We start from the raw sequence: 142,486 nt of genomic DNA on the forward strand, positions 1-142,486 counted from the left end.
ACGACATTCTAAAAGCTAAAAAAATAAAAAATCTTATACTGAGAAACTAGACAAGATATCGGTTTCAAATTATTAATTAACAGCAATCTATATTAGAAAACATTAGTGCAATGGAATAATAATGCACATCTCAAAAATATAGTGCTTGAAATGATATACAAACTAAAATGTGTGGGAAGTATCCTACAGTACGAAAAGTGCCAATTGACAACATTCGCATGGCACATTTCTGGCGAAGTATAATTCTAAAAGTATCCGTCTGCATTTAATAAAGCATAAAATGCAAAAAATAACATGTTATTCATAAAAACAATTAGAGCTTTGTATGAACAAGAGATCAGTAGCTCAGTGACGAGAGCTTTTAACTACAAATCGATAAGACAGCAAGTTCAACTACAGTTTCAGAATTCATTTTTTATTTTTTTCTTTGGAGTATTTAAACTAGTGAAATTAATGGAAACATGTTATGCATAAATTGTCAATTGGTCACTTGCACTGACATCCACAGTGACATTCACCAATAAAAAACATTGCTAGTGGGTTAAAAATTCACAAGTGGTAGTTCTTAGTGGCTGTTGATATCGCCGTTGATGAACTAGTACTGCAGATTAAATCTGCAGTAACAAAGTCAAATGAAAACATCTGATTCCCTATTTTTCAAAGTTTTTACATAAAAATAGTTCACTAATATAATGCGCCTTGCTTGTATTTTAAGAAACATTTTAAAAAATTCAAACATTAAAATTTTTAATCATTATATTTTTTTTAATAGGTGTTAGTTTCTTTGCATTTTGCTTTTAGACAAAATCCCATCCGTACTCTTCAATACAGCATTTTTACCATGTAAAGACAGCTTTAATATTATTCAAATTTATTTAAAACTAATTAAAACATTTATATATTTTTAAAAAATTTTATTTTATTAAATTTCGTAATTTTATCAAACAAATATATTCGTATGAATATAGTGACTAAATAAATCGATAATTCCTTAATCAATTAATTACCGTATATATTCATTTAATGAACAATTATTTTAAAAAAGACAAAATAAATAAATTATTAAATACTATGAACAATGATAAATAAAATTTAAAAAATAAAATAATGAAATTATAAATAAATAAAGTATTTAAAAGAAGAACTTACAGTTGTTTACTATTTAAATGTATTTTTAATTAAGCTGCAATAATAAAGTCAAGCAAATATAGTAAAATAAATTTAAAAACTACTTATTATAAATTTCAGGAAAAACAAAAGCTCGATTGCTATTCGACTACAACATTGTAAATAACCTTGTGAGTGTATTTTAGTAGTATCCCAACAAAAACTTATATTAAAAATTTAACTCATTTTAACACGGCGATGTTATTGCAGGTCAGTATATAACATGCTCGCTTACAAATAAGTGCTTAAATAAGTCATTACATATAAGTAGTTAAAAATTGTATTCTTTAACGCACATATGTACATACGTGTATATGTAGTATATGATTATGTATGTATATCTAAGTCATTATTACAGTAATGCCGACAATATGTAGTAGTCATTGAAAAGTAAGTTTTTGTGTAGGTACTTACAAGTCATTACCAAGTTATTGTTGGGATATTATATAAATCTTTTCTATTCATTATAATCGTATTCGATTGTAGTGCTATATTGTTGAAAGAAAATACACAATAAAATTTAATTACACACGTGTTTGCTGTTTTTTTTTAACATATTTGTTTTACAATAATATAATGCCTATTTATATAATCCTAAAATAATATAAAATAAAACTAAACTAAACTATTTACAATACAAATAAATACAATGCAATAATAATAAAATAAATAATAAATAAAAAATCATTGGCCTATATACTTTTTTTAAAACAGACTATAACAAAAAAAAAGTTGAAAAATGCTAAAAAAAGACCATTGAGAGAAAATCCTTTTTTTTCAATAAAAAACTAATATAAACAACAACTGATATGACGAGTATTATACTCATATCTATATTATTTTGTCAAAAGGAAATTCGTCCTTTTTTTTGGCTTTCTTTAAAAGTCGTCCTAAAACAATAAAAAATTGCCTCTGCTATTTGTTGAAAAAGGGGATAAAAATAAAAACAAAACAAATTGTTAATTTTTGTGTTAAAGAGAAAATACAGATAACAAAATACGAGACAGCTTAGTGTCAAAAATGAAATTGTTTGATAAGGTTTCAGGCCATATAAGAAAATAATACAAATACCGACAATAAGTAAGTATAAAAAGCCTAGCAGCAAATTTCTTTCTAAATATTTTCGTTTCTTGATAAAAGCAAAAAACAAAATATATATATAAAAAATATTAAAATAAATATTTGACCAGTTAATTTGCTGGTCACAGCAAGAGACATTTATATTTTACTTAAATAAGTATTTGATTTTATTAAATGTCAATATTATATTACAAGGAAATAAAAGGATTCTTTCCGCATATTCTTAACACAAAAAATATTTTGTGTTTAAAAAAAAAAGTATGTTATTTAAAGAGTTTTATGCCTATACAAAATTCAACATTAAATTATCATTCAAAATTGTAAATTTATACTTCCTTTCTAGGAATTTCATGCCTGGTCTAACGTTCATGGTCTTATGTTCATCAATTCTGGAAAAAAGCTTCAAAGAAAGATACATACTATCCATAAAGTCTTCATAAATAATGAGTACTTTTTCAAATGAATCAAATATTCAAGGAAAAATTGTTAATCATGATTATTTCAATGTTAATCGATACTAAGTATCAAAATTGAAAGAATATTTCAATGAAAATACTCATTATTTAAGAAATTTGTCTATGTATACCCAGCAAAACTTACATTGTAAAGTAATGGGTAAAAAATCAGAAAATAGCCGGTTTTAACTACTTATTCATTAGTATTTTAACTCATTATTTTTTAACATATTTACAAACACTACTTACATAAGTACTTACAAATAAGGAGTTAAAAAGTTATTTCGTTTTAAAAATAAAAAAATTGTTCACACAGAATACGAACCTGGGCTTCTTGTTGGTTAGTTCTCTCACTTACTCACAACACCACTTCTTAGTTCTTTTATTGTGCGTCCAATAATGGTTTTAACCAAAAGCTATTTTCTTTCTGTGTGTGTGTGTGTGAAAAACAGTTGCTAGTACTTACTTATCATTATAAGAGTACTTTAAAGTAATGTAGACGGTAAGTAGTAGATATTGCAAAGTAAATGGTTATGTAAGTACAAGCCATTACTCAGTTTTTGCTGGGTATTTATGATTAATGAAAATATTAAAAAATGTTTTCTAACATCCATTCTACTTAAAACCTTAGAATGATAACTTTGTTGAAAGCAGAATAACGGATAAATACCCGAATTTTAAGCAATATGCTTATTAGAGTGCCCCGAGAAACAGCCTTTTTAAGAGTTTCATGTAGGAATACCACTCAATCGATGCGTATTAATGTACTGAACACGAAAAAAATAAAAAAAATATATTTTTTTTGGAATAGTCCTTAAGTTCCCTACCAGCGATTGAAAATCCTGACCTCAGTATAATTTTTGAAAAATAAAATATTTATGATTTTTTCGAAACGGGTCTCAAAAATTCCGTAATTTTGAGCTAATTACGAAAAAAGTAATTTTAAATAAGATTTAAGCTATTTTCTTTCTGTGTGTATGTGTGTGAAAAACAGTTGCTAGTACTTACTTATCATTATAAGAGTACTTTAAAGTAATGTAGACGGTAAGTAGTAGATATTGCAAAGTAAATGGTTATGTAAGTACAAGCCATTACTCAGTTTTTGCTGGGTATTTATGATTAATGAAAATATTAAAAAATGTTTTCTAACATCCATTCTACTTAAAACCTTAGAATGATAACTTTGTTGAAAGCAGAATAACGGATAAATACCCGAATTTTAAGCAATATGCTTATTAGAGTGCCCCGAGAAACAGCCTTTTTAAGAGTTTCATGTAGGAATACCACTCAATCGATGCGTATTAATGTACTGAACACGAAAAAAATATATTTTTTTTGGAATAGTCCTTAAGTTCCCTACCAGCGATTGAAAATCCTGACCTCAGTATAATTTTTGAAAAATAAAATATTTATGATTTTTTCGAAACGGGTCTCAAAAATTCCGTAATTTTGAGCTAATTACGAAAAAAGTAATTTTAAACAAGATTTTCAAACGCAATTGGGGGAACTGAGGACCTTTTTAAGAAATTGGTTTTTATTTTTCTCGTATTTAGTACATTGAAACGCATCGTTTTGGAGGTACTCCTCCTATTAGGTAGTCCACGGGACACCCTAATGTACATATGCATATTTATATAAAAATTAATGATTCTTGGAAAATGTTAATGCATTCAAGGTATCAAGTTTAACTTATCTTAACCCATTAATGCCCACAGTTACATATACGTAACGCAAATTAATTCGAATTTGGACTCGAAATGCACAGAAATGGAAAATGCAAAGTTACCTTTTTCTGATGGATAGGTTAACTTAACATGTTCTTAACGATTAGAAATTGAATTTGAGTAATTTTTGCCTATAGGAATGTATTTTTGGGTTATTTTGTAAAGTGTCTATTTCATAAACCTGCAAAAAGTCATATTTTTCGAGGAATGAATTCTAAGAATGTTAATAACTTCTATGTAGTTAGTTTTTAAAAAAAGTTTCTGACGTAAAATTTTAAAGAAGTAATTAAAGTTTATTCCCCAATTGTTTATAAACATATACCATGTCCTTGCGGAGACTTATAAAGAGAATAATAAAAGTGTTACGTATATGTAACAGTGGGCAGTTCTCAGTACTTTTTGTCCCCCTCTACATACGATATAAATAATGAACAACTTGCTTACTTTTTTATGAAATCTGCCCGAAAAATATTTTTTATCAGAGGAATGGGTTTTTAACGTAATAAAAAACAATATATTTTCTTGAAATATTGATATTTGATGACAAGCAATATATTTTTAATGTAAATGTTTATATTAAATCTTCCTTTCGTAGATATTTTAAATTTTTTAAGGATTTCTGTAAAGGATATGCCATTTGACCGCATTAAAACTTGTTCAAGGCACAGTTGGTGAATCTTAAAAATATATTTTTACTAGAAAATCGGAATATAATTGCAATTAACCTTCAAAAATTAAGCATGGGATGAAAATGATGACCATTTTCTTGAATTATAAGGGAAATTGCAAGGATTCTAGCGCCAAGGACCTTTGGTAAATGTACGCAAAATGTGTAGTGTTAGTCAATATATCTGATTCTCCAAGAAAATATACAAATTTCTTTAAATTCATGAATTGACATTACATGAATTACAAAATTCCACGGATTAAAATTTTATACTTTTAAATTATTTTTTATTTTATATGAAACAATTTTGTATGATGCACCAAATTAGCTAATCCAAGCTTAAAACTTAATAATTAATCAGTTTTTTACGATTTTTTTGTAAAATGATGTAACTTTTACTTAAAATACTTAAGGGACAAAAATTCGTGGGTAATGCCCACTGTTACGTATACGTAACGTCTTCTAAAATCCAAACAAGGCAAGATAGAAAAATTTTTTTAATTGAAATCGGTTTATATATACAAGTAAACTGTCATATCCAAATTTCACATTTCTACCTTACGTAGATCGCCGTGGGTATTAATGGGTTAAGACCAGACATGTTTTAATGTAAAAATTTAATTGTGTTTAATACATCTTTTTCTTCAAAGAATTAAATCAACTTTTAAATCACTCTAAAATTAGACATAAACATATTAGAAAAAAATAAATAAATATAAAAATAGATAGATAAATAAATAGATAGATAAAATAAATAAATAAATAAAATATTAAATAAATAATAAATAAAACTAATAAAACACAATCTATACGAAACTATGGCTGTTATTTTGTCGTTGTTACTTTTCGCTATACGAAAAAAAGATAAATATTAAAATATGAATAAATAAATAAATTTCATATCATCCATCAATCAAAAATTTCTACAAGTTGAAATATAAGTATTTGCCAAATATTTCATTCATTTTCGTTCTCACTACATATATTATTCTAATATTTTGTTAAAGCTTCCTTTTTTATTACAAACATCATCATTTTTTTCTCGCTAGATTGTATTCTATTTGTTTGTCAATTTTCTCGCTTGTACCAATTTGTTAATATCATGATAAGTGGAGACCATTGCTGGATTTTCGAAATCTTTAAATTCAGTACATTTATCAAATGTTTTTTCACAATCAACGCCATCCTGTCCATCCTTGGCAGCACGCATATACTTAAAGAAACGCAATATATCGGGATTGTCTGATGTGGGTTTACGCAATTCATTTAATTCACTGTATAGAAAAAAGGAAAAAAAGAAGTAATAAATTAAAGACAAATATTTAAATAAAGCAAATAAAAGAAATAAAGGTTATGTAGTTTGTATACATATTCATTCCAAATATTTAACGAGATATAATCGACTTTAGTTTTATAGCTTCTTTAGTCAATATCTTAAAACTAGGGAAATAAAACAAGCAAGAATATACAGTCAGGTATGGCAGACTATATTAAAATCTACACCAGTTATGAGTATATCTAAAATGTGGTTTACTATATTTTCGATATATCTAGTCTATAGTCTAGTCAATAGTCTAGTCCATGGTATAGTCTATCGTCTAGTCAATAGTCTAGTCCATGGTATAGTCTATCGTCTAGTCCATAGTTTAGTCCATAGTCTAGTCCATAGCCTAGTCTATAGTCTAGTCTATAGTCTAGTCTATAGTCTAGTCTATAGTCTAGTCTATAGTCTAGTCTATAGTCTAGTCTATAGTCTAGTCTATAGTCTAGTCTATAGTCTAGTCTATAGTCTAGTCTATAGTCTAGTCTATAGTCTAGTCTATAGTCTAGTCTATAGTCTAGTCTAGTCTAGTCTATAGTCTAGTCTATAGTCTAGTCTATAGTCTAGTCTATAGTCTAGTCTATAGTCTAGTCTATAGTCTAGTCTATAGTCTAGTCTATAGTCTAGTCTATAGTCTAGTCTATAGTCTAGTCTATAGTCTAGTCTATAGTCTAGTCTATAGTCTAGTCTATAGTCTAGTCTATAGTCTAGTCTATAGTCTAGTCTATAGTCTAGTCTATAGTCTAGTCTATAGTCTAGTCTATAGTCTAGTCTATAGTCTAGTCTATAGTCTAGTCTATAGTCTAGTCTATAGTCTAGTCTATAGTCTAGTCTATAGTCTAGTCTATAGTCTAGTCTATAGTCTAGTCTATAGTCTAGTCTATAGTCTAGTCTATAGTCTAGTCTATAGTCTAGTCTATAGTCTAGTCTATAGTCTAGTCTATAGTCTAGTCTATAGTCTAGTCTATAGTCTAGTCTATAGTCTAGTCTATAGTCTAGTCTATAGTCTAGTCTATAGTCTAGTCTATAGTCTAGTCTATAGTCTAGTCTATAGTCTAGTCTATAGTCTAGTCTATAGTCTAGTCTATAGTCTAGTCTATAGTCTAGTCTATAGTCTAGTCTATAGTCTAGTCTATAGTCTAGTCTATAGTCTAGTCTATAGTCTAGTCTATAGTCTAGTCTATAGTCTAGTCTATAGTCTAGTCTATAGTCTAGTCTATAGTCTAGTCTATAGTCTAGTCTATAGTCTAGTCTATAGTCTAGTCTATAGTCTAGTCTATAGTCTAGTCTATAGTCTAGTCTATAGTCTAGTCTATAGTCTAGTCTATAGTCTAGTCTATAGTCTAGTCTATAGTCTAGTCTATAGTCTAGTCTATAATCTAGTCTATAGTCTAGTCTATAGTCTAGTCTATAGTCTAGTCTATAGTCTAGTCTATAGTCTAGTCTATAGTCTAGTCTATAGTCTAGTCTATAGTCTAGTCTATAGTCTAGTCTATAGTCTAGTCTATAGTCTAGTCTACAGTCTAGTCTATAGTCTAGTCTATAGTCTAGTCTATAGTCTAGTCTATAGTCTAGTCTATAGTCTAGTCTATATTCTAGTCTACCGTCTAGTCTATAGTCTAGTCTATAGTCTAGTCTATAGTCTAGTCTATAGTCCTAGTCTATAGTCTAGTCTATAGTCTAGTCTATAGTCCTAGTCTATAGTCTAGTCTATAGTCTAGTCTTAGTCTAGTCTATAGTCTAGTCTATAGTCTAGTCTATAGTCTAGTCTATAGTCTAGTCTATAGTCTAGTCTATAGTCTAGTCTATAGTCTAGTCTATAGTCTAGTCTATGTCTAGTCTATAGTCTAGTCTATAGTCTAGTCTATAGTCTAGTCTATAGTCTAGTCTATAGTCTAGTCTATAGTCTAGTCTCTAGGTCTAGTCTATAGTCTAGTCTATAGTCTAGTCCTATAGTCTCATCTATAGTCTAGTCTATAGTCTAGTCTATAGTCTAGTCTATAGTCTAGTCTATAGTCTAGTCTATAGTCTAGTCTATAGTCTAGTTCTATAGTCTAGTCTATAGTCTAGTCTATAGTCTAGTCTATAGTCTAGTCTATAGTCTAGTCTATAGTCTAGTCTATAGTCTAGTCTATAGTCTAGTCTATAGTCTAGTCTATAGTCTAGTCTATAGTCTAGTCTATAGTCTAGTCTATAGTCTAGTCTATAGTCTAGTCTATAGTCTAGTCTATAGTCTAGTCTATAGTCTAGTCTATAGTCTAGTCTATAGTCTAGTCTATAGTCTAGTCTATAATCTAGTCTATAGTCTAGTCTATAGTCTAGTCTATAATCTAGTCTATAGTCTAGTCTATAGTCTAGTCTATAATCTAGTCTATAGTCTAGTCTATAGTCTAGTCTACAGTCTAGTCTATAGTCTAGTCTATAGTCTAGTCTATAGTCTAGTCTATAGTCTAGTCTATAGTCTAGTCTACAGTCTAGTCTATAGTCTAGTCTATAGTCTAGTCTATAGTCTAGTCTACAGTCTAGTCTATAGTCTAGTCTATAGTCTAGTCTATAGTCTAGTCTATAGTCTAGTCTATAGTCTAGTCTATAGTCTAGTCTATAGTCTAGTCTATAGTCTAGTCTATAGTCTAGTCTATAGTCTAGTCTATAGTCTAGTCTATAGTCTAGTCTATAGTCTAGTCTATAGTCTAGTCTATAGTCTAGTCTATAGTCTAGTCTATAGTCTAGTCTATAGTCTAGTCTATAGTCTAGTCTATAGTCTAGTCTATAGTCTAGTCTATAGTCTACTCTGTAGTATAGTCTATAGTCTAGTCTATAGTCTAGTCTATAGTCTAGTCTATATTCTAGTCTATAGTCTAGTCTATAGTATAGTCTATAGTCTAGTCTATAGTCTAGTCTATAGTCTAGTCTATAGTCTAGTCTATAGTCTAGTCTATAGTCTAGTCTATAGTCTAGTCTATAGTCTAGTCTATAGTCTAGTCTATAGTCTAGTCTATAGTCTAGTCTATAGTCTAGTCTATAGTCTAGTCTATAGTCTAGTCTATAGTCTAGTCTATAGTCTAGTCTATAGTCTAGTCTATAGTCTAGTCTATAGTCTAGTCTATAGTCTAGTCTATAGTCTAGTCTATAGTCTAGTCTATAGTCTAGTCTATAGTCTAGTCTATAGTCTAGTCTATAGTCTAGTCTATAGTCTAGTCTATAGTCTAGTCTATAGTCTAGTCTATAGTCTAGTCTATAGTCTAGTCTGTAGTCTATAGTCTAGTCTATAGTCTAGTCTATAGTCTAGTCTATAGTCTAGTCTATAGTCTAGTCTATAGTCTAGTCTATAGTCTAGTCTGTAGTCTATAGTCTAGTCTATAGTCTAGTCTATAGTCTAGTCTATAGTCTAGTCTATAGTCTAGTCTATAGTCTAGTCTATAGTCTAGTCTATAGTCTAGTCTATAGTCTAGTCTATAGTCTAGTCTATAGTCTAGTCTATAGTCTAGTCTATAGTCTAGTCTATAGTCTAGTCTATAGTCTAGTCTATAGTCTAGTCTATAGTCTAGTCTATAGTCTAGTCTATAGTCTAGTCTATAGTCTAGTCTATAGTCTAGTCTATAGTCTAGTCTATAGTCTAGTCTATAGTCTAGTCTATAGTCTAGTCTATAGTCTAGTCTATAGTCTAGTCTATAGTCTAGTCTATAGTCTAGTCTATAGTCTAGTCTATAGTCTAGTCTATAGTCTAGTCTATAGTCTAGTCTATAGTCTAGTCTATAGTCTAGTCTATAGTCTAGTCTATAGTCTAGTCTATAGTCTAGTCTATAGTCTAGTCTATAGTCTAGTCTATAGTCTGTCTATAGTCTAGTCTATAGTCTAGTCTATTGTCTAGTCTATAGTCTAGTCTATAGTCTAGTCTATTGTCTAGTCTATAGTCTAGTCTATAGTCTAGTCTATAGTCTAGTCTATAGTCTAGTCTATAGTCTAGTCTATAGTCTAGTCTATAGTCTAGTCTATTGTCTAGTCTATAGTCTAGTCTATAGTCTAGTCTATTGTCTAGTCTATAGTCTAGTCTATAGTCTAGTCTATTGTCTAGTCTATAGTCTAGTCTATAGTCTAGTCTATAGTCTAGTCTATAGTCTAGTCAATTGAACATTTCGATAATGTCATCCATTGACTAGCATTTGATTGTCTCTTTGTAGGGAATAGTGTGACGATTGAATCGTCATAGGACAAGCCCATGTTTAATGACCTGGGTAGTCTGATGGATGGGGATCCCCCTGATTGGTGAGCAACAAAATTCTATGGCCAACAAATTCGGTCGTGACAAGGAATCAGTGTTCTCTGTGTAGATATTAATATTATAGAACGAGCTCTAGAGCATTTGAGAAAGTCATTAATTTATTGCAACAAACAAAAACTTATAATCATTTTTGCATCATCAAAAAAATTAAATTCAAATAGAAAAAACCCCATATCATATCACTTTATTTTTATTTTTCTGAAAAATTTTTATTTTAAAATTAACTTAATTTTTTTTGCAATATTGTAATAAATACTTTTTGCCACCTGCAAACTAAATGTAGCAATTACATATAAATACATAGATAGTAATAGTGTAATTACGTTATCGGATCTATTAATGATCTGCAATGACGTTAACAATTTAAAATTTCACAGAACTTAAAAAAGCATTCTCGAAATGAAAAATGTATCAAAATTGTTCTTTATTAAAAGAATTTATCAAAGAAATTAAAAGTGTATGCATCAATATTATTTTTGTAGGTTACAAACTTTACGATAAACTCATAATTCTCCTACTCACTATAATGATGATGAAAACATTTTACAAAGATTGATTCCTCATTTGTTTTTTTAAGTAAATATTTTATATTTATTTTTCGTTGTTTGTTTTCAGAATTGTGCTGTAAGTATAAATGTTGACAAGTACATTACAGGCACTTTATTATTTTATTTATTATACTAACAAAAAATATGGAAATGTATATTGATTTTGTCATTCCGATTGTAATACATACATCGAAATATTAGTCGAAAATGCTGAAAAAATTTTGCACAAATTATTTGTACATACCCGGAAATTATATTATAAACTATGAAGGATATTGGGGTATATTTGAAGGAACCAAAATCTCTACTAAATTTCCTAAGGATCGGTCTATATTTGATCCTATTTTCTATATAATTAAGAGGTATTACAAATAAATCAGTTAAATTTAAATGATGGTAAAAATTTTTTTAAGAAATTAATCACTATTTCATACTCTGCGGTCCACTCGGTCCACAATTGACCTAGGACCCCATGAAAGGCTCTATCCCGAAAATCGTAAATAAATAATTTTAAAAGTTATTAAATCGTGGTAGAAAATAACAAAAATATCATTTCACAAAATCCATATCGTCACCTGAAATACAAGAAGGTTGATTGAAACAAGAAGGTTGATTGATTGAAAATTGGCCACTGCATCAAAATACATGTTGTTCCAAATTTTTAGAACTCTATTGTCAAAAACACCGACTTTCATTTTTCAAAATCCCCTATAAATTTATTACATTTGCTTTGAAGTTGGGTACATAAGATTCGTCATGGCCGAATATAACTTATTTACTTGTTTTTTTTTTATTTTATTTTGAAAATTTCTTATCAGACCTTCAATTCTTTTCATGTGTTTATTTTACGTAAATTGTGTATTTTATACAGAATTATTTATGTAAATTTTGCCTTCAACTAGGTTTAACAGGATAAAAATTTAAGGATTTGTCAGCATCATTGTGCACATTTGTTGGCTAGACAAGTACAGATTTACTTTGTATAAGTATGGACGTGAGGCGGAAAATGATACGATATTAATTTTTGTATGTATATTTTACTTTGAAATGTCTGCTATTTATAAAATTTATTTTTGGATTAAAAAGTTCAATAGACTTAGTTAGACAATACAACAACTTAATTGCTGCCACTAAATGTTTATAAAAGAGTTAAGCCGTCATATAGGTAATGTGTCCTTGTAATTGTAGATAAAGCAAAACATATTATCAAAATTGTGTAACCCTTACCGATAATTAAAATGGAGACACCACATAGAGGATAGGATCAAAAAGGTACATCGCTGTTGGGCGATATGTAGGAGAACTATAGGCATGAAGTGGGCTCTTAGTCCTTCTATGACACATTGGTTTCATAAAAGGGTAATTAGACTAAATCTAGCTTATGCTTCAATAATCTAGTTGACTTCTTTGGACAAAAAGTGTAATATCAAACTACAGCAGGGAGTTCATCGTACATGCTGCTTGGGTACAAGTGGTGCCATAAGCACAACGTCAAGCAAGGAACTTGAAACGTTGCTAGATATTCCACCCATTGAAACATATTTAAGATGTGAGGCGGCACTTACAACCGAGCGGCTCATAACTAGATGAACTGTTAGAAGACACGTCATCAATGTATACTGGACACATTCAGACAAGACTGATCGCATACCAGACACAGAATATGTCGGAAACTTTAAAACACTGAACTCAGAATCACTTTCTGAGTCGATGTCCGTCCGTCCGTCCGTCTGGCTGTCCATATAAACCTTGTGCAGGTACAGGTCGCAATTTTCAAGATATTTTGAGGAAATTTGGATCATACGTGTTTTTCGGAAGTTTTCGGAATGACGAAGCCTATTGAAAATGGTTCAAATCGGTCCATTATTTCACCTAGCCCCCATACAACCCTACCCTCCGAAAGGGGGTTTTAAGTTCATAATTATGTTAAATATTGTAGTAACTCTACAAAAATCGGCAAAACTTAATTATATATACGTCTTAATAATGCAACAGATTTTCGTAATTATCGGACTTTATTTGACCCTAGCCCCCATACAAAGTCCCCTTCAGAAAATTATTTGAATGTCCAAAATTACTTATATACACAAATATCTCGATGAAATTCAGCACAAATAAATATTATCTAAATATAAAAATATTTACAAAATTTTATCGGACTTGGTCCATATTTGCCTCTAGCCCCCATTTAAAGCCTCAGAATATTAGTTTTTCATCCATAAATTGTCTAAATGTATCGGAACAAGGTAATATTGAAGATATATGCTTTATTATGAAAAATAAATCACATTTAATATTCATATGGTCGCTCACGCCCATATCTGCAAAACAGGTTAGTTAAACATCATATATATCATTATAAAGGCCTCAGCTTTCACTTTTAAATCCGTTGAGAAATTTAAAATAGGTTGAGATTCAACTAAGTTACTGATTTATAAGTGTATTTATAATGTACGAATCCCGTTTTTACCCGTATCTTAAGATTTTGAAGGTGTTTGGCAAATTTTATTTATATTTTATTAAATTATTCGAATAAAAACTTTTATTTGTTATTATACGAAATCAATCAAATGGTTTCTGGCTGCTTGATCTTCAATTTTTTTTTTTCAAATTAATTGTTAACATGCACACAACTGTTATTTACCACTGTAAATTCATATATTTCATTTCATACAGAACTATTTATTTATATCACATGATTTATAGAGAATGCGTTACACGTGACAAAACATAAAAACATCATTTCATAGAACTCAAAGCATAAAAAAATAGATGGAATTTAGAAATAGTAAAAACATTTATTGGATAAAAAAAACTGTGTCAGTAGTTACAGGGACCATGGTTACAATGCACTATGGTTCAGACGAGACCTTTTTATGATCAAAACTATAAAATTACTAAAATATATTTTCTGTGGTATTCTAGACTTATATTTTTAAAGGTAATTCTCAAAATTTTATTACAAAAAATGTGAAAAAATCAATGTTGAGCTGCACTCAATAAAAGTCTGGCATCTGAATATCTCCATATCGTTAGATTTTCCACATATCATATCCTAAAATTCGAATAAACCCTGTTTTTGTTTATAACCATAGTGCAATGGTGTGACCTAAATAGAAACAGTTTGTGACTGACAACTTTTCGCATTTCAATGACAATTAAAGTTGATATCAGATGTGAGAGATTGTATGTTTTCCTATTACTACAGAAAAGGAAATTCAAGGAATTTATACAAAAATTTTCTGAAAATCTAAAACTTCACATAACATTCATATTTTTTTTATCCCAATCCTAATGTAACATTATCACACTCAATAATTCAATCAGTATTTAAAATAAATTTTATTAAATTTAAACATTTAAAGTCATGTTTTTGTGATTTGTATTATGTATAGAGTAGGTCTATGTAACTGTGAGTTATAATCAGGGAAACCAAAATATGCAAATGCATGTTTTTTGTGGTGCGTTGTATGGACTCATGGATAAGATATTTATACGTTTCAGACCAATTTAAGAACTTTGGCATCGATTTGTTAGATCATATTTTTGCATATTTTACCCATAAGAGCATAACTTTTCATGATTTGACTTTTGTAGCATATTTAAGGCATATTTTCGAGTTTTTAGAGCATACTTTACTCTTTTAGTGCATATTTTAAAGTTTTTCGCTTATTTTCATTTTTGTACATTTTTAATTTTCTTTTCAAAACTTTATTTAAAAAAATCAAATTTAAGTTTTTTTATTTTTTTAATTTTTTAGCCTATTTTACAATTTTGAAAAAAAAAATATTTTCTTTGTAGAACTTGAAAACTGCAAAAAATACATTAGTCTCATGAAAACCAATGTTATATTTTTTATTCAATAAAGCATTAAATTTTAAATCGGACATAAAACCGATTACTTTGGATTTTATGACACCAATCCATTTTTATCGTTTAAAAAACTAGTATTGATAACACTGTAAGGGCCAATCTTTAGGTGAAGGATTAGTGATTAAATTAAAATTAATCCTCGAAAGATGTTTTTGAGTACTCAATTAGTTAATTTTGTTTGCAAGTTTAAGCGCCCAATGGAGGTGGTTTAATCTTAAGCACGAAATGCAAAAGTGTAAACAGCTGATGCAAAAAAATTAATAAAATTTTTATATATATAAACATTAAAATGTTCTATTTATTGATTAGTATAAATTATGGACACTTCAAAATACATTTTTTTGTTTTTAATTTAAGTTTTCATTAATTTTCATATTCATTTTTAGATTAACTAATCTAATTATTAATTGCCATTTGATTGCCAACTCAAAAACCCGGTCTAAGTATGTCAAAAAGACACAGAAAAACGCCGAGACACCTAAACTTAATTTTGGGTCGTAGAATCTAGTGGCTTACTCCGTTTAGAAAATTTAGGTCAAAATCGGGAGATATTGTGTTTTAAAGTATGAACTGTTATGAGGTGATTTTTTAATTTTTAAATTTTTGAAAAAAGTTTTCACGCATAGACATACGAACTAATTATAAAAAGCTAAATATATGTATATGCATAATTAATTCATAATTTGCTATGCGTGAAAGTTTTTTTAATTTAAATAATCAAAAAACACATCAGAAACAGTGTAAACTTTAAAATCCAATATCTCCCTATTTTAACCTAACTTTTCAAAACGGAGTATGCCACTAGATTCTACAACCGAAAATTAAGTTCACGTGTTTCGGTGTTTTTCTGTGTGAAGCTATGAATACAATTGGAAGAAATGTGTCAAACTTTGTCGTTTGAAATATGTTTTTTGGGGACCAAATGGCTTCATGTTATTTATTGGTTATCTGAACGTAAAACAGAGTTCTATTAAACTAGTTCTTCAAACTATCAGATGAATCAATTATAAAAAATCTAGTAGGATGAAATATGACATTAAATATTTGTTATTTCATTACAATTTCAGTCTTTTTAAGCTTTTCAATGTTAAAATATAATTTAAATAATTATTTTTGGAGCATATATTTTTAAATTTTAAGAGCATATTTTGAGTTTTTTACGGCATATTTAAAGCGCTTAAAATACTTTTTTAGAGCATGTTTTCGGTTTCCCTGGTTATAATCGAAAAAAAATTTTTACAAAACAATATTTTAGCAGAATTTTTCAGTAAAGACATTGATAACCTTGACATGATATCTAAACAATGAATATTTCATAGAAATAAAAAAACAAAAACAAAAATATTTTGTAAATTTTGTAAATAAACAACAAAAGAATTTAAAAAAATAATCCATCCCAATAAACATCGATTCAAACCTGTGAATATTTTTGAAAATTTTCTTAACTAAATAATGTATTTTCCAAATTGTTTTCAAATTTTAAAGTTTAGCTTTTAAATAAACATGATAATTTCAAAAAACGTTTAAAAAAATATAATGTATGATATTTATAAAATTTTCAAAGTTTTGTTTTAATTGAACTTAGAAAAGTTTCTTTCAAAAAATAAATTATTTTAGAAAAATAAAAACAGAACATTTTTTCTACAGCAAGGGAGCGAAAAAACGTTAAATATAGGAGAAATAATCGGAGATATAAAAGAAAAATATGCTAAAATAAATGTATGAATGTTTTATTTTCAGGTGATGTAAAAAATATATATGAATTTTGCAATAGTTAGCATTATAATTACACACAGAAAACAGATCGATTGGAAATCGTTTACCATGATTAATAGTTAGTTAAATTTATTAAAATTGTATAGCTGTTATTGAAAAACTGTATAATTAACTGATTTTCTGTATTCAGTATTAAAAAAACATAATAATATTCGAATTGTGGTTTTAACAATTTCCAACTCAATAATTTGAACTGAATTGTATCGGTTATTAAATTCATTTGTGAATTCAATAAATGCAACTGACTTTTATTTAGAATTGAAACATAAGAACATCAAATATTAGTCGCTGTAACCGTAAAACAGTAGAAAGTAAAAAATATTGAGCCCTGCAACCAATTATCAATTGAAAAAATTATTAAAAATTTAATTACGGTTAAAAGAACCAAATTCGATGTTCACAAACGATTAATTGGTAATTGTAGTTGACGTTTACAAAAAATAAATATAATAAAATGAATTTATAATTTAAAAAACTTAATTACATTTGAGGATAAATTAATGCGGAAACTCGCATAAAACAAGGTAATGTTTAGAATATTTTATATCTTATATCTTTTAATCTATTTTGTGTTATTTTTCTATAATTTTTAATAATTTTACAGCCGCAGAAAGGCTGTATGTTGGACAGAATGAAGAGCAAAATCCCTGGTACATAAACGCTATGTTTATTAACATCAAAATCTTAAAACTAAAGGGGAGAAGTTGTTAATTTGTATTTATAAGTTTTATAAGTTTAAACATATTCATATTTTTGTAAATACTTTAAACAAAATAAAATTTATTTTAAAATACACATAATCCACAAATTGGTTTTCAATAAATAATATTTCAGTTGCAAATACCAATAATTTCAACCCAGATTACCGAATAAAAAATACAAATAGTTGTGCACACCGTATATTCAGTAATAGCAACCAAATTTTACAATAATAACAATCGAATTTTAGGATAGTTGTGAGAACCGACTGAATTCGATTGGAAACAAATTCGGTTATCACAACGAATCTGTTTTCTCTGTGTAGGGTTTGAAATATGTATGAAAATAATAATAAAGAATACTTGAAATACGTTTGAAAATTTTTTAAGTTTCAAGCTTACCTCTAGCCTTTTTTTAAATTTCAAATACATTTGAAAAATACGTTTGATTTCTAACTGCCTTTTTGTTTGAGAAGGCCATAATTTTCCATTTGAAAACAAAAAATTTCAAATTTGTTCTCAAAGGCTATGTATGAAATTTGAATAGGTTTTCAAATACATATTTACATCATTTCAAAGGTTTTTGCTTATTGGGATAAATCATATTCCTAAATGTATGAGTATGTTTACGAATTCTAACACATACACAACCTACACAACATAACATCATCCATATAATTGCCTACTTTTAGGCCTAGCGTATAAAATTTAAATGTAAAAAAATTTAATTCACATTTACACTTACCGACTCAATTGGGCCGACACTAAATTACTGTATGGTGCATATTTTGCTGGATTTGCATACATTAAACAAATCAATTTTTCACGACACATTTCTTTGTCTGAGTTGATTTTCAGCTGGGCAAACACCGAATCCAGGCGTGACAATAAAGGACTATAGAAAGGATCGTAATTGGAGAGTAGTAATGAGGAATCGGGTACATTTTGAAATTGTTGGAATGTATTAACATTTGCCGCTGGTGGTGGACGTTTAGCCATGGGTGCTACTAGACCCGAGGAACCACTCGATAAAGAACCAGAATTTTTAAATGAGGCTGAGCCTATACTTTGTAGAGCACTCATGTAAGAATCTTGCATTAGTTGATGTTGCCGTTCATTCATGCCCAAACGGGTGTACGTCAATTGATTATTGGCGGACGATGGATCAAAAACATATTCGTTGTGCATTTGTGAAGCATCTGTGGAAAAAGTAGAAATTAGTTTTAACGATAAATTTTATATACTTTTAAGTTTGTATTCAATTCGTTTTAAAACAAACCCGGTTGATTGTAGGCATAGGGTGAATTATTTTTTACACCCTCATCGGTAACTAGGAACTTGTCATCATCAAAGTTTATACTATTATCACGGAAATCTAATTCTTGTGGCGCTTCCATGGGACGTATGAATAGTGGAGCAGATCCTGTTGAAATACCTGGAATAAGAAAATGTTACTTAAAATCTAAGTTAAATTGGTTTTTATTATAATCAGGTGCAAGAATAACTAATTTCTGGTTGTTGTATGAATGATTCTTCCGGTTCAGTGTACCTTCATTCAATGGTATTACTTTGTTCTTGGAGAATCTTAGTGTTTTGATTTGAACTCTAAACTTCCCACTAAATTGGCACGAAAATTAAGAACCAATAATTTAACAACTGAAGCTTGACCTAATAAACATGTTATTATAAACAAGTTAGAGTGCTATATTCGGTTTTGACGAATCTTAAATACCCTCCACCAGCAATCTACATTTTATTAAAACCCATTTAACTGTCTACTTTTTAGATAACTCGGCATAATTTTAGTTTCCGTAGTGAGGGTGCTATCATTTAGTAATTTCTTTATGCATATATGGAACATATTTTGATGAGGTCGAAAAAAGTTTATTTTAAGTGATTTTCGGACAAAGACTTTTTAAACGATGTTGTTGGCCTTATATGGGAACTACGATCTATAACGGATCAATTGGAAAACATTTTAGCAGAATAATTTATCTATACCCCGTGGTATTAAGTGATTTTCAGAAGTGAACCTTATATGGGACCTATGACTATTTATGAACAGATTTATATATACACAAAACATATTCAAGTTGAATTTTATCCCGATAACTGTTATTGTCAATGAAATTGTGCATTTAAGTTATTTTCTTAAATGATTCTTATTGGGAATTGTGACCAATTTTGGACCGATCCGGGAAAATTTTCGCATAATGATTTACATATATACAAAACATATTCACGTCGAATTTTACCCCGATAGCTTTATTAGCTAATAAATTATGTACGTTTAAGTGATTTTCGGAAGTTGACCTTATATGAGAGCTATGACCAATTACGGGCCTATCCGGAATCAAATTATTAGAGTGATTGATACATACACAATATTTGTGCTGAATTTTATCTCGATAGTTTTATTTATCAATGAAATAAGCTCGTTTAAGTGATTTCCGAATGTGGACCTTATATGGGAGCTATGACCAATTATGAACGCATTCGGATAGAATTTCGTAGAGTGATTTATACATATATACAAAAAACATATTCATGTCGAATTTTATCTCGATAGCTTATTTATCAGTGAAAAATGCACGTTTGAGTGACTTTCGGAAGTGAGCCTTATATGGGAACTATGTGGACCGATACAAATCTACGATGGTAGTATGATTTCTGTTCATATTATATTTATATCTGCAAAATTTTGAGTTGATACCGATATTTTTGATGAAATTATTAACAATAAATCCATTTCCGGAAATATGTACCTTGGTATGGGGGCTATGAGAAATTTTGGATCGATTGTTTTGATTTTCCACATAATTGATCCCTGAAATTCATCGAATTATCTTTTGTAGTTTCTGAGAAAACGACTTAAGAATTACGAAAAAAAACTTAATTTTTTTCGAGGTAGTCTGAAATTTTTACTCATAACTTTTAACATTGTGAACGGATTTTGCTGATTTTCAATACCAAACTGCTTAGGACAACAATGAATATTTCGGGTGAATTTGGTTTATTTATTTTGCTTAGTTTTAACGTGAGCGTGTTTTAGGCAAGCAGACGGACATAGCTAAATCGACTCAGAATTTGATAAGGACCCGGAATATATATACTTTGTTAGGTCTCGGATGAATATTTCTTGGTGTTACCCACGGAATGACAAACCTCTATATATCCTCTATCACCACTGATGTTGGTGGAGGTTATAAAAAGGATTGACTGTGACTTTTAGAGTATTTAGAGAAATGTTCAAAATTTGTTCAAAAATGTTCAAATTTGTCATGACCAATGAATTCGTCGTAAGCAGTAACATTCATATCCCTTTGGTTGTGATATGGAATATTATAAGAGAGCGCTTTCTTTAGCGGACCTCAAAAATCGGCTTTAAAATATCATGACTTCTTTCTTCATCTATAGATAGGAACTCGACTAGTCCTTGTTAATATACAGTCGTATGTAGTACTAGAAGAAGAGATGATCTTGACTACCTTAATAATAAATTACAAATGTATCTAATTAGATTTAATTATAGTCTGGTCGGAAAGCAGAGGTTACGACATTGAACACGATTAATAGAACACGATTATAATCACTTTTGAGCGTTAAAGAATCATGACTTTATTGTATTGCTAGACGTCAAGATACAAATAAATTTAAAAAAAACTTCTATTCCTTGTGTATAATGCAGTGACGTCCTAAAATTAGTTAAATTTACGCGTTGAACTTTAGAAAAATTATAAATTGACTCATTATATAAACTCATTAGTGACCCCTATTAGTAGCCTTTATGAGCGCTTGAATACCACAAACATTATTAATTAGCTCTTAACACACACCAATTATAATCTCTTAACTACTTACCTTTGCCCAATAATTTCGTAAACGAACCAATAATAGCCGGTATAAACATGGCGATAAGTAAGGATTTCAAAACTTGTAAACCCATAAAAACAGGCCATAAAACTTTTTTAAGACCTATAAATATAATAAAAACATAAATAAATCATCGTTTGAAAAATAACCCAAAATTGTTCTGTCGTGCAAACCTGTTAAAAATAATAAACGTCCTGTCGCCATCGTTCGTGGTAAATCAATTTTAACCTTAGCATCAGTGGCAAACGATGCTTGTCGCACATTACGTGTCTTGGTGGTCAGTTCGTTAGCCAGTGGTTGGCTTTGATTGTTTTGTAGTTCAACCAAGAGACCAGGCATGGGTTCGTATTGACCTTTTTCAAAAAAGTTCGTTACATAGTCGACTAATAAATCTTCGAGATTTTTGAAATCTGATGTCAAATCATCCTTTTTGGAAATTTCATTTCGTTGAACATCCACATTGTTCATGAGTTGTTTATGGTCATGTTGATATTGTTGTTGTTGTTTAATCTCATGTGTTTTTCTGAACGTTTTATGTAGTTGTGGTTCTGGTTGTTGATTTTGATGCTGCTGTTGTTGTTGTTGCTGATTTTGATGTTTCGTTAATGATAAATTACTGGAGTCTATTTGGTAGACTGCTCCTTCAACATGAGCTTTAACATTGCCTTTATTATTTTTATGGTTTCCAGTCATATGTTGTGTGTCATGCACTAAGGATGTTTGTTTCGGTGCTGCTGCTGCTGCCGTTGTCGTTGCTGCTGATGAAGATGAGTTTAATGGATCTGACATTTTATTTCTTCCATAATGTTGACTTTTGCTTTGTATTGTCACGGCTGCTCTTAAATCTGTGTCAATGGGTTGAAAGACACGAAATTGTCCAGATGGCGTAAACACATTACGCGATATCATTTCTGGATCTTTGGGCACAAACGGACGAAATGTATCGTCGTCAACTTCGTCCATACTCTTTGCATTGCCATTCATGGTCATTTGACCGTTTGTGCTTAAGAGTTGACTATACCGCACGGTTGATGAAGACGTGTGGTGTGCTGCGTGGTATGGTCCTGTTGTCATTTCTAATGATTCCACATGTTGTATTAATGTCACCAGCAACCACAGCATCATCCACAAATGTTGTTTATTTAAAGCACAGGACATCTGGTGTCTTATACGATTGATAATATAGAAACTACTGCTGCTATTGTGAGTGTGTATGTTGTTTGAGGTGGTTTTGGTTTTAGTAAGGGATATCTTTCTATATGGCGTCCGGCTTGCTGGTGTTCTACATTTGTTTTCATTTAAACAATCTGTATTATTGTTCTTAATTGTATTACTGTTATTAAATTTATTTGTTTGTTTCATCATATTTGCTCTGGTGGTGGCTGCCGTCATCATTTCATTTATATTTTCGTTTATTTTATTTTCAATGACAAATTTTACAATTATTAAAGTTTTCTCCATAATTTGTCTGTTTTTAATATCGGTTTCATTGGTTGTTTTCACCGTTTCTGTAAACTTTTCTGATTGTTCATTTAGCATAATATTATTTGCATCTGCAAAAAATTAAAAGGTTATAATTTAATTATTTTTTTTATTTAAAATATGTACATTCATGAGAATGTTATATATAAATTTGTAATTCCATAATATAATTTCCGATCCTACGATGTACTACGTACATATGTATATACATTAGGGTGATCGACTCGATTTTTCAACCGGTTTTAAAACCGATTTTTTCTGCTTTACCAGTGTCGGTTTTTTCTTAATGTTGATTTTTCGAATATCGAATAACACGGTTTTTTCACTTTTTAAAAACCGGTTTCGAATACTTTTATTTGCTTTGAATTCAAAGATTATGTAAATGAAATTTTTAAGTAAATAATAATACAGCCCGTCTAAATTTCAAAAATATTCGAGTCGAGGAACTAGCGTATATTTTTCTACAGCTCCTTTGGTTAAACTTTTTTGATTTTCCTAATTAATTAAAAAAAATTATTTGTAAAATTGATAACTGTTTGATAAAATTTTATCATTATATTATATTATATTCCAATTTCAATAATTAATTTACGGCTGAAATCTTATGGAAGTGTTGGATTGCCTATGAAAATTTCCTAAACAGTTCTTTTAAAATAAGCTAGGATAACATAGTACCTTATGTTTAACAGAAGTGTTCTGCTTTTTTCCTAATTTTTTATATTAAAGAAATAATGTAAATCAGACGACTAGATCTAAAGTTATAATCTTTTAAACTGTTAAAAATCATTTCGGGCGATGTTTTATTAATCAAATTTAAACATAAACATTAAGGGGGTTATTTTGTAAATCCCTTCCCCTCACTTCACTTCATTTTTCATATAAATTGTTTTTGTATTTTAAAATATTTGTATGAAAATATTTTCAACGCAAGGTGAAGTGTTTTACAAAATAAGGGGGTAAGTTTTTCAAATTAAAATATATTTTTTTATTTATGATTAAAAACCGGTTAACCGGTTTTTTCTGAATTTGGAAAATATCAACCGGTTTTTTTTAAATGTCAACTATTCGAACTATTCGAAAACCGGTTTTTGGAAAATGTCGAATAATCGATCACCCTAATATACATACATACATATGTACATTATGTATATATAATTCTGTGAAAGAATTACAAATTTATTTATAAAAATTTATTCCGTAAAAGTGATACAGAAATGTCGAAAAGTGAAAAGATATAAAATTTCTTTAAGATGTTGCAGGCTATTACGTATTGAAAACTTGTCTACATTTCCGGGAATGAAAAAGTCCGGAAAATTAGAAACTTTATTTTACATAGCACAATACATTGAAAATAACATACAGCTTCATTGTAGTTATTGTTAATTTTTATACACAAGAACTTTTCGCCTGAAAACTCCATACATATTTCCATCGTGACGAAAGTGAATGTCGTTCATATTTATTGGATGAAAAATAGAGAATTACATATATTTTTATAACGACCAACAAAATTATTGGAAGTATATTGGGTTGGTCATTCCGTTTGAAACACATAGAAATATTGGTCACACTTAAACCCACACAAGTATATATTTTCCGGGACCTTATTAAATTCTAAGACGATCTTGCCTTGTTCGACAGTCTTTATGTTGAAAGCACGATAGAGACTTCGTGGGAGGATGTCGATTAATGTTTGTACAGTCATTCTCTTTTGATAGTGTTTGCTTGGTATACTAAATGAGCCATATCGGTCTACGGTTTCACTTAGCGCCCATACAAGTGGCCCCCGGAATACAGTTTAATAAGTCATAAATAAGTTAATTAGGCAGTAATAGTGATCAAATTTTTACAAGTTAGTTTTATGTACCTAGAAATTATATTCTAAGGTATGGCGGATATCAAACAATTATTGTGTCTACTCAACCTATTAGATCATATACAGTAAATGGATTTAATGCTCATAACTGGATTCATAATATTAATATCGTGACGAAATTCTACACAAACAAGTTTTATTAGAGCAAAAATCTCCTTTGGTAAGGATCGGTTCATAATTGATCCTACACCCCATATAGTGTCCCTGTCAGAAAACGACTTTAACGATTAATAATAGCAGACAAGTATTATACGAATAAACGCAAACAAGTATTATACGAATAAACATATATCGGCGAAAATTTATAAGGATCGTATTTTAATTGACTATCTCCCATATAAGGTCCTCTTTTGAAAATGACTCAATTATGGTCCAAGTTCTACAAAATTAAAAAGATTTAGAAATTTCTTAAAATAAATCATATTAATTCTGTAGAGGTCGGTCCATAATTGGACCCAGCTTTTATTAACTACAATTATGCTTAGTTAATAAGTTAGAAAGGGGGATGTTACATCAAATCCAAAGAAATACTAACAAGTGCCTCAGGTGGAAATCAAACCCACGACCTCCTCAGACTAGAACAATAACTTACCGGAGGCCACATATATCTAATAAATTCCATCAGGTGGGAATCGAACCCACGATCTCTGGTCTAACAGACTAGAACATTAGCCACTCACATACCGGGAGAAACATACAAAAAAATGTGTAAATTTTTGAGACCAATTTCAAACCAACTTCAAGCATTCCAAAAACTATATTTTTTTATTTTTCTCGTGTTCAGTACGTTAATACACATAGATTGAGAGGTATACCTGAGATTCTTTAAAACAACGGTTCCCAAAAGGGGGTCCGCAGCAAAATCCTAGGGGGTCCGCGAAGACGAACGAAAAAAAATCATGAATAAAAAATATTCTCTATATGTTAGAAAATATTAAAAATATCTCCAAATTTTTTATAAATACTAAAATGCACAATTTTTATTCAATAATCCCAGATTTGTTGGTGACTTTTTGAATTTTATTGTTTCGGTCGTTTATCAGGATGAAGCCAGGCCCTACAAATTTATTGTTTCACATTTATATGATTTGTAATTTTTATAAATGTATATGTATCGAAATAAATGTTTTTATATCAGACGGATAATGATTTGCCTTAGAATTAAATACTGATACTGGAATCCCGGAATATGAAGTTAGGTCACATTTCATAATATTTTTTTAAATTGTAAGCAAAAGTGTTAATCTAGTTAATTTTAAATATAAATATTCAATTCCGACGTGATACACAGATTTTAAATTCATTTTGTTGTCCAATATTATTAAATCAACATCAGAAAATTCATAGCGTTTTGCGTAAATAGTCAAAACCACGCACTAAAATAATTCGTAGGTATTTTAAAATTCAAATGAAATTTCTCACGATCATAAAATTAAACATCATGTTAGAAGTCATTCTATATTTAAAACCATGCAATTGAAAACATCTCCGAAATACTAATTATTCTCAATGTACGGGAATATTTTATAGGGTTTATGGACCAGGACTAAGACAATTTTCGGATGAACAATTATTTATAACAATAAGATATCAAAATATGTATGGGGGTCCGTGAAATTAAATAAGTTCCTCAAGGGGTCCGCGAAGTAAAAAACGGTGGGAACCGCTGCTTTAAAAGGCTGTTTATCGGAACTCTTTAATGTACATATCTATGTACATAAATATCTTCAACATCTTTTATGGCAAAAGTGCTGTTAAATAAAAGAAATAGAAAAAATTAAAAAAAAAACTTTTTACATTAAAATGTAAATAAACTTTAAAACAAAAGATTATTTCATCATGTCCATGGGAGTATTTCTCGTTTAGCACAAGTTTTTCTGTAGGTTGCCATCATGTAAATGAAATAAAGTCTTAACATTTTCTATATAATTCTATGCACATTTATCACATTTAATTTTATAAAAGTTATACGAAGGAAAAACCCCTAGTGATAGATTCAAAAGAAAATGTTTCATTTCTTTCTTTATTGTAGGCTTTTGAGAGAAACTGCAATTTCAAATAAAATTAATTTAGGCATTTTTTTAATAATGTGACATTTTATTTAGAAATATAATTTAGGTGCTAAATATTGCTTTTCTTATCATTTAACATTAAAATTATCATTTTAAGTTTTATAAAAAGTGAAAAAAGTTCATTTATTCGAATCAAAATTACACATAGTATAGTCTATAGTCGAGTCTATAGTCTAGTCTATAGTCGAGTCTATAGTCGAGTCTATAGCCGAGTCTATAGTCGAGTCTATAGTCAAGTCTATAGTCTAGTCTATAGTCTAGTGTATAGTCTAGTCTACAGTCTAGTCTGTAGTATAGTATAGTCTATAGTCTAGTCTAGTCTAGTCTAGTCTAGTCTATAGTCTAGTCTATAGTCTAGTCTATAGTCTAGTCTATAGTCTAGTCTATAGTCTAGTCTATAGTCTAGTCTATAGTCTAGTCTATAGTCTAGTCTATAGTCTAGTCTATAGTCTAGTCTATAGTCTAGTCTATAGTCTAGTCTATAGTCTAGTCTATAGTCTAGTCTATAGTCTAGTCTATAGTCTAGTCTATAGTCTAGTCTATAGTCTAGTCTATAGTCTAGTCTATAGTCTAGTCTATAGTCTAGTCTATAGTCTAGTCTATAGTCTAGTCTATAGTCTAGTCTATAGTCTAGTCTATAGTCTAGTCTATAGTCTAGTCTATAGTCTAGTCTATAGTCTAGTCTATAGTCTAGTCTATAGTCTAGTCTATAGTCTAGTCTATAGTCTAGTCTATAGTCTAGTCTATAGTCTAGTCATAGTCTAGTCTATAGTCTAGTCTATAGTCTAGTCTATAGTCTAGTCTATAGTCTAGTCTATAGTCTAGTCTATAGTCTAGTCTATAGTCTAGTCTATAGTCTAGTCTATAGTCTAGTCTATAGTCTAGTCTATAGTCTAGTCTATAGTCTAGTCTATAGTCTAGTCTATAGTCTAGTCTATAGTCTAGTCTATAGTCTAGTCTATAGTCTAGTCTATAGTCTAGTCTATAGTCTAGTCTATAGTCTAGTCTATAGTCTAGTCTATAGTCTATTCTATAGTCTAGTCTACAGTCTAGTCTATAGTCTAGTCTATAGTCTAGTCTATAGTCTAGTCTACAGTCTAGTCTATAGTCTAGTCTACAGTCTAGTCTATAGTCTAGTCTATAGTCTAGTCTATAGTCTAGTCTATAGTCTAGTCTATAGTCTAGTCTATAGTCTAGTCTATAGTCTAGTCTATAGTCTAGTCTATAGTCTAGTCTATAGTCTAGTCTATAGTCTAATCTATAGTCTAGTCTATAGTCTAGTCTATAGTCTAGTCTATAGTCTAGTCTATAGTCTAGTCTATAGTCTAGTCTATAGTCTAGTCCATAGTCTAGTCTATAGTCTAGTCTAGTCTATAGTCTAGTCTATAATATAGTCTATAATCTATTCTATATCTATAGTATAGTCTAGGTTTCTAGATGCTTTTGCAAAAATCTAAATCTGGTTTCTTGCGGTTTTGTAGCATGACTTGACGGGAAAATGTGAATAAAAATTGACCACACTGATTGACAGTTAACGGGAATTTCGCAATAGCAATTTCATAGATACAAAAAGTTAGATTTTGTTAAAACAGCATTTTATCTATAATTTAAACAATATGCTTACTTTACACTTAATATTTAAAAGTCTGTTAACAAATTATGCCAATATTTTTGAAAATAAAAAAACCTTTATTTGTGTATGTATTAATTCTAAATTTTATATAAAATAAAGGAGATTTGCATTGGAATCCTTTTGTTTTATGTACATATATTTTTTCCTTATTTCTATAACATTTTATAAGTACGCATATAAATAATGTGGATTACCTTTTATTAGTATAAAACATTTGTTTTGTGGGTATAGTATTCGTAAACTTAAACATTTTTTTTAAAGATTTATTTACATATCTCAAACATTTCCGGCATGCTAACTAATACCAATTCATGCTCAAGCTTATTCATTTGTATCCTTTTGCACACAATGAAATCCTTTTCTGCTTTCCCTTTTAGAGCGCTGCTAAATTAAACCTGATTAGTTTGAATTAATGTAAAACTTAAACAACACTTTTCTGAAGATTGATGGCGTGTAATTATGTTGTTTGTTGTTACTTCCTCATTTTCATCCTTAATTTAAAAAAAAATATAAAAAAATTGCCACAAGCGTGATATCTTTTTTACAGTGACATTTTACATTGCTTGACATGCTTAACTTAACATTAAAAGGACGAAACTGAATTCTGTTACAGTGGAATTAAATTTCCAAATAATAAATTATTTTAATATTGAAATTTAATAAGAATTATGTACATATACATACTTATGTACATGAAATTTGTAGTATTTTTATGACTATCTATAATTGAAATAATATTAAGTAATGACATTTTACTGAAAAATCAAAAGCCATTTTCCCTTTGTATGGGTTTAATTTAACAATAATTTTTAATTTTTTTGACATTTAAATGCATATACAGATATGTATACCTAGCAGAAACTTGGTAATGACTTGTTCTTACTAGGGTGATCGATTATTCGACATTTTCCAAAAACCGGTTTTCGAATAGTTCGAATAGTTGACATTTAAAAAATCCGGTTGATATTTTTCAAATTCAGAAAAAACCGGTTAACCGGTTTTTCATTATAAATAAAACAAATATATTTTAATTTGAAAAACTTATTGTTTATGTTTAAATTTGATTAATAAAACATGGCCCGAAATGATTTTTAACAGTTTAAAAGATAACTTTAGATCTAGTCGTCTGATTTACACTATTTCTTTAATATAAAAAAAATTTTGGAAAAAAGTGGGACACTTCTGTTAAACATAAGGTACTATGTAATCCTAGCTTATTTTAAAAGCCCTGTTTAGGAAATTTGCATAGGCATTCCAACACTTCCATAAAATTTCAGCCGTAAATTAATTATGGTAATTGGAATATAATCTTAAGATTGATAAAATTTTATCAAACAGTTATCAATTTTACAAATAAATTTTTTTAATTAATTAGGAAAATCAAAAAAGTTTAACCAAAGGAGCTGTAGAAAAATATACGCTAGTTCCTCGACTCGAATATTTTTAAAATTTAGACGGGCTGTATTATTATTTACTTAAAAATTTCATTTAAATAATCTTTGAATACAAAGCAAATAAAAGTATTCGAAACCGGGTTTTAAAAAGTAAAAAAACCGGGTTATTCGATATTCGAAAAATCAACATTAAGAAAAAACCGACACTGGTAAAGCAGAAAAAACCGGTTTTAAAACCGGTTGAAAAATCGAGTCGATCACCCTAGTTCTTACTCAACAAGTTACTTTTGCATTACTTTTAAGAAGTCTAGTAATCACTGTTACTTTAGTTAGTTATGTGGTTTCAGCCTATCTAGTAAGGGGTTAAAACGTTAAAATTTGATTACACAATAGCAATTTAAGTCAATGTAATACCATTGGAGACTAGTGCTTACTACAATCGCTTACAAGTAATTCGAAAAATTAGTCAATGTATATCTATACAGCTGCATAAAGAATATGACTAATAAATTAGAAAATATTTATATAACACGATATGTAGAGTACGACGATATGTAAGTAGTAAATATATTATATATGGGGTCCATATTTAATTCTAAGACGATCTAGCCAGACAGACAGAAGGGCGGACTGTCTGTTAAAATTATTTTAAATTTTTAAAATCCTTTTTCATTCATAATTTATACCAAATAACAATACCCTAGTAGCAATATAATCTTTTATTGTTTTTGTTATTTACTTTTATATGTTAATTTATCTTATTCTGCGGTTTTGGTTATTGTCTACTGCTTTCATTTTACTATCATCCTATCTTATAGTTCTATTATTGTTATACAAATTGTATGTTATCGAGAATACATATCCCCCGTTAACATATTACTGTTCTAACTCAAAAAAATCAAAAAACGCAGATTTATTATATTTGAAGGTATTATTGCACTTCATATTGATTTTTTCTGTCCCAGTGTTAATTGTTGTTAAACAATTACGAACAATGTTACTTGATGACTATAAGTTATACTTAGGTTAGATTGAAAACACATCCAGGCCGCTATCGAGATTGTGAGCGCTCCTTTTCATAAAGAAAGTTGGTGGGAAAACTTTATATAGCGATATATTTACAGGATTACCGTCCAGTTTTCAGAAACTCATTTAACCTGAGAGATGTAATATATGAAATAACATCACTTCCAAGATATTTGGACCTAACATGGGCAAAATCCTGGCAATGACAGAAAAAATGTCCAATTTATTTGTATGAGTCCTGTATGGGCAAAGTGTATGAGCAAAGTCAATCAAATTAATCTTTTTAATAAATTGTTTACTATTCGTTTCTCCAACGAAAATACTTATTAGAAGTATTATAAAAAAAAAACAATTTTGAGTTATAACATTATTTTAGCAAACGGGCGCGATACATCCCTTCAAACATTTAGAAGACAATACTATTGCGCATCACTCCAGACGCCACGTCAGAAACACTTCTGGACGATTGTCAGACGAGAACGCACATTTTACAAAAACAAAATACATTGATTTCTAGTTTTCGCCGTCTGGAAGTATACTTTTAGGTTACTTCCGGATGATAGTAAGAAGAGTACAAAAACAAAAAAATATAAATACTCCATTTTTAGCGTGAACGCAAAAAAAATAAAAATAAATAATGCAGAAATTTTGTTAAGTTCAGTGATGTTTTGTGTTTTGTCCAGTCATGTTCAGTTTTAATTATTCATTGTATAACTTAAATGAGTTATTGAATTTAATATTCATAGAAAAATAGTGTAATCAATATATTGTGAATCTTAAGTAATAAAAAAGAATATGACAGTGTTGTGTTAAAAGTCAACTGTTAATAAACATTTAAGAAGGTTTTGTTAATTGTTGAAGTTTATTAAATATATACGAAAAAGAAATTATCTTCATGTTTTATATAAAAAAATAAAAAAGTAAGTTGTCGTATTTTACATTAAAATACTATTTTAGGAATAAGTTAACAACTCTAAACGCCTTCCAATTCCATTATTTTTAAACGATGTCTAATATGTTTAATTAAAAATGTTTTTATATTAAATTTCGTCTCTCTCTTAATTGGTTTAGGAGTTATAAGCATTTAAAAACTTTTTCAAGTTGTACGTTTCGGCTTTCATTTGATGAACATTGCATTTTTAACCTATTTAGATTTATTTGAGTTAAATCTTAACTTTCAATATTTTTTAAACTATTTGCGCGTTTAGGTCCTATTTCTAAATTACGTATGATCACTTTGAGCTAAAATTTTTGTATTTCATTATCGTAACAAAAAAAAATACATTCAAATTTTACTTAAAGTATTTAAACGCTAGCTGGAATCATTATATTCAAATTAATACTACTGTTTTACATACATAAATTATTTTTTGACTTGGGTCACTTGACACGAAATTGCCCACATAAGATATTTAATAATAAAACCACCTTTTTTAAATACAATTTTATTAATTTTCATATAGCTTTGGATTTAATTATTCTAATTATAGATACTTTTTTAGTTATTAACACCAGGTCTTTCTATGACCTTTATATGATACTAATATTCTTAAGTTTATGAAAGTGTATAACTCCTTACTTAGAAGAGCCCAAACAAAAAATAGTATTGCAGTATTAGTGTCAAAAGCAATATCCCGTTTAGGGTCGTTAAGATGTTTCTATCGTTAGTGACTGTAAATAATTTTAAAAATAATCCATGACTGAGTAATTTCAGATCATTATAGACGGTTTAATTAACGGTTTATTTAAAAAATGTTCATGAAAGGTAATGTTTTTATTGATTCAAAACAATAAATAAATAAATTAATTAATTTTTAATTATTTTATTTTTTTAGAAAGCAGTAGCTAATATTGTAGCCCCTATTAAAATACTTCTAACCGAATTAAAATATAAAAAAGGGATCTGGTAAGTTATATATGTCTTATTTCATCACGCGGTTCCATTAAGAAGGTCGATTATTTGCAGAAAATGTAAAAAATGGATCTGACCGTTTAAACTTTGGTGGGAAATGTATTGATCATAAGAGAATCTTATTTTTATTGCTTCCTAAAGTATAACAGGTAATTTCAATAAATACAAAAGTATGTATATATTAATTATAACATTATTTTTCTTTATTTCGTTGAAGGATTAATACGTTCCAAAATATAACTCTTACAATTTGAAGGATTGATCATAAAATTTATGAAGAACTACAAAAATATTTTAGAGTCCAACGCACAGTGGTATAGGAAAAAAAAAAGAGGGAAATAATTCGGTAACTTCTAAACGGTTAATCCGATTTTAATGAAATTTGGTATGCACAAAGAGGAGGTGTTGTCGAGTTTAGGTTTTGAATTTGGACCTTATAGGCCAACCAGGGGCCCGGCGGGGGGTCCTCAAATTAGGACACCTCGGCTATGTTAAATTTTTAAAACGATCCTATTTCTTCATTTGAGTTCCGATTTAAAAAAAATTTCGTATATAGAATCTCCTCATCGAGCACTATAAAAAATGTCGTCGTAGCAGTAAATTATCTCTTATAGTTTAGGAGATATTCGCATTTGAATATTAAAATTTTAAAATTTTTACCGTCCTTACTTTAGTTTTTTTGATAATAGCAGGTCCAAATATTTCCGATTTTCGCCATTTTTTTTTATTTGCTTAACAACAAGTTTATATACCAAGCAGTGAAAGAATTATGTAAAAATCATGACTGAGTCCAAAGTTATAGGCATTTAAATTTAAAAAATTAAAAAAAGGCGATTTTTTGTCATTTTTTTGGGAAAAAAGTATCTTTTTCTTTTTAAGTTATCTAAAAAGTTTCTAAGAAGATGTATATAGAATTTATACTTTTTGGAAAGCTGACTTTACATAAAATACGATAAATGAAACAAAACCTAAAAATTTTTGATACCGAGGGGACCAGGTCCATCCAAAAAAACCCTATTTTTTATGGAAAATTAAATTTTGAGCAAAAATTCTCAAATCGCATAGTCGATATCAAATTATAGTGACCTGTTTTATATGACCCAATAAGTTCTTAATCATTTTGTAACGGGTTTCGATAACCCCGCCCCTGGTATGGATATAATAGGCAAAAAACCAAAAAATCCCATTTTTGGGATTTTTTAAAACTTTTTTGGGAATTCCGGGATTTCTAATAAGAAAATTCGAAATTTTTATTTAATTTTGGATTTTGAGTAAAAATATATGTATATATGTAACAAATTTAAGAGTTAACCTTATGGATGAAAATAATAGTGCTAGGCAAATTTTCTAAAAGATGTTGAGTTTTCCCTAATTAATTTGTCACTTTAAAAACATTAGGTAGGCATGTTATATATCAATGGAAAGGTAATTTTGTCTATTTTTCAAAACTGTATATAATTTTTGAAAATTAAAAAATTCGCGGAATACTTTTTTTAAAAAAAATTAAAAAATGTTTTTTATTCAGTTTTTGCGAAGATACAAATTTTTCTAATTGCAATAAAAATTTTATTTATGATTATTTTTTGATGAAATTTTACAGTTAGGTAGATTTTTTTACTCAAAATCCAAAATTAAATAAAAATTTCGAATTTTCTTATTAGAAATCCCGGAATTCCCAAAAAAGTTTTAAAAAATCCCAAAAATGGGATTTTTTGGTTTTTTGCCTATTATATCCATACCAGGGGCGGGGTTATCGAAACCCGTTACAAAATGATTAAGAACATATTGGGTCATATAAAGCAGGTCACTATAATTTGATATCGACTATGCGATTTGAGAATTTTTGCTCAAAATTTAATTTTCCATAAAAAATAGGGTTTTTTTGGATGGACCTGGTCCCCTCGGTATCAAAAATTTTTAGGTTTTGTTTCATTTATCGTATTTTATGTAAAGTCAGCTTTCCAAAAAGTATAAATTCTATATACATCTTCTTAGAAACTTTTTAGATAACTTAAAAAGAAAAAGATACTTTTTTCCCAAAAAAATGACAAAAAATCGCCTTTTTTTAATTTTTTTAAATTAAAATGCCTATAACTTTGGACTCAGTCATGATTTTTACATAATTCTTTCACTGCTTGATATATAAACTTGTTGTTAAGCGAATAAAAAAATGGCGAAAATCGGGAATATTTGGACCCGCTATTATCAAAAAAACTAAAGTAAGGACGGTAAAAATTTTAAAATTTTAATTTTCAAATGCGAATATCTCCTAAACTATAAGAGATAATTTACTGCTACGACGACATTTTTTATAGTGCTCGATGAGGAGATTCTATATACGAAATTTTTTTTAAATCGGAACTCAAATGAAGAAATAGGATCGTTTTAAAAATTTAACATAGCCTAGGTGTCCTAATTTGAGGACCCCCCGCCGGGCCCCTGGTTGGCCTATAAGGTCCAAATTCAAAACCTAAACTCGACAACACCTCCTCTTTGTGCATACCAAATTTCATTAAAATCGGATTAACCGTTTAGAAGTTACCGAATTATTTCCCTCTTTTTTTTTTTCCTATACCACTGTGCAACGTTTTACAATTTTTATACCAGTCAACAGTTGGAATATTAATACAGATTTCCTGAAAATTATCTTATTATAAGGTAATAATTCTAAATTTTTGATACATATGTACATTAGACCGACTCACTCTCTATGGAAAGCAAAAACGTGTTTTATTACCCCTCTCAAAATTTACCTTGCTTTGTTTTATGATGATTCCCAAAATATTTTAAGTCTAGCGATGACCGTTCGTAAGCTACACCAAATTAAAAGAGGTATTTTGGAATTACTTTTTTTTAATTTTTGTTTGTTTTGAAACAAAATATCCAATACGGGGTATCGTTAAAATAGTATTTTAAAGCCGTCTGCTTATAATTGCATATTCCAAAATATTTAAAATTGTTAGGGTTTTCACTAAGAAAAATAAAATGTATGCAAAATTTTGCAAATTTTGCGCACCACTATACTTTTCTTCAAACCTTTCAAATGATACCAAATACTGTATATATTGTTTAAGAAATGCTGTATAATTACAAAAAAATGACTATAAAGGGACTTTTTTGTAACCGGTTCAGCTCACAAAGAGCCATCGATAGGATAGAAATATTTTGGGAACCATTATAAAACATAACAAAGATTTTTTGAAACTCAAGGGTAACTCAAGCACCATTTTTTGTGAGTCGGTCTAATGTACATATATTACTTTTTTAGATTAGTTCTTAAATCAATTATTTTTTCTACTATTTTAATATCAATTATTTCAATAAAAACTATAAAATTTCATTTTATTTAGATTTATTTTTATAGATTTTATCTTGGTGGGTATACAAATAGAAGAAGAGAAAACTCATCTTCTAGAAGACGAGAATACTCATCTTCTAGAAGAAGAGAATACTCTTCTTCTAGAAGATAAGATAGGAACACTTATAGATGATACTAAGTAGTCACTTCAAGAAGTGACTTCCTAGTCACATCTAGAAGAGTCTTTGGCAATACCTTACTTCCAAGAGACATCTAGAAGTTTCTTCTGCGGGTCTTCCAGAAGTATCTTCCACGATACTCTTAGACGTTCCCCAGCTCGGCATCAGTTCTTCCCGACTGGTGACAAGAATTTTTATACTTCCGCAACATCGCTGGCGAGCTTTTAGCACGTTTGGAAGTTTCATACGGGTAACTTCCGCAATAGAAAATGTTTGTAGGGATTAATGTTATGTATGCATGTATGTGTTTTGATAATATTTAGCTCAACATAAACTGGCATAAAGTTTTCTTCGGAAACTTTTATCCAAAAACAAACGAAATGAGATTAAAATAAACGATAAGTTTAAAAAACATAATTTCTGTACGTACGGAAAAGTTTAAATCGAAATAACTTTTTGTACATTTCTGCTTGAGTGCGGTCGTTTACATTGTTCAAATATTATATATAATATATGTATGTAAATATCGCACATTTACTACAGGACTGACGTAAACCAAAGAAAGAAAAAAAGCTTTGAATATTTAACGACATTTATTATTTTCATAACTTATTTTCAAATACCAATGATAATAGACATGAACGAGTTTTATATTAGCCGAAATCTCTAAATCCATAATTCGGTATACACATTCTCCGTGTAAATATTAAATTTAAAGTTTTCCAAAATTTATTCGTTAGGTACGGTTTAGATTTTATCGAGGTTCAAAGTTTATATTTTTAAGGACATTTTTCAACAATCATTAAATTGGACATCGTATATTTTAAACTATCTATCCGATTTTAATCGTTTTAGTCCCTACTTAAAGCATATATCTTGCAGCTTAATATTACTATTGTTAAAATATTATAGTTTTAATACAAGGATAATTATATTCAAAAATGTCCTTAAGTCAAGGATATCCCAAAAAAGGTACCTTCCATTTTTTGTATTCCCTCACCAAAAGTATGTATATTCTGGATCCTTATAGATAGCGGATTCGATTAAGCCATGTCCGTCTGTCTGTCCGTCTGTCTGTGTGTGTTGAAATCAATTTTCTGAAGACCTCAGATATCTTTGGTATCTCAGTCTTCAATAATTCTATCTGACATGCTTTCGAGAAGTTTCCTATTTAAAATCAGCAAAATCGGTTCATAATGAGCAATACCTCTGAAAATTTCATCAAAATATTAGTATTTTTTTCATGCAGACTCATGAAAATAACAACAACGTTCCGATTGTGCTTGTTTGTATGTACATTGTCTTTGCTTGTTTAAATAAACAGCTGGAAACAACAACAACAACGTTTAGTATATGTGTTTGCTGTTTTGATTTTTTTTGTCACAGAGATGGGAAACATTTATGAACGAAATGCGATTTTTTTTGGGAAAATTGAAGAAAAAAGTCTTAAATTTAACATAATGGTGAAGGGTATATAAGATTCGGTACAGCCGAATGCAGCACTCTTACTTGTTTTTATATAAATTTGGAATTCCATCTTTTGAAATCGTATGTTCTTTAAATTTTAAAGTCCTTTTAGAGGGCCTGAGCTGATTTTGAAAAACTGAGTACACAGGGTTAATACTAATGGTCCACTGTTTCTTGTGTGGAAATGACTGTTGCACGGTGTTATTTGTTTGAAATTTTTCAGCCTTTTATTGAGTTCATCAAGAAATAAAATTATAAATTTTGAAATTTGTATGGAAATGATGTGTATTATTTTCCAAAAAGTTGATTTATTTGAGATGCCCTCATTGTTTAATTTTGAAATTTGTATATTTCGTTGAGAACTCTATAAGCTATTTTTTGGTGGAGGAATAAATAAAATAGAAGATATCTTTTTTGAGATATCCTTGACTAAAGAAAGTTTTTCTATACTATTATTCTTATATATAACATTTTAAATGAAATATGACCATTTCATTCTAAAACCATTAAAATCGGATAAGTAGTTTACAAAATATACGATGTCAAATTTAATGCTTGTTGGAAAAATTTTTAAAAAATGTGAACTTTGAACCTCGATAAAACCTAAAACGTTATGAATTTGCAAATTTGACTTGATCTCTTTGCGAAAGAATTGTGAATTTGGAATTTGAATTTTAAAATACCTACGAATTATTTTACTATGTGTGTATGTATATTTAAAATTAACTGGATCAACATATTGAAGACGACTAAAGTCTCATATCTGTTATTTTTTCGTTCGTCTTCATGGACCCCCCTATGTTACGGACTACCATTTGGGAACCGTTGCTTTAAAGGGTTAATTTTTCTTTCTTCGTTGTTATTTGAAATATCGGACCATATACTATAAATTGAAGTAATTTTAATTAAATATGACCGACAAATAAATAATATTTCGAAAAAATTTTCAACCAATTTTAATAATCACTCGAAACTTAATTTAAAAAGCATTTTTCATAATTTGAAATATGCATTTTTGCTTTATTCTCTATTTAATTATATTGTCATTTAAACCACGTAAATGTTATTTAAATTATTTTTTTATTGCTATGTATGTATATTAATTACATTCCATCATATATTTATGCAACCAATTAATTTTTCTTAATTGTTTTTTCGATGTCATTTGATGTCGATATCATTTGAAAAAAATTAAACTACAATCTCAATCACAATTGCCCGAGCAATGTTAATCAAACAATTAAATATTTATTAAGTAATTTATAGTCTGAAATTGTCATTAAAAGTGAAAATATTATGCAAACAAGACCAGTCAGAGAAATAAACAAATTAACTGAAATTATTATTGTACAAAGAAATTAAATTGTTAATCCAAACACATATGTGTTCAAAGCAAATAATAAAATAGAAAGTATGGATTAATTTAAATTTAAAGTTGACATAACTAATCATTATCAAAGAGAAGAAAAAAACTGACGTAATAAACGTATTACAAAATAATCAACATTTTTTATTAGATCTAAATTTAATACTTGCTAACAAAAAAAAAAAAAAAAAAAAAAAAAACAACAACTATGACCAACTCTTATAATATTTAAGTTAATATCATTTCTATTTGCACAAAAAAGTGAAATTGTAAATATTTATTTTGTTATTAGCTGTATGAATACAAATATTTATTAATATTTTTTTTTTAATAAAATTTTATTATTTTGAATTGCATGACGCTGGTGCCCGTACGTACACACATCGATACATCTTAAAAATTTTTTTGTACGATTTTTCTATAATTTTTCTTCTTTCCACTTACATTATTGCTTGAACGTTTTAATGTAGTGTTTTTTTTTTTGCTTTTTCTGTTTATTTTTTTAATCACTTTAACATAAAATCCATGAAAATAATTGCAGCTTGTTAATTTTTAAGTGTTTTTGGCTTATAACTTTATTAAAATGCAATTTCACTTTCTATCTAGTAAATAAGAGTGTGCTAGCATATTAGAGTTGTTTTTTATTATTTTAAAAATTTAGAAGAGAAACACACCGAGTCTAAACTCTAGAATTGGAAATTTGTTTTTTTATTTATAAAATTGTCAAACATGTCCGCCTACTTGATATTCTGCTCTTGCTTTAAATATTTTCGGAAGTCTACTTTATACATATGGACAATTTCTTGTCAAGTGATCCAACTTAAGAAATCGATTTGAATGAAATTTGCACCAAGGTTGTTAGTACTATTGGATATTAGGCCAGACACAAAATCTTATTCTTGACTTAATTTTTTTATATAGAAATTCCACTCGCATCCCATTAAGCGACTATAAAGCCCTTAATGAAAACCTTATAAGCTTTCTTTTAAGCACAGAAAAAGAAAGTGCCCATTTTGAAAAAAAAATCTAAAAGAAAAAAAAAATTTGTTTAATTTTTTTTTTTTTTGAAAAATTGAAGAAATAGCTATCTAAAGCTCTTTGGACAATTTTTACTAGGACCAATAGGTAAAAAGTTACACTAATTTGAAAAAAAAAAAACAAAATGTCTATCTTTGACGCCTTCTAACTCCGGCAGTTCTTGCCAGATAAAGATGAAAATGAGTGTCTGGTCTACTATCGCCACGTGGCATCGACCTGTTTTGCATTCGTCAGTTTAACTTTCTCGAGTTCCCTTCCCTTTATAACAAGGTTCTTTAGCTCATTCGTTGCCGATTGTTCCCGAGTGGCCTGGTATCTATATGATGCAAAGCTTACCTTCAGTTAAGGCTCTCTTAAAGCTGTGATACACGGTTGTCAGATCTTACAACGTTGTCAGTAAAATGTCTAACAATCGGTTGAACTTACAATTTTGCTTTTGCAACGTTGTCAGAAAAAGCGTTACTGACAATGTTGCAAGACAATATTTGTAAGTTGACACTGTTGTTAAACATTTTCTGCAAATTTTACTGCCAACGTTGTGAGATCTAACAACCGTATATACATAGCTTTATAGACTAATCGTCCTTAAATTTAGATTATCTTCTTGACGCCATATTTATTAATATCCCTTTTACACATTCCGGTATTTGACAGACTTTAGCGTATCAATTTAAATTCTTGGGATTTCAATGTAGATATCCACCACCTATGAGCCACCTCTGTAGCAACACATACCTTTGGGTATTTGCTCTAATGTTCCGCTTAGCCATAATATTTTATCAGTTCTCCCAGAAATAAAATCTCTTCAGCCGTATGTATATGTAATTGTATGTATGTGTCAATTGAAGAAATATCCAGTAACGTTTCCAGAGCCTTAACTTATTGAATCATACATTAGTGAACTAAACACTTTACGATATTCAGATCCTTGTTTAGATTTTGTTTGATAAAATAAAATTTTGTAAAATTTTATTATTTCCAATTAAGGAAATAATCGAAACAATTAACATCAATAATTAAACCAAAAATGAAAATTGATTAATTCATTAATTGAATCATAGTTGACAGATGTCAATTAATACTTTGACTGTCTCAATCATCAATTTTTTGGAAAATTTTCAACTAAACTCTTTAAATTTTAAATGATTCAATTAATGAATTAATTAATTTTAATTTTTGGTTTAATTATTAGAGGTTGATTGTTTTGATTATTTCCTTAATTGGAAATAATTAAATTTTACAAAATTTCATAAAATAATATCCTACCCTAATATAAGTATCTATCTAGTCACACGTACTTGTTGCAATAACTACAAAACCTTGCTGCAATTTCCCCAAGACACAAAAATTCCGCAAGACCTTGGTTTTTTGATACTATATATTTATGTATACCAACAAATACTTTCATTACCAAGTAATTACTAATACATGATTTATATTTTAACATTCCAATTAATTATTTTAAAATAATGACATCACTAGAGATAAGTTTCTGCCATGAATGCACACATAAAGAGAGTTAAATTGTATGTCGTTATCAGGTCAACCATGCATATGCTGTAAAAAAATGTGTTTTATGTGAATAAAAAGGGCCTTTATTAATATTTTTGTTTGTTTAAAAGCAAAGTTTTATTAAAAAAAATAATATTTCTTATTCATAAATAATATAAGGTATAAACTTCAACATTTTCGCTTATTTACTACAAAATTGGCCTAACTTAAAATTTGTGCAAAAAAAATATTTTCTGAATGAGGCTTTATAAAGCGGCTTGAGTCAAATATGGGTCGATCATTACAATAATCAATAGAATCATTTATGCTTATACATAATTTAGTTCCAGAGATTTTGAAGAAATACTAGTGTATTTGACATATCAAAATTCATAAATCGGATAATTCATAATTCCGGTTGCATGGGGTGAAATACGTGAAATAATGGACAATCATCATCGATTTTCAATAGGATTGCACACATATTTCTCCAGGTTACTTACATCATATATGTCATTTTAAAGGCCTCATCTTCTTCTTTCTAAATCCGTTAAGAAATTTAAAATCGGTTATGATTCAACTACGTTAGTGACTTATAAGTGCATAATGGTACGAAAAACCGGGTTTTCACGCGTATCTCAAGATTTTGAAGGTGTTTGGCAAATTTCAAAAACAGATTCTTGTTCTACTCGCATCCAACTTTCAGAAAAATAGTGTCACTTCCCAAGTATTTAAATTTTCGTTAATTTTGTCTTACTGTGTAATCTATTAAATATAAACAACTTAAATACTTCTATGTAGTGCAAATGTCATGTAGAAGTTCTTGAATATTTCAATATCAACATATTACCCAGTTTTTGCTGGGTTTATAATTGTTTGGAATAAATTTTTATTTTTACTTCCCTTAACATAGTGCGATGAAAAAAAAAAACGTTTACAACATATTTTAAATCCTTGTACATAATCCGTAAAAATTAGTTTTTATAAAACAGCTTTTTTAGCGTAGTAACTATGTAGTTTATGAGTTATTTGTTGCAATAGCAGCTGTTTGAATTATGAATACAAAAAGATAAACATGTATACAATATGTATGTAAGAGCACTTAACCGGAGCGCAAAGTGGTATTTTTATATTAAACTTACAAAATTTAAAAATAATTAGTTTTATTACCGGATACTTTGAATTCCAAAGTGTATACATATGTATGTATTTAAGTTTAATTAAAACAGTTAAGAATTTAATACCTTTAATTTGTAAATCCACAATCATATAAGAAGGTTGTACATGGGCGTGTCAAGTGACCCAACTTTTAAAATCGATAGGTGTAAAGTTACACTCATTTGAATAAAACCCTGTATGACAAAAGAGTCAAACTTTGACTCCCTCTAAGTCCGGCAGTTCTTGACCGATAGAGCTGAAAATTTCTTTCTGACTTACTGTCCAATAGTACTAACCTTTTTTCAAAATGGGCCCATCCAAATCGGAAGACATCGATTTTAAAAGTTGGGTCACTTGACACGAAATTCCCCATATGAATATTGATAATTTCAGTAATTCATAAAAAGTACCATTGGAATGACGAAAAGGTACCAAAAACTCACCTTTTATAAATTTCGATTCATTTCTTAGGTTCAATATTATTAAAGATTCAAAAAGTACCAGTTGAAGAACAAAAAGTACTAACTTCGTGTATCTAGGATCAATATTATAGAAAATTCCAAAAGTACAATTTGAAAAACGAAAAAGTACCAAAAGGTTCCCACTTACTTAGAGGTCTACGTGCTTAATTTTATGGTTCTAGGTTCAATATTATAGAAATTTCAAAAAGTACTTTTTAAACAACGAAAAAGTACCAAAATGTCCCCTTTTATAGGTCTACGTGCTTAATTTTATGGTTCTAGGTTCAATATTATAGAAAATTCAAAAAGTACTTTTTAAACAACGAAAAAGTACCAAAATGTCCCCTTTTATAGGTTCTCACTTACTCTGCTAAATATCATATTTTTAGGAACGAAAAAGTAACCAAAAAGTTCCTTTTTATAGGTTCTCACTTACTCCGGGCTTTACATTCTTAATTTCATTTTTCTATATTCAATGTTATAGGTTGTCATAAACTCCGGGGTTTACATGCTTAATTTCATGTTTCTAGGTTCAATATTATAGATCAATTTTAAAAATGTACCTTCTGAAGAAATAAAAAGTACCAAAAAGTCCCTTTTTATAGGTTTTCATTTACTCTGGGCATTATATCCTCAATTTTATGGTTCTGGGTTCAATATTATAGAAAATTCAAAAAGTAGCTTTTGAAGAACGAAAAAGTAGCAAAATGTCTCCATTCATAGGTTCTCACTTACTATGGGCCCTACATGCTTAATATCATGTTTCTAGGTGCAGTGTTATAGAAAACTCAAAAAGTACCAAGAAGTTCCATTTTATAGTTTCTCATGTTTCTCCGGGCCGTACGTCCTTAATTTTTTGTTTCTAGGTTCAATAATATAGAAAACTCAAAAAGTACCTTCTCAAGAACGATAAAGTACCAAAAAGTCCATTTTTAAAGGTTTTCCTTTACTTTGGGCTCTATATGCTTAATGTAATGGATCCAGCTTCAAAATTCTAAATGTACCTTTTGAAGAACTAAAAAGTACCAAATTGTTAATTACATGTTTTTAGACAATAACAACATACAGTTTCATTCTTGCACTGTTTTGTTTTTATAAAAAAGCAAACTAAGAACAAAACTTACCATGTGTGTGGTTATTTTTTTGTTAAAGCCTGCTCAAAGTCTCGGATTTTTACACATTCCTCCGTTATTTACAGATCGATTTTATTGAGTTTTAATAGCGTTCTTCCCGAAAACATGCTTGATAGAATTATTGAAAATTTGGAACTCACAGATATATACAACATACACATACATGTCGGACGGACATGGCTAAATCGACTCCTATATCTATAAGAATCCATAATATATATACTTCATAGGGTCGGAAAATATCATTTCTTAAATATCAAATTTTATTTATAATAAAGCATTCCTTTTACGGCATATGATTTGATGGCGGGTGTATTACCCCAGGAAAATTTGTCGAAAAAATTAGCAAACTGGGGAATTTTAGATAGCTAAGTGAAAGTTGGTACAATGGTACAAATGGTAAAATTACCACTAAAATAATATTTTTAGCTTATTAAGGTGAAAAGTTGGAATACTTATTCGATTATCTTTCCAACAATATATAAAATACATAAATCGATTGAAAATTGTAAAAGTTTGAAAAGGGAATAAGTCCAAAAATATTATCACAAAATATCGGTTTATTAACAAAAAATCTATAATATGTTATTAATTGTATTGTAATCAACATGTCTATCAGTGTTTAACTTATTTAGCTACATAGGTATAATGTTTTTAAACCAAAGATATTTTTGTTTCTCCTTAAAAGATTTTTTTTTAATGGACTTATGCCCTTTTCAAAATCACTGTGTTAATTCTTTTAATTACGACAAAAATTTATAAAATTACACGCGTCAATTAACATTAAAAATAAAAATTTAATTAAAAGGATTTATTTTTATAAAAAGAAAGTGTGTTATGTATGTATATTTTATTAAAAGTTGTCAAACAAGAAATATTTATCATATTAAAATTCTACATGAAAGAGTTTTTATATAAAAGAAATTGTTATTTTTATACATACTTAATAAGAGTACATAATTGCAGCGAAGATGTAAATAATAAAATATTTTAATACAACTTGTTTTTGTATTATTTTCTCATCGTCTCTCTCCCTCTCCCTATATATTTTCTGGTTTCTACTTTGCACTCTATACAAATTACACTAACAATAACCAAAAGAATTGAATAAACCGTTATTTACATTTTTGCGTATTGATTTTACTTTTCTTCTTTTTATAATTTTATTCAGTTTTAATTATGTATGCCGTGGTTAAGATCGCAATAGTTATATAAAATTAATATTGCTAAAATTGTTAAATATATATTTTTTTAAATAGTGAATTTATAAAATTAAAATATTCAATCAATAGTGAAGTGTTTATAAAGTGTTTTTCTATGTACGTAATTGTGGTTTTTGTGGAAATTATAATGAATATTTCTGTTTTGGTGAATTTTTAATAAAATTTGTGGTAAATGGTAATTTTCTATTTATAAATTTATAACAAAGAAAAATTATAGTCGGGCATACTCCAAAACCATTGATTTTAAAAAGTCCTTATATGAAGGCTATACCCGCTGATAGTCACGGAATTTCTAACAATGTTACGCATGTTGTGTATATGTATTGATACACATTTCAGTGATTTTTCCCAAAAATCCACTTTGGGGGATATAACATAGGTACCAAGCTCCATCATGTACCAATAATTACAAAATGCTGGACCATACTATATAAATGTTGGTAGATACTAATACATAAATATATTATTAGAGAAATACTCTTAAAAATCATATTCGTCAAACTCGATTGTGTGGAGTTGGGTAAAATCATGAACCGATTACATACAACCAATTTATATAGCCTCTGACTTTGCCAATCACATATGTATGTATGTATGTATGTATGTATGTATGTATGTATGTATGTATGTATGTATGTATGTATGTATGTATGTATGTTTGTATGTATGTATGTATGTATGTATGTATGTATGTATGTATGTATGTATGTATGTATGTATGTATGTATGTATGTATGTATGTATGTATGTATGTATGTATGTATGTATGTATGTATGTATGTATGTATGTATGTATGTATGTATGTATGTATGTATGTATGTATGTATGTATGTATGTATGTATGTATGTATGTATGTATGTATGTATGTTATGTATGTATGTATGTATGTATGTATGTATGTATGTATGTATGTATGTATGTATGTATGTATGTATGTATGTATGTATGTATGTATGTATGTATGTATGTATGTATGTATGTATGTATGTATGTATGTATGTATGTATGTATGTATGTATGTATGTATGTAAGATGGGTTCGTAATCTATATTTATGTAGGTATGTTTGTACTTTACAATTGTCAACACATATGCATAATAAAGGGGTAAAAATCAATGGTCGCACTTGCACTTCTCCAACTATAATTTCTTACTTTTTTTAAATGCAATAATTCAGTAAATTTAAAAAATGTTTTAACATGGCAACGGTTAATTAAGTCAATAAATAAAATTATATAAAAATAGAAAGTAACAGATGTGCTATAATACAACTTTTATTTAAATAAATGAAATGCAGTTGAAATACTTTAAGATTTTACATCAATACCACAGGTAATTGTTTTATTTTTAATTAATGATTATTAATGTATAATTAAAACGACACCAAGAAAAAAGCGAGTTCATAACATCGCTTAAAAAGTTTTTGTAGAAAATGTGCCATGAATTCAAATTATTCAGCATACGAAAACAAGGTGGAAGAAAACATTTTTTCAAATAAAAATTTTAAATATAAAAACAAGCAATATAATTAAATGTATACCAATTATCAAATTATGTGACATAAAATTTGAAGTAAATTTCAGAATATTATATTTATTTGATATATGGGTGATTTCATGTCAAGTGACCCAACTTTTGATGTCTTTCGATTTGCTCTAATGTTGGAAAGTAGTTGAAAAATTGTGTCTAAACTAGGGTTCTATAGTTGAAACGAAAAGTCGACTTTTCCATTTTATGAAAAGTCGACTTTTCGACTTTTTCATTTATTTAAAAGTCGACTTTTCGACTTTTAGTATTTTATAAATGGTCGACTTTTCGACTTTTTCCGACTTTTCGACTTTTTCCGACTTTTTCCGACTTTTTCCGACTTTTCGACTTTTTCCGACTTTTCGACTTTTTTCGACTTTTCGACTTTTTCCGACTTTTCGACTTTTCGACTTTTTTCGACTTTTTTCGACTTTTTCCGACTTTTCGACTTTTTCCGACTTTTCGACTTTTTCCGACTTTTCGACTTTTTGATTTTTTACGACTTTTTGACTATTTTCGATTTATTTCGACTTTTTTTCGACTATTTTTTTACTTTTTTCGAGTTTTTCCGACTATTTTAGAGTTTTTGACCTCTTTTCCACTTTTTTAAAATTTTTGACTCTTTTCGACTTTTCGACTTTTTCCGACTTTTCGACTTTTTCCGACTTTTCGACTTTTTCCGACTTTTCGACTTTTTTCGACTTTTTTCGACTTATCGACTTTTCAACTTTTTTCGACTTTTCGACTTTTTTCGACTTTCCGATTTTTTGACTTTTCGACTTTTATTTACAAAGTCGACTTTTCGACCTTTTTCATAGACGATAGTCGAGTTATCGACTTTTTTGGAACAAAATAGTCGACTTCGACTTTTCGACTTTTTTCGACAAAAAGTCGATTGTTCGATTATTCGAAAGTCGATTTATAGAACCGTAGTCTAAACTACTATCCAGTAGGACTAACATTGATGCCACTTTCACCCCGATCAAAAGACATCAGTTTCAAAAGCTGGGTCACTTGACATGGTATCCCCCATATCTATTTGGCATCGGGTAGGTTAGTGGTTAGTGTTCTACTCTGCAAGACCAGATATCGTGGGTTCGATTCCCATCTGGGGAAATTTATTTGCACTGATAAGGGAGCGCACAACAATTATGGATCGAGCTCTACAGAATTAAAATTATTTATTTTAACTCTTTTAATTCTATAGAACCCGGTTCATTATTGAGTCACATTTGGAAAAGGACCTAATATGGGATATAGGCAGATTTGGTAAGGGGGAATTTCGAATACTGCCATCATTAAGCCAGTTATGAGTGTTAAAGTTATTTTCTGAAGGAGATCTTTTATTGGGATCCTTATATAGTTTTGTTCTTATAATACTGGTCGTGACTTACTTCCAATACAAACTATACTTATATGATCACAACTTCACTTCCATTTCTTTTTAAACCCTACACCACTATAGTGTGTTATGCGTTTGAGCTGATGTTTGTAACACCCAAAAATATTGGTCCATCACCCGCATTAAAGTACACCAATTTAGCTATGTCCGTCTGTATGTAAATGTAAATCTTGTGCGCACTCTACAGGTCGCAATTTTCAAGATAATTTGTTAAATAATTGGCACATACTCTTCTTTTGTCCCAAGGTCCATTATTTCGTATAGCCCCCATATAACCGTACCCCCCGAAACACAAATCCACACACATTTAACCCAATCCCCACCAATATGACCCGATTTAAATGTTTTCGTTGTTAGAACACTACTGGTTATAACCCTAATGTATATGTACTTATATTTAGCATAAAATAAATCAAAAGGTTTCAATTTAATCCAAAATATTGCATGTTTTAAATAAATAACAATATTTGCATAGCTACGTATACATTGAACGAAAATAATTTATATTTTGGAAATAACTTGTTTGTATTTTTTTATTCATTGAAACAATAAAAAAATTTATTTGAAAGTTTAAAAAATATAACAAATACAAATTAAATATTTATTTAACTTACCTAAAGTAATTTTAATGCATTTTTTAACTGCAAAAAAGAAAAATTTTTAATTAGTTTTAGTTTTTTTTTTTTGGTAAACAAAAATACATACATATGTTTTATTATAAAATTAAAGAAAATTGTGTTTTTGACACAAATCACGGCACAAATAAAGTCATTTTTCAAATTTAAGTATTTTAAGTTGCAATAATTATACCCTACACCATTACAGTGGGAAGGGTATTATGCGTTTGTGCTGATGTTTGTAACACCCAAAAATACCTTAATGTATACCAAACGCAGTGTTGTCAACTGTTTTATACTAAAACGCGCGGTCCATCCACTCAAAACGCACTAAAAAGCGCTAAAATTATATTTTTACACAGTCTTAAAAAATATAGTATTTTGCTAAAATTTGTTTATTAAAAAATTCCTCCTTAATTGGAATTTTGATTCGGGAACGAAATTTAAAAAATTAAGGTTAATACAAAAATGTTCGATTTTCTTATTCAATGACTAATTGCTATCATCGATCAAGATCTCAATAACTAGTCAAAGAGATTTTTTGAAATTCCCCATAATAAATTTGAATTAAACTCTTCATTTCCAAAAATACCAAGAGCCAAAACTTTGTGAAAAAACTGAAATAATCGTCAAGTAATTGTTTCCTTCACAGTGAAGTTATAAAAAAATAATGCAATTTTAATTTTAAGTTCAAATTAACCTATCTTAAAATTAAGTTAATTTACAACTTTTCCCTTTTTTGACGTGAAAAGCTTCCCTCGTTGTGAATTTTTTATAGAATTTTCTAATCAATAAAAAGCTGTTACGAACAAAATCAACTGTTGTGGAATTTCACGAAATCAATTTTCCCTTCGAAGGGAATGAAAATTTAAGAAGAAACAAATTTCAATTCTTTTGGCGAAAGAGGTGAATATGTTTTATTTTAGTTTTGAAGTTTTAAAATAACTAATCTCACTAAAAGATCTTTGAATTACTCATAATATGGAAAGTTTAGAAAAAGGAACTTTAATAAATTTGTACGGCAGAGTACTGTCTAAAATTATTCTGTTTTATCTTTATTGTTAAACTAGAATAATTTTATGTTATTAAAAAGATTTTTCATTTCTTGAAAAACGCGCTAATTTAGCGCCTTTTTCCAAAAAAGCGCTAAGAAGAAAAAATGCGACTTTTGGATTGTTAAAAGGCGCTAAATCTAGCATCACTCTCAATTAAGATATGTCCGCCTGTCTGTCTGAGTGCTCATGTAAACTTTGTGCACACGCAACAAATCGCAATTTCAAGATAATTTGATTAAATTTGGCACATATGTACTTTTCTTTTGAAAATTATTTAAATCAGTCCATTATTTCGTTTAGCGTCCATACAACCGTACCTCCCGAATAGTGCTATTGAGCTCATATATGTATAATGTTCTTGTAACTCTCCAAAAACTGGCAAATCTTTGTTTTTTTATAAGTTTAAACGATACTGCGAACATTCGTAATGATAGGGCCTTTTTTGATCCTAGCCCCGATACAAAGTTCCCTTAAGAAATTACTTGAAATATTTCGGAATTAAGGTAAAATGCTTTATTATTAGAAAAATAATCCACATTTTTAACATACTCATTGGTGTAGATTATCATATGGTCGATCATGCCCGACTATACATTGTTCTTTTTTTTTTTATAAAACCATCTTGATTATATAAAGAAGATATTATGTTTTCAATGTCAAAAACATTTTCAACTAAATAATGACCAATTATATAATAATTATATTTATTTTTTCCAACAAATTACACAAAAGGTCTTGAAAAATGTCAATTTTATTTTCTTTAAACCCTTCTGTTCGTTGGAAAAACAAGTCTACAAAAATGTTTTTTTTGTGTTTTATTTGGTTTTAAACAAAAATAATAATCACGCAAAATTATATTGTTAAATGCTAACTTCATAGACAGTTTGTTAAGTTTATAATTTGATTTATTACTGAATTAAATTCTATGATTAGATGCAAAAGTTTTGTAAATAATGAAAATAAATATTTATTTTTATTATACCCACCATCAAAAAAGATGGGGGTATATAAAAGGTCCCCTTCAGAAAATTACTTTAACCCTTATAACTGGCCTAAATATACGAGTATATAGATGAAATTCGACATAAGTAAGTTTTATTCGAGTCAAACGAGGTGTGATGGTGGGTATATAAGATTCGGCATAGCCGAATATAACACTCTTACTTGTTATAATTAAAAGTAATTTATGCTTTTCGTATTAAGTTTTAAATGAAAACTTTAAATAATCTTCCAAGTCAGCATTGACTTACTCTCTGTGTAGACTTACCGACATTCTTTTGAACATATTTAGATCAAATTTGTGTCAATTCCCAAATAATCCCCCCAGTGTTCTGTGCTTTAAAAGCAAACTGTTCAAGTTGCAAATTTCTATAATAGACCTTATAAAATCGACTCAACATTTATAAAAATAATTTCGAAATAATTTAGTTGTTCTAAAAAGAGAATCTATAAAAAATTCTGCGGGGTTTAGTCTTTCATATAATTTTCAAAAATTTATAATTTTTAAATACAAATATTTTCAACATTTACAATTTTTCAAACTACCAAGAAAAATAAAACTTTAAAATTAATTTATAAACTAACGGAAATTTTTAATAAAAGTAGATTGAATGAAATAAAAACTCAATTCTCATAACAATTTTTATTCATATAAAAAAGTGAAAAACTATTAGAATAGAATTATGTTAATAATTCTATTCTAATCGCTTTCCTTAATCTGGAAAAAAACAGTTATAAAGTAAATATATTTTTATTAACATATTTGTATTTTCTAAAAAACTAAAATACATACATATGTATATTTTTATAAAAACTTTATTTTAACAAAAACAAACAAACAAACCACAAAGTGCTTAAAGCGAAAGAAAAATAAAAAAGAATTAATAAATTCATTATGAAACTTCAAACTGAAGAAGTTTATTAAAGTTCAAACATAAACAAAACTTAAAGATACAAAATACTAAAAATAGTTCTAGCTAGCTGCTAGCAGCATGTAAACAAAAAAAATTTTTTTTAACATTATTAGCATAACAAAAGTTACAACCCAGAATGATGACTTTGATGACTTTAACATTTATATTTAAGATATATGTATACAGACATACATATGTTAACGTATAGCTACCACCGAATTCATTCAACCAAACGCACATAATTTCATTTATGTATATATTTTTTTGTTCGGACAATGACATTACATAACTGTGTGTTATGAGGTTTTTTAGATTTAAAAGGGTAAAGTTACAAAGACAAAAGGATGGAAAAAAAAAGAATCACAAATTACATTTTAATACAATGTCATTCTTATCGTCAGCACGGTTATAAATATATTTATAAAAGAAATCTGTTTATGTAAATGTTAATACAAGCCTACGCTGTTGAAGTATAAATAAATCGTGTTTACGCGACTTCAACGTAACCGATTATATACATACATTAAGGAAACCCCATTTGTATGGAGAAAAAGTAAAGTACTGATGTACCCATCGAAATAAAACTTTAGCTCATTCTAAGATATCATTTTTCAAATTCGGTTAGTTAGGTTTTTAATTTTTTTTTGTCATATTTCACACCAAGTAATATTCATGTCATGTTAATGTTAATTTTTTTTTTCAAATTTTTACATAAATTTACTTAATATAATGATCTGATATGAATATATCATAAACCACATTAAGTTTAACCGAAATGGGTTTTTTTCGTTTACGTAACAGGGCAGTAGTTTCGGTATTACCTAAATGGATTATGTACTCCAATAACTTTTTCAGGGTATGTTTTATTTTTGAAGGAAAAATAGCATACTTTTTATATTGCAAGTGAGCGAGGTGCCACGCCCACTTACTAAATGACTATTAAAAATCATCTCGGTAACTGGAACAAGTACACAGAGGGAAAAGGAAATATACACGCCTGGTACGAAATTGACACCAAAGAGTTTATAATTTTTCAATAACATCCGTTGTCAAAGCATATACGACAACACTATGTATGTTCGTTGTCGAAATCTAAATTTTATACACATCCGTTGTCTAAATGTTAACAAACGTGGTAAGCTCACTATTGGCAACGAATTGTTTGTCAACAGTGAGCTTACCACGTTTATTAACATTTAGACAACGGATGTGTATTAAATTAAGATTTCGACAACGAATTGTTGCAATGTTGTCAACATTACATAGTGTTGTTTGACAACGGATGGTATTGAAAAATTATAAACAGTTTGGTGTCAATTTGGTACCAGGCGTGTACATTTCTTTTTCCCTAAAGGACAGCTTTGACACATATAGGAACACTCGGGAAGAAAACAAATATTGGACGTCCAATAAACATTTGTCTAATAAATTGTCTGATTATAGGAGCGTGGTCCCTCCCATATAAATTAAATAAATTAAATACAAAAATTCGTATATCTGGGAAACCATTGGGGGAAAAAAATAACCGAACTAGCAAAAGGGGCATGTCAACGCCCATATGAATTAAATAGGAAAAATGTTACATATAGGAATATATAGGGAAACATATGACTTAAATACAAAAATTTGTATGTCTGGAAACCATTAGAGATATTTAGAAAAAAAATAGGTGTATAGTGGGCGTTGTATTTTCCATATGAATTAAACACTCAAGTTCCTATATATGGGTAACTACAGCAGGTATCAGTCCTCAACGTATATTTAGTATCAAAATGAACATGTGGTTGAAGAATAAGTGGACTAACTATAGTGGTCGTAGCCACTCCTATACAAATTAAATACAAAAATTCGTATAACTGGTAATATATAACACCTAGAACCCTAAAAGTTTACATGGAACATTTTTACATCCATAAGAACTTTTGGGGGGATAAAATAGGCTAATTATCAATAGCAATTTAATTTTCTATATAGTAGAAAATTAAATTACAGACGAACTATCATATGCGGGAGTAGCCATGGGCTTGAACGCAACATATAATTATGGTTTTCCTGGGCCGACTACGGAGCAGCTATTTGATATCTACCTTCCAAAAATCGCATTAAATATATTACTTATTGGTGTAAAATTTTATAGGTCGGTCACGCGCTACTTTTTTTTTTGTTATTAAGGCAAAATGTTTAAGAAATCTTTTAATTTTTTCAATATTTTATTCCTTTAACGTCCTAAGGCAATACTTCACATAATAAAATATTCAACAAAATACTCATTAAATCAATGATTGTTCTTTATTTTTCTTTATAAGAAATATTAATAATTTTTTCTTTTCACACACTTTCAGCATAAAATTCAGTGACAGAAATATTAAAAATTTGATCATTAGTATACACTCATTAGTAGTTGATTTGTCATTTTTCATTTTAAGAATATAGGAACTGCTCTTAAGTTCTATCGATATACATGCTTCAATACCTCTAATAGTTGAAAATAAATTTTTAAAACATTAAGCATTAGAAATTTGTTCCACATTAGTATTTTATATAAAATATGAACCGATTTTAACAATATTTTATAACTTGAATTTAGAGAATTTAACAAGATTGACAACACGTATGTATGTTGTTTCCAAAAACAACTGTGACACTTAACAAAACTGTGAATACCCTAGATTTTCTGCGTACATATTTATGTATAAAATTTTAATAAAAAAAAATAAACTCAAAATGCAACAAACGCATCTAATTTCATTTTCATGCTGTGTCATCTTCGATTTAAATGTTTTGAAAGTGATACAAGTTTTGTGGCTTTTTCTTTTAATTATTTTACTTTTAACCATCCAACAATCTAGCCATCCATCCATTCAACCAATAAACATTCATTCATTCATTCAGCCAAATAACATAGATAAAGCAACAGCTTCTAACACTTCGTATAAGAAATATGAACAACAAAAATTAAGTGAAATTTCTCTTTATGGCAAATGGAATCTGATGGTTTAGTTTTTGTGTTTATACTCATACAAACTACATACATATTAAACAATTTATATTTATACCCTACACCACTTTAGTTTGTGCTGATGTTTGTAACATACAAAAGTATACCAATCGGCTTAGAATCGTTTTCTGAGTCGATTAAGCTATATCCGTCCGTCCGTCCGTCTGGCTGGCTGTCCACGTAAACTTTGTGCGCAAGGTACAGGTCGCAATTTTCAAGATAATTGGATGAAATTTCTCATGCACGTTTTATTTGACCAAGGACGAAGCCTATTGAAAATGGTTAAAATCGGTCCATTATTTCACCTAGCCCCCATAGAACAGAACCCCCCGAAAAGGGCTTCTGAGCTCATAATTGTGTTAAATATATAGATATATCGATAAAATACGGCACAACTAAGTTTTATAGAAGTCTTGATGACCCTGCCAAATTTCATAAAGATCGGGCTCCATTTGACCCTAGCTCCCATACAAAGTCCCCTTCAGAAAATTACTTGAATGTCCCAAATTAACTTATAAACACAAATTCAGCACAATAAAATATTATGTAAATATATATATATATTCACAAGATTTTATCGGGCTTGGTCCATATTTGCCCCTAGCCCCCATATAAAGCCTCTTTCAGAAAATTAGTTTTTCATCCATAAATTGCTTAAATGTATTGGAACAAGGGAATATTGAAAATAAATGCTTTACTATGAAAAATAAATCACATTTAATATTCATAACTGGTGTAGGGTATCATATGGTCGGCCTCGCCCGACTATACTTTCTTACTTGTTTTTCTTATAAATTGTTTATTATGTAGATACGAAAATAAATGTAACCAAATAGGTATAAATATTAAACTAATAAACTATTTATTATTAGACTGTGTTTTAAAATTTGTTTTATTTTTTGTATTTTTTATATATTTAATTATGCTTCATTACGTGCATGTGAAAATTAAATATTTTGCCAATGTAACTTAAATATTCAGAAACTAAAAAGGTATAGTCGATCATGACCGATCATGTGTAAACCTTACCTAGGAGGTTTTTGTATATTATTGACTAATGTTCATAAAATTTAGTACAATGATGTGTATAAACATACATATGGGGAATTTCATGTCAAGTGACCCAACTCAAATAATCGATTTTGACGAAATTTGCACTAAGGTTAATGCTGTTGTATAGTAGGTCAGACACAAATTTTCATCTCTATCGGTCAAGAACTGCCGGACTTAGAGGGGTTCAAAGTTGGCCATTTAGTCATACAGTGTTTTATTCAAATGAGTGTAACTTTTCACCTACTGGTCCTAGCAAAAATTGTCCAAAGGAGATAGCGATTTCTTCATTCTTTAATTTTTTTTAAATTTTTTTTCACCCAAATCGGAAGACATTGACTTTTAAAGTTGGGCCACTTGACACGATATTCCCCATATATATGTATATACTTTAAACATGTTAACTAAATTTCGATTTTTAAAATTTCGGAGAAAAACTAAGGCTAGGCCCTAAAAGAAGGTGAAAAAAGGCTTGGTCGGCTTTGCTCAAATGTGGACCGATCCTTATAAAAATTGTTAAAAGGATTTAAGTATATATGTATATAAAATTTGTCTCTGACTAATTCCATTTCTATATTCGTTTTTTTTTTTTTTCAAGTTATACATGAATGTTGTCATTTTATTAAGGATCTAGGGTCAAATGTAGTCCAATATTAAACATTCTTCACCGTACGTAGACAGACAGAGAGATAGACAGACAGAAAAAAGGATTGACATTGCTAAATCTGGACTTAGAAAATGATTCTATACCTATTAGTATACTTTAAGGTACAAACTTGTCCACTATATGATTACTGTGATAATAATATTAAAATTATAGCAATAAAGATTTTGAAAGGCATATATTCAGCAATTATTGTTTGTGGTGTAGATATTTGTTGTAGAAATTTGCTTAATTCAGTAAAATCAGTGTGATCTCAACATTGAGAAATATGCACGCGAGGAATTCCGTATAAGTATAATTTAATCTTTCATAACAAGTCTAATCAGTAGCAACTGTTCTCTGCCTCCAAGGAAGCACCAATTTTTGCTGGGTTGTAGAATTCATGCACATCCATATGTACATATGTATTTGTTTTTTATTAAAAAAATATTCAAAGAAATTTTGCAATATGCATTTAAGTTTAGTAAACAAATCTGTAAAACTATTTAATTACACAGGCCAACGAAATTATGGTTTTTGAGAACTTTTAAAACCAAGTGGACTGTTTTTAATGTATTTTTAGCTGCTATATGTTTTTTCTATCTCCCAACATTTTCTCACAAAATGTCATTGAATATTTTGTTCGTATATTACGAAAATTTTATATAATTATAAAAATATAATTACGTTTAAGGGTTAATTTGTTTTTTTACGATGTCATCATTAATACGGCTACGGTTTCTAGAGGTTTTCCCAAGATTTAACATTATTCGATTTTACTAAAACTTCAGATGTATGTTTCCTATTATATTGAATTATATATTCATTAAAAGCTTTATATAAAATGCATAACAGAAAACCATAAAGCCTGTTTTAAAAAAAAATTTACAAAAAAAATTTGTTTCCGCTAATATGTGAGAGATATCGACCAACATTTTTTACTATTTTATTTCCTTCTTTATTGTCCATAGGTCACATGGAGATTTTCTAAAAATTTAAATATTTGCTTAACAAAATTGAAAAGGAATTTGTAATAACTTTTACAATTCTTGGCGGATTTTTGTGTTTTATATCTTATTGGAACGATAATTGAATATACATATATATTTGAATTATTTGCTGTTAAAATCCATAAATATAAATTAAGAGGTACAATTTTTGCAAAAAAAAAATTTCCAATTCAGGCCGTGGCGCCATTAGTTAATGTAGTCCTTTCGCCCAAATTTTTTCCAGAATGCATTTTTATAACTTTAAGTTTAAGTATAGAGGCAGAGGCAGCCCCTATTCGCAACATTTGAAAAATTACAGAATTTTATATTTGGGACTCAAGTATACAGTCAAAAGGACTAAAAGATGAAAATGTGGAAAATTTGTTATTTCCATATTCGGAATCAGTACACCAAATAAAATTATTTAAAATGTTTTTTCATCGTTGGCCTGTGTTATTAATAAATTGTAAGCAATATACAAAATTAATTAATTTCAGGAATAAATATAATACATTTTTTTTTTTTCAATTACATTTATTGCTTACATTTTTCCATTGAAACTTCTTAGTTTACTTAACAAGACTATTTTATAGAAAAATTTATTTGATATTTAAAATCTATAAAAGTATATGTACATATGTATTTAATCAGGGTCCTTATAGAGTCTAAGACAATCTTGTCAAGTCCAAGTTTTAGAAGGCATTTACATTTTTCACAAATATTTTCTAAAGATAATTTTTTACTGATACTGAAAATGGGAAATATCGGTCCACGATTTTCATCAATATGTTAATTGTGGAGCAATTCACACAAGTTTAAGCACAAAGAAATTATTTTTTTATTTTAAATATACTTATGTACACACATACATACAAATGTATGTCAGATATGTTACATGATAAAAATGTATGTACATATATGTTGGTATGTATATTTGAAATATTTGTCAAAATACCTTAAACACTTAGTTACATATTTAGCAAAATTATTTGTAATAAATGTTCAAATGTGTTAAATATATTAACGATTAAAAAAAATTTCTATAATTTTTCTCCATTTAAAATTAATTCTTCAAAATGTAAGAAAACAACAGCTACAAAATAAACTTTCTCCTACCAATTATTTGATGTTTTATTTAGACTAGAAACTAGAAATATTTTTGTGACATAGAAAAAATGAAAAATAAATAAAAAATCCAAATATCTTGGATATTGACTGTGTGTACATTTTGTATGACACTTTATTGATGTTAAAATTTCTAGCAATACACTTGCTTGTAAAATTTTATGAAATTTTAATTAAAAAATTAAAAAAAAAATATATATATATATGTTCTTATTTTGTGAACAAAAAATTAGTTTTTTAATATATGTACATATATGTTCAAAGTATAACAAAATACTCGCTGTTATACATTATTAACACGTTTATATTTAGCGATATATTATAATGATTTTCGTAAATTGGCCAAAGTTCTGAGACCATATCAATTTATAATGTGGTTCTTAACCGATTTCCTCACAAATATGTACATAAAACCTTCTATACTATAATGTTAAATACTTGTATTTTCACTCAATAACTTGGTAGAAGTCATTTATCAACTTTGCTTAATATAAATTATGTTAAATAGAAATTATACATAATAAGTTTGCTTCCATTTTAATTAACAAATTTTTAAAAGAATAGAGAAATTGTATGTACCAAATTTAAATAATATTTATTGACATTTCTAAATGACCATAAATTGGCATACACACATAAATATTTATGCATGTAAAAAAATTCGCAAAATAGAAAATCATTTCTAAATTTGTTTGCATAAAATAGACAAATCACAGAGAATATTTGTATATGTTTTAGAATTCATACAGAATTATGTATAATTTTACAAAGGTTATAGAACTTAGGGGCCAAATTCTGGCATTCGAAAACGATCGAAATTTCTGATAATTTTTTTTTTTTTTAATTCTATTGTGATTTCTATCGATATCGAATGCCAGAATTTGCACCCAGAAAAACAAATTGACAATTTTGAAAGCCCGATTTTTTATACCCTACACCACTAAAGTGGAAAGGGTATTATGCTTTTGTGCTAATATTTGTAACGCATCAGATCCTCAAGGCGATCGTCTCAGTATCACTTTCTGCATCGATAAAGCTAGTCCGTCCGACCATGTCAAACATACACATATATAGGTTGTAGAATTTTTGTTCATATCTCCGTTATTTATGAATTAATTTTTCTGATTTTGAATAGGAAACTTCTCAAAGAATGTTCCATAGAATTATTGAAGATTTAGATCCCAGAGATATCTGTGGTCTTTAGAAAATTTATTTCAACAGATAGATGGACATGGCTTAATCGATTTAGCTATCTATAAGGATCCAAAATACAATATACTTTCTAGGTTCGTAAAGTTATATTGTGGAAATTACAAACGGAATCGGCATTTAGTATACTAATTCAAATTATACAAATTCTATACACCTTATGTATATAAATCTAAGTGTTTTTGTTGTGGGGAATTTCATGTCAAGTGACCCAACTCAAAAAATCGATTTTGACTAAATTTGCACTAAAGTTAGTACTATTGGATAGTAGGTCAGACACAAATTTTCAGCTCTCTCGATCAAGAACTGCCGGACTTAGAGGGGGTCAAAGTTGGACATTTTGCTCATGCAGGGTATTATTCCAATGAGTGTAACTTAAAAGTAACTGCTTAAAAGAAAGCTTATACAATTTCCTTGAAGGGCTTCCGAATCGAAAGACATCGATTTTTAAAGTTGAATCACTTGACACGAAATTCCCCATGTTTATTTACTTATTATTTTCTATTGAAAAAGTAAATCATAGATACATACCTATATGTGTGATTATATATTCCTGTATTTGTACATATCAACTTTACACTTCCTTCCCATTTTTAATCTTTTTTTGATTCATTATAAATGTTTTCTTATACACAGCAAACTTTCAATTCCTTTATTCAATACATCTTATAAAAGACATTGGTAAACTATCATCGCATTTATTTTAGTTTAAGAAATTTTTTTTTGCTTTTTTTCCATTTCTGTAACACACTGCCATGGATGTGTGGCAATAAAATGTTGGAAAACTATATACAAAAAAAAACTTTGCAGGAAAAATACTAGCAATTGTCTATGACAAGTTTATTCAACCAATAAAGCATCTGGTTTAAGTATTTTTTAAAGCTTTGAAAACACATACAATAAAGAAGATATTGGTACTTATGCACTCAGACTTAAAATGTGAACTTTTAAATTAAAGTCAATTTAAGGTAAAATAAATGTTAAAAAATATTAAGTATCATATTGAAATATATAAATTCCCTAAATATGTATGTGTATGTGTAGAGTCAGTAACTTAAATAAAATAGGGGACAATTGTTAATATAATATAGATAAAGTTCAATTACTTTAATAGAGTACAATATTTTAAAATATTTTAAGTAATATTTTAAAATTCTTAAAACAAGTTAAATAATAGATATTAAATACAAGTTAGAGTGCTTGTATTTAATATCGTTTACTACGAATCTTAAATACACTTCTCTTTTAAGCAATTTTTTTGCAATTGCACAGAACTGAATTCTGTGCGTTTTACTGATTTTTGAAGTTGGTCTTTATATGAAATCTATGACCAATTACGTACCAATAGGGAACAAAAATATCAATATATCTTTATTACTTCAAGAGTTATTCATAGTAAAATGTTTTATGGAAGCTACGGTCAATTATGGACCGATCCGGGTTTCAGTTGGTAGTACGATTTCAAAATTTGTAATAAGGAGGAGAAGGTAGGAGAATCTCTGGAATATCGAAAGCATGTCTGATATGTAATATATTTTAAAAATATAAAATATGGATGTGGCTTAACCGACTCCGCTATCTAAAAGGAATCGGAATGTATATACTTTCAATGTCGGAAAATTATATTTTAGAGATTTCAAACGAAATGACAATGTTGGCTCTTAAAATAAAAAATTGAGTTACTACTAGAGTTTGGAAATTCCCGAACTTTTAAATTTCCCGGGAAACAGGAAAGAACAAATTCATCAAATTTTTTCATTCAACAAATTTTTTTAACAAAACAGACTATTTTTTTATAAATTGAACGATCACTAAAATATTCTCTCTTTTGAGAACAAATCAAACTATTTGTTAATGAAAAATTTTAAACATACATATTTAAATCAAGCCTGTAGGCAGTGTTGCCATATATTTTTTGAAGAAAACTTTTTATTTTTATGAAAAAAACTTTTTTTCAACAAAAAAAACTTTTTTGTACTAAAATTACAAAATACCCAAGAAAATTTAGTGAAAAAATGAGCAAATTGAGGAATTTTAAATAGCTTAATGATAATTGGTACAGAACTTTTCCTTAACATCAGTAGCAAGGAATTACTGGATATTGTGGTCTTAGACACCATAAATTTACACTTGAAATGTCATGATGAATCTATGTAGATTCTGTGTACTACAAGAGGAAACCTCTGAACTTTTGTAACTACCCGTCATTGGGAACTCGAAACACGAAGATTTTGTCTTACCCAGACCCAGATGATATCTTCAAACACTCACCGATTAATCCATTTATCTTCATGCGCGAATTTGGCCTAGTATGGTGAACCAATGGGCTGCACAAAATCTCTACAATATGGTCGAAGTGCATTGTGTCCTTAATGTCTATTCTAAGGGATTAAGGTCATCAACACCGGTTAATTTTTTTCAGTTTTTAGGAATATCTCGAATATAAATGGTATAAAATATTATTTTGTTAATGGTAAACATTGTTTTTTTATTTTAAACTTATTTATTGATTAAATAAAATAAAAACTGAAAAACTGTATAAATTTTAAAAAAACTTTTTTTATTGGAATAAAACTTGAAAACTTTTTTGAATCTCAAAAAACTTGCAAAAAAAGGGAAAACTTGACATATAGCTCATTGATTATGTACTTTCGCTCGCTTACAAATAGGGAGTTAAATAAGCTTCTATCTACCACGATCACTTACAAAGTGATAGTTGAGTAGGTAGTATTGTTTTAGAAAAATTTAAAGGAGGCAAAGAGAATACCAACCAGGGACTTTGTGTCAATTTTGTTTTCACTTTTTGTAAATAAAGTAAGTCATTACTAGACTTCTTATAAATAATGAATATGGGATGTAGTTGTCATTGAAAAGTGAGACACTACTAGTTGTTACTAAGTTTTTGCAGGGATAATATTAAAATGTACTTGTTATATATGATAAATTTGTTCAATCAATTAATAACTTAATTTATTAAATTAAATAAATGCCAAAATAGACATCAAAATACTCCTAAAGGCCGTTTATTTCATTATTTTCCTTTTAAATTTATTATTATATATTTAAAAATTTTTTTTTCATATTTTTAAATTTTTTATTTTTATTTTTTGTTTCTTTTCAGATTTATGTTGTTATCAAGGTAAGTAAGTGTTTTGTACTTTTTTATGTCATTAATTTTATTATTTTTTTTTATAATTTTCTTTCAATTATTAAACAATTTATTAAATCCGCATGAGTTTCCTCAACAAAAGAAGAACTGAAAAATTATTTGAGTTTTTGTATTTGTTTTGATTTGTATTTCTTTAAATAGCTTTAAATAACTTTAAAAAATCATTAAACAGAATTAGGTGTTTTTCTTTTATTTAATTTAGGTCTTTTGTTTATCATAATAATATTTTATTATTAGTTAGGTTTTTTTTGTGTCTATAAAACCTCATACCATTCATTAAGTCTTTACAGTGAAATGTTTTGGGTGTCATTGTCTAAACATTTTCATTTACCATGACAACAAACAAGGTGATGAAAATAAATTTTTGTATTCTTTTAGTTTAACAATTGTGCTTCTATTTGTTTTAATTTTAAGAAAAAAAAAAAAACGGAAATATTTTATTTGCGTTTTTAATTTGACAGTTTATACAGCAGGGCCTTTAAAGCTTTTAAGTTTAATTTTTATTTTAATTGTTTATTTTTCTACTATAGTTAATATTTTTACTATGATTGAGATGTACTGTCAAATGAAAAGCCTTTCGAATTTTTTCATTCAATGTAGATATTGCTTATGCACAGAATATAGCATCCGCGAAATATCTGAAAATATAGTAAAATATCGGAAATTTGATATTCCTCTTCTTTTTTGTAAAATATACAATAATAATTGAATTGAATATGAGAAAACAACTGAAGGACGTAAACATTTGTATCTACACCATTTCCAATTGTATTTCTGAACTTTCTAATTTTAAAATTTTTGTTCTAATGTAAAATATATCGAAACTATTTTTAAAATATTGGAATTTTGTATATTTAATAGGGAATTGTAGGATGTACATATGTATATACATATGTATGTGTTTCTAGGTTCAGAATACTTCATAGAATCATTAAAACAAATTTATTTATATATTCGAAAAACTTGAATAAATTATGTATATTGACATCACGTCCTTTTCCCTACGTCCGCATTTTCCCCCATTGTTTGGCAACAATGATTACAAATATTATTTTTCTTTATGCCATGACATTTTGAACAAAAATTAGTAAGGAAACATTTTAAGGCTATTTATGTATAAAAAAAAGAAAAACAAACAAATTTGCGTAGCCGGACATTGAAAAATAAAATATTATGTATTTATTTTAAATTCCAATTAAAAATTAATTTATGTATGAGTTATGTTTATTGAAAACATTTTGTAATTATTTCCGATTAAAAATAAAATTAAAATGAAAAAGAAAAATAATATAAATGCGCAATTTTATTTATTAAACTGACGTCATCTTCTCAAACTTATCAATTAATTAATCTGTATTCAAGACATCTTCTTCACTTAACTGAACTTCTCAACACATTATTGTTTAATGTGGTTACATATTGGAGAGGGTCATGGCAAAATAAATATTTAATATAATTTCCGCTAAAATTTCAATTAATCATACTACTTTTTTGCCTATGTTAAACTTTGTTTATTTCCTACGAAAGAAGTTTTAAAATTAATTTTCTATTATGTAAGACTAACTTTTATAAATTAACCAAAAAAAATGCTAAAAGAAAGAAATCGAAAAAAACTCTCATAATTAATTTGTTAATAAAATGTAAAGAAAGTAAACGAAAAACCAACAACTAACTTTTTTCTATTAACAAATTAACACAAAAAAAACATAATAATGACGATAACTTGTCTCAAACTTAACTCTGGAGTGTGTGCAGAACTAACCCGGCAACCAAAAAGCCAATCATAAAACACACACATGCAACTTTTGTTTTCGATAAAGACAGAGAAGTATGTGTAACTGTCTTATTGATTTTTGTTTATATTTTTATCTACACAAAGGGCCAACAACCACTTATTCCCTAGCCAGACCCAAAGACTTCTGTTTTATTACGCATAATTTTAAGATGATGTCGTCGTAGATGCTGATGATTTTTACATTTTTCGGTTGAATTTCATTTTTGTATAAATTTTATTATAAAAAGTCCATATTCCAGTTTTATTGTAAATTGTTTTTCAAGTTTCTGGGGGGTGTTGTTGTTATCGACGTTACTGTAAGTTTTTTATTGAATAAATTTCACATGTTTATGACACTTTCTTTTCAAAAGCAAATAGACAATCAGAAATGTTTAAATGGTGATTCAAGCCAACAGAGAGTGAGAGTTTTTATTTGTTTTGGTTATTTGGCTGGTTGATTTCATCCACATCATGTATAAAAGTATTCCATCTGTGTAACCTCGCGCCCTTGGAGATATTAACATATTTGCTGTTAAGTCAAATAAATTATTTGTTTAACAGAAAAACAAATTGAATATGCATTTTTAGCATAGTTATTTAAATTGTAAAAATTATTATTTCATCCTAATGAGTCGAGACATCGACGTTAACACGATTTATCATCATGGATGTCGTAACATAGTGGGTTTATGTGAGAGTAAATACATATATAATTTAATTTAACCAGAATTTTTTATACTTAGGGATAATATCAAAATTTCTATAAATAGTATATTTATCAATTTAATATGCATTGTTCTATAAAAGATAAATTTTAATTATTAAATTTTTGGAAATAGAAAATTTATTTATCAAAATTTTTCTAAAAAAATACATTTATCGAAAATTTTCTATAAATAGCGAATTTATCGAAAATTTTTTATAAAAAGAGAATTTATCGAAAATTTTCTATAAAAAGAGAATTTATCGAAATTTTTTATAAAAAGATAATTTATCGAAAATGTTCTATAAAAAAGAGAATTTATCGAAAATTTTCTATATAAAATAGAATTTATCGAAAATTTTCTATAAAAAAGAGAATTTCTCAAAAATTTTCTTTAAAAAAGGGAATTTATCGAAATTTTCTATAAAAAGGAGAATATATCGAAAATTTTTTATAAAAAAGAGAATTTACCGAAAATTTTTTTAAAAAAAAGAGAATTTATCGAAAATTGTCTTTAAAAAAGAGAATTTATCGAAAAATTTCTTTAAAAAAATTAAATTTATCGAAAATTTTCTAAAAAGAGAATTTATCGAAAATTTTCTATAAAAAATAATTTATCGAAAATTTTCTATAAAAGAGAATTTATCGAAAATTTTCTTTAAAAAAGAAAATTTATCGAAAATTTTCTTTAAAAAAGAGAATCTATCGAAAATTTTCTAGAAATACAGAATTTATTGAACATTTTTTATAAAAAGAGAATTTATCGAAAATTTTCTATAAAAAGAGAATTTATCGAATATTGTCTTTAAAAAAAAGAGAATTTATCGAAAATTTTCTATAAAAGAGAATGTATCGAAAATTTCCTTTAAAAAAGAGAATTTATCGAAAATTTTCTATAAAAGAGAGAATTTATGGAAAATTTTCTATAAAAAGAGAATTTATCAAAAATTTTCTATAAAAAAAGAGAATTTATCGAAAATTTTCTATAAAAAAGAGAATTTATCGAAAAATTTTTATAAAAAAGAGAATTTATCGAAAAGTTTCTATAAAAAGAGAACTTATCGAAGATTTTCTTAAAAAAGAGAATTTATCGAAAATGTTCTAAAAAAAAAATAGAATTTATCGAAAAATTTCTATAAAAAAGAGAATTTATTGAAATTTTTCAATAAAAAAGAATTTATCGAAAATTTTATGTATAAAAAAGATTTCATTGAATTTAATTTTCTAAAAAATGTTCTATGAAAAGAGAATTTATCGAAAATGTCTATAAAAAATGTTGTCGATTATTTTTTATAAAAGGAAAATTAATTAAAATTTTCTATAATTAATAAATATTTTTTCAAAATTTTTAAGTAGAAAATTAATCAAATTTAAATTGCCAAAAATTATGGAAAATATTTTTTAAATAGTAGATTTATCGAAAATTTTTATGAATACATACATTTATAAATACATACAATGTATATGTCATACACCTACATAATACATACATACATACATACATACATACATACAATACATACATATACATACATACATACATACATACCTACATACATACATACATACATACATACATACATACATACATACATACATACATACATACATACATACATACATACATACGACATACATACATACATACATACATACATACATACTACATACATACATACATACATACATACATACATACATACCTACATACATACATACATACATACATACATACATACATACCTACATACATACATACATAATAATACATACATACATACATACATACATACTACATACTACATACATACATACATACATACATACATACATACATACATACATACATACATACATACAATACATACATACATACATACATACATACATACATACATACATCATACATACATACATACATACATACATACATACATACATACATACATACATACATACATACTAAAATACTACACATACATACATACATACATACATACATACAACATACATACATACTACATACATACATACATACATACATACATACATACATACATACATACATACATACATACATACATACATACATACATACATACATACATACATACATACATACATCATACATACATACATACATACATCATACATACATACATACATACATACATACTACATACATACATACATACATACAGACATACAGACATACATACATACATACATACATACATACATTACATACATACATACATACAGACATACATACATACATACATACATACTCATACAATACATACATACATACATACATACATACATACATACATACATATGTATGTAGGTATTTCACTCATATAGGTGATACAAATTACTTTATTATTAAAATTACAGATTTGGTGGTCATGTAGGTCGGTAATAACTTGGTGTTCTCTGAAGTTTTAGGTGCATCGCTGAACACTAAGATGAAATAAATCCTAATTTAAATAGTCACTCTCGACAATATAAACTAGACTTAAGAACTTTTATATTCCATTATTCTTGAACATTTCACTTAAAATTTTTCTCCCAATTCCACTCTACTTTACTACATATTTCTGTTGTCAGTTTAAATTTTCCTTAAATAATTCATGCATAACTTTGCAATACGCCTCCCATAATTTCTCCATCATCTCCAACATAAAACAAATAATTTTACAGTTTCTTGATAATTTAAATGATATATATTTTTTTTCTAGTAACGCTAACGTACATTGATTGCCTTCTTCTATTCTGGTTGTCTCCCTCCACTAGTGTTTTCAACAGTTGTTGTTAAACTTCTTTATGTCGTTGTCAATAATTCACAACAAGTTGAGTAAAAGTTTTTGTTTTCATTATGGAACGAGAGAACGGTTGTTTGTATTTAAATAAAAACAATTTCCTAGATTTTTTTTCTTATGTCTTACTAATGGGTCTTAAGTTTGTCATAAAATTTGTAACAATTTCCTTTAAATGTTCACACTTAATAGTGGTGATGTTTCTTTTCTATTATTTTCTTAAATTTTAAAACAAAATAAAGTATAAAGTTTAATAAGTTATTTTATTTGATCAGTCATTAAAAAACGCTTTTAAAATGTTAAATTATTCCCTTTTAGCTTACATATAGTGATTGACATTTTCAACTTAATGATTGGTTGTAAATAATGAATGACAATGAATGTCTGTCCTTGTGTTATCGATAAAGATCCATTCAGGGGCCAACCACTTTGATTGGTTATGTGTATGTTGTCGAGAAAAGCTTAAGATTTCCACTCGAAAAACGATTTGAGTAATATGTACTCAAATCAATCCGGTGCTGTTTCAGAAGTACAATAAGTACGAGTTTTCCTTAAAGCAAGTACAAAATACTTGATTGAAGTACGGATCGATATCGTACGAAAAACTTAAATTTAGTCCTTTTTGGGTGAAAGTAATCCTACAATGGATATATTTTGAAAATTTTCGGTTTAATTTGAGATGAAAATAAGATTGATTTAAAAATGTAATAGATTGAATCAATCCCAAAATGGGCTTGAATTGATCTTCATTTGTACTTGATTTCAGAATGCATACACATTAACGTTTAAACATTTTTACATTTATGGTGATACAATTTATAAAAATAAAATCAACTACTTATTGCAAAAATATTCTTAACCAAATGAGAAGTTAAATTTAATATGAGATTTTTCTTTCTGTGTAATGGCCAAAGATTGGTTAGCTCGAAAACGTTATCCATGTGCTTGTACATGGTGCAATTTCCGCCATCTACATAGAACTTTGTCCACCAATAAGGTCCTATTTTGAATATGTCTTTAGCAGCCATCTTATCTTATAAAAATTGTCTTTAAAATAGAGATTAATAAGTTTGAATTAGAGCATTAACCCTCCTAAAAAATTGTATGTCGATCAGTACATAATTTACTATAGGTTTCTTATAAATCACTATTAGAAAATTAATTCAACATTAATAAATCGCCTACATATATAGCTACAAAGATAAGATTCTATCTGTAGTGTTTGCCCATCAGTCATACGGCTTTATAGTATGTATCAAATTACTTTCAAATATTTCAAATGCTCATCAATAATTGAGCAGAAAATTGTGCTAATACTCTAACAAAAGCAACAACATTTTTCGAATGAGAATTCTTTTAAAAATAAATCAGTATCAATTTCCTTCTTAATGAAATGCTTCTTAATTTGAATTGTATTTAACTATAATTGAGACAAACATGTGCACGTATTTATCATTTACATAAGTACGGAAGAATGTAATTCTATACGGAAAATGTATGTGGTAGTTGAAGTGGGCTTAAGGAAATCAGTTAAATTAATGAATGTTAACAAATATTAAGGTTTATAAGGTTTACATCATATGGGAAGGGAGCTCGAGGAAGTTAACCTGACGAACGCAAAACCATTCGACGCAACAAAAGCTGAATTAAAAATATGGGTGAGAGAATCCCATAAGGCCTCTTGGAATAATGAAACGGTGGGTAGAACCACAAAGATGCTATGGGGTGACCCTGATGAGAACAAGACGAGAAATCTCCTCAAAATGAGCAAGTCTGAAGTTAGTATGATGGTACGTATTCTAAGTGGACACACAGGATTACGAGCACATCTATACAAAATTGGCCGTGCGGATTCAGACGAATGTAGAGCATGTGGAGAGGACAGTGAAACTCTAGAGCACTTTCTTTGCCACTGTCAAGTGGAAGGAAGTGATGTTATTCCGGAAATAACATTCCTGACTAACACTGATTGGAAAATTCTTAGGAATTATGTTCAGGAAACTGAGTTTCTGAACATTGAAAAATAAAATACTCAGTGAACAATTTTTTTTCATGAAAAGGAGCGCACAACAGGCCCGATAGTAGCCTAGGTGTATTTCTTCGATTGATGTACTATACATCCTCCTATAAACCTAACCTAACCTAACAAATATTTTACTGCTTGAAGAAAGTTTAGAGCAGGCTTGGGGGGTAATAACTACATTTTCAATTACATTTGAAGTAATTGTAATTGAAGCATTACCAATTACAATTACATACATGAAATTGTAATTGAAGTTTTGCCAATTACAATTACATGTAATTGTAATTGAAGAATTTCCAATTACAATTACTTGTAATTGTAAATTTTGTTCCTTACAATTACATGTTATTTGTAATTAGTAATACCTAAATTACAATTACAAGTAATTTTAATTTAAAATTTCAATTACAACTACAAGTAATTGTAATTGGCAAAACTTCAATTACAATTACAAATAATTACAATTGGTTATTGGTCAATTTCACATTACAGGTAATTGTAATTGGAAAAACTTCAACTACAATTACAAGTAATTGTAATTGGTTATTGTTCAATAACACATTACAAGTAATTGTAATTGACCTTGTAATTAAATACATTGTGTAATCATTACCCCCCCATGCCTGGTTTAGAGTCTAAAGGATTGTAACAACTTGGTGTTGTCCGGTACTAGGCAAATAGATCTGATTAGCTTCAAAAACTTATAAAAGGTATTTCAAGAATTCAGTTATGTTTTAGAGGACACTATTTCTGGGTGTTCGTTTTGAAATTTAGAATTAAGTACCCAGCAAAAACTTACATTTTAACACGTTGATGATATTGGAGGCAAGTACCATGCTCGCTTACAAATCACTACTTAAATAAGTACTTACAAAGGGGTTAAAAAGCGGTTATGTTTTAAAAACAAAATCGCTCACACAGAACACGAATCTGAACTTCTTGTTCGTTAGTTCGCTGTCATACTCACAACACCACTACTTAGTTATTTTATTGTGCGCCAAATAATGGTTTTAACATAGAGAAACAACTGCTAGGACGAGATCCAATGAAATGTGCAAATAAAACAGCAAAACTCAAAGTAAAAAAGCAAAAAAGCAAAACTCAAAGTAAAGTACTTACGGCGTATGTATCTGATTATATGTAAGTTGTTACAACAGTACTTAAAAGTAATACAGACGGTATGTAGTAGTCATTAAAAAGTCATTACCGAGTTTTTACTGGGTATGTTACCGCTCTTATAGAAATCAAGAATTCTTCTAACGTAAGTGAATATGACAATTTCATCATAAATAAAATTTGATGTTAATTTTCAAAAGAAAGCAGGTTATTATTTATAGACCAATTTCGAGAAACTCTGGTTTGTTGAAAGTTTGAAACCCCTGCAATTTTTGGTGACCATCATTGCTGAAGCAAAGCTGTTTTTTAAAGGTTGAACAGCTCAATGCTTTTTGGAAAAGTGTAGAAATGTTTAAACTGGTAGTGCGACATCAATTATATTTAAATACACCTATCCCTCCTTTTGCAAGATAGATATGTTCCAGACTGTAAATCGAATTCCAAAGTTTGTTAATGCAAAACTACAAATTTAAAATGCTGCACTTTTTGTTGACCATTATTGCTAAAGCAAAGCAGTTTCTGTTAGGAGATTGAACAGTTCAATGCGCTTTGGAAAAGTGTAGAAAAGTTTAAACTGGTACTGCGATATCATTATTTTTTTAATACACCCATCACTTGTTTTGCATGATAGATACGTTCCAGACTGTACAAATTTAAACAAATTTACCTAAAGGGTTATTGGGGCAAGGGTAAATTGTTTGAGTTATTGAGTCATTTCCTGAAAGCGACTTTTTGTATGGGGGCTAGGATCGAATAAGACCCGATCATTACTAAAATCGACAGTATCATAATTATGCTATCTATGCTATCTAAATGATAATAATTATGTGCACAAAAGCCCTATTCGTGGAGTCCGATTGTATGGGTGCTAGGTGATATAATAGACCTTAATTTCTAATTGAAGCTTCAAGTAGTAGTTTCAATTAGAAATGTATTTCTGAAAATATAAATAGTAGAGTTGTCAATTATTCGTGTTTAAAATTATTCGTATAAAAATTGTACTATATTTTTTTCATTCGAACGAATAACGAATAAAAGTTTTTATTCGAATAATTTAATAAAATATAAATAAAATTTTCCAAACACCTTCAAAATCTTAAGATACGGGTAAAAAACGGGTTTCGTATATTAATACTATTATAAATCAGTAACTTAGTTGAATCTCAACCAATTTGAAATTTCACAAAGGATTTAAAAGTGGAAGATGAGGCCTTTACAATGATATATACAATGTCTAACTAAGCTGAGATGTTTTTCCAAACCGTTTTTACATGTATTAGAAACAGGCAACTATCGCGCCCGTTGTGCGCTGCTTTTCATGGAAGAAAAAGGTTTGTTGGTAAAAAAACATCATAGTGTCCACTGAATGTATTATCTTTCAATGTTCTGAAACTCAGTTTAATGGCCGAAATTCCTATGAATTTCCCAATCAGTGCTCGTGAGAATTGTTCCGCTTGACCAAGTCATTCTATCTGGGCTCAGTGTTTCAAAGTTTCCGATGATTCCGATGATAGTCTTCCAATGTGTCCAGTATAAATTGATAACGTGTCCTACGTGCTTTTGGCCAGTTCACCTAAAGTTATGAGCCGTTCGGTTGTAAGTGCTAGCTCATATCTTATATACATATGTTTCAATGGGTGGAATATCTAGCAACGTTTCTAGAGCCTTGCTTGACGTTGTACTTATGGCACCACTTGTACCCAAGCTGCATGTTCGCTGAACTCCCTGTTGTAGTTTGATATTACACTCCAAAGAAGTCAACCAGATTATTGAAGCATAAGCTAGAATTAGTCTAATTTCACTATTATAAAACCAATATGTCATAGTGGGACTAAGTCCACATTTTATGCCTTCATTTCTCTTACATATCGCCCAGCACCGATGTGCCTTTTTGATCCTATCCTCTATGTGGTGTTTCCATTTTAATTTTCGGTAAAGGGTTACACTCTGTCTATCACCGGTATCTTCTTGCCCTGGAAACAGGGTTAGATATACTTAGAAATTGTTGTCTTTCTTATGAAAAGACAGATACATGAAGAACCAAATTAATTAAAAGTATAATAAAATATTCGTAAAAAGTAACATTCAAATATTATTTGAATATTCGATTAATCGACAAAAATTGTTCGAATTATTCTTTATTTTAAATGGAAAATGTTTTATTCGTTGGAAAAAAAAACAATTTTATTCCTCGATTGATCGAATAATTTTTATTCGAATGACAACCCTAATAAATAGGCTTTTTTGCTTCGATCTTTCCTGTTTTTATACTAGTTGGTGGTGTGCCAGTTTATCAGTATGGGGATTCTGAATTATATTTGCATCAGAGACTCTGATCTGATTCACTACAACGGGGTTATGTATAATTGTATTATAATGGAAAAAATAAATATCTTCTTCTTTATTTGCCTATCCATATTCGGATATTGGTGATCAACTAACATATAATTGAAACGAAATGTGCTTTACATATAGGTTGCTATCTTCGAAGCACAAGTTAAGGCACTATTTTATTTCCCGTAGCCTAATATTCGATTTAGTTACCAAAACTGGAATTAAACATTTAATAAATTAAGTAATCGAATAATTTCTTTTACGAATAAAAAAGTAAATCTACTCTAAAAACTTAAAGTAAACTTGAGCATTCGAAATATTACTGCAGTAATGATTAGCAATAAAAATGAAAGTAAAAGTTCAGTTCGAACCTTTCTATAAAAAAATAAAAAAATGACGTATTCCAATAATTTTTAACCATTCCATAGGTAATTATTATGTGTAGTTAAATTTAATAATGTTTTTTATCTACACCCACCACAATGAAATTTTAACAATATTCGTTTGACATTTATTTTTTTGGGTATTAACAATTTTTTAAGTATTCTTGTCAAGTATTTCAACAAAATTTCACTTTCATTTTAAAACAAACAACACAAAAAAAAACTTACCTTTAACTTGTTAGTTTTTGTTGGTCCAAAAAAAGTTAATCCACTGAGGAAACAGCAAAAAAAAATGTTTTTTCTTAAAACGAATTGAAATGCATAAAAAAATTTACAATATGTATAATTGCATGTGTTTTTTTTGATGTTGTTTTTATGATTTAATTTTTGGGTTTTTATTTAATTTTTTTTTTTCAATTTTAAACACGACTGAACTGCTTATTTTTTGGTTAAAAGAAATTTTTGCATAAACTTTTGTTTAGTGGCTGACTGGCTGGCGGTTGAAAAATAAAAACAAGTTACGCCTGATGCTGCAAATGTTGGTGATGATGATGATAATGATGAAGACGTTGAGGTCATAAACACAATACAAAAGTTAGTGAAACTGGTAAGGACCACAAGACATGGTTTACTTTTTATTGATGACGCTGCTGCCGTTGTCGTCTGCCGGTGAAAGGAGCAAATTTCACTGAAAAATTAAGCCACATACAAAAGAAACTAAAGCACTTGTTGGTTTCGTATTATTTTAAGAGGTTTCTTTTATTTATTTTGTATAATAACTTTAGCTTTTATTTCACTTTGAGGTTTTTTGATTTTTTTTTTCCAAAAATTTACAAATTTAATATATTTATTATATTTTTTGTTTTTACCACTACAAAATTATTATTTTATTTATATTTTTTAACGATTTAAAGTTCATTGAAACTATTTAGTTGCGTTGTGCCAACAAAATAAAAAAAAACGCTACAAAAATTTTATCAAATCAAATTTGTAGTCATAGTAATTTCACGGTTAAAATTTCTTATTAAAGATGCCAACAGCAACAAACAATTTTATTTGTATTTTGCCAAGATACTTTCAAAAACAAAAGCAACAAATTTACTTTGTTCAGTAAGTTTCTTTAATGAAAATGCTCGTATAAATGAGTCAACACAGCAGCCAACAAAGCGATTTACTGCTGCTGTTCAGCTAGAAAAACAAGCAATTTTAACTTATGATGGGCAGAGTGAGAGAGAGAGAACGAAGTGATAAATTTATAAAGAATTTTAAATAACAGGCTGATTAATCCACAAATTTCGTCTGAAATTACTTTAATGCTTTAGATAAATTACTTTTACGTTTTAATTTTTTTTCTTTTGCACGCACTTTTTTAAAAATTGTCGTTTTAAACTCTGAAAATCTTCCGCTTACAACAACCGTCTTAAGTAAAATACATTTCTTAACTGTTTTAGCCACAAATCTAGAGAAAGCCAGGTTTTGGTAATCAAACCAATACAAACAAATGCACAGCTCTACAAAACCTAGACTTAAAGTAACGTCACGTAAAGAAAGTTTACGTTAACGAAAACGAAAAAAACCATCATTAAACTTAATTTAAGAGAGTTTCAACTAAAACTTAAGAGAATTATATAGCATTAAAACTCTCTTTAGACCGGTTTTAAGTTATTTTGTAAAGTTTTTGAAAAAATTGTTAACAACAAATACCGATTGCATTTTATGGCACTTGTTGCTGTTTGACATTGTCGTTTGTTGGTCTTAACTTGGCTTTTAGACAGTGTCAATGTGTGACATTGTTAGATTGTTTGTGTTTTAAAACACAATTCCATTTAATGTTTCTCTTTTACACTTTATTCATTCATTGTTTTTTTTACTTAAAAGAGTTTGTGTAATAATTAATTAAATGTATTAATTAAATTTAAAAAAATAAAAATAAAATATTATGTAATGTTGTTAAGTTATTAAAACATTATTTACTCGTATTAAAATCAGTTTTATTAACAGAAAAATTATTGTCATTTTGTTTATGCGAGTGTTACATTTTTATAGACTCTATCATATTGTGGCGGAACAATAAGTAAACCAGCAAACATTTGGCAAGAGTTTTTAAGCAATTCAAAATGGAAAAAATTATAAAATATTTTCATAAAATAAAGTAAAAAAAAAATAAAGTTTTTGTAAATTGTTCTCAAATAAAACAGAGCTTAAATCATTCTGTGTCTTCGGGTCCTATTAATAAACACTTATCAGTTCAATAAATATTCTACTTATTGAAAATTCTCAATAAATTATTTATTGGAAAAAAAAATTAATTAAGATTTCTACTGAAAATTATAATTTTATTGCCATTCAGAAAAAATCTATTAGTGTTCTTGTAAATATTAGAGCCCTGCATGAGTGACTTAAATAATATTTTAAAACATTTAATTTTTTGAAAGTACTGTTTTTGACTCACTCATTGTTTTTTGAATGAATATAATAATTTATTCAAAACAAAAATGTATATGACAAAAAATTCAAATAGTAAAATACATGAATGTAAAGAGTATTGTATGATATGAGTATTGAGAGTGTTTTTGTGTTTCAAATCGAGTGCAAAACAGCGAGTGAATCGAATTATAGAAGGATTTATTATGTGTTTTAATTAGAATGCAATTCTTTGAACGAATTACCGTTCTTATGAATTTCTATAGCGAGATTACAAATAAAATGCATTATTGTTATGTATATATGTATATTTTATTAATTTAACTCATGTAATAATTATATTTGAATGTTATTTAGAGATGTAAACAAAACTACTGTAAAGTGAAAAAATATGAAATATAAGGATTCTTATAATTATATATTAGCACTGAGAGCACCTTCTTCTTGTGGAACAGCGTATTTTTTGTGATTCATGTGTAAGAAAATAATTTGATTTACAGCAATATCATTTGAGGCAATGGAGCATCTTTTTTCAGAAATTACGTTGCGGGCACAAGAGAAAACCCGTTCTGAAGGTGCGCTACTTGCTGGTATTGCTAAGATTCGGCAGCTTAATTTGTGTAAAAAGGGGAACTCGTTCTTATGCGAATCCCACCACTTAAGTGTGTCGAAATCATCAAAAAATGACACTTCTGTGTTTTCGTATCGTCTCAACTCTGAGGCCACTAAATCCTCGTTGGTTTGAAAATCAGATGATCGAATAAAATCTGAAAACAGCTCTAAATTTTTCGATGAGATTGAGGCTACTGACAGTTGTTGTGGTTCTGTTATAGGCTCACAATTCTGTACTAGGCTTTGTATCAACTCGATACATTTTAATTTTATAAGATTTCGATCTTCTTCAGAAAAACTTAGCAATTTGTTTGCAGGGGGGAACAGGAATAGAGCAACTCGATGCCAGATGGACAAATTAGAAAAAACTACAGTATCCAAGTAGTGCCTAAGCTTGCTTTTCAAAGCCTGGGCAATACTTATATCCTCGTTGTTTTCAGCGCATTTCTTTTGAAGGCTGTTTACATAAATGTAGACTAAATGAATTGTTGGATATTTCTCTCCCTCTAGTATCTTCGAGGCTTCTTCAAAGGGTCGAATTATATCCAACACAGCAGTTATATTTCTTAAATCAATATTCTGTATACGATGGATTTCATGCCTTTCTTGTAATATGAAAACAACTTCGTCCCAGCTGCTTTTTAATGACGACAACAGATAATAGAAAGTATTCCATCTTGATGGACAAAAGCTTTTTAAGGACTTTCTTATATTTGAATTTATCCCAGACTTTTTAAAGTACCCCACTATATTGGTGGCTACATCGCAAATAAATTTTACTTCTGGGACTGCATCTATGGATTTCTGAATAACATTATTCAGTAGATGGTTAATACAATATATATGGGCAGTGCTGCGGAAAGCAGCAACCATATTTGATCCTCTGTCCGTCACGACGGTAACATTTTCAGTGAATACACAATCAAATTCGCTAAGTATGTTACAAACTTTGCAGTATATGTTATCACCTAAAGGATTTCAGAATAATTAATAAGAAATCAGTGGCCATTAAAATTTTATAATGGTATATACAACTTACTAGTACATTTTTCGCCATTCATGCTGCGTATTCCCAACAAAACGTTATTCAATTGTGTATCTTTTATATAATGCATTGTTATTGCCAAAAATGATTTGTGTAAATAGCTGTCCGTTCACAAATCGGTGGTTAGAGCGAACCCAATGTCCTTTACTTTAGTGATGTCGGATTTTATCTCAGAAAATGCTACATCGTAAAGCTTACAAACATTTCTTCCTACTGTTGTTGAGTGTGGAAGTAATGATTTTACATCGACGTGCATACCATATTTTGAGCCGATGGACAAAACGAAGCTAACAAGTTCATGAAGACCGGAATCTTCCACCAATGTAAAAGGTCTGCAGTTTTCAATAATCCATTTGGTAAATATATACAATGCTTTCCTTTTTGTGTCACTATCCACTAAAACGTTGTATACGTTATACAATTATCATACGGTTTAGTATTTATTAATTAGATATACCTCATTGTTTTCATTTTTAAATTAATTTGCGATATCATGTTTTTTTATTATTTTTCTTTTTAAATTATTTTTCTTTTGGCATTTAAAACTCGATTCACTCGATTCAAAATATTTATTTTGTATTCTTTTAATATACGTAAGTTGTTAACTTACTCGATTTGAATGTAGACGTACACTTACACAAAAATACTCGCAATGATTGAGTAAAACAAAAATTTGAATTATTAAAATCAAATGTACACACTCTTTGTAAATAATATTCAAAATACAAAATGAGTTGAGTGCAATGCAGTGGATTACTCATTGTGGGTGACAAATAGAGTCACTCATGCAGGGCTCTAGTAAATATGTAGTGCCTTGTTAAAAAAACAGAAACAGATAATGATTATTTTTAAAATTTAAAAAAAACAAGTAAGAGTGTTATATTCAACCATTCCGCATCTTATATACCCACCAACAAATCATGGCCGAAAAGAATTGCTTTCTTATAAATGAACTTTGAATTTATGAATCGGTGCTTTTCATATTCTGAATAGGGTGGGGACAATTATTAACCGATCCTTAGAAAATTTGATAGAAAGATTTTAGTTCTTACAAAACTTGTTTATGTTGGAATTCATCGTTGTACTCGTATTTTTAAGTTAGTAATGAGCGGTAAAGTCATTTTCTGAAGAGGAACTTATACGGGGGATAGTAGGGTCAAATGTAGACCAATACTCACAAAAGTTGTTAGAGAGATTTTGGCCCATATAAAACTTGTTTACGTTTAATTTCATCGCTGTATTCTTATTCAATTTCATCGCTGTATTCTTATTTTTGAACCAGTAATAAGCGTTAAAGTAATTTTCTGAAGCGGACCTAATATGGGGAGTAGGGTCAATTATAGACCGATCCTCACAAAAGTTAGTAGAGAGATTTTGGGTCATACAAAACTTGTTTATGACTAATTTCATCGCTGTAGTCTCATTTCTGAGCCAGTAATAAGTGTTAAAGTAATTGTCTGAAGGGGACCTTATATGGGGGGTAGGGTCAATAATGGACCGATCCTCACAAAAGTTAGTAGAGAGATTTTAAGTCATACAAAACTTGTTTATGTCGAATTTCAACGCTGTACTCGCATTTCTGAGCCAGTAATGAACTTTTCTGAAGGGGATCTAGTATGGGGGATAGGGTCAATTATGGAACGATCCTTATAAAATTTGGTTAAGAGATTTACGTTCCGGGGGGCCACTTTTATGGGAGCTATGCGAAAACGTGGACCGATTTTGTCTATATTCAATACCAAACAAACCTTATCAATAGATAATATTTATGCAAAATTTCAGCTCTCTAGCTCCTCCCGTGTGGTCCCTATCGTGATTTCAACAGACAAACGGACATGGCTAGATCGTCTCAGAATCTAATAAGGACCCCTAATATATATACTTTTATTAGTCTTAGAGGAATATGAATGACAAAAACAATATACCTCCCATCTTTTTTGATGGTGGGTATAAAAAAATCAAATAGAAGGATTAAAAGGAAAAATGAAATAAATATAGCTACTAATTTATTCTCAGAATACTCATTGCAATATGCGACAAAAATAAATACCTGGAAAGTGACACTATTTTTCTGAAAGGTGGATCCGAGTGGTACAAGAATATGTTTTTGAAATTTGCCAAACACCTCCAAAATCTTGAGTTACGGGTGAAAAACCGGTTTTTCGTACCTTTAGGCACTTATAAGTCAGTAACTTAGTTAAATCTGAACCGATTTAAAATTTCTCCACGGATTTAGAAAGCAGACGCTGAGGCCTTTATAATGACATATATAACGTTTAAGTTACCTGGAGAGATATGTGTGAATTTCATCAGCAAACATATTTTTTATTTTTGCACCGTTGACCAAGTTTGGAGATGTTTTTTGAAAGTATTTTATATGGGAACCGTACTGTTTATTAATGGATTAGAAACCTATGTCTATTCATGAGAAAAACGCAACTTTGTTTTTAAAAATCCGTTAGCAAAAATTTGTTCATAAACTGATTTTCTGAAGGATGCTTTATATGGGGGATAGGGTTAAATATGGGCCGATCCTCGAAAAATTTGGTGTAAGGATTTATGTTTATATAAAAGTTATTTATGCTGAATTTCATCGTGATATTAATATTAAGAGGAGAATTTTGGAATTCAAGTCATTTTCTGAAGGAGGGTTTGTATGGGGACTAGGGTCAAATAATACCGTATTGTCTAAAAAATCAGCAGTATCACTAAAGATTACAGCAAACTCATTTATATAGATTTTTGTATTGTTTGGACCTTATTTGACCCTTGTCCCCATGCAAATCCTCCTTCAGAAAATTACTTGAATTCCATAATTTTCCTAATTACATCAATATCACGATGAAATTCAGCATAAATAACTTTTATATAAATCTGAATATTTTCACCAAATTTTATGAGGATGGATCCATATTTAGCCCTATCTCCCATATAAAGCATCTTTCGGAAAATCAGTATTGGAAAAATTTTGTATTAAGAAAAAGATCAATAGCTCCATCAATTGCTAACGGATTTTTAAAAACAAAGTTGCGTTTTTCTCATGAATAGACATGGGTTTCTAATCAATTAATCAATAGTACGGTTCCTAAATAAAATACTTTCAAAAAACATCTCCAAACTTGGACAACGGTGCAAAACTAAAATAAAAACAAGTAAGAAAGTATAGTCGGGCGTGGCCGACCATATGATACCCTACACCAGTTATGAATATTAAATGTGATTTATTTTTCATAATAAAGCATTTATTTTCAATATTCCCTTGTTCCGATACATTTAAGCAATTTATGGATGAAAAACTAATTTTCTGAAAGAGGCTTTATATGGGGGCTAGGGGCAAATATGGACCAAGCCCGATATAATTTTGTGAATATATTTATATTTACATAATATTTTATTGTGCTTAATTTCATCGCGATATTTGTGTTAATAAGTTAATTTGAGACATTCAAGTAATTTTCTGAAGGGGACTTTGTATGGGAGCTAGGGTCAAATGGGGCCCGATCTTTATGAAATTTGGCAGGGTCATCAAGACTTCTATAAAACTTAGTTGTGCCGTATTTTATCGATATATCTGTATATTTAACATAATTATGAGCTCAGAAGCCCTTTTCGGGGGGTTCTGTTCTATGGGGGCTAGGTGAAATAATGGACCGATTTTAACCATTTTCAATAGGCTTCGTCCTTGGGTCAAATAAAACGTGCGTGCCAAATTTCATCCAATTATCTTGAAAATTGCGACCTGTACCTTGCGCACAAGGTTTACATGGACTGCCAGCCAGCCAGCCGGCCAGACGGACGGACGGACATAGCTTAATCGACTCAGAAAACGATTCTAAGCCGATTGGTGTACTTTAAGGTGGTCTAGGACGAATATTTTTGTATGTTACAAACATCAGCACAAATCCAATATACCCTCCCCACTAAAGTGGTGTAGGGTATAAATATGTTTGCTGATGAAATTCACACATATCTCTCCAGGTTACGTAAACGTTGTATATGTCATTATAAAGGCCTCAACTTCTGCTTTATAAATCCGTGGAGAAATTTTAAATCGGTTCAGATTTAACTATGTTACTGACTTATAAGTGCCTAAAGGTACGAAAAACCGGGTTTTTACCCGTAACTCAAGATTTTGGAGGTGTTTGGCAAATTTCGAAAACATATTCTTATTCTACTCTGATCCACCTTTCAGAAAAATAGTATCACTTCCCAGGTATTTCAATTTTCGTTTATTTTGTCTCACTGTTATCGGTTAACGCAATGATTTTTATTTTTTATTGTCCCAAAATATCTACTGCATTTAAAATTTCTTAAATATTCTTCAACAAAAACTTCTTCATTTGGATCATTACTAGTTAATTTCCGATACATTTTGTTGTCGTAGTAGTCGTTTGCGACTTTGAAAACTAATCTTTTAGAAAAAAAAAATCGTGTGTGACAATATCGTGAAGTTTTTTCATATAACTTTTAATAGCCACTAGTAGATGGCATATATGTATGTGAAAAGTGCTTATATCAAAAATGGACTATAAAGTAATCTTTTTATATGAAATTGATCGACATAGACATATAAATCTAATAAAATTGACAATATAAATAACGTGATTATAACAGTGATGACTATAAACGAAAACTGCTGTAATATTGGGAAATCTTCTTGAAACAATATTATTTTGCTTTCGACCGATTTAAATGAAACTTAGGATAATTAAGATATAATGAAGACCCATATTTATGATGACACCGAGAAAATTCAAATTGACCCTTAAACGTAATTATATTTTTATAATTATAAAAAATATCCGTAATATATGAACAAAATATTAAATACCATTTTGCGAGAAAATAGTGGGTGATAGAAAAAAACAGATATCAGATTCGGTTTCAGCAGCTAAAAATACATTAAAAATAGTCCAATTGGTTTTAAAAGTTTTCACAAACTTTCCTTTCGTTGGCCTGTGTTATTATCGGCCTTTTAAGAATTTCATGTAGGAATACTCAATCGATGCGTATTAATGTACTGAACACTAGAAAAATGAATAATATTTATACCCTACACCACTTTAGTGGGGAGGGTATATTGGATTTGTGCTGATGTTTGTAACATACGAAGATATTCGTCCTAGATCCACCTTAAAGTATACCAATCGGCTTAGAATCGTTTTCTGAGTCGATTAAGCTATGTCCGTCCGTCTGGCTGGCTGTCGATGTAAACCTTGTGCGCAAGGTACAGGTCGCAATTTTCAAGATAATTAGATGAAATTTGGCACGTACGTTTTATTTGACCTAAGGACGAAGCCTATTGAAAATGGTTAAAATCGGTCCAGGGCTTCTGAGCTCATAATTATGTTAGATATACATATATACCGATAAAATACGGCACAACTAAGTTTTATAGAAGTCTTGATGACCCTGCCAAATTTCATAAAGATCGGGCTCCATTTGACCCTAGCTCCCACACAAAGTCCCCTTCAGAAAATTACTTGAATGTCCCAAATTAACTTATAAACACAAATATCGCGATGAAATTCAGCACAATAAAATATTATGTAAATATAAATATATTCACAAAATTTTATCGGGCTTGGTCCATATTTGCCCCTAGCCCCCATATAAAGCCTCTTTCAGAAAATTAGTTTGTCATCCGTAAATTGCTTAAATGTATCGGAACAAGGGAATATTGAAGATAAATGCTTTATTATGAAAAATAAATCACATAAAATATTCATAACTGGTGTAGGGTATCATATGGTCGGCCACGCCCGACTATACTTTCTTACTTGTTTTTTTTTTTTGGAATGGTCCTCAGTTCCCTACTAGCGATTGAAAATCCTGACCTCAGTATAATTTTTGTGAAAATAAAATATGTTCGTTTTTTCGTAATGGGACTCAAAAATTCCATAATTTTGAGCTGATTACTGGAAAAATTATTTTAAAATTTTTGTAGAATATTTTTGGTCCACAAAATGATTTTTAGTAGGCTGGAGAGCGAAATGGGACTCAAAATTTTTCTAATTTTTAGCTCATACAGAAAAATATTTAAAAAATTTGGTTTCAGCAAAATCGATGTCTTCCGATATGGATGAAATTTGCTTCAAGGTTAGTACTATGGGATAGTAGGGCGGACACAAATTTTCAGCTCTATCGGTCAAGAACTGCTGGAGTCAGAGGGGATCAAAGTTCCAAAAAAAATTTTTAATTTTTAAAATTTTTTTTATTTAATTTTTTCAAAATTTCCCATTTTTTTTTTTTTTTTTTTTTGTTAAAAGAAAGCTTATACAATTTCCTTAAAGGGCTTTATAGCCCCATAATGGGATGCAAGTGGATTTTTTTGTGGAAAGAATAAAAATAGCTATTTGAACTCCTTTGGACAATTAGGTGAAATAGTTACACTCATTTGAAAGATACCCTGTATAACCAAAATGTCCAACTTTGAACCCCTCTAATGTATGAATTTCAACTTTTCACTACCTATAAAGGCTTGGCTATGGAAATATAGATATTTACAAAAATTGTAAAAATAAAGTTTGATTAACCTAGCAAGTTGCTTGACGCTTCATTTGATGTTCTATTTTGATAACTGAATCTTTAGGCAAACTTAATCCCTCTTACTAAGTACTAAGTATGCATTCGAAAGGTTGTCATACATTTTGTTTTCACTAACTACATATTTTTTAAAAGAAAAACAAAAGTGAACGAACTTTCATTGTTCACATTTTTTATGTAAAACATAAATTTACTAGTTAGCAATAAATCTTATAAATATGACCTGCAGCTAATTTAACTTATATACATATTTATTATAAATTCATATATTAGGAAGACCAATTATTTGACTATATTTCAAAAACCGGTTTTCCGGATTATGGGAAAAATGGCATTTCCAAAAAACCGGTTTTCGATTTATTATTTTTCTTAAAACCGATCCACCGGGTTTATTCAAAAGAAATAAAACCAAAAAAATATTCTGAAATATGAATTTCAGAAACACAGAAAAGCTATTAATTTTTGAGCTCATCTCTCTAATTTTTCTTTATTTTAAAAATTGTTCTCCCTTTTTAAAATTTTTTGAAAGTACACAAGACGATTGAATCTTCGAACCATTAGATGCAAAATTTAAAAATATTTTTTTCTTACGGACATTTCATCTTATTTTCTTTTTCGAGTTTTTAAAACGTTTGATATTGATTTTTTTTAATTTATTAATAACCTTAAACATTTAAGTTGTCATCTTTGATAATGTAAAACAGTTTAAAGTATTTATAGATAAATGTATACCAAATTTAAAACCTACATTATTCCGCACAAGAAAAACTAACGTCTTAAAAATAAGTGCAATACAAATGAGCAGCTAAAATATATAAAACAAATTTAAAAATTTATAAAACATATTGTAGAAAAATTGCTATTTAAATTGACTACAATAGTTTAGACGTGTGTAAAAAGTACGAGTACATAAAACATTTTTACTAAATGCATGTATGACTTGTATGTTTAATTTTTCTATCCATCTGTATCTGTTGGAAAATTGTCGTATGTACTTGTATTAAACCAACTGAAAATCAGAGATGGAAAACTGAAGTATGAGTTTTATTGAAATGGAATGTAAGATAGAATATTACTACATACATTTTTAAATGGATTTCAATAATAATAGGGATTGTATTGTGAATTTATGCTGAAATTTTTTACTAATAAATTTTTTTATTTATTATATTAAATTGTCCATCTCTGCCAGAGATACAATTGGTAAAAAGTGTTATCATTGTACACTGACAGAGTAGCACGAGTGTCTTAAAATTTAAATAAAGCAAATTGAATTGGATTGAAACGAATGAATAGGTTGCGGAGTAAGTCACTAGGTTGGTTGGTTGGTTGATTATGCTCATACATACATAAGAATATGAGTTTAGCGTTTATTCACGGTTGACGTATTAAACATTCTGTAGATGTCAGGCAGTTTGGTTACCCTTGTTGCATTCATGCAGGCATGCTTCATTTATGCAGTTTTGTTTTTTTTATATATTGAACATTCTTTTAACATTGTGTTTTATGCGCCATAAACGAGTTCATATCTGAATAATACATATAATCATATGCTAGCATTTAACGGGGGTTACTATTAGTTTCTACATGTACTTACATATATTGTTATACCCTACACCACTATAGTGGAGAGTGTATTATGCGTTTGTACTGATGTTTGTGACACCCAAAAATAGTGGTCCTACACCTTAAAGCTATGTCCGTCTGTCCGACCGTTTAGCTATGTCCGTCTGTCCGACTGTCCGTCTGTGCACACTCTACAGGTCGCAATTTTCAAGATAATTTGGCCCTATTCCCCATACAAACTCCTCTTCAGACTTGATTATCAAAATTCACTTATAAACACTAATATCACGATGATATTCTGCATTAATAAAAGATGAGGACGTAAATCCTTGTACCAAAATTTATAAGAATATGACCATATTAACTTCCTGACCCCATATAACCCCTCTTTTAGAAAATCCCTTTTTTGTCAGCAAATTATTAAAATATTTCTGAATTAAGGTAAAAATTAAATACTTTATTATTAAAAAAAAAATAATCAAAATGTGTAACTTAACCACTGGTGTAGGGTATTATATGGTATACAACGAATTTTCCTTCTAATTGTTCTGTGTTTTCTTCGTGGTTTTAGTCTAGTATTGCCAGAAACATTTTGTGTCCCTGATTTTGCAATCTTTAGTTTATCATCCTTGGTTAATGGAAAAATTTTTCGCAAATTTCCCATAAATAAAGAATTCTTATAAATGAGGATATTTTGTAAATCTTTACAAATATAGTATTTTTACATTTATTCGAAAATCTTATTATTAAACATTATTTTGGATACGAAGATTTTATTTTTAAAAATATAAAAATTTTAGAAAATTTTCTATAAATAAAGATTTTTTATCCCACTTAGTAATCACAAATCTCTTAAAGGCAATGGTCTAAGCTTTCTTTTGAGCAAAAAAAAAAAAATACAACAAAAACGTCCATTTTGAAAAAATAGGGGAAAATTATGTGCCAAATATTGAAAAAAAAATTATTCTTGAGTTAAAAAATAATTTTTCAATAGATATCCCCACTTGCATCCCATTATGGGACTATAAAATCTTTCAAGGAAATTGTATAAGCTTTCTTTTAAGCAAAAAAGGGTCCATTTTGAAAAAATACATATTTTTTAAAGACTGAAGAAATAGCTATCTGAACTCCTTTGGACAATGTTTACTAGGACCAATAGGTGAAAAGTTACATTCATTTGAATAAAACCCTGTATGACCAAAATGTCCAACTTTGACCCTCTCTAAGTCCGGCCGTTCTTGGCCTATACTTGGTGCAAATTTCGTCAAAATCGATTTAGTGAGTTGGGTCACTTGACATTAAATTGCCCATATGTATATAAATGTTGATAGATACAATTCGCCATAAAACTAATAAATGCGGAAATCCGATAAAATCTTTGAATTTAGAACAAAAATAACGTTACCGAAATACACCTAAATTCTGTTACCTTTTCACAGTTTTGAAACTGTTGGCAACCTTGTTTTGAATCTAAGGCGAAGTGAATTGCCGTAGTTTGTTGTATTGATTATGGTTTTTATACCCACCATCAAAAAAGATGGGGGATATATTGATTTTGTCATTCCGTTTGTAACACATCGAAATATTGGTCATAGACCCACAAAAGTATATATATTCTGGGTCCTCATTAAATTCTAAGACGATCTAGCCATGTCTGTCCGTCTGTCTGTCCGTCCGTCCGTCTGTCTGTCTGTTGAAAGCACGATAGAGTCCGAATGGAAAGAGCTAGAGGGTTGAAATTTCACATAAATATTTCTTATAGGTAAGGTTTGTTTAGTATTGAAAATGGGCAATATCGGTCCACGTTTTCGGATAGCCCCCATACAAGTGGCCCCTCGAAAAGCAGCTTTAACAGCAATAACTAGTTTAAAAATACGAATATAGCGATGAAATTCGACATAAGTAAGTTTCTTATGATCCAAAATTACTATGCAAAATTTTATGAGGATCCGTCCATAATTGACCCATATAAGGTCCCCTTCAGAAAATGACTTTAACGCTCATTACTGGCTTAAAAATACTAGTATATAGATGAAATTCGACATAAGTGAGTTTCATAAGAGTCAAAATCTATCTAAAAAATTTTATGAGGATCGGTCCATGATTCACCCTACCCCCCATATAAGGTCCCCTTCAGAAAATGACTGCAACGCTCATTAATGGTTTAAAAATACGAGTGTAGCGATGAAATTCGACACAAATAAATTTAATACGAATCAAGTTCTGTCTACCAAATTTTATGAGGATCGACCCATAATTGACCCTACCCCCCTATGTAAGGTCCCCTTCAGAAAATTTCTTTAACGCTTATAACTGGCCTAAATATACGAGTATATAGATGAAGTAAGTTTCATTCCAGTCAAACGAGGTTTGATGGTGGGTATATAAGATTCGGCATAGCCGAATATAACACTCTTACTTGTTTCTTTATACATATGTATGTATATTAGGGTGTCCCGTGGACCACTATTTTGGAAGAATACCTCTCAAAATTTTGGAAAATTTCCAACATTTTAAATTTAAATTTTATTAAAAAAAATTTTGAAAATTTTCTGAAAAGGCAGAATTTTTTAAAATTTTTTAAAAAATTATATTATATAAAATTGTATATTGTTCACTACTTTTCTTTAATATTTGAAATTAATTTAAAACATTAAATTTTCAATTAAATACATAGAATTACTTTGAAAAAGAAATATGAACAATTCATTGTAATTTTCTTCTAATGCCTTCAACTATGTTTAAAACTTAAGTGTAAAAATTGTTCATTTAGATAATTCGTTTTAATTTAACCCCAACGTAGATAATTACCAATTTAGTGTGGCACAAAAATACAAAAAAAAATAATTGTAGTTACTACTTGATAAACAATAAATAAACCGTTTCAAATTTTGTCGGAACCACTTTTCATATCAACTGATATGAATATGGTCATTTCCATGAGAAGGTCTACCAAGACTGAACAAAGAAACACCGTTCAATTTTTCGCACTTTGATATATGGTTTTTTATTATATTAAAGACCGAATATTTAGAATCGGTCTATTATTTCACTTAGGTCCCATACAAGCTAGAGGTCCACTTCAGAGCTCATAAGTTCTACATATTGCGTGTGAACATTTTTGGAATCATTATAAAAAATAATAAACTTTTTTTAAGCGAAGAACAAATTTAATTTATATAAAATCATGAACCTTTAGAATATCTTTTAAACGGTCTAGCTCATTAATGGTCAGCGCTAAAGACAAAATAGTTTGGTTAACATATGTATTTATTATAACGTTATATGTACATATTTATTATGACTGTTTAAAATTCAACTATATTTGTAAAATTTAAATTCTTTATTAAAAATCCCTACAGTACGAAAAGTGCCAATTTGCACCTTTCACTAGTTATATAACCGCATTTCCAACTAACTAGTTACCTTTGGTAAATAAAGTGATCGATATTATGTGTAAACGTTCACTACATTTCACCATTCTAATGAGTAGTTCACATTTGATAAATTTTCGCATGAAGTTTATGCAAATAAATTCTAAATAAATTAAATGTTTTAAAAATGTATCTTTGATAGTCACATGTAGTGCTTAAAATAATCACGTGGCACTTTTATGACGAAATGTAATGCTGAAAGTATCCCTTTGCATTTAATGGCGCAGAAAATACAAAAGTTACATGCTCTTCATAATAACAATTAGAGCTTTGTACGAACAAGAGATCAATAGCTCAGTGGTAAGAGCTTCCAACTACAAATCGATAGACACCATGTCTAGAACTAGTGATATTAATGGAAACATGTTATGCATAAGGTGTCAATCGACCACTCGCAATGACATCCCCATGTTAAATTCAACAGTAAATAACATTGCTAGTGGATTGAAAATTCACTTAGTGGCTATTGATATCGCCGTTGTCGAACTAGTTCGTCATACTGCAAGGATATAACAGGTCTTGACTAGGCATCTTAATGGGAGACTCTCATTCTCACATCTACAAATACATACATATATTACTTTCCATTTTCTAAGCACAAAACTTTATTTGTCGATTTCATGTCCAAAAATACCCGACCACTAATGTCCATTTAAGGTTTAATTTTCTTCATACTTACTTATGCATAAATATTTCTTAGACATGCACTGTACATATTTTAATGTTGTCATCAATTTTAAGAATAACTAAGGTAAAATAGTTCTTTTACATTTTTGTTATAAACCAATGCACAAATGAGAAAAATATAAAATGTTTGAAAATATGGCATGTAACTGACAGATGTTTCAGTTTTACAAATAAAACTTTGAATTAAAATGAAAAATATTTTGGTATAAAATAAATACATACTACATATTTATGTACATTAGGGTCATTACTTTTTTCAATTTTTGCGAATATTAAAAATACCATAGCAAGGTCCTGTAGGGGGTGAACAGATGTTAAGGAATATAATATTATTTTTTCGCGATCGTATTTTGTCGGCCAAAAAAAAAAACACAAACCCTAATGCACATACATCGCTCATTCACTGCAAAAATATAATTTCCGTAGAAACATCTTAATTTTGTTACACACTTGGGATTTGAAAGAAAAGCCTTATAACTTATAATGAAACTTATTATCTTTGAGCATGTACCGGGGTATAGAGTTGCTACCAGTACCTCAAATCTTCTGGAACTATAAACTAGGTTCTGGTTTTCAACCAGAAAACCTAACATATCTGGTACCATGGGAACCAGTGCCCGCAGGACATTGTCTTGACCTTTGTTTTGTTGCGATTATTGGAAGACTACCTTCATAATGTACGCAGTTCTTGTTGTTGAAACTTGAAGAGAATGTTGGATTAAAGACAAATTCACAGTAAATTAATATTCCGGTCCGGACCCCACAAATGAGTGACTGTGGGGACTAATTGTTGAAAATTAGTAAAGAGTTGAAAATTAATTGTTTTTATAGCAACAGGATGCATAGTGAATCAAGAGTGTGCCATCGGGAGAGATGGGTGTGAATATGTCGGATGAAAGGTTTGTGAGATGTGTCCAGGTATGTCTCAAGGCTTACTTTGTTTTTACCAAATGTGTTTGCTAATTATGTGTGTACGTCCTAAAAGTTGTTGTCGAGGCAACAAGTGCCGAGATTGTGTTGTCCAGAAAAACTTCAGATATGGTTCAGAGACAAGGTAGCTCGAGTACTTGAGCAAAGTGTTTGTACATGTATTTATGATGTATAAAAACCCAGAAGTTCGGTCGGACAGTCCCGAACTCCCTATTTAACCTACCACATAGGGTTACATCTAGCCACCAACTGTCCAGGTGACTAGCTATTTTTACATGTGCTTGTCCTACGAGGAAGTCAATCGTCTCCCCATAGGTTGCGAAGAGACGTGTCCCCTCTCTCGCTTACAAAGGGGACACTAAAGTGACGATTATCATCACCCCCGTTTACAAAGAGTACATCCGTGACGAAAGTCGAATTAGAGCCAAGCCAAAGACGAATTAGAGCCAACGGATGCATTGACTCTTTGTCGAACTGCAGGGAATTGCCATCTGCATGCAAGTCACAAAGGGCTGTGGTGAATCGTTTTTAGCTCACCTTGTGGTAAAAAAATACCACCGTATGGTTAGTCCGTTAGGATAGACGATCACATAAAACACTCCAGGAACTGATTCCCCTCAGTATGTGAAAAATATAGAAAAACAAAAATTGTGTTTTGTCATCCTTGAAATAAATAAACGATATATGTGTATTAGGGTTATGACTTTTTGCAAATATCAAAAATACCATAGCAAGAGCTTGTAGGGCGTGAACAAATGGAATAGGATATTATTTTTTCGCGATAGTGAAAAAAGTTAACGCGCCAAAGGCGAAGAAGTTTTGTATAAATTTTACTTTTTCTATATGAGAAAAATAAATATTTTTGCCAACATTTTTGCATTTGTTACATTATCTTAAAGAGAACATTGTTCTTTAAATCCTTGTTATGGATATTTTAACAAATCGCGATAATATTACGTTATAGAAAATAATATACTTTTATAGGAAAATTATTAAAATAATAATTATTTTGAAAAATAACGAACGAAAGCATTTTAGAAATAGCTTTCGGTGCGGGAAGTTTTTTGACCGATTTAACTTAAAAAATAGCCTTATATTATCAGGACAGTATTGGCTATAAGGCAGTGCTATGGTATTTTGCCACCCGAAAAAAAATCATACCCTAATGTACATATGTATGTTTTTTATAGAAATTGTATAATGTACATATTTATATATGTAACAATTTTAAACTTTTTGTGGCACAGAAGTATATTTCAGAATAATTTGACACTAAGGTTATTATAAATGAAATTTAATGTTCATTCTATCAAAACGGCATGAGAATGTCGGAAAATGCATTAAAATAGCGCCATAATTGAAGCAGCATTCATATCACATAGTTTCATTGAAAATGTGGTAAAAAAAATTCTTATTGATAATTCACATAAAAATAAACTTACACTTTTCCATTTGATAAATCTTCAACTTTATATTGCACTACTTTGACGAACTATTTCGATTTTTTCACACAATTGTAAATGTATTTATTATAATACTATGCACATGTATTAAAAGTGAATAAATAAACAATTATTAATCTATTTACTCTTATTAAACAGTTTATCTGTCACTTACACTATTTCTCTGCATTCTGTATTTGGTAGGGGCAGGGTAGCTTTTATGGAAAACTAGTATTTTATTGCAAATAAATAATTTTATATTTTCTTTGTCTTTGTCTTTGTCTTTCGGAAGACAGGGAAAATATAAAAATGTCAGCTTAAGTTTAAACGTATTTTATTAGTATGGGAATTGTAAAGGATGTCCCGGCATTGAATATGGAAAGTTTAAAAATTTCCATTGTTTTTTATATTTTTATACCCTATACCCTATAGTGTTGAGGAATTTATGCGTTTTTGAGAATGTTTGAGACATACAGAAATATTGATCTTATATGCATATTCCACATTAAGTACAAACATACAGTAGAGGTAAACAAAAATATCGATTTTGTTCTTTAGTGTCTAAAACTAAAAAACAGTTCGGTTGAGCTCTATATAAAAATATAAACAAAAAATATTCAGATACTCTTGTTGTTAAGATATAGGGCAGGTAATGAATTTCGGTGGAAATGTCCATATGTGGATTTGTATGCCGAAAATTTTGTTATTGGAATCCAATTTTCATTAATACATATACATATAAGATAGATGGTACAGAATTCACCTTCTTCATATACTTACAACTGCTGTAAGATAACATCTAGTCGGACACGCCAGACTATATTTTCTTACTTGTTTTTATTTTCTAACAATGAAAATTTTCACTTCCTTAGTTAATTGTGATGCATGTGTCATGTGTACAATTATTTCTGATCATACATAAATACATGTTTGGTGTAATGAATATATGAATGCTGCAGATTTAAGTCTATTGTTTAAAAGAAAAATAAAAGTGTCATAAAGTGGTTGAATGTTTATTTAATTGAGCCAAGGAATTCAATTTTAAATTTTCTTAATTAGCTATTTGTTCGTCACAAGTTAATGAATAAACAACAGAATTGTTTAAATTTGTTTCAGGATACGCATTCAATTAAAAAATCAAAGAGTTGTACAATAAAGACTGGTTGATGTTATCAGGCAGTCAAGTTTTCAAAGTTTTGACTATAGACTAGACTATAGACTAGACTATATATTAGACCATAGACTATATAATAGACTAGACTATATATTAGACTACAGACTAGACTATAGATTAGACTATAGACTAGACTATAGACTAGACTATAGACTAGACTATAGACTAGACTATAGACTAGACTATAGACTAGACTATAGACTAGACTATAGACTAGACTATAGACTAGACTATAGACTAGACTATAGACTAGACTAGACTATAGACTAGACTATAGACTAGACTATAGACTAGACTATAGACTAGACTATAGACTAGTCTATAGACTAGACTATAGACTAGACTATAGACTAGACTATAGACTAGACTATAGACTAGACTATAGACTAGACTATAGACTAGACTATAGACTAGACTATAGACTAGACTATAGACTAGACTATAGACTAGCCTATAGACTAGACTATAGACTAGACTATAGACTAGACTATAGACTAGACTATAGACTAGACTATAGACTAGACTATAGACTAGACTATAGACTAGACTATAGACTAGACTATAGACTAGACTATAGACTAGACTATAGACTAGACTATAGACTAGCCTATAGACTAGACTATAGACTAGACTATAGACTAGACTATAGACTAGACTATAGACTAGACTATAGACTAGACTATAGACTAGACTATAGACTAGACTATAGACTAGACTATAGACTAGACTATAGACTAGACTATAGACTAGACTATAGACTAGACTATAGACTAGACTATAGACTAGACTATAGACTAGACTATAGACTAGACTAGACTAGACTATAGACTAGACTATAGACTAGACTATAGACTAGACTATAGACTAGACTAGACTAGACTATAGACTAGACTATAGACTAGACTATAGACTAGACTATAGACTAGACTATAGACTAGACTATAGACTAGACTATAGACTAGACTATAGACTAGACTATAGACTAGACTATAGACTAGACTATAGACTAGACTATAGACTAGACTATAGACTAGACTATAGACTAGACTATAGACTAGACTATAGACTAGACTATAGACTAGACTATAGACTAGACTATAGACTAGACTATAGACTAGACTATAGACTAGACTATAGACTAGACTATAGACTAGACTATAGACTAGACTATAGACTAGACTATAGACTAGACTATAGACTAGACTATAGACTAGACTATAGACTAGACTATAGACTAGACTATAGACTAGACTATAGACTAGATATAGACTAGACTATAGACTAGACTATAGACTAGACTATAGACTAGACTATAGACTAGACTATAGACTAGACTATAGACTAGACTATAGACTAGACTATAGACTAGACTATAGACTAGACTATAGACTAGACTATAGACTAGACTATAGACTAGACTATAGACTAGACTATAGACTGACTATAGACTAGACTATAGACTAGACTATAGACTAGACTATAGACTAGACTATAGACTAGACTATAGACTAGACTATAGACTAGACTATAGACTAGACTATAGACTAGACTATAGACTAGACTATAGACTAGACTATAGACTAGACTATAGACTAGACTATAGACTAGACTATAGACTAGACTATAGACTAGACTATAGACTAGACTATAGACTAGACTATAGACTAGACTATAGACTAGACTATAGACTAGACTATAGACTAGACTATAGACTAGACTATAGACTAGACTATAGACTAGACTATAGACTAGACTATAGACTAGACTATAGACTAGACTATAGACTAGACTATAGACTAGACTATAGACTAGACTATAGACTAGACTATAGACTAGACTATAGACTAGACTATAGACTAGACTATAGACTAGACTATAGACTAGACTATAGACTAGACTAGACTAGTCTATAGACTAGACTATAGACTAGACTATAGACTAGACTATAGACTAGACTATAGACTAGACTATAGACTAGACTATAGACTAGACTATAGACTAGATTGTAGACTAGACTATAGACTAGATTGTAGACTAGACTATAGACTAGACTATAGACTAGACTATAGACTAGACTATAGACTAGACTATAGACTAGACTATAGACTAGACTATAGACTAGACTATAGACTAGACTATAGACTAGACTATAGACTAGACTATAGACTAGACTATAGACTAGACTATAGACTAGACTATAGACTAGACTATAGACTAGACTATAGACTAGACTATAGACTAGACTATAGACTAGACTATAGACTAGACTATAGACTAGACTATAGACTAGACTATAGACTAGACTATAGACTAGACTATAGACTAGACTATAGACTAGACTATAGACTAGACTATAGACTAGACTATAGACTAGACTATAGACTAGACTATAGACTAGACTATAGACTAGACTATAGACTAGACTATAGACTAGACTATAGACTAGACTATAGACTAGACTATAGACTAGACTATAGACTAGACTATAGACTAGACTATAGACTAGACTATAGACTAGACTATAGAACTATAGACTAGACTATAGACTAGACTATAGACTAGACTATAGACTAGACTATAGACTAGACTATAGACTAGATTGTAGACTAGACTATAGACTTGACTATAGACTAGATTGTAGACTAGACTATAGACTAGACTATAGACTAGACTATAGACTAGATTATAGACTAGACTATAGACTAGACTATAGACTAGACTATAGACTAGACTTTACATGAGACTAAACTATACTTTAGATTAAGCAATCGGAAAAGTGTTTTCGTGAGCCCGTCTAATGTACTTGCGTGGGTTATAAATCAAAACATAACAATATCAAAAAATCGGATAAGCATTCTTTTAGCAAAAACCTCCTCGTTATTGATCACGTTAACAAGCAAGTATGTACTTAAAAATTTCATATAAAATAAATGAGAAAAAAATCGAAATAAAAATAACTATTGTCATGGTAGTACTACTTTTATGATAAAGCCGCTATCAAACGTTATTTTAATGGTCGAATAAATACTTTCACATACTTATAAATAACAAAGACAAGTATTGAAAATGTAGTACAAGCATTTATTCAATCATTCATTCATCCTCTCTTACCATCTAACATCGATATTAATTCAATAAATATAAGTGTGTAATGAGTAAAAAAATAACAAACAAATTATTGCTGGGTGTGATCGAATCTATAATACCTTATACTGAAAAGCTTCACCATTGAAGCAATACTCACATATTGTTTTAGACTGATTAATTTTATAGGGCCTTATTAATAATAATTTATCATAAGTTTATAAAACAAATTTCCATACAAAATTTGATAAATTATTAAGTTTGAGAACCATCATATTATAAAAATACCGATATTAATTTGGGAAAGCAAATCTATGTGGACTCGGTTTAGGTGTGAACTGAAATCTATGAATGTTTGCAGATTACCACTTCCTACCGATTATAAGCGATTTCTTGATTATAAACTTATTTTATAATTTTAATCTGTTACACACGTTACTACAAAACCATTAAATTTTTATTTTGATTTTGTTCGTTTTTAGTATAATACTACCAAAGTAAAATTGCATGTACATGATATCGATACATTACACTACCAATAGCAACAGCAACTAATATGGCAACATATAAAATAAACAAATACTGCTAATAGTTGATAATAATACATCATCATATTGATTTCCCCTTTTTGTTGTTTTGACTTAAACTCGTTTAGAAACACAAAAAAATATTCGAATAAAAAATAACTTTTCGTATGCGGTATTTTCATCTAAACCACAAACAAATAATACATAGTTTTTAATAAAAACAAAAACAACCTTGTTCATTTATTTTTTCACTTTATATACAAATATTTTGTTAAAAAAAAAAGAATAAACAGTTTAATAGTTAGACAATACAAATTCATTTTGCTAAAATAATATTTGATTTGAAAGCTGTACTTGTTTAGTATTTTCAATAGAAAAATGAATGAATAAAAAAGTTGTAAAAAAAAAAGAAATGGAAATAAATAGTTTTCATTGTGGTCAATAACAATGCATATTATTATTTTATAAACTAGAGATAACCGAAATATTTTATCAAACACACCCACAAAATATATGTAAATATAACACTGAATACCTAGTGCTCTTTATTTAATTTATAAAATTTTTGAAATATGACGAAAGTCAATTATGGTTAAATGCTCCAATAAACAAGAGAATGCAATAAATACAAATTACACATATGAGAAACATGATACTTGACCATAATACGAAAGCGTTGATTTGAGTAAATATCTCATTTATAATTTCATGGAAATATGGACACTGTTAAATTGCAATAATATGTACTAAACTAAATTGGAGGTTTCATTTGAATACGTTGTAAAATTAGATTAAATGTTGAATACCGAAATGTAAAATGTAATTAGATATTAATTTGAATGATTATTCGAAATTAAATTGGGAATTTGTACTTCGAATTTTTTATTCGAAAAATATAATATTTTTCACATTTTGAAATAATCTAGGAAAAATGTTTATTGAAAAATAGGGAGTTAGGTAAGTACTTACAACGATCGCCTGCAATAAGGAATAGTTATGTTTCAGAGAAAAAATTGCATTACGTCCACTAAGTCTATTACATATTAGTTTCCACAAAAAATATATATATTTTTTCATTTGTGATAAAAACAAATTACGAAAATAATTGACATAAAAAGTAATTGGCTAAAAAGTAAGTACTTATATAATATATTATTTGTAAGACATTACTAGACTCCAAGTAATGAAAAAGGTATGCAGTAGCGATTGAAAAGTAAGTTGTTGAGTAAGTACAAGTGTTTTTGCTGAGAATATTTACACAGCAAAAACTTAGGTTAGGAGGATGTATCTACATCAAATCCGAAGAAATACACCTAGGCCACTTCGGGCCTGTTGTGCGCTTCTTTTCATGGAAAATGTTTGTTGGTAAAAACAAAAACCTTATATAGTATTCACTAAATGTATTATCGTCCGATGTTCAGAAACTCAGTTTCCTGGACGTAATTCCTAAGAATTTTCCAATCAGTGTTCGTGAGGGATATTATATCCGGAATAATATCACTTCTAAGATATTTGGATCTAATGTCGGCGAAAGCTTGACAATGGCAAAGAAAGTGCTCCAGAGTTTCACTGTCCTCTCTACATGCTCTACATTCGTGTGAATCCGCACGTCCAATTTTGTTTAGGTGTACCCCTAACCCTGTGTGTCCACTCAGAATACGTACCATCATACTAACCTCAGACTTGTTCATTTTAAGGAGGGTTCTCGTCCTGCTCTCGTTAGGGTCACCTCATAGGATCTTTGTAGTTCTACCCACGGTTTCATTATTCCAAGAGGCCTTATGGGTTTCTCTCACCCATAATTTTAATTGTACCCTCTTTGCGTCAAATGGTTTTGCATTTGTCAGGTTAATTACCTCGAGTTCCCTTCCCTTTAAAGCTATTACATTCGCTCTTTCATTGCCGACTACTCCCGAGTGGCCTGGTACCCATATGATGTGAACCTTACCTCTGGGAGAGTATTCGGTTAGAGCTTTTTACAATCCAATACGGTTTTAGATTTAACTTTATATCGCCCTAATTGCCTTCTGGCTGTCGGTAAATATGTTAAGCCTTGTGGGCGCCATATTTATTCTTATTTACGCATTCCGTTATTGCTCGGACTTCTACCTGGAAACGGTGGTATATTTCTAGCATTGTTTTCAGAGCATTGGTTGACGTAAGTAGTGCTCATGGCTCCACTTATACCACTATTCATTAGAATTGTCAAACTGCAACACATAACTATTCATTAAAGAACAAGTTTAATAATTTCTAATTGTACAAGGAGTGTATGAAACCTGTTCCAAATACCGCCATCCAAACAAATTTAGGATAAATTTTTAAAGTTATAATATTTGTTCAGCTAATACTTATTGAGAATTCACAGTATATACCAATAATGGGCGTTTTACGAAAAATATTCAACTTTAAATATCTACGTAGTATTTTGCTAAATAACATTATTTACGTAGAAAACTCCATAGATTTAAAAAGATTTTCGAACATAAAAGGCATATCAAAAGATTGTAAAGAAAACATGAATCCTTAAAATACGTAGTTAAATTTTAGGTATTTTACAAAATTTTAAACAGATAGAAGAGAAACAAAACACCTTACAACATTTGTTTTTTTGTACATAATATCATCATTTGAATTTTATCTATTTACTTCACTGAGAAAGCAATTTTCAAACAAAAACCCTAAAATAAACATGTCAACTGGTCATACTGAATGAAGGCAAATACATACAATATGTATACACATAGGTTTACAGACGATAAACTGACTTTATTCAGATTTGTTGGGTACTTTAAAATCTAATCACAGAGACAGACAGACAGATGAATAGACTACTATGCAAACTTGTATATGGAATTTCTATTTTCATTTTCGGATGACACTTTCACAAATCATTCATGCGTAGATTTGTGTAGAAAATTCTCATCCATATAGAAAATACACCTTAAAAATGAAAAATGAACTTGCATGAAAATAACCAAAAATAATATGTGTTTGTGAAAAAAAAACGAAAGTGGCAAAATAAGTTAATGAAAAATAAAAATGTTTTGAAGGTAAAAGCTTTGGGAAAACAAGTTAGCACTTATAACATATCATTCCCTTTATATTCACACAATTTTTTTTTTGTTGTAAAATTTGTTTTTATAAAATAGTTTTTGTTTAAGGCTAAAATAATCTTACAGAAATTGTATTAAATTATAAAATTTAATTAAATTTTGATTGTACTTACCTTCTATATTTTTATTAATGAAATTTTAAATTAAACTAAAGTTTATTAATTAAATGTTGGCAAATTTTTGATAAATTAAATTAATGTTTTAATAAGTTAATGTTAAAGTATATTTTTGTTAATTTATTATATGTTTCACACATCAAAAAGATTAAGTAACCTAAATAAAAAGTCAAGAAAAATTAAGAATATATTGTTCTCATACTTCTTCAATATTAAAGGGATAAACTTAAAAAAAGGAATTATCATCAATGTTTATCCTCTTAATTAATGGAATAAAAAAATAATCTTTGGATGCCCAACGATCAGACAGCTACTATTATTTTGTTTTAACACTACATTTATATACATTTATATTTTTAACCCACAAAGATGCCAAAAATTTAGAAAACTCTTCAACAGGTGACATTTTCGTTATGTCTGGGCCGCAACCAAACTAACTCACTTTCTAAATTTCCCTAATAGGAAAAGAACTGCATAAGGCAAATCCTACAGAAGACTAGTCTTTTTTACGTTTTTGTCCAAACTCTAATCAAATCCAGATAAGGGCGATCATTAGCGACTATAACTATATAACTATTTTTTAAGCACACACTCCAAAGATGACTGCGAATCGAAAAATATAAAACTAGAAGAACCAAAAAAACTGGCGGCTAAAAGCATTGTCATTCACCCAGCCAAAATCTTCAAATTTTGGTAATGAGTAATCTAGATAATGTAGTTATTCAATAAATTACCAGGCAATGGGTAGTCATTATCAATAACAGTATTTAATTTTTTTGAATGGGATTTATAGCCAATTATCTAGAGCATCAGTTCAATTATCTAAAGTATCTATCCAAAGTTTGTAGTTCGAATCATACACAGAGGGGAACAAAATATACACGCCTGGTACCAAATTGACATCAAATTTTTCAATAACATCCGTTGTCAAGTACATACAATAACATCTAATGTTGACCACCCAACGTTGTCAACATTGCAACAATTCATTGTCGCAATCTAAATTTTATGCACATCCGTTGTGTAAAAGATAACAAACGTGGTAAGCTCACTATTGACAATGGATTTTGAGCTTACCACGTTTGTTTACTTTTAGACAACGGATGTACATAAAATTTAGATTGCGACAACGAATTGTTGCAATGTTGACAACTGTGTGTGGTCAACATTACATGTTGTTGCATGTATGTATATATTTGACCACAGATGTTATTGAAAAATTTGGTGTAATGTAGTGCGTAGTTGATATCAGTATTTCTTTTTTAAACGTCGGTTTATTTGTAACCAGTTATTTTTTGAACCTCGTCGAACAAAAATAATTAGTTATTCACCCCAAAAGTAAGTATTTCCATATTCCTCCAATATTACTTGACTGCTTACCGGGTAAGTAAAGTTTTTCCTGGGCAAATCGTTGCATAGGCAAGATCCAGCACAAGTTTTTGATCGCTAAAGAAAAGCCTTTAATTGGAAAGTATAAGTACAAGGCAGACCCAAGAGAACACTAATCATATACTATAGTATGACTTTCCTGAAAGCTATCAAAAAAGTCATAATCGATTAAAATAACGATGTGTAAACACATTGTTAAAAAAAACAGTTTTATAATCTTAAAACTACGGCCATTTCTGTTTCAAATGAAGTTTTTGAAAAGTAATATTTACATCAAAGAAAATAAATATACATACATACATATTTCAAAAGTAAATTGACAAATTTTTCTTTAAACAAAACGTAGAGTTATTTAATGTTTTACTGCTAATAAAACATCAAAATTTCTCCCTACAGCCAGATGTTATAAATCTCTACCATTTTACAGGGATATTTTATATTTGCAATGAATGAAACTTAAAATCATCATAATTATTTTATGTGGTTGGAATTGCTTTTTTTTGTGTTAAATTCTTACTATAAAGCATATTTATGCAGCTGATTGTCCGAAATGTCATTCAGTTAATTACATTTTCATTGCTTGCTTTAATTTAATATATTTACATGACAACGCACGGTGGGTTGGAGTAGAACAAGTTTGCAAAAACCAGACCTATTCCGAATAACAATTTCCTACTTCTGTATAAACAAATTTCCACGGAATATTTTATAAGTATCTAAAAATATTCACATATATAGAACAAAAACTTTTAATTGGATATTTAATTTTTTAAATTTTAATTTTATCCCACTGTGTGCTATTGATAATGATGATGTGTGGGAATTTGTGTAACCACATTATATTGGACTATGAAAATCATTACATATGACAAAAGTATACTTAAGTAGAGATATAAATAAAGTTATTTTGTTTTATGTTTAACATCTTTATAATTAATTTCAAATTTATAGTAAACCTCATAGATATCAGAAGTAAACATACGGAAGTAGAAACTACTTAATTTGCAAATATGGAAAGTTTTATTATGTTACGAAACATCATGTCTAATGATGTTATTTCCCTTTGTCAAAAACTTTAAGTTTTTGTAGAAGATTTAATTTAATTTCGATCTGAAAGAAGATACATAGTTGAGAAATATAGTATAAAAATTTATTTTTGTAGATGAAATGGGCATACATGTATCGTTCTTAGAAAAAATAATAATAACTAGCAAGAATGTTATTTCGGCAACGATTTATTTATAACGTAAAATATTGAATTAAACCCAAAATAGTCTTGGTTTGAGCTCGATTCCTACTTAATTTGAGAATTCAAAACAATAGAATAACCTCCTACGGTTAAAAATAACCTTAATTCGTTTTTCAATCAATTTAAGAACTATACCACATCAAAACCAGTTGGAGCCATGATAAATTTATGTTACACTTCTGTCCCCCGAGCGCATGTTACCTTGATTATAGACCCCATCTTGGGGAAAAGAGGTGCTACTAGTACCTCTAATCTAAACTGGTGATGATCAAATGTATCCTAAGCCTTTCCTTGGAATGATTAGACATGGGGTCGAATCAGAAAACCACATAATCTAGTACCACGGGAACCGGTAGCAGACAGTGCAGGTTATTGCAGAGGTCCCTTCGGGGTGCACGTGGTGGCTGTGGTTTAAACTCAAAATCGCGGTAAGATAATGTAATGAAATCTATAATTCAGGATAAGTTCAGTGCTGTTGCCGAAGTCAAGAGATACCCCACAGAGGAGTGACGGTGGGATTAACGTTGGAAATGAGTTGGTGTTAAGTGTATTCATATACAAGAAGAATGTAGGGGTATACGGATCTTACCCGGCCGTATACCTAGAGTAAGTGTATAGGATGTTGTTCTATATGGTAGTTTCGAATGAATGAGAAGTGTGCTGGGTTGAATGGTGGTGGATGAAAAGATTGCAGACAATTTGTTAATGTATTGTCGGAATTTTTAATCGCTGTTAAGCCACTGAGGCCCTTTAAAGAAAAAATATTTTTTTTTATTTTTCTCGTATTTAGCACATTTTTACGCATCGTTTGTGTGGTATCCCTACAAAAAAGTGGTTCACGGTACACCCTAGTATAAATATATATATATATATATATATATATATATATATATATATATATATATATATATATATATATATATATATATATATATATATATATATATATATATATATATATATATATATATATATATATATATTGAATTTTGAGTAAAAACTTTCCATCCAGACGAGTACGGGAATGTAAATACACTTTCAATTCTGATGTTATGTTTTACTAATACATTTGGAATAAATTTATTAAATTTCTAACAACAAATTGCAGTTTCCTTAAATGCTAACAAACCAAACACTATTTATAAATTGGTTTCTAACAGAATTCATCAGAAAGTTTCCTGACCTGGGTTATTGAAACTTAAATAATAAAATAGAAGACAAAAACACACACAAAGCATAATAAAATTACTTTCCCACATAAATGTAATAAAAAAAAAATACGAACAAACTTACATAATAACTCTTCCATGTATTATGTCTATCAGAAATAAAATAAAAATATTCAATATTTAATATCCTACTGTGGTGATGTTTGTAAGATATGAAAACATTTGTCATACACCGACCTTAAAGTATTTTAATCGAATCATAGTTTTTCTGAGTTAATAAAGCGATATCGTTGAGTCTGTTCATCCATCTAAAATAGAAATTAAATTATCGTGGATTTGACATTGAAAATGGTTCAAATCGGTATATGATTTATTCTAGTCCATATAGGTTAGGTTGAAATTAGATTCGAAGAAGTCGACATAAACAAAATTCTTCCGGTATTTAATTTTAGTATTATCTATAATATACCCAACTATCACTTTTTTCTGCACTATTAAAATGATCATATATGCTCCCATTTTCTGATCATAAATTATACTTTCGTCGGGAGAAAATAGTACCCTTCCCGCGACTCTTCTAAACGAGTCCTTTATGAGCCCCACTTCTGATTATTTCTGCCGAATTTTTTTATCTTTTCTGAGTCATTAATAAGTCGAATTACTGGTCGTTTTAGATTTATTTTTGAATCATATTATAGTCATTTTTGAGACTTCTCGACAATTACCTTCGTAGAAGATCATTAATCATAAAAATCATACAAATTCAAATACTTATACATTTAAAGTTATAAACGTAATGAGAATTATATCAACTCATTTTAGGCTACACAAAATTTTCTGCCAACTCTTCTAAAAAGAGTCTTTTCTGAGGACATTTTCTAATCAGTTTCAACTCATTTTTGAATCGTTTTTGAGTAATTTTTAAGTGTAAGTGATGCTGTTACATTACAAACAAAAACAATTTCATAAGAATCAGTTTTAGATCTTCCAATTGATTGAAATATGATCATAAAATAAGTTTTTAAAACCATCATATTTTAAACACTAGGATGATCAATTTATCATTTGTTATTGTTTTTTCAAATAATTAGTTTTTAATCATATATCGGGAGCATTTTCGAATCATTTTTTAAGCCCTCAACTTATTAATCACTTTTAGATCATCAAAAGGAGACAGAAATGACTCAGTTTACTGATTAATCATCCAACAATCTTCCAAATGCTAGCTGAGTACTATCTTTGGGAAATCACCAGTATAGGGTATCGTATGGTCGGCCGTACCCGATTAACATTTTTTACTGGATTTTGTTGCTGTTGTAGGAATATTTAATCGTAAATTCTATCAGCATATACTAAATAAATACATACATAAATATGTATTTATGTTTTTATTTTATTTGTGTTATACATATGAAGAGAAGACCTCTTTCCATAAAAAAACAAAGACTTGTCAATGAAGGAAAGAAAGACTTTCTTACTTACTGGTTGACTGAATGACTGACATGGCTTATTTTATTGCACATTATCCCTAGCACGTACTACATTTGGGTTTTTGTTTAAGTTTTTTGGTTGTAGTACTTAAATTTACTCATCTTGTCTATTAACAATTTAGCGCCTTGGGCGGTATTTAACACAAGAAATTATTTACATTAGGGTAGTCTCAAAATACTCAAAATACAAAATAAATTATAAGCGTACATTAGGGTGGCTTCAAAATGGAAGTTACTGCAAATTTTAGATACCATTTTAAGAAATGGTATCTTATAACAAGTTAGTGTGCTATATTCGGCTATGCCGAATCTTAAATACCTTCCACCAGCAAGCTACATTTTATTGAAACCCATCTAACTATCTAATTTTTAGATAACTCGCCAAAATTTTTGTCGAACTAATTTTGATTAGGTCCAGACAAATTTAGAATGATTTATCTATACACAGAACATAATTATGTCGAATTTTATCCGGATATAATAATTTAATAGCGAATTAAGAGGTATTAAGTGATTTTCAAATGTTAACCTTATATGGGAGCTAAGTTGTCTTATGGACCGGTCCGGAAAAAATTGTACAAAATTTGGTGTTGATACCGATATATTTGATTGAGTTATTAACGATAAACTAATTTCCGGGAATATATACCTTTGTATGGGGGCTATGGAAATATTCAATCGATTGTAAAGATTTTGAACATAATTGATCACAGGCATAAAAAATTAATGTGTGACAAAATTCATCGAAATATCTTTGGTAGTTTCTGAGAAAACTTCAAAAAAATTAGGAAAAAAACGTAATTTTTTCGAGGTAGTCTGAAATTTTTACTCATAACTTTTTACGTTGTGAACCGATTTTGCTGATTTTCAATACCAAACTGCTTAGGATAATAATTAATATTTTGGGTGAATTTGGTTGATTTCCTTTACTTAGTTTTAACGTGAGCGTTAGACGGACAGACGGACATAGCTAAATCGACTCAGAATTTCATAAGGACCCAGAATATATATATACTTTGTTGGGTCTTAGATGATTATTTCTTGGTGTTACACACGGAACGACAAACTTATATATACCCTCTATCACCATTGATGGTGGTGGAGGGTATAATAAACTGGACCACCCTAATGTACATACAAAATCTACAAAACTACCAAAACGTTATCATAAAAACAACTAAACATACATATATCTATTCATCTATCCATCCATCCATCTGTCTAACTATTCATATACATACAAACATAATAAATATGACTTGTAAATTATTTGTAAAGATATAAGTTGAAAATAAAAGCAACAAAACTCGTGATCACTTTTGATTAGCATTTTTATGAGTAAAAGTGAAATTAAAATTATTCACATCTACATCACATCTTCTATTTCTTTCTATTTCTATTTGCACATAAAATATTCACATATTTAAAATACATTTATTGATATAAATTTAATATTTAACAAATTAAAGTAAAATAAAACACGTATCGATAGACAATGCGTAAGAAAAATAGTTATAATCAATATTCAAATCTAACATTTGTTTTAATAGATTTCTTTGTGCGGATCTTCTTTTTGTAGTTTTAATTTTGCAAAATTATATATTTTTTTTTCTTTTAATTTTATTTATGATCTTGTTTTTTGATAGACCATGTTTAAAAGTTGTTATATACTACATATTTGGAGAAATTTTTAATATTTTTCGATAATATCTTCAATTTAAAATTGTTTTTATCAGCTGATAAAATAAAAACTTAAACACTTTACGTGTTTTGCAATTCAAATTAATAGATTGCTGAGGCTACTTTTTATTTTGCAAATTGCAAGTGCTACGCCCACCTCCTTAAAAGTCGAATATCTCGAAATATGGTACGACCAGAGTCCTCAAAATTTGTGTGGACAATTTTAGACTAGCATTAGGGGGCGTGGCACCTCCCATATGAATTAAATAAACATTTTTATATCTAGGAATCGCTTAAAGCTAGAATCCTCAAATTTTGCACTAACAAATTTGTCATCCATGAGAACATTTATGTAATAAATTGGCGGATTAGGAATATTCGCACCTCCCATATGAATACAATAAAGAAATTCGTATATCTGGGAAAGTATTAAAGCTAGAATTCTAAAAGTTTGTACTGGCATTGAAATTACATTGAAATACATATAAACAATTTGAAGGAAAAATGGGAAGACTAGACTAATTTAAATGGGAGTGTGACACCTCCCATATTAATTAAATAGAAAAATGTGAATATCTTGAAAACGCTTAGAGCTAAAATCCTTAAATTGGGAAATAAATGTTGAAATTTGAAATAGGGGGCGTGGCACCTCTCATATAAATTAAATAAAAAAATTCTAATACATATATTTATGTTAAGTCATTGGAGCTAGAATCCTCAAATTTTGCATGAACAACTTTGTCATCTATGTTAACATTTGGGGAATAAATTTGCGGACTAGCAGTTAGGGGTGTGGCACCCCTAATATGAATTAAACACACAAATTCATATATCTGGGAAATTATAAGAGCTAGAATCCCCAAACTTTGCACGAACAACTTTGTCATCCATGTAAACATTTGGGTAATAAATTGGAAAGTTTCAAAAATGGGGCGTGGCACCTCCCATATAAATTAAAACTAGAACAGTTAAATTTTATATGGGAAATTTTTACATCCATATAAACATTTATGAAAATTAATGGACTTACCATAAATAATGGTCATGATACTTTTCATACAAAGTATAAAGTCTGTATAATGATAGTGGGTTTTCCCATGAAAAGTAAATATGAAAGGTAAAGAGGTTTTTATTTATATTGCAAAGCACACTGGGTATAGCTAGTATACACATAATCTTGTATACTTATATTACTAATGAATCACTATAGTGATTCAGATCTACTTATATATTCACAGTTATAAGGAAAAGTATTCATAATTGTTCTTCTAAATATTGTTCAAGTTCTTGTCTATAAATCCGTAGGTCAAATAAACATAGAGATGTCACATCTATAAAATGTTCCGGCACATTTGAGAATATATAATATTTCAGCGAGGTTTCATTTTCATGGTTTTGAAGACTTCTTTGATAAAATGTCGACATGATGTTCATTTCTCGTCAAGGTAGCGAAAAGTATTGTCAAAAGTTGCTTAATAATGAACATCCAATAAACATAATTCAAAATCTAATATAGACTTCCAATTTTCTGTATTTCTTTCTGTTTTAAATAACATTATTAGCAAACATCATTTTGCCACCCAATTTAATATTAAATTTAAGTCACTTAAGTTTTTATCTTACCCTGTCTTAGTTTCCTGCCTAGTGATAAAATACCTTTAAACTCAAGACATTATATTGCTACACTAAGACTACCGACCACTTTTAACAAAATCTTAAGCAGTTATGTGAGATTTGTTTTCACTTTTTGTGGTATTCTCTTTTGGTTACGTTAACGATTTCGTTTATTAACTATAAATATTTAATGTCGACCTTTTTACATCCTTTCAAGATATTGTGTAATAAACCTTACATAAATGTATTTCTCAGAATACAAATAAAATATTTTAAGGAGAATTACTTGTACTTAATAGTTGTGCGCGACTTGGGCATCAACATATCCTTTGGATAAAAAGGTGATTGCACCGCAAATAATTTTTATAGTCTCGTCGGTTTTTTATCTGTTTTTTGTTTTCTCGGTCTTTAAGCAACTGGCCTTTATGTTTAATGAGCAACCTTTATTTGTAGGTTGAAGGAGATAAAAGTAATGTAAATGTTTAAATAGGCAATTTCTTTGGGGACCCTTTAACAAAAATGCCAACTAAAAATTTTGAAGTTGTTGTTTTTACAACTAAATGTATGAATGTGTATATTATTAGTGTTCCTCTGTTCCGTTTATCATACAAGTCTAAGGGAACGTTCACACTTATCAAATATTTGGCGTAATCACCTCTAAAAACGACATATTGATTTACACAAATTTAACGTGTTATCACTTCAGAACAACTTTATAATTAGTTTCAAAAGGTTTTAAAATTGCAAAAATCATGTAAGGGATAAAAACTAGTAATCAAAACTTTTTCGTAAAATATTTGATAAATGTGAACGTGCCTTAAGTAAGTATTTTACCAAACGCACACTCTCAAAACAATTGTTTCTAAAAATGAACAATTGTAGTAAAAATAAACAACAAATATTTTCAACCTAGAATTCAATGAAGGATAAATATGTACAGGACTACAGTAGAAAGTGTTTGAATAACTTTTCGAATGTAGCCATAAAAATGTAGCTTCCTATTATTGCGATGAAAAAAAAAAACGAAAAGAACAGCAACCATGACTGGTATGTATCTATAAATATTTGAATGTAAATATTTAAACGGAAAAATTTATGAAAATATATTTAGTAAAAAAAAAAAAAACATTACAAACAAAACTTTACCTTTATTTATTTGGGACGTACGCGTGAATTTCGTTTGTGTTTTTTTAGCAACAAATTGAAAACTTTGCCAAAAAATAACATTGTTAAAGAAGATAGACATACATGATGAAATTCCTTAGCCAGTATGAATCCCTATCTCTACGTTTTTATCGTTAGCGATTTGGTATACAACGTTTATTTTATTAAAATAAGTGTGTATTTAGTATTTTTGTTGTAGAAATTTTCTCCTAAATATACCTTGTTTTACACGTATTGGGTTTTTTTTTTGAAAATTAAGATATTTTTAAATTTTTAGTAAATTTAATAAACTAAAAATTTAAAAATTATAAAACTTTAATACCCAACTAACCAAAGAACGATATGATAACGAAAGCGGTATTACTTTTTTAGGGCGATTATGATATCATATTTTATAATAGAAAACGATATTATTATAATATCGTTTTAATATATTTTGTTTCCAATAAAAAGTAGAAACATTTGAAAAATATTTCAAACATAAAAATAATTAAAAAACAATTTCATGAAAAGCTGTTAAGAAAATTCAAATAAAATCAATTTAATTTAAATAAATAATGTAAAACTAAAATAAACACGCGAATTTTGATATTTAAATTTTGTGGTAAGTTGACATGTGCACAATTTTGAAAAAGTTTCAGGTATTTGCATGACAACGCACATTTTATGAAATATATGATTCTATGAATGTATACATGCAATCTTTTCTTTTTCAGGCTTTTGTTATTTTACTTTAGCGAAATATTTAGTTAAATATCCTTTAAAATGAGATTTTGATAACAAAAGAGCATACAGAATAAAAGCTGGAAAAGGCGATTTTACTATCATTATTTTTGGAAATTATGATAGCGAAAACGATATTATAATTTCATGGAAAAACGATATTATAAGGAAAGATACAATTTAGTCCGTAAATACTATCGTTTCCGATACGAGAACGATATTACTTATGATAATTTTTATTACCTAGGTGATATCGTTTCGATATCGTTTGGTTTGTTGGGTAAATGTAAAATATCGAAAATTTCTTATAATAAAAATAATAATATTTTCTTAAATAGAGAACTTATTAAATTTTTTCCCTAAATAGAAAAGTTTTAATTTTCAATATATCATGAATTCCAGGAAGAAAAACAAAAAACTGAAAATTTTTGATCTCATGTCTCTCAATTTTCTTCATATTAACAATATATTGAGGGACTCATTCAATAGCCGATATCTTCCGTTTTCATAAAAATTAAATTTCGATTGCAAAATATTCAGCAAACACTCCTGCTTCCGTGATATAAACAAAATAAAAAATGTAATATTTTTATGAAGAACTCTCTATCTGTTTTATGAAAATGTTAGTGGAAAAAATCTCTATTTGTAATAAATTTGTAAATAAGGCAAAATGTTTAATTTTTTTTATATAAGAATTTAGATTATGGTCATAGAAAAAATTAAAAATCTTCAAGAAACAGTTTGCTCTATATGTTTTTTATGCAGCAAAAACCAATTCTATTTTAAACAAGTGGGTGTGTTATATTCAGCAGTGCTGAATCTCATATACCCACTATCAAACCGTATGCCGTAAAAGGAATGCTTCCCTATAAACATCAGGGTGATATTACTCATCAAATTAACTGAAGAGGACTTTATATGAGAGAAAGGGTTAATTACACTGTGATACAAAAGTGAAGAAAAATAAAATGCAGGCGTTCTCATATACCAATTCCATTTCGTTATAGTCCATAGAGTAGGAATATATTTTTAATTTTTCCCGATCACTTCGTTTACTTACTTTTTAAGAGCAAAAGATGCGAAAAAGAGCCATTTTTAGTAGTTTTCATCCGATTTTCAAATTGGATATTTTGTTTTAAAGATACAAGTTATTTTATATACAAGTGTTATTGACAGTTTTTTATAAAATTTTTCATAATATTTTTTACACCGATTTTGGTTCATATAAAACATCTTTACATCGAACATCACTTTCCGACACTTTCCGCATGAAACTGGGTAGGAAGATTTACAATCCTTTAAATGTTTCTTATGTATAACAAATTTCATAATTGTTCACTTATTTTTAAGTCAGCAATGATCGTTAAAGTAATTTTCTTATGGACCGATCCTCAATAAATTTGGTAGAGAGATTTTAACTCGAATAAAACATAAATATGTTTGCCTAATTTCATCGCTTTTCTCGCATTTCTAAGCCAGTAATGAGCTAGAAAGTTATTTTCTGAAGGAGAGCTTTAATGGGGTCAATCATATGCAGAATCTCATAAAAGTCAGTAGAGAGGTTCTGGCTCGTAAGAAACTTACTTATGTCGAATTTCGTCTCTATACTCGTACTTTTAATGAGCGTTAAATTATCTGAAGGGGATCTTAAAGGGGGGTAAGGTCAATTATGGACCGATCCACATAAAATTTGGTTAAGTAGTTTTGGTTCATTTCATCGCTTTACTCGTATTTTTAAGCCACTAATGATCGTTAAAGTAAATTTTTGAAGGGGACCTTATATGGGGGGTAGGGTCAATTATGGACCGATCCACATAAAACTTGGTAGAGGGGTTCTGGGTCATAAGGAACTTACTTATGCCAAATTTCATTGTTATACTAGTATTTTTAAGTCAGTATGAGCGTTAAAGTAATTTTTTGAAGGGGATCTTATATGGAGGGTTGGGTCAATTATGAACCGATCCACATAAAACTTGATAGAGAGATTTTGACTCCATTGAAACTTATGTGTGACGAATTTCATCATTATACTCGTATTTTTAAAGTCATTTTCTGAAGGGGACCTTATATGGGGGGTAGGGTCAATTATGGACCGATCCTCATAAAATTTGGTAGGGAGATTATGGATGATATGAAACTTATTTGTGTCAAATTTCATCGCTATGCTTTTAAACAAGATATGCCAGTTAAAGCTATTTTTCGGGGGTCCACTTGTATGGGGGCTATCCGAAAACGTGGACAGTATTGCCCATTATCAATACCAAACAAACCTTATCTCCTTATCAATCCTCTAGCTCATTCGGACTCTATAGTGGACGGATGGACAGACATGGCTAGATCGTCTTAGAATTTAATAAGGACCCAGAATATATATATACTTTTGTCTAAAACCAATATTTCGATGTGTTACATCGAAATATTAAAGAGTTTTTAATGTGCTTTCAACCTCAAATTTTAAATAAATTCTCTGTAATGTATTAATGGTGGGAAAGCTAGTACCAATGTGCATATCGCCGGTTGCTTAAGCGGGAAAAATGCGGTTTTTATTGAGGTTTTTTCACAAATTTCACAAAATGCAAAAGTAAAGTATTTTCAATATCTATCTCTTTTGACGTAGTTGTACTATTGTAATATATTTTCTTGTTACAATATTTTTAAATGAATTTGTTTTGATGCTTATGCATTTTTGGGTGTCTTTATGAAAGTGTTCTTCCTATTCAAGCCCAACAAAAACTCGGTAATGACTTTTACTTACACAAATACTTAATTTTCAATGACTATTATATACCGTCTGCTTTTAAGTGCTCTTATAATGACTTATATATAATCAGATACATACGTAAGTTTTTATACCCTCCACCAGCATCAGTGGTGATAGAGGGTATATATAACTTTGTCATTCCGTGTGTAACACCAAGAGATATTCATCTGAGACCCAACAAAGTATATATATTCTGGGTCCTTATAAAATTCTGAGTCGATCTAGCTATGTCCGTCTGTCTGTGTAAAACACGCTCACGATAAAACGAAGCAATAGAATTTAACCAAATTCACCCAAAATGTTCTTAATTTTCCTAAGTTGTTTGGTATTAAATGAGCAAAATCGGTTCACACCGGGAAAAGTTATGAATCAAAATTTAAAACAACTTCGAAAAAATAAGCATTTTTTACACATTCTGATGTAATTTTTTTATAAACTATGCAAGATAATTCCATGAAAATCACCATACATTTAATAGTCGAATCTCATTTAACCCTATCAATTCACTTAAAACAATAATATAGAGTTTCTGTTTTTTATTTTCTTCATAAGAATCTAAAATTCATTTTTCTAAAATTGCAGCTCACCTGAAAACAGGATCACCTGCCGGAAAACAGTTAAAAGTTGTATACAGAAAAATTAGCATTAAAAAGCCTAACCTGGCAACACTGGCTAAATGGTACCATATATTTCAAAGAAATATGCGCACAATTAAACTAATATAAGTTCAGTTAAATACCTGAAAACAATTATTTCAGTTAACATTTGTCAGAATTTAATTAATTATAATACTTACAGTGACTTCCACAACTGTTTAAAAAACATTAAATTAAAATATTTTTAGAATTAAAAATTTTTTCCAGTGGGATAAAAATTTAATCTATATATATAAAAGAGTAGCGTTACTGACTGACTGATTCATCATCGCACAGCCCAAAGGGCTGAACCTAAAATCATGAAATTATGACAGTAGTTGTGTTTTTGGTTATGCAGATCCACTAAGGAGGGATTTTTGGAAATTTGTACATTTACGGGTAAAAAGGGGAAAAACGGGTAAAACGGGTTTTCTTAATTATCTTACACAATATTAGTGATACAAGAAAAATTTTAAATGCACCTGTATCTACTCTTAAAATGAGCAAATGGGTGTCTGGTACTTTTTTGAAATTCGTACTTTTAAGGGGTAAAATGTGTAACAAAGGTGATTTTGGTACGTTTTTTGGCCCCTTATAACTTTTGAACTAATTAACATAATACATTTTTTATAAATATTTTGGATATATCTCCCAAAATTATGAGACACCTGTTTCGTACTTTTTTAAAATTCAGTCCTTTTTGGGTGTAAATGGGAGTAAACTGTATTTATGGTACTTTTTTTTGCACATTAAGAAAACTTTTTCGGTTTATTGAATTATTCCTATTAAATTACGGACTAACTCTGTAATATTTATTGTAATAAATTTTTTGCTATTTCACTGGGGAAAAAAGTAGCAAAAAGGGAAAAAACGGGAAATTTAATTTCATTCAAACTCATTGAGCCAATTTCTATAAAATTTTAAAAAATAGTTTATTTACTCACACAAAATAAGCTGTTTGTATATTATTTTGGAATTCGAGTACTAATTCCTATATAGGACCAAATTCGAGTAAATTGTTTGGTACTTTTTGAAAGCACTATTTTTCTGGAACAAATGAATGCAGATTTGAATCGTTTGAGTTTAAACTGTGATATATAGATTTAAATACGGAACATTTTGTAAACTTAATTCTCGAAAAAGTATATTTCTAAACGAAAAGGGGAAAAATTGTATTCTTTATTAGTACTTTCCACTTAGGTAAAATTTATTCCACTTTTGGTACTTTTTCTTTATTCAAATGATACTCTTTGTATGTTCTTTAATATGAATTCAAAACACATGATTATTAAACATACACGGTCCTCATTGAATACGATTCTTTAAGAGAGAACTTTTTAGTACTTTTTATCTCAGAAATGGTACTTTTTTAATTTTCTAAAATATTCAACCTAGGAACATTAATATTAACATACTTGACTGAATAATATTCTGTAAGTGGGAACTATTTGGTACTTTTCTATTCTTCAAATGGTACCTTTTAGATTTTTTATAATGGTTAAATGGAACACACGGTCCTTATTAAATGAGAATTTATTGAGAGAGAATTTTGTACTTTTTCGTTTTTCCGATGGTACTTTTTGATATTTTTACGATATTGAACATAGATATTGAAAATAAAATTTAAGATGTAGTGACCTTAGTGAATGAGAATTTACTGAAAGGGTCCTTTGGTACTTCTTCATTCAATAAATTATATTTTTTTAATTGTATATAATATTGAACACAGAAACATAAAATTTTTGATTAAATGAGAATCTATAAGAGGTATTTTATAGTACTTTTTTGCAAATAGTACTTTTGAAATTTTCTATAATGTGGAAGCTAAACGAATGAAACTAAAAATACAAGCTTTTTACTGAATGCGAATTTAATCACGTTATATTGAACGTAAAAAACTGAAACATTATAAAAATGTTTAATCAATTTTAATTTTTTATAAAAGTAAACAAAATTTTTTACGTATTTAATTTTGGGTTAGGGTAGCGAAGCACCCAGGGTATGCTAGTTCCTTATATTTTAAATATATTACGTCATCAAAAATTAAATAAAGTTAGAAATTAAATGCGTTTTTCGTAGAAAAGGAGTAAAAATGTAATAAATTTTGTGTGAACACATTTGAAACCCTATTGATATATGGATATTTTCTATTTTCCGCACGAATATTTCAGCATTTATTGGTATCAGCTTTTGCATTAATTACACGTCTAAGTCTACAATGGGGATTGTTTTCAATATTTCTTCTATTTTTCTTAAGATTCCTAACTCGTTTCCATGAAAACAAACACATATAAATAAAAATCCTACTCCAAAATGTAGTGCATTTTTAATATTTCTTTAGGTGTAAAATAGGAATAGAAAATTTTCGATAATTATACCCTAAACCACTATAGTAGGAAGAGTATTATGCGTTTGTGCTGATGTTTGTAACGCATTAAAATATTAGTACTATACCCACTTTAAGTATACCGATCGAGATCAGAATCACTTTCTGAGTCGATTTAATGTAAACGTTGTTATCAAAATACGGGTCACAATTTTCAAGATAAATTGATGAAATTTTGAATACACGTTTGTTTTGACCTAGCCTATTTGACGAAGCCTATTGAAAATGGTTAAAATCGGTTCATTATTTCACCTAGCCCCCATACAACTGAACCCCCCGAAAAGAGCTTTTGAGCTCATAATTATGTATAATACATATAAATGTATCTCGATGAAAGTTCGCACAGCTAAGTTCGATACAAGCATTTCGAAATGATCGGACTTCATTTGACCCTAGCCCCCATACAAAGCCCCCTTCAGAAAGTGACTTAAATATCCGCAATTCATTTCTTAAAACTGTTATTGCAATGAAATTTAGCACAGACAAATATTATATAAGTACAAATCTGTCCAGCCCATTTTATTTGGAACGGTCCACATTCGCTAATATCCCCCATACAAAGCCTATTTTAAAAAATTAGTTTTTCGTTAATAAATTACTTTTATAAATTGGAATCAAGGTAATATTCAAGATAATTATTATTATTAACAAGTAGGAAAGTATAGTCGGGCATGGCCGACCATATGATACCAGCCTACACCACTGAGTATGTTAAAAATGTGGATTATATTTAAAAACAAAGCATTTAAGTTGTTTACCTTAATTCCGAAATATTTTAACAATTTCTTGAAAAAAGTGATTTTCTAAAAGAGAGGTTATATGGGGGCAAGGGTAAATATGGGCCTATCCTTATAAATTTTGGTACATGGCTTTACGTTTACATTAGAGTTATGTATGCTGGATTTCATAGTGATACTAGTGTTTAACCCTTTCCGTGGTTTTGTCGAATATATTCGACATTACAGTAGACTCTGTTTTTAAGCATTTTTTGGGTATAATATTTAACTTTAGTTTTAATTTTTTTCTTTTAGATGAAAATGAGGACTTTATTATATTTATAATTGAGATTTTGAAAGATCTTCCGTATTTTAAAAGTATTTAAAAATCAGATTTTAAGAAATTGTCACTTATGACTACTTTTTAAAAAGTGCTTTTTAACAACGTTAAAAATCAGCTTCATTTAATGGCCAAAAAAATTGTATTTTAGGAGATCGGACTATGCGGATTTAAATTGTATTGCATTGAAAGAAGTTTAAGAAGACATTTTACAAAAAGAAAATTCATAAAAAATATTGGTGGTACTTTTTGGAGACTGTTTTTCGAATGTCGAATATATTCGACATTTAACTTTGACCTTCTATAACTCACTAGGGAAAACTCAAATTCAAAAAATATTATTTTTCCCGGATTCAGCATTCTCAAATTATCTTAAATATAAGTTTTCAAGTTTTTTTCTAGACATAAATTATTTTTGACCCTGAAAGGGTTAATAGTGAATTATTGACCTTCAAGTCATTTTCTGAAGGGGACCTTGTATGGGGGCTAGGGTCAAATAAAGCCCGATAATTATGAAAATTAGTAGTATTATTAAGACGTATATAGAACTAAGTTTTGCCGATTTTTGTAGAGATACTACAATATTTAACATAATTATGAACTCAAAAGCCCTTTTCGGGAGGTAGGGATGTATGGCGGCTAGGTGAAATAATGGACCGATTTCAACCATTTTCAATAGGCATCGTCGGTGGTGGAAAAACACGTGTGGTCCAAATATCACATCTAATATTCATAAATGGTGTAAGGTATCATATGGTCGGGTACGCCCAACTATACTTTCTTACTTATTTTTCTTCTATTTTGTGTACACATAATTAAACTAATATTTATTTATTTATTCATTAATTAACAAAATTAGTTTAAAAAAAAATTTTTTTATAAAATTAGCAGGAATTTAATTTATTATTACTACACGAATTAAAATAAATTTTCTATAAAAAGAGAATTTATCGAAAAATGTTTAACAATATGACTCCGTTGGTTAGTAGTCATATTCTATCAGACAAAATGTCATGGGTTGAAATCCCACCAGAGATACTAGTTAAGTAGCGCAGAAGGGATCCGATGAAGACCTAAGTACAATTCTTCGATTTTAAACTAACTAATAAACTAACTGTAATTTAGTTAACCAATTACTTACCAATTAGAATAGGGACGTCTGCGGGCATGTTAAATTTTTATGGAAATGCGAAGGATTATTCTTTTTCAAATACTTACTTAAATGCCAATAAAATACTAAATAATTAATACAAAAAAATGCATATTCCTGTTAAGAAATTGAATATTTGGATGGTATTTTATATTTTCGTTGAATATTTAATACTTAAGAATATATATTTTTTTACTTACAATGTAAGATTTAGTTACATATTTACAAATGTTCCTAACAACTGTAATAAAATTGTAACATCTAATAAATGGAAGTTTATAAACAAAATGTATAAAAAATTTGATTAAAATTTAAATTTGATTATTACATTTCTTGAACTTTTAATTCAACAAACATACATGTTTTACAATTTATCAATTAGTAAAAATTTCATGTACTTATGTACATATGTAATTCTTTTTTTTTTCATATTAGTTTTGGCAATTAAAACTTATAATTATATTAACATATTTATACATATTTATAATTTTTATCTAGAAAATTTGCTATTAGATTATTTATTTATTTATTATAATAGAATAATATATGTGGTTTATAAAAAAATTCGTAATTTTTTTTTCTCAAGGTTTAAAATATAATTTTATATTTGATTTGGTCTAAAATTTATTTAAATTTACTTTTCAATTATTTTATACAATCACAGGCGTGAGGACACAAACACGTTTACAAACATCTAAAAAGGAGAATATGAGATAACAAGAACTAAAATAATAATTAAATACAAGTAACAACATAAAAACATTTATTTTAATTTTCATAGTATTTTTTTAAAATTTTAATTATTTCTTTTGTGTATGGTTGGTTTGTAAATGTCTAGAGCTATGAGCTCTTAAATAATATAGAAAAAAGATTCTTATAAAATTGTTAAAATGCTGTATAAAAACATAAAAATTAATAAGGATACTAATTTAAACGTTTTGTAATTACATGATTGTAATTCCCCTATAATATTTTCTTATTTTTTCGTTGTTGTATAAAAGTAAAATATGTTTTAATCAGGCTCCATTTAAAATATAATTTACTTTTCTTTATTTTAAATATTGTTTTGGTATTTTAATTTAACACTACCAACAGCCAGCAGCAAAATTCACGGTCATAATGAATGAAAAAGAAAGCAAACACAAACACGTAAGAATGTATAGTCGGGCATGGCTGACCATACCAACAAACCAACCTTATACCAGTGAGTATATTAAAAAAAATGTGGATTATTTTTTATAAAAAGTCATTTAAGTTGATTTTACCTTTATTCCGAAATATTTCAGTAATTTGTTAAAAGTTAAAGTTATTTATGCAGAATTTCATAGTGATTCTAGTGTTTATAGGTGAATTATTCTTCAAGAAAATATCTTCAAGTCGTTTTCTGATGGGGACTTGGTATGTTCAAATGAGACCCAAAGCCCCATTCGAGGGGTACGGTTGTATGGGGGGCTAAGTAAAATGTGCCGATTTCATTAATTTTCAGTACGGATAGACGGACGTAGCTTAATCGATTCGGAAAGTAATTATGAGGCGATTGATATACTTTAAGTTGGATGTAGGACCAATATTTTTGAGTGTTACAAACACCAGTACAAACGCATTATACACATCCTACTATAGTGGTGTAGGGAATAATATAGAAAACACTTGGGTAGAGATTTTTGACATAGAAGATTTCTATAAACACGTCAAGGTCTGGAGAGTAAAAGTTTTAGTTTATGGAAATGGTGTGGATTATTTTAATAAAAGTTGGTTTACTTGAGATCCCCTTATTACCCCATTCTGAAGTTTTAATATACTACACAAGCGGCTTATCAAACATATTTTTTCACTCGCACACACACTACACAAACATTGCTCGTACAAACACCGATTTTTTCACGTTTTTGTGGACTTGCAAAGATACAGATGACAAATTTTCTTAGAAATGTAAATTTTGTGAAAAATTTGTTATTAATAAATATAAACAAACGGTTTGAAAAAAATTCAATATGTTTGTGTAAATATCAAATTTTTTAAATTTTTATACAAACAAACAGCAAGCATTTGTACAAACACGAAACACTCTCATACACTACACAACAGGCTTGCACAAACGTAAAATATTGGTATGTTTGTCAAGCCGCTTGTGTAGTCTATTTGGGCCTTAAGCAATCTTATGTGAAGAATGAAAGAAAGTTGAAGGTACGTTTTTTGAGATATCCTTAACTAAAGGACGTTTTTCGATTTCATTACCCTTACGTTATAACTATAATATTTTAAATAAAGTATTGTCAAAGTACAAGATGTAGACTTTAATTTGGGACTAAAGCGATTAAAAAATGTGAACATTGAACCTTGATAAAATCTAAACTAATACGTAAGTCCGTGATATTACGTAAAAAACATGTAAAATGGCCTAGATCAAATATGGCGCAGGCAGGTGTAAATACAATTTCTGGTACCTAATGGCGAATACGGGAGTTATCTACTGAACAGGATGTTTTCAAAATTGATTTGTTTGTTATATATTTCGTTAGGTATTCGATACTAAAAAGTATCGAATTTTCTGTTACAGAGACGACTCTAAGCGTAAGCAATGTGTAAGTCCATGACAATTGCAAAACCGTTACAGCCAAGAAGAGCGGATTTGAAAGTACAGGCAAGAGAATCCTAGTCAACCGCATTGAATGATGTAATTGTAAGGTGTACCACCAACGTAAGCGCTCCTCAGTAGGAGAAAGTCAAATGTTAGTATATACAGGACTACGATACAACTTCAGCAAATTGTGCGAACGAAATATGAGAAATACAGGGCATGTTGTGTGCATAATGAAATACTTTAACATTTGCTCTGCCATCGCCTTTGTCAAACTTAGGGATTTTTTTTCGAAATTTTGAATTTATTTAAAAAATATCTTCAATTGATGAAAAATACCCAGAAGCTATTTTGTACAATTCTAAACATTGCTATACATATGATACTGAGTGTGCTCCTCTTTTATACCTTAATATTTTACCCTTATTTTAATTTATTTTCATCAGTGCTCAACAGGTCGAAATTATTAGAAATTTGGAATCCCGTTATACATACATTTACTAGTTATTGATCCCTTTAAGGGGCCTTTACACGATCACACTTTACGTACGTAAAGTCTAATGAAAAAGTAATATGAAATTCCATCTGTATGACAAAAGTCGTATGATTTAAATATATTTGTGTTTACACGATTGGTATAAAACAATAACAAAGTAAGATGGAAACAACTGTCCCACTTTTTTTTATGTGTTTACATAAAAATACATCCCTACATATTACTTGTGTGCTCTTGTAAAGGGCGCTTTACGAACATACCTCGAAAAACATTTACCGATTTATTCCCCAACTTAGTTCATCTTAGCGGCTGTTAATTCCTCTTTCTTTACCAACCTACTAACCTTTTTTTCATATACATGTATGGGGGATTTCATGTCAAGTGACTCAACTTTTGAAACCTAAAATTTTTTAACAAGATCGGTCAAGAACTTTCTGAGTTACAGTGGGTCAAATTTTGATATTTTTACCCAACACGTGTTTCTTCTTATAGACTTATTGCTATATTTAAATAATAATTTAAAACTATTATTAATCGGAAGACATTGGTTTCAAAAGTTGGGTCACTTGACATGAAAACCCCCATATATGTATATATATATATTGAAACTTTTGTATCCGGAGACAAATCTGTATGCCTTTCGTAGGTATATTTTACAAAAACTTTTGCAGAAATTTTACTTCAACGGGAGTTATATTGCGAATATAAACTTGTAGAACTGAAGATTATATTTGTTATAATAATTACTAAATTTTGTATGATACTTTTTGTATCAAATGCTTATATGGTTCACAAGTAATTCTAATACTAAAAACATTACATTTCACTCTATTAATTCCTTCTGTCAGTTACTACAAAGGTTTCGCTCACAATCTCTTGCACAGCAATTTTTCTTGCGTTAAAATGGCTTTAATTACACGTTAAATTCGAATTCTTGTTAAATCATTAGCATTAATAACGAGCTGGAAACAAAATTAAATTTAATAAAATAATTTTAATGTCATTTTAAAATTATAATGGTATAACTTTTGCAAATAAATTCAATTGTATTCACTCACCAGTAAAGTAAAATTGTTAAAATAATTTAAGTTTCAAGTTTATGTGCAAATGACCTTCATGAATGTTGCTGAATAAATATTAACAATTTTATGGAATCTTTTTTTTTTTTTTTTTTTGCTTACGTTAATGAAGAAATATTTAAAATTTCATTAAAAATTACATTTAAGAAAACAGAAACTAATGAGCAGACACTAGTAATTGAAAGTGGAAGTAATTATAGAATTGATGATAGTACAATAAAAAAACATGCAATTTACAATCAACTAACATAAATTAACAATTACAAACTACATTATAAATACAATTTAGTTTTTTTATTTTTAAAATAATTATGTATAAATATATATTTTTAATTTATATATAAATGTTAATATTTTTAAATATGTATGCACAAGTGTAGAAGTGTTTATTTATATTATATTTTAAACAGATTAATTATTATTTGTTTTTGAATTTATTCAAAATTTTCATTGTTTGATATTATTTTTAAATAATAAAAATAATGCTAACTTGTTTTAATGTTCAGCGATGTTATTGATAAAAAGTGTTGGTTTTCTTTGTTAGTTAAAAAATTATTTTTCCATTTATTAAATTATTTTTCTTTGCTTTAATACACCAGAAATTATATTCAAAGTGTATGAATATATGTATGTAAGTAATGTATTGTTTGTATGTCAGTTGGATTTTGTTCATTATGAAAACAAGTTACTTAGTAATGGCAAGTTTTTGTCTGTATCTATTACCTAATGCATAATAAATTTACCGCATTACTAATGTTGTCACTTCTGTTGACATGGGATTTTCGGTTAATGCCACCGACTCGGTAACAGCACTGCGTAAACCATTGGTTGTTGTATTATTGTTGGATGTACCCAATCGTCCAGCATCACCGTTCTGACCAAAACCAACACTGCTTAATAGCTTCAGATCACCTTTGGATATGTCATTGTGTTTCCTTTTCCGTCGTGATTGAGCACCTCCTGTTGTATGACCATTAAGAGCAATATTAGTGTTTTCTTTAGAACGGCATAATATTTCTTTAAATTCTTTACGGAAATTATCATTCAGCCATCCATACAGCAGGGGATTCGAACAAGCCGAACTCATACCAATCATGTGACAGAAGGCGTACATCACCAGCATATCGTTGGTAACAGCCGGACGTTTCATATCCGCATACAAATTGAAGAAATTCAAAGGCAACCAGGACACACCAAAAATAATCGCAATACTAATGAGTAAACAATTTGTGCGTTTCATACGTCTGCCACGTTCAATATTACGTTGGGTTGACGTTGTCTGTACGGTAACCACAGTAATGCGATTTTTCAATTTATTATAGATGCCAAAATAGGCACCTGATACTATTAGTATTGGTACTAAATATTGAACACACAACGAGAACATGGAGTAATAGAAGCGTCCATGATTCATTGGCCAATCTTCAATACAGAAAGATACATGGTGTATGCCCAGCGCTTGTAGGGAGATTATGGATGATATGAAACTTATTTGTGTCAAATTTCATCGCTATGCTTTTAAACAAGATATGCCAGTTAAAGCTATTTTTCGGGGGTCCACTTGTATGGGGGCTATCCGAAAACGTGGACAGTATTGCCCATTATCAATACCAAACAAACCTTATCTCCTTATCAATCCTCTAGCTCATTCGGACTCTATAGTGGACGGATGGACAGACATGGCTAGATCGTCTTAGAATTTAATAAGGACCCAGAATATATATATACTTTGTCTAAAACCAATATTTCGATGTGTTACATCGAAATATTAAAGAGTTTTTAATGTGCTTTCAACCTCAAATTTTAAATAAATTCTCTGTAATGTATTAATGGTGGGAAAGCTAGTACCAATGTGCATATCGCCGGTTGCTTAAGCGGGAAAAATGCGGTTTTTATTGAGGTTTTTTCACAAATTTCACAAAATGCAAAAGTAAAGTATTTTCAATATCTATCTCTTTTGACGTAGTTGTACTATTGTAATATATTTTCTTGTTACAATATTTTTAAAATGAATTTGTTTTGATGCTTATGCATTTTTGGGTGTCTTTATGAAAGTGTTCTTCCTATTCAAGCCCAACAAAAACTCGGTAATGACTTTTACTTACACAAATACTTAATTTTCAATGACTATTATATACCGTCTGCTTTTAAGTGCTCTTATAATGACTTATATATAATCAGATACATACGTAAGTTTTTATACCCTCCACCAGCATCAGTGGTGATAGAGGGTATATATAACTTTGTCATTCCGTGTGTAACACCAAGAGATATTCATCTGAGACCCAACAAAGTATATTATTCTGGGTCCTTATAAAATTCTGAGTCGATCTAGCTATGTCCGTCTGTCTGTGTAAAACACGCTCACGATAAAACGAAGCAATAGAATTTAACCAAATTCACCCAAAATGTTCTTAATTTTCCTAAGTTGTTTGGTATTAAATGAGCAAAATCGGTTCACACCGGGAAAAGTTATGAATCAAAATTTAAAACAACTTCGAAAAAATAAGCATTTTTTACACATTCTGATGTAATTTTTTATAAACTATGCAAGATAATTCCATGAAAATCACCATACATTTAATAGTCGAATCTCATTTAACCCTATCAATTCACTTAAAACAATAATATAGAGTTTCTGTTTTTTATTTTCTTCATAAGAATCTAAAATTCATTTTTCTAAAATTGCAGCTCACCTGAAACAGGATCACCTGCCGGAAAACAGTTAAAAGTTGTATACAGAAAAATTAGCATTAAAAAGCCTAACCTGGCAACACTGGCTAAATGGTACCATATATTTCAAAGAAATATGCGCACAATTAAACTAATATAAGTTCAGTTAAATACCTGAAAACAATTATTTCAGTTAACATTTGTCAGAATTTAATTAATTATAATACTTACAGTGACTTCCACAACTGTTTTAAAAAACATTAAATTAAATATTTTTAGAATTAAAAATTTTTTCCAGTGGGATAAAAATTTAATCTATATATATAAAAGAGTAGCGTTACTGACTGACTGATTCATCATCGCACAGCCCAAAGGGCTGAACCTAAAATCATGAAATTATGACAGTAGTTGTGTTTTTGGTTATGCAGATCCACTAAGGAGGGATTTTTGGAAATTTGTACATTTACGGGTAAAAAGGGGAAAAACGGGTAAAACGGGTTTTCTTAATTATCTTACACAATATTAGTGATACAAGAAAAATTTTAAATGCACCTGTATCTACTCTTAAAATGAGCAAATGGGTGTCTGGTACTTTTTTGAAATTCGTACTTTTAAGGGGTAAAATGTGTAACAAAGGTGATTTTGGTACGTTTTTTGGCCCCTTATAACTTTTGAACTAATTAACATAATACATTTTTTATAAATATTTTGGATATATCTCCCAAAATTATGAGACACCTGTTTCGTACTTTTTTAAAATTCAGTCCTTTTTGGGTGTAAATGGGAGTAAACTGTATTTATGGTACTTTTTTTTGCACATTAAGAAAACTTTTTCGGTTTATTGAATTATTCCTATTAAATTACGGACTAACTCTGTAATATTTATTGTAATAAATTTTTTGCTATTTCACTGGGGAAAAAAGTAGCAAAAAGGGAAAAAAACGGGAAATTTAATTTCATTCAAACTCATTGAGCCAATTTCTATAAAATTTTAAAAAATAGTTTATTTACTCACACAAAATAAGCTGTTTGTATATTATTTTGGAATTCGAGTACTAATTCCTATATAGGACCAAATTCGAGTAAATTGTTTGGTACTTTTTGAAAGCACTATTTTTCTGGAACAAATGAATGCAGATTTGAATCGTTTGAGTTTAAACTGTGATATATAGATTTAAATACGGAACATTTTGTAAACTTAATTCTCGAAAAAGTATATTTCTAAACGAAAAGGGGAAAAATTGTATTCTTTATTAGTACTTTCCACTTAGGTAAAATTTATTCCACTTTTGGTACTTTTTCTTTATTCAAATGATACTCTTTGTATGTTCTTTAATATGAATTCAAAACACATGATTATTAAACATACACGGTCCTCATTGAATACGATTCTTTAAGAGAGAACTTTTTAGTACTTTTTATCTCAGAAATGGTACTTTTTTAATTTTCTAAAATATTCAACCTAGGAACATTAATATTAACATACTTGACTGAATAATATTCTGTAAGTGGGAACTATTTGGTACTTTTCTATTCTTCAAATGGTACCTTTTAGATTTTTTATAATGGTTAAATGGAACACACGGTCCTTATTAAATGAGAATTTATTGAGAGAGAATTTGTACTTTTTCGTTTTTCCGATGGTACTTTTTGATATTTTTACGATATTGAACATAGATATTGAAAATAAAATTTAAGATGTAGTGACCTTAGTGAATGAGAATTTACTGAAAGGGTCCTTTGGTACTTCTTCATTCAATAAATTATATTTTTTTAATTGTATATAATATTGAACACAGAAACATAAAATTTTTGATTAAATGAGAATCTATAAGAGGTATTTTATAGTACTTTTTTGCAAATAGTACTTTTGAAATTTTCTATAATGTGGAAGCTAAACGAATGAAACTAAAAATACAAGCTTTTTACTGAATGCGAATTTAATCACGTTATATTGAACGTAAAAAACTGAAACATTATAAAAATGTTTAATCAATTTTAATTTTTTATAAAAGTAAACAAAATTTTTTACGTATTTAATTTTGGGTTAGGGTAGCGAAGCACCCAGGGTATGCTAGTTCCTTATATTTTAAATATATTACGTCATCAAAAATTAAATAAAGTTAGAAATTAAATGCGTTTTTCGTAGAAAAGGAGTAAAAATGTAATAAATTTTGTGTGAACACATTTGAAACCCTATTGATATATGGATATTTTCTATTTTCCGCACGAATATTTCAGCATTTATTGGTATCAGCTTTTGCATTAATTACACGTCTAAGTCTACAATGGGGATTGTTTTCAATATTTCTTCTATTTTTCTTAAGATTCCTAACTCGTTTCCATGAAAACAAACACATATAAATAAAAATCCTACTCCAAAATGTAGTGCATTTTTAATATTTCTTTAGGTGTAAAATAGGAATAGAAAATTTTCGATAATTATACCCTAAACCACTATAGTAGGAAGAGTATTATGCGTTTGTGCTGATGTTTGTAACGCATTAAAATATTAGTACTATACCCACTTTAAGTATACCGATCGAGATCAGAATCACTTTCTGAGTCGATTTAATGTAAACGTTGTTATCAAAATACGGGTCACAATTTTCAAGATAAATTGATGAAATTTTGAATACACGTTTGTTTTGACCTAGCCTATTTGACGAAGCCTATTGAAAATGGTTAAAATCGGTTCATTATTTCACCTAGCCCCCATACAACTGAACCCCCCGAAAAGAGCTTTTGAGCTCATAATTATGTATAATACATATAAATGTATCTCGATGAAAGTTCGCACAGCTAAGTTCGATACAAGCATTTCGAAATGATCGGACTTCATTTGACCCTAGCCCCCATACAAAGCCCCCTTCAGAAAGTGACTTAAATATCCGCAATTCATTTCTTAAAACTGTTATTGCAATGAAATTTAGCACAGACAAATATTATATAAGTACAAATCTGTCCAGCCCATTTTATTTGGAACGGTCCACATTCGCTAATATCCCCCATACAAAGCCTATTTTAAAAAATTAGTTTTTCGTTAATAAATTACTTTTATAAATTGGAATCAAGGTAATATTCAAGATAATTATTATTATTAACAAGTAGGAAAGTATAGTCGGGCATGGCCGACCATATGATACCAGCCTACACCACTGAGTATGTTAAAAATGTGGATTATATTTAAAAACAAAGCATTTAAGTTGTTTACCTTAATTCCGAAATATTTTAACAATTTCTTGAAAAAAGTGATTTTCTAAAAGAGAGGTTATATGGGGGCAAGGGTAAATATGGGCCTATCCTTATAAATTTTGGTACATGGCTTTACGTTTACATTAGAGTTATGTATGCTGGATTTCATAGTGATACTAGTGTTTAACCCTTTCCGTGGTTTTGTCGAATATATTCGACATTACAGTAGACTCTGTTTTTAAGCATTTTTTGGGTATAATATTTAACTTTAGTTTTAATTTTTTTCTTTTAGATGAAAATGAGGACTTTATTATATTTATAATTGAGATTTTGAAAGATCTTCCGTATTTTAAAGTATTTAAAAATCAGATTTTAAGAAATTGTCACTTATGACTACTTTTTAAAAAGTGCTTTTTAACAACGTTAAAAATCAGCTTCATTTAATGGCCAAAAAAATTGTATTTTAGGAGATCGGACTATGCGGATTTAAATTGTATTGCATTGAAAGAAGTTTAAGAAGACATTTTACAAAAGAAAATTCATAAAAAATATTGGTGGTACTTTTTGGAGACTGTTTTTCGAATGTCGAATATATTCGACATTTAACTTTGACCTTCTATAACTCACTAGGGAAAACTCAAATTCAAAAAATATTATTTTTCCCGGATTCAGCATTCTCAAATTATCTTAAATATAAGTTTTCAAGTTTTTTTCTAGACATAAATTATTTTTGACCCTGAAAGGGTTAATAGTGAATTATTGACCTTCAAGTCATTTTCTGAAGGGGACCTTGTATGGGGGCTAGGGTCAAATAAAGCCCGATAATTATGAAAATTAGTAGTATTATTAAGACGTATATAGAACTAAGTTTTGCCGATTTTTGTAGAGATACTACAATATTTAACATAATTATGAACTCAAAAGCCCTTTTCGGGAGGTAGGGATGTATGGCGGCTAGGTGAAATAATGGACCGATTTCAACCATTTTCAATAGGCATCGTCGGTGGTGGAAAAACACGTGTGGTCCAAATATCACATCTAATATTCATAAATGGTGTAAGGTATCATATGGTCGGGTACGCCCAACTATACTTTCTTACTTATTTTTCTTCTATTTTGTGTACACATAATTAAACTAATATTTATTTATTTATTCATTAATTAACAAAATTAGTTTAAAAAAAAATTTTTTTATAAAATTAGCAGGAATTTAATTTATTATTACTACACGAATTAAAATAAATTTTCTATAAAAAGAGAATTTATCGAAAAATGTTTAACAATATGACTCCGTTGGTTAGTAGTCATATTCTATCAGACAAAATGTCATGGGTTGAAATCCCACCAGAGATACTAGTTAAGTAGCGCAGAAGGGATCCGATGAAGACCTAAGTACAATTCTTCGATTTTAAACTAACTAATAAACTAACTGTAATTTAGTTAACCAATTACTTACCAATTAGAATAGGGACGTCTGCGGGCATGTTAAATTTTTATGGAAATGCGAAGGATTATTCTTTTTCAAATACTTACTTAAATGCCAATAAAATACTAAATAATTAATACAAAAAAATGCATATTCCTGTTAAGAAATTGAATATTTGGATGGTATTTTATATTTTCGTTGAATATTTAATACTTAAGAATATATATTTTTTTACTTACAATGTAAGATTTAGTTACATATTTACAAATGTTCCTAACAACTGTAATAAAATTGTAACATCTAATAAATGGAAGTTTATAAACAAAATGTATAAAAAATTTGATTAAAATTTAAATTTGATTATTACATTTCTTGAACTTTTAATTCAACAAACATACATGTTTTACAATTTATCAATTAGTAAAAATTTCATGTACTTATGTACATATGTAATTCTTTTTTTTTTCATATTAGTTTTGGCAATTAAAACTTATAATTATATTAACATATTTATACATATTTATAATTTTTATCTAGAAAATTTGCTATTAGATTATTTATTTATTTATTATAATAGAATAATATATGTGGTTTATAAAAAAATTCGTAATTTTTTTTTCTCAAGGTTTAAAATATAATTTTATATTTGATTTGGTCTAAAATTTATTTAAATTTACTTTTCAATTATTTTATACAATCACAGGCGTGAGGACACAAACACGTTTACAAACATCTAAAAAGGAGAATATGAGATAACAAGAACTAAAATAATAATTAAATACAAGTAACAACATAAAAACATTTATTTTAATTTTCATAGTATTTTTTTAAAATTTTAATTATTTCTTTTGTGTATGGTTGGTTTGTAAATGTCTAGAGCTATGAGCTCTTAAATAATATAGAAAAAAGATTCTTATAAAATTGTTAAAATGCTGTATAAAAACATAAAAATTAATAAGGATACTAATTTAAACGTTTTGTAATTACATGATTGTAATTCCCCTATAATATTTTCTTATTTTTTCGTTGTTGTATAAAAGTAAAATATGTTTTAATCAGGCTCCATTTAAAATATAATTTACTTTTCTTTATTTTAAATATTGTTTTGGTATTTTAATTTAACACTACCAACAGCCAGCAGCAAAATTCACGGTCATAATGAATGAAAAAGAAAGCAAACACAAACACGTAAGAATGTATAGTCGGGCATGGCTGACCATACCAACAAACCAACCTTATACCAGTGAGTATATTAAAAAAAATGTGGATTATTTTTTATAAAAAGTCATTTAAGTTGATTTTACCTTTATTCCGAAATATTTCAGTAATTTGTTAAAAGTTAAAGTTATTTATGCAGAATTTCATAGTGATTCTAGTGTTTATAGGTGAATTATTCTTCAAGAAAATATCTTCAAGTCGTTTTCTGATGGGGACTTGGTATGTTCAAATGAGACCCAAAGCCCCATTCGAGGGGTACGGTTGTATGGGGGGCTAAGTAAAATGTGCCGATTTCATTAATTTTCAGTACGGATAGACGGACGTAGCTTAATCGATTCGGAAAGTAATTATGAGGCGATTGATATACTTTAAGTTGGATGTAGGACCAATATTTTTGAGTGTTACAAACACCAGTACAAACGCATTATACACATCCTACTATAGTGGTGTAGGGAATAATATAGAAAACACTTGGGTAGAGATTTTTGACATAGAAGATTTCTATAAACACGTCAAGGTCTGGAGAGTAAAAGTTTTAGTTTATGGAAATGGTGTGGATTATTTTAATAAAAGTTGGTTTACTTGAGATCCCCTTATTACCCCATTCTGAAGTTTTAATATACTACACAAGCGGCTTATCAAACATATTTTTTCACTCGCACACACACTACACAAACATTGCTCGTACAAACACCGATTTTTTCACGTTTTTGTGGACTTGCAAAGATACAGATGACAAATTTTCTTAGAAATGTAAATTTTGTGAAAAATTTGTTATTAATAAATATAAACAAACGGTTTGAAAAAAATTCAATATGTTTGTGTAAATATCAAATTTTTTAAATTTTTATACAAACAAACAGCAAGCATTTGTACAAACACGAAACACTCTCATACACTACACAACAGGCTTGCACAAACGTAAAATATTGGTATGTTTGTCAAGCCGCTTGTGTAGTCTATTTGGGCCTTAAGCAATCTTATGTGAAGAATGAAAGAAAGTTGAAGGTACGTTTTTTGAGATATCCTTAACTAAAGGACGTTTTTCGATTTCATTACCCTTACGTTATAACTATAATATTTTAAATAAAGTATTGTCAAAGTACAAGATGTAGACTTTAATTTGGGACTAAAGCGATTAAAAAATGTGAACATTGAACCTTGATAAAATCTAAACTAATACGTAAGTCCGTGATATTACGTAAAAAACATGTAAAATGGCCTAGATCAAATATGGCGCAGGCAGGTGTAAATACAATTTCTGGTACCTAATGGCGAATACGGGAGTTATCTACTGAACAGGATGTTTTCAAAATTGATTTGTTTGTTATATATTTCGTTAGGTATTCGATACTAAAAAGTATCGAATTTTCTGTTACAGAGACGACTCTAAGCGTAAGCAATGTGTAAGTCCATGACAATTGCAAAACCGTTACAGCCAAGAAGAGCGGATTTGAAAGTACAGGCAAGAGAATCCTAGTCAACCGCATTGAATGATGTAATTGTAAGGTGTACCACCAACGTAAGCGCTCCTCAGTAGGAGAAAGTCAAATGTTAGTATATACAGGACTACGATACAACTTCAGCAAATTGTGCGAACGAAATATGAGAAATACAGGGCATGTTGTGTGCATAATGAAATACTTTAACATTTGCTCTGCCATCGCCTTTGTCAAACTTAGGGATTTTTTTTCGAAATTTTGAATTTATTTAAAAAATATCTTCAATTGATGAAAAATACCCAGAAGCTATTTTGTACAATTCTAAACATTGCTATACATATGATACTGAGTGTGCTCCTCTTTTATACCTTAATATTTTACCCTTATTTTAATTTATTTTCATCAGTGCTCAACAGGTCGAAATTATTAGAAATTTGGAATCCCGTTATACATACATTTACTAGTTATTGATCCCTTTAAGGGGCCTTTACACGATCACACTTTACGTACGTAAAGTCTAATGAAAAAGTAATATGAAATTCCATCTGTATGACAAAAGTCGTATGATTTAAATATATTTGTGTTTACACGATTGGTATAAAACAATAACAAAGTAAGATGGAAACAACTGTCCCACTTTTTTTTATGTGTTTACATAAAAATACATCCCTACATATTACTTGTGTGCTCTTGTAAAGGGCGCTTTACGAACATACCTCGAAAAACATTTACCGATTTATTCCCCAACTTAGTTCATCTTAGCGGCTGTTAATTCCTCTTTCTTTACCAACCTACTAACCTTTTTTTCATATACATGTATGGGGGATTTCATGTCAAGTGACTCAACTTTTGAAACCTAAAATTTTTTAACAAGATCGGTCAAGAACTTTCTGAGTTACAGTGGGTCAAATTTTGATATTTTTACCCAACACGTGTTTCTTCTTATAGACTTATTGCTATATTTAAATAATAATTTAAAACTATTATTAATCGGAAGACATTGGTTTCAAAAGTTGGGTCACTTGACATGAAAACCCCCATATATGTATATATATATATTGAAACTTTTGTATCCGGAGACAAATCTGTATGCCTTTCGTAGGTATATTTTACAAAAACTTTTGCAGAAATTTTACTTCAACGGGAGTTATATTGCGAATATAAACTTGTAGAACTGAAGATTATATTTGTTATAATAATTACTAAATTTTGTATGATACTTTTTGTATCAAATGCTTATATGGTTCACAAGTAATTCTAATACTAAAAACATTACATTTCACTCTATTAATTCCTTCTGTCAGTTACTACAAAGGTTTCGCTCACAATCTCTTGCACAGCAATTTTTCTTGCGTTAAAATGGCTTTAATTACACGTTAAATTCGAATTCTTGTTAAATCATTAGCATTAATAACGAGCTGGAAACAAAATTAAATTTAATAAAATAATTTTAATGTCATTTTAAAATTATAATGGTATAACTTTTGCAAATAAATTCAATTGTATTCACTCACCAGTAAAGTAAAATTGTTAAAATAATTTAAGTTTCAAGTTTATGTGCAAATGACCTTCATGAATGTTGCTGAATAAATATTAACAATTTTATGGAATCTTTTTTTTTTTTTTTTTTTGCTTACGTTAATGAAGAAATATTTAAAATTTCATTAAAAATTACATTTAAGAAAACAGAAACTAATGAGCAGACACTAGTAATTGAAAGTGGAAGTAATTATAGAATTGATGATAGTACAATAAAAAAACATGCAATTTACAATCAACTAACATAAATTAACAATTACAAACTACATTATAAATACAATTTAGTTTTTTTATTTTTAAAATAATTATGTATAAATATATATTTTTAATTTATATATAAATGTTAATATTTTTAAATATGTATGCACAAGTGTAGAAGTGTTTATTTATATTATATTTTAAACAGATTAATTATTATTTGTTTTTGAATTTATTCAAAATTTTCATTGTTTGATATTATTTTTAAATAATAAAAATAATGCTAACTTGTTTTAATGTTCAGCGATGTTATTGATAAAAAGTGTTGGTTTTCTTTGTTAGTTAAAAAATTATTTTTCCATTTATTAAATTATTTTTCTTTGCTTTAATACACCAGAAATTATATTCAAAGTGTATGAATATATGTATGTAAGTAATGTATTGTTTGTATGTCAGTTGGATTTTGTTCATTATGAAAACAAGTTACTTAGTAATGGCAAGTTTTTGTCTGTATCTATTACCTAATGCATAATAAATTTACCGCATTACTAATGTTGTCACTTCTGTTGACATGGGATTTTCGGTTAATGCCACCGACTCGGTAACAGCACTGCGTAAACCATTGGTTGTTGTATTATTGTTGGATGTACCCAATCGTCCAGCATCACCGTTCTGACCAAAACCAACACTGCTTAATAGCTTCAGATCACCTTTGGATATGTCATTGTGTTTCCTTTTCCGTCGTGATTGAGCACCTCCTGTTGTATGACCATTAAGAGCAATATTAGTGTTTTCTTTAGAACGGCATAATATTTCTTTAAATTCTTTACGGAAATTATCATTCAGCCATCCATACAGCAGGGGATTCGAACAAGCCGAACTCATACCAATCATGTGACAGAAGGCGTACATCACCAGCATATCGTTGGTAACAGCCGGACGTTTCATATCCGCATACAAATTGAAGAAATTCAAAGGCAACCAGGACACACCAAAAATAATCGCAATACTAATGAGTAAACAATTTGTGCGTTTCATACGTCTGCCACGTTCAATATTACGTTGGGTTGACGTTGTCTGTACGGTAACCACAGTAATGCGATTTTTCAATTTATTATAGATGCCAAAATAGGCACCTGATACTATTAGTATTGGTACTAAATATTGAACACACAACGAGAACATGGAGTAATAGAAGCGTCCATGATTCATTGGCCAATCTTCAATACAGAAAGATACATGGTGTATGCCCAGCGCTTGTAGGGAGATTATGGATGATATGAAACTTATTTGTGTCAAATTTCATCGCTATGCTTTTAAACAAGATATGCCAGTTAAAGCTATTTTTCGGGGGTCCACTTGTATGGGGGCTATCCGAAAACGTGGACAGTATTGCCCATTATCAATACCAAACAAACCTTATCTCCTTATCAATCCTCTAGCTCATTCGGACTCTATAGTGGACGGATGGACAGACATGGCTAGATCGTCTTAGAATTTAATAAGGACCCAGAATATATATATACTTTTGTCTAAAACCAATATTTCGATGTGTTACATCGAAATATTAAAGAGTTTTTAATGTGCTTTCAACCTCAAATTTTAAATAAATTCTCTGTAATGTATTAATGGTGGGAAAGCTAGTACCAATGTGCATATCGCCGGTTGCTTAAGCGGGAAAAATGCGGTTTTTATTGAGGTTTTTTCACAAATTTCACAAAATGCAAAAGTAAAGTATTTTCAATATCTATCTCTTTTGACGTAGTTGTACTATTGTAATATATTTTCTTGTTACAATATTTTTAAATGAATTTGTTTTGATGCTTATGCATTTTTGGGTGTCTTTATGAAAGTGTTCTTCCTATTCAAGCCCAACAAAAACTCGGTAATGACTTTTACTTACACAAATACTTAATTTTCAATGACTATTATATACCGTCTGCTTTTAAGTGCTCTTATAATGACTTATATATAATCAGATACATACGTAAGTTTTTATACCCTCCACCAGCATCAGTGGTGATAGAGGGTATATATAACTTTGTCATTCCGTGTGTAACACCAAGAGATATTCATCTGAGACCCAACAAAGTATATATATTCTGGGTCCTTATAAAATTCTGAGTCGATCTAGCTATGTCCGTCTGTCTGTGTAAAACACGCTCACGATAAAACGAAGCAATAGAATTTAACCAAATTCACCCAAAATGTTCTTAATTTTCCTAAGTTGTTTGGTATTAAATGAGCAAAATCGGTTCACACCGGGAAAAGTTATGAATCAAAATTTAAAACAACTTCGAAAAAATAAGCATTTTTTACACATTCTGATGTAATTTTTTTATAAACTATGCAAGATAATTCCATGAAAATCACCATACATTTAATAGTCGAATCTCATTTAACCCTATCAATTCACTTAAAACAATAATATAGAGTTTCTGTTTTTTATTTTCTTCATAAGAATCTAAAATTCATTTTTCTAAAATTGCAGCTCACCTGAAAACAGGATCACCTGCCGGAAAACAGTTAAAAGTTGTATACAGAAAAATTAGCATTAAAAAGCCTAACCTGGCAACACTGGCTAAATGGTACCATATATTTCAAAGAAATATGCGCACAATTAAACTAATATAAGTTCAGTTAAATACCTGAAAACAATTATTTCAGTTAACATTTGTCAGAATTTAATTAATTATAATACTTACAGTGACTTCCACAACTGTTTAAAAAACATTAAATTAAAATATTTTTAGAATTAAAAATTTTTTCCAGTGGGATAAAAATTTAATCTATATATATAAAAGAGTAGCGTTACTGACTGACTGATTCATCATCGCACAGCCCAAAGGGCTGAACCTAAAATCATGAAATTATGACAGTAGTTGTGTTTTTGGTTATGCAGATCCACTAAGGAGGGATTTTTGGAAATTTGTACATTTACGGGTAAAAAGGGGAAAAACGGGTAAAACGGGTTTTCTTAATTATCTTACACAATATTAGTGATACAAGAAAAATTTTAAATGCACCTGTATCTACTCTTAAAATGAGCAAATGGGTGTCTGGTACTTTTTTGAAATTCGTACTTTTAAGGGGTAAAATGTGTAACAAAGGTGATTTTGGTACGTTTTTTGGCCCCTTATAACTTTTGAACTAATTAACATAATACATTTTTTATAAATATTTTGGATATATCTCCCAAAATTATGAGACACCTGTTTCGTACTTTTTTAAAATTCAGTCCTTTTTGGGTGTAAATGGGAGTAAACTGTATTTATGGTACTTTTTTTTGCACATTAAGAAAACTTTTTCGGTTTATTGAATTATTCCTATTAAATTACGGACTAACTCTGTAATATTTATTGTAATAAATTTTTTGCTATTTCACTGGGGAAAAAAGTAGCAAAAAGGGAAAAAACGGGAAATTTAATTTCATTCAAACTCATTGAGCCAATTTCTATAAAATTTTAAAAAATAGTTTATTTACTCACACAAAATAAGCTGTTTGTATATTATTTTGGAATTCGAGTACTAATTCCTATATAGGACCAAATTCGAGTAAATTGTTTGGTACTTTTTGAAAGCACTATTTTTCTGGAACAAATGAATGCAGATTTGAATCGTTTGAGTTTAAACTGTGATATATAGATTTAAATACGGAACATTTTGTAAACTTAATTCTCGAAAAAGTATATTTCTAAACGAAAAGGGGAAAAATTGTATTCTTTATTAGTACTTTCCACTTAGGTAAAATTTATTCCACTTTTGGTACTTTTTCTTTATTCAAATGATACTCTTTGTATGTTCTTTAATATGAATTCAAAACACATGATTATTAAACATACACGGTCCTCATTGAATACGATTCTTTAAGAGAGAACTTTTTAGTACTTTTTATCTCAGAAATGGTACTTTTTTAATTTTCTAAAATATTCAACCTAGGAACATTAATATTAACATACTTGACTGAATAATATTCTGTAAGTGGGAACTATTTGGTACTTTTCTATTCTTCAAATGGTACCTTTTAGATTTTTTATAATGGTTAAATGGAACACACGGTCCTTATTAAATGAGAATTTATTGAGAGAGAATTTTGTACTTTTTCGTTTTTCCGATGGTACTTTTTGATATTTTTACGATATTGAACATAGATATTGAAAATAAAATTTAAGATGTAGTGACCTTAGTGAATGAGAATTTACTGAAAGGGTCCTTTGGTACTTCTTCATTCAATAAATTATATTTTTTTAATTGTATATAATATTGAACACAGAAACATAAAATTTTTGATTAAATGAGAATCTATAAGAGGTATTTTATAGTACTTTTTTGCAAATAGTACTTTTGAAATTTTCTATAATGTGGAAGCTAAACGAATGAAACTAAAAATACAAGCTTTTTACTGAATGCGAATTTAATCACGTTATATTGAACGTAAAAAACTGAAACATTATAAAAATGTTTAATCAATTTTAATTTTTTATAAAAGTAAACAAAATTTTTTACGTATTTAATTTTGGGTTAGGGTAGCGAAGCACCCAGGGTATGCTAGTTCCTTATATTTTAAATATATTACGTCATCAAAAATTAAATAAAGTTAGAAATTAAATGCGTTTTTCGTAGAAAAGGAGTAAAAATGTAATAAATTTTGTGTGAACACATTTGAAACCCTATTGATATATGGATATTTTCTATTTTCCGCACGAATATTTCAGCATTTATTGGTATCAGCTTTTGCATTAATTACACGTCTAAGTCTACAATGGGGATTGTTTTCAATATTTCTTCTATTTTTCTTAAGATTCCTAACTCGTTTCCATGAAAACAAACACATATAAATAAAAATCCTACTCCAAAATGTAGTGCATTTTTAATATTTCTTTAGGTGTAAAATAGGAATAGAAAATTTTCGATAATTATACCCTAAACCACTATAGTAGGAAGAGTATTATGCGTTTGTGCTGATGTTTGTAACGCATTAAAATATTAGTACTATACCCACTTTAAGTATACCGATCGAGATCAGAATCACTTTCTGAGTCGATTTAATGTAAACGTTGTTATCAAAATACGGGTCACAATTTTCAAGATAAATTGATGAAATTTTGAATACACGTTTGTTTTGACCTAGCCTATTTGACGAAGCCTATTGAAAATGGTTAAAATCGGTTCATTATTTCACCTAGCCCCCATACAACTGAACCCCCCGAAAAGAGCTTTTGAGCTCATAATTATGTATAATACATATAAATGTATCTCGATGAAAGTTCGCACAGCTAAGTTCGATACAAGCATTTCGAAATGATCGGACTTCATTTGACCCTAGCCCCCATACAAAGCCCCCTTCAGAAAGTGACTTAAATATCCGCAATTCATTTCTTAAAACTGTTATTGCAATGAAATTTAGCACAGACAAATATTATATAAGTACAAATCTGTCCAGCCCATTTTATTTGGAACGGTCCACATTCGCTAATATCCCCCATACAAAGCCTATTTTAAAAAATTAGTTTTTCGTTAATAAATTACTTTTATAAATTGGAATCAAGGTAATATTCAAGATAATTATTATTATTAACAAGTAGGAAAGTATAGTCGGGCATGGCCGACCATATGATACCAGCCTACACCACTGAGTATGTTAAAAATGTGGATTATATTTAAAAACAAAGCATTTAAGTTGTTTACCTTAATTCCGAAATATTTTAACAATTTCTTGAAAAAAGTGATTTTCTAAAAGAGAGGTTATATGGGGGCAAGGGTAAATATGGGCCTATCCTTATAAATTTTGGTACATGGCTTTACGTTTACATTAGAGTTATGTATGCTGGATTTCATAGTGATACTAGTGTTTAACCCTTTCCGTGGTTTTGTCGAATATATTCGACATTACAGTAGACTCTGTTTTTAAGCATTTTTTGGGTATAATATTTAACTTTAGTTTTAATTTTTTTCTTTTAGATGAAAATGAGGACTTTATTATATTTATAATTGAGATTTTGAAAGATCTTCCGTATTTTAAAAGTATTTAAAAATCAGATTTTAAGAAATTGTCACTTATGACTACTTTTTAAAAAGTGCTTTTTAACAACGTTAAAAATCAGCTTCATTTAATGGCCAAAAAAATTGTATTTTAGGAGATCGGACTATGCGGATTTAAATTGTATTGCATTGAAAGAAGTTTAAGAAGACATTTTACAAAAAGAAAATTCATAAAAAATATTGGTGGTACTTTTTGGAGACTGTTTTTCGAATGTCGAATATATTCGACATTTAACTTTGACCTTCTATAACTCACTAGGGAAAACTCAAATTCAAAAAATATTATTTTTCCCGGATTCAGCATTCTCAAATTATCTTAAATATAAGTTTTCAAGTTTTTTTCTAGACATAAATTATTTTTGACCCTGAAAGGGTTAATAGTGAATTATTGACCTTCAAGTCATTTTCTGAAGGGGACCTTGTATGGGGGCTAGGGTCAAATAAAGCCCGATAATTATGAAAATTAGTAGTATTATTAAGACGTATATAGAACTAAGTTTTGCCGATTTTTGTAGAGATACTACAATATTTAACATAATTATGAACTCAAAAGCCCTTTTCGGGAGGTAGGGATGTATGGCGGCTAGGTGAAATAATGGACCGATTTCAACCATTTTCAATAGGCATCGTCGGTGGTGGAAAAACACGTGTGGTCCAAATATCACATCTAATATTCATAAATGGTGTAAGGTATCATATGGTCGGGTACGCCCAACTATACTTTCTTACTTATTTTTCTTCTATTTTGTGTACACATAATTAAACTAATATTTATTTATTTATTCATTAATAAACAAAATTAGTTTAAAAAAAAATTTTTTTATAAAATTAGCAGGAATTTAATTTATTATTACTACACGAATTAAAATAAATTTTCTATAAAAAGAGAATTTATCGAAAAATGT

At 29.0% G+C, this 142,486-nt stretch overlaps 3 protein-coding genes across 3 annotated transcripts; all 3 read right to left on the minus strand.

The window, feature by feature from the left end:
- Positions 1-6,138: 6,138 nt before the first annotated feature.
- LOC119603307 lies at positions 6,139-75,281 on the minus strand. The gene is made up of 7 exons (XM_037955307.1): positions 74,752-75,281; positions 49,218-49,244; positions 21,638-23,017; positions 21,453-21,566; positions 18,871-19,026; positions 18,337-18,790; positions 6,139-6,367 (listed from the first exon to the last, which is right to left on the minus strand). Exons 3-7 carry the CDS (start codon positions 23,001-23,003, stop codon positions 6,151-6,153), a joined length of 2,307 nt encoding a protein of 768 aa, XP_037811235.1. The 5' UTR covers positions 23,004-23,017; positions 49,218-49,244; positions 74,752-75,281; the 3' UTR covers positions 6,139-6,150.
- Positions 75,282-120,351: 45,070 nt separating this feature from the next.
- On the minus strand, positions 120,352-125,282 carry LOC119603311 (neuropeptide F receptor-like). The gene is made up of 2 exons (XM_037955314.1): positions 124,572-125,282; positions 120,352-120,386 (listed from the first exon to the last, which is right to left on the minus strand). Exon 1 carries the CDS (start codon positions 125,260-125,262, stop codon positions 124,588-124,590), a length of 675 nt encoding a protein of 224 aa, XP_037811242.1. The 5' UTR covers positions 125,263-125,282; the 3' UTR covers positions 120,352-120,386; positions 124,572-124,587.
- A 6,558-nt stretch (positions 125,283-131,840) lies between these two features.
- Positions 131,841-136,771, minus strand: LOC119603312 (neuropeptide F receptor-like). Its single transcript, XM_037955315.1, has 2 exons — positions 136,061-136,771; positions 131,841-131,875 (listed from the first exon to the last, which is right to left on the minus strand). The coding sequence occupies exon 1, from the start codon at positions 136,749-136,751 to the stop codon at positions 136,077-136,079; it is 675 nt and encodes a 224-aa protein (XP_037811243.1). The 5' UTR covers positions 136,752-136,771; the 3' UTR covers positions 131,841-131,875; positions 136,061-136,076.
- Between the last annotated feature and the right edge of the window lie 5,715 nt (positions 136,772-142,486).

The sequence above is a fragment of the Lucilia sericata genome, unplaced genomic scaffold (assembly GCF_015586225.1).
Source record: "Lucilia sericata isolate MDLA Ls3-8-SP2 unplaced genomic scaffold, ASM1558622v1 Contig000292F_arrow, whole genome shotgun sequence".
Lineage (NCBI taxonomy): Eukaryota > Metazoa > Arthropoda > Insecta > Diptera > Calliphoridae > Lucilia > Lucilia sericata.

Bases quoted from the DNA above. Each gene is read 5' to 3' on its own strand.
- LOC119603307 (XM_037955307.1), bottom strand. From the start codon at position 23,003: ATGCTAAATGAACAATCAGAAAAGTTTACAGAAACGGTGAAAACAACC. The intron at 21,567-21,637 runs GTTTGCACGACA...TTATATTTATAG, and splicing joins ACGTTTATTATTTTTAACAG to GTCTTAAAAAAGTTTTATGG. The intron at 6,368-18,336 runs GTAAGTGTAAAT...TTTTCTATACAG, and splicing joins GTGTCGGCCCAATTGAGTCG to TGAATTAAATGAATTGCGTA.
- LOC119603311 (XM_037955314.1), bottom strand. From the start codon at position 125,262: ATGAATCATGGACGCTTCTATTACTCCATGTTCTCGTTGTGTGTTCAA.
- LOC119603312 (XM_037955315.1), bottom strand. From the start codon at position 136,751: ATGAATCATGGACGCTTCTATTACTCCATGTTCTCGTTGTGTGTTCAA.